Source organism: Nyctereutes procyonoides, unplaced genomic scaffold, assembly GCF_905146905.1.
Source record: "Nyctereutes procyonoides isolate TBG_1078 unplaced genomic scaffold, NYPRO_anot_genome, whole genome shotgun sequence".
Taxonomy (NCBI): domain Eukaryota; kingdom Metazoa; phylum Chordata; class Mammalia; order Carnivora; family Canidae; genus Nyctereutes; species Nyctereutes procyonoides.
In genome coordinates, this window is record NW_026575142.1 from 39374561 (window position 1) to 39496456 (window position 121896).

At 47.3% G+C, this 121896-nt stretch overlaps 2 protein-coding genes across 3 annotated transcripts; one reads left to right on the top strand and one right to left on the bottom strand.

The window, feature by feature from the left end:
- Positions 1-20496: 20496 nt before the first annotated feature.
- On the bottom strand, positions 20497-79124 carry ICE1 (interactor of little elongation complex ELL subunit 1). Of its 2 annotated transcripts, XM_055308210.1 has the most exons (19): positions 78816-79124; positions 66284-66342; positions 65590-65624; positions 62995-63013; positions 62147-62258; positions 60577-60653; positions 59400-59437; positions 57138-57220; positions 56902-56941; positions 56764-56820; positions 49519-49605; positions 46373-46782; positions 39228-44021; positions 37829-37997; positions 34940-35100; positions 30733-30923; positions 28553-28659; positions 22433-22531; positions 20497-21568 (listed from the first exon to the last, which is right to left on the bottom strand). In XM_055308210.1, the coding sequence occupies exons 1-19, from the start codon at positions 78897-78899 to the stop codon at positions 21387-21389; spliced, it is 6804 nt and encodes a 2267-aa protein (XP_055164185.1). In that variant the 5' UTR covers positions 78900-79124; the 3' UTR covers positions 20497-21386. The 2 variants fall into 2 exon arrangements, with proteins under 2 accessions (XP_055164185.1, XP_055164184.1); XM_055308209.1 differs by lacking the exons at positions 65590-65624; positions 66284-66342; positions 78816-79124 and having other exon boundaries at positions 46418-46782; positions 62995-63078.
- An 8314-nt stretch (positions 79125-87438) lies between these two features.
- LOC129498440 (protein FAM32A-like) lies at positions 87439-120869 on the top strand. The gene is made up of 3 exons (XM_055307755.1): positions 87439-87534; positions 104906-105039; positions 120518-120869. The coding sequence occupies exons 1-3, from the start codon at positions 87439-87441 to the stop codon at positions 120867-120869; spliced, it is 582 nt and encodes a 193-aa protein (XP_055163730.1).
- Positions 120870-121896: the final 1027 nt, after the last annotated feature.

Sequence of the window (121896 nt, forward strand, 5' to 3'; positions counted from 1 at the left end):
ACTAGGATAGAATTCCCACCTTGTTTGTCATCCCATCGCTTCCTCGGAGGGTAGTTAGACATTAGAACACAGGCTTTAGACAAGTAGCATTAGGAGAAAAAAAATTACAAAAAAAGATTTGGAATGGGAGTGAATTTGGCCAAAAATTCAATTCAAATACCCTTACCATTGTTTTCCAACTAGCAGCTCATCTTCTTTCAGGTAAATTTAGCTCCTAGAACGAAGGAATTTATGAGAATATTCAAAATAGCATTTTAAAGAGTGTGTTCCTTGAAATGCCACTGTTTAATGGCCAGCGTGCTGCGCTGTCCTAGTTTTTCCCGGATACCAAGGGTGTGTGATAAAAACATCTGGTCTATGTGAGCTGGGTTTTGCCAGTAGCACATTATGTAAATAAATATCTGCTTAAAATGCATCACACCATTGCAACTCATGTCATCAGCTACCCAGTTTCCCAAGAACAATATGAAATAAACCACCAATTAAGCCTTCTCAACAGGAAGAGAACAATAGATAGAATATAAGCCAGTCGTTCTGACTCTGTTCTGCGCTGGCATGCAGCACCCATGTAATTCAGGGCACTCGATGCTCCTGGACTTGGAGAAAGAAATGCATCTTCCCCTGGATCACATTCATGTCCTTGGCACACACAACTCACATATACAAATGAATCAAAAATTTTTTTTCTGTATGGCCAGGAAATGGGTAAATTAAGTATTCTAGTTTATAGTGTAAGCTCTATTTATATATCGGGTGTGTGTGGATGGTCCATTATCGAAGATCATTTGTATTTGTACACTGATCTATGGTATGCATGGCAATTTCCCACTTGTTATCCCATTTCATTAGCACAATTAGACAAAAAAAAAAAAAACCATTAATATCTCCGCCTTTCAAAACTCTGGTCCCGGATGTGTCCAACTGCTTGCTCACATGTGTGTAGCCAGTGATGAGGGCAGAAATCATGCCAGCACCAAAGAATGTGCTTTCAAATCTATGTTCTCCCCATGTACCCAAGCCCTCAGCACCCCAGCCACACCTAAACCCCCAGGACCCCCACCCTCTGGCCCCCAGCCCCCGTCACACCTGGTCCCCCAGACTCCACCACACTTGGGCCCCAAGACTCCAGCCACACATGGGCCCCCAGCCCCCCCACCACACATGGGCCCCCAGACCACTGGCCCGAGCCCTTCCACACCTCCAGGCTCAGCGGAGATTCTGTGCTCTGCCCAAGAGCCCACTGGGTGGGCAGCCCTCACCCACCACTCCATTATGACCAGGTGTCCCTACAGGTTCTACCACCTGCAGTTCTCCTGGTGAACCTAACACAGGCTTGTGAAGAATAAAAGATCTCGTAAGGTCTCAGGGTGCACGAGGCCAACCTTCGACATCATTTTCTCAAGAACTCTCTGGTTTACGTAGACCCTTCTAATGGAACAGAAAGGCCTCTCTCTCAGTCCAGAGCTCTTTGAAGAGATTATAGGTGTTCTCCAAAGAGCTTTCTTCTCAGGAGGAGGCATTCTCTGTTGGGGAAGCACAGGTTCTCCTCTGTGGGCCTTTGAGGAGAAGGAAAACAATATGGTGGCTTAACGCCGCTCGGCTAGAACGTGTGGGAGGCACTGGCTGGTGCCAGGGGCCTGGGCTGGCCCCTCAAGCAGCCAGTTAGTGCACCTCTCTGGGCTTCTCAGCAGACCTCCACACGTGACCGGGTGTGGAAGGGACAGCAGGACAGAGAGCAACAGAGCGGGTTCAGTTCCGGGCTCCCCTGCCTGGAGCTGGGCAGCCTTTGGTGATGTGTCCAGTCGGGTTCCCGAGAAGCAGAGCTGAGACAAGGAGTGATGTGCGTGTGATAAGGAGGAGGGCAAGTGGAAACTGGTGCCAGGGCCAAAGCTGGACATGGGCAGGAAGGAGGCCAAGCAGAGGGAGATGTCAGCACAGTCCCTGGAGGGCAGCTCAGCCAACCCCACAGGGAGCCAGGCGCCTGTACCCAGGGACACGGGTGACAGTCACCTTGGGTGCGGTGGCAGGACCTAAACTCCTGGCACTTCTACTCTGTGTAGAAGGAGGACAGGTCCAGCAGTCTGAGGCCAGAGGCTTGAGGGGGAGCCCCGGGTGCTGGCCACTGAATGGACACTGAAGAGGGGACAGGGTAGCACCAGATGGCCCGGTGCCCCAAAGACTCAGCCCACGGCTTCTCCGCATCTGTCACATCTGTTACATGCCTTCCTCAGAGCCCTCTGCTGCCATGTCTCTGGGCCCCTGAGCACTTGACTGCCTGAGCCACAAGGCACCTCCGGGTCCCCCGGGGGCTCCCAGGTTACTGCCCAGAGGCCAGGTCCTCTCCAACATCATGACCTGCCACCACTTCCAGAACTGGCTAAGATGCCAACACATGGGATCTACACCCCAGCAGCTGCCCCAGAGTGCAATCTCATTAACTTGGGGGATGTTTGCCGATGTGAGCCAGGGTACAGGAGCACACATTTCTCTCCTCTTCTGCTGCCTGTGGTGATTTTGCCTGGCGCCATCCTGGAAGCAGGTTCACCTGTGCACACCTACCTGACCGGGGCTCTCCCTGGCACTGCTTCCCACCTGCTATGGACTGAATGTGTCCCCCTCCAATTCATATGTTGAAGCCTAACCCACAGTGAGATGGTAAATGGAGATGGAGTCTTCGAGAAGTAAATAGGTCTCCACGAGGTCATGAAGGTGGTGCAACCATGATGGGATTGGTGTCCTCATAAGAAGAGACACCAGAGAGGTTGCTTCCTCTTTGTTCTCTCTGACTCGCAAGGATGCAGCAAGAAGACAGTCATCGGCAACCCTGGAGCAGACCTCCCTGAGTTTGCCAGAATCTTGATCTCCAAAATGATGAGAAACAAGTATGTGTCATTCAAGCTGTCTGGTCTTTGGAGATTCGTCATGGTAGCCTGGGCAGATGAAGACAGAACCCCTGCACTCACACCCGTGCTCCCTCACTCCCCAACACCCATAATCCAGCAGCATGTACTCCTTTCCTGAGGCTCTGTTTTCTGGAGAATACAGGTTTGGTTTCAAGTATTTTGCTTTTAAAATGGAGGCCAGAAGACTTGCTGTGAGGATGGAATCAAATGTGGAGAAGCCAACACCTACTGTGCGCTAGCTGTCTGCTGATACCGTACTAAGCATTGTACAATCAGGGTCTTCAGTCTTCGAACAATCCATGACAGAGAATCCTGTTGCCATCCTGCTCACGGAGGAGGGAAGTGAGGCAGATTTGCAGAGATTTGGCCAAGGTCAAATTTTGAGGTCAGGGGTTCCACACTTGCTGTTCTGGCCTTGGGATGACACCTTTACCCAGGTGTAGGTGATCTGTAAAGCCAGAGTGGTTAGTAGGTGATGGCTTCCCTTCCCTCTGTCTGTGTTTGCCATTATGTTAGAACATCAGCTCTCTTCAGTTCAACATAATTTTGTTACCTGATAATCCCCAAATATGTGCTTCTAGCTCTGGGGACATCCGTCCCCAGGACACCTCCAGTGAGCACTGCTACCACATTGGGAATGGAGTCTCAGAAAAAAAAAAACAAAATGAATGGACTGTAGAAGGGATGCCATTAAATTATTCTGCAAGATCCTTAAACATGCACAAGTGCCCATCTTGATAAATATTTATTCTCAGAAGCCTGTGTTATTTCTGAAACCACTTGCAGCATATTGATTTTTATTATAGTACCGAAAAGTTATGCAGTTTTATTCTATTTGGTTCTTTTTGACTTAACGATTTTGCAAATGACTTTTTGATCCGGGAAAACAGATGAATTAGAAATCGACTATAGGAACGGAGCCCCTTGCGTTCTTTCTCCATATTATCTGCTCGTGCACCGCACAAGGGTTGCACACTGTGCCTCTCCTCTCACTCCTTTTCCTTTCAACTGTAGAAGAAATGTGTTACCGCTCATGGGAAGCCGGCACGGTATGCTATTTCCAGACAATTGGAGAAATTGATGCCAGCTATTTTCTGTGGTTCTGGGACAGTCTTCAGGCACAAGCCTAGCCCCAGGCCCCCACTGGGAGAGAAGCAGGTAGAAGAAAGAAGCAGACAAAGGTCTTCATGCCCGAACTGAAAGCAAGGGGCAGAGCTCCCCGGCCCCCCAGGCAGTGGGACAGGGAGGCAGCCTTCTCGGGAAGGCTGCACAGGGTGAGCCTTCCACTCTTGAAAAGCTTGGTACTTGTTGTCCAAGAGACTGAAGGGAAGGAAGTCCCAGATTCAGGTAACATGAACAGAGCCGTGGGAGATGGAAGTGCACCCAGGTGGGTGTTCACAATGCAGGTGAGTGTAAGAAGATGAGGCTGGAGAAGCAAGGAGCAAATAATGCTGGTCTCCCCGTGGGCCCACCAAACAGCCAGAGTGGCAGGTAAGTGGGGGCAAATGATCCCTCAAAGGCAGTGGAGTTAGCATACTAGCAACCAGCGGGGAAACTGACCCAAGCCTGGAAGGAGACTGAAGGCTGGCTGTGCGTCATCTCCAAGGTGAGGGGAGCCAGAGGATGGACAGGCTTCCTGGCCCCACCTGGGCCCCATCTGTCTAATCTTTGAAAAGGAGGGAAGAAAAGAGGAAGTGGGGCACTGGCGACAGGAGTGCTTGCACCCCCTGGAGGACAGCAAGGTGGGGTCCATCAGGGTCTGCAGCTAGCTGGGTGATTTCATGTCCTTAAGAGGAGTTGGAGATCAGATGTTGCTGCCTCATTTCTTTCTAAGCCCCCAGCCTTTACCTTCCTTTGGCTCTGGAACCTGTGGCCTATCCCAGTTTGGTTGCAATGGTCCTCTTCAGCTCTGTGCTGATGACAACCCTGCATCACCAGATACTCTGAGGCTCGCGGGCTGCAGCGGGGCCCCATCCTGGGATTCCGCAGTCCACCTGGTGCACCCCGTGCGAGACGGCATATGGTTTGGCTCACAAGAGGCAGTGGTGTGACTGTGGAAGGAACTGCTGATCTGGGATTAGAAGCAAAGGGCTTCATACACCCTGAGGGTGAGGGGATGGGGGAAGCCATGAGGGTGAGTGGAACCATGTGCATGCCTTGGGTTGGTGTGGACCAGGGTGGCAGGGTGCAGGCAGAGTGGACAAAGCTCCCATACCCATTCAATCTGGGGTTCCAGTCACAGCCAAGCAACTAATCCTAGGCTCTGAGAACTGACATTTCCCCCACCTGGTGTGTTCACACCAGAGGAACCAACTATGTGATTGCCCTCAGTAGACAGGAGCACATGGTGACTAAAACGGCCACAAACCCAAGATGGAGAGGTTACAGTTCCACAAGTCTGTGGCCAACCACTGCTTTTCATTGAGGAAAAGATGAACGGGTACATTGTGAAGGAGGATCTGATGAGCAATACAACACACTGCTTTAGGGGATCTGGATTCAGAAATAGGAATGTCCCTGTCTCCAAAAATGCCTACCTGAAGACCCCCTCATCGATCACTTCAAGAATGTATCCTTCCAAATAAATGACCTTTCATACCAGGCCACCCGCTTCCTCTGAATTGGGATGCTGTGCTGATGTGTTAGCATGGGTTCTCCAGAAACACAGACCAATAGGACTTATATTAGTAAGGAATATGTGGTTCTGTGTCTCTGAAGAATCCCTATATGATGGACGAATGGATGGATGGATGGATGGATGGATGGATTAGATAAATGAGATAGATAGATATGGATAGATAGATCTTTATCTATAGATAGGTAGATAGATTCTATCTTTAATTCTATCTATCTATCTATCCACCTATCTATATTGTATCAGTTCAGTCTCTTTAGAGACACAGGACCAAGAGGACATATATTAGGAATACGTAGTTCTGCATCTCTGGAGAATCCTGACTAATGCACTATAGATAGACGATAAGTAGATGACAGGTAGGTACGTATTAGCTTCAGATATATCTAGATATGATATCTCTATACATATCTCTGTATACTATACAGTTATTTACATAGATAATGACATTATGTTTCTCTATATACACATACCTACACCTATATATCTATTGTGGAGCTTAATCGCATTTGGAAAGTAACCTTCACAGCAACATGTAAACAGGTATTTGATCAAACAACTGGGCCCAACAGCCCAGCCAAGTTGATGTATAGTTAACCATCCCAGCTGGCATGTATCTCCTTTCTTCTAGAACTTCCACGGGGCAAGAACAGCCACCCTTCCCCAGAGAACACACATGCTGCTGAGTCTATCAGCCCTGGGTCATGAAGCAAAGGGAGCTGAGGTGATAGGAAGCCAAGGAGTGTGGAGGGCCTGGGGGGTGAGGGGCAGGCAGAGCGGTGCTGCTGAGGGTATTCTCAAGATCTGCTCCTCCCCCCCCCCCAAGAAATTTCCCTGAAGGCAACTTCACAATTCAGCTCTGCTCTCTCAGCCTCAGGAGTAGCAAAAGTACCCAATTTCACACAAAGAAAATACATCTTTGGGGATCCCTGGGTGGCTCAGCAGTTTAGCACCTGCCTTTGGCCCAGGGCGCGATCCTGGAGTCCCGGGATCGAGTCCGCGTTGGGCTCCCGGCATGAAGTCTGCTTCTCCCTCTGCCTGTGTCTCTGCCTCTCTCTCTCTCTCTCTCTCTCTCTCTCTCTCTCTATCATGAATAAATAAAATCTTAAAAAAAAATAAAATACATCTTTAATGTGATTTACACACACTGAAATGCTCAGATCTCAAGTGGGTCATTCTGTGAGGTGCTGCAATATCCACTGAGACACACAGCACTTCCCTGAGCAGTTCCCTCCTCCAGACAATCCATCCCTCTTTGAGGCATGCACTGATCTGATTTCTATGATCATAGGTCCCTATTGCTTATTCTAGAAATTTGTACCTACGGAATCACACAGGATGTACACTTCTGTGGTTTTCCACTCAGCCTATCACTTTTGAGACTTAAACATACTATGTGTGTATGTGTAGTTCATGTCTTCTCATTGCTGAGTAACAGTCAACTGTGTGAACAAAGCATGGTTTATCCATTCTGTTGATCATTAATCCAGGTGTGACTATTATAAATGTCTTATTAAAAGGTTTCCATAGACACATACATTTATTTTGGACAAATACCTAGAAGCAGGATTACTGTGTCATAGGACCTGACAGTTTGACAAAGTGTTTGTATTCCTGCCAACAACATGTGGGAGTACTGGTGCCCCTTAGCTCTTCCAGGCTTTGCTGTGGTCAACCTGTGCACCTTAGACATTCTAGCACAGCATGGATATCATTAATATCATATCATAGGCAATATTGCATTGGGTTTCTAATGTGCAATTTTCTCAATGATTAATAAAGCTGAATAGTTTTTCATGTGCTTATTAACCATTTATATGTTTTTTTGTGTATTTGCTTTTATCACTTTTGAACTATGTTGCCTTATTATTGAATCTGAGTTCTTTATATGTTCTAGATACAAATATTTTGTCTTCTGAATATATCCTCACAGTCTGTGACTTGCTTATTTATTTTATTGATAGTGTCTTGTGATGAAGAATTTTTTTATTTTCATGAAATCTAATTTATCATTTTTTAAAGTTTTATGAGCATACCTTTTGTCTTGTAAAATATCTTTGCTTATCCTAAGCTGTCAAATTTGGTCTTCTATGTTTTCCTACTTTCTTGTTTGAGTTTTTACATTATGGTCTATCTCAAATAGGATTTTGTATGGAGTGAATTCATGATTGAGGTTCTTTTTTTAAAACATGGATCTCGTTCAGGGGTGCCTGGGTGGCTCAGTTGAGCATATAATTCTTGATTTCAGCTCAGGTCATGATCTCAGGATTATGAAATCTAGTCCTGCTTCACCTCCACACTCTGGAGCCTGCTTGAGATTTTTTCTCCCTCTTCCTCTGTCTCTCCTTCCTGCTCATACACACTCTCTCACTCTTATAAAAAAAAAAAAAAGGAACTTGTGCAAAACACATTTTAAAACCTGAATTATAAGGTATTAATATAGAGCAACTGTATACTCTTTCCTTAATTTGGCAATTAACAGATTTTGACCACTGGCTTTCATATACCTGGGGGCATTAGAGGACCCTGAGATCTGTGTGCTCTTCTTGCCTTTCCAGCTGCTCTCCATGGCTGCCTGGACCTCCCAGGCACACTCATCATCACAGTCAGTCTCCTTGCCATCAAAATAGCACTTTCTTCACATCCCTGTGTTGTATAGCACATCATGTGTGTGGCCATTTCCAGATGGATTCACCTCCCTTGATTTGTCCATCTCCCTACTTTGAGTGCACACACACACACACACACACACACACACACACACTTACAACGTCTTTTATATTTATACAAATATGTACTTTCTCTGGTGCTCTTCATTGCTTCCTACAGATTCAGAATTGGAGCTGACATATTTCTTTAGCCTGAAGAAATTATTTTTAGTGTTTCTTGTAGAGAAGATTTAATAGAGAGAAATGTCCTTAGTTTTATCTTCTCAGAATGTATTTATTTTGCCCCTTTTTTTAAGTTAGTCTTTTTATTTTGAGATGTTAGATTCACATGCGACTTTTTTTTACATGTGATTTTAAGAAACAGATTCCATGTACCCTTTACTCAGTGCCCTCCAATGATAACATGTTACCAAAACTGCCTATACTACAGCAGCCAGGATCCTGACACTGGTGCAGTCAAGATACAGAACATCCATCCTACAAGGATCTACTGTAACACCTCACACTCTCTACCCCCCCCACCCCCTTCAGTGACCCATGGTAACCACTAATCTGTCTCGCTTTTCTGAAATGTTATCATTTCAAGAATGAAATTGTAACAATTTGAGATTGCTTTAGCTTCATTTTTTTAAGCTATTTTTCAGGATATGGAATTCTGGGTTGACAATTGTGTACGTGTGTGTGTGCGCACATGCGTGCATCCTTTGTATTTTTCCTGATTGGCTTTTTCTGAGCATTTTAGAATTGTGAGTTGACATATATCATCTATTTTAGACTATTCAGAGCAAATATTTCATTAAACATTGGGCATCCCCAGTGGCATAGCGGTTTAGTGTGCCTGCAGCCCAGGGCATGATCCTGGAGACCCGGGATCGAGTCCCACGTCAGGCTCCTTGCATGGAGGCCGCTTCTCCCTCTGCCTGTATCTCTGCCTCTCTCTCTCTCTCTCTTTCTCTCTGCCTCTATGAATGAATAAATAACTTTTTTTAAAAAAAGAACCAATTCATTAAACATTTATTCTTTCTCATTCTCCTTTCTCCTTCTTAGATTACGATTACACACCTGCTGGACCATTTGGTATTGTACCACAAATTAAGATACACTCTTATCTATTCTGCTTTTGGTTTTGTTTTGCGTATTTTAAAAAATGTTTTTCCTCTTTGTATTTCAGTTTGGATACTTCCAATTAACCTATCCTCAAGTTTACTGATTATTTCCTTTGCTGAGTCACTCTACTATTAAACTCCCCAAAATATTTCTCTTATTTCTAGCATTTCTACTTGATTTTTTATAGTTTCTGTGTCTGCTAAAATTCACCATCTCTTCATATCTACTGCATACTTTTCCCAGTAGATCATTTAGCATATTTCTAGTTATTTTAAAGTTTTTGTCAATTCCAACATCTAGACCATTTATGGATCTACTTCTATTTACTGTTTCCTTTCTTCATCATGATATCTGAAAAACAGTAGAGACTGAAGTAAATAATAACTCCCTCTAGACAAGGGTACTTCCCTTCTGGTTCAGGCCACTGGTTTGGAGCGACCAAGTAAATGTGTGGGTTTTTTTTTTTAAAGATTTTATTTATTTATTCATGAGAGGCAGAAACACAGGCAAGCAGAAGGAGAAGCAGGCTCCATGCAGGGAGCCCGATGCAGGACTTGATCCGGCAACTCCAGAATCACGCTCTGGGCCAAAGGCAGGCACTAAACTGCTGAGTCACCCAGGGATCCCCATAAATGTGTTTTACAGTTAGGCTAGCTCTGAGGTTTTTGGTAAGTGTAGGTAATTCAGTACTATCTTCAAATATCTTGAGCATGGGTTTAGGATTTTCCATTCTGCAGTGCTTGGGGTCTGGGCAGTAGCAAGATTTCCTAAATTTCTTCATGTTACTCCAACCACGACTTTCCCACACCATGAGATCTTTCTGATTTATAAGTCAACCAATAGCTTTGTACATAGTTGGTAGATCTCTTTGCTTTCTGGTGCAGCCACAGGCCTTGGGGTATGTGCAAAGATGTTGTTGCACCTGGAGTGCATGGATGGGCTTCTTCAGCTCTCCCACCCCACCTGCAGTTAATGTCCATGGAGACAATCCCCAGGTATCTTGCTCACACCCAGCCCTTGGCAGCTGAAAATCCAGAGCGCCTCTGACCCATCTACATCAGTTCTCATGCTCAGCTTCTCCTCTCCTTTTGCAGGTGGCTGTCTTGAAGTTAGAGGAGGCACCATGACCTTCAGGGGATATTATCCAGCTTCCTGTCCAACCTTGATCCTGAACACTTGATTAAGGCTTGTGGGAAAGACTTGCTCTGTGACTGGGGGTCCTCAGAGTTCTCATCTGCCAGCCTGGTGTGGCCATTAAAAGATTGATAAAATTCATGCCCACTTGTTTGCATCCCCATCCATGGAAGAACACTTTTTCTCTTATTATCTATATCAACAATGAGAATAGCTATGGGTATCTTCTAACCTCTGAAAAAAACCTGCCATTTTCTGGAGTTCAGTGCCTTATGGATTTTTTTTTTACATCCTAAGGTCTCTGATTGGCTTAGAAAGACTAGGATTTGGGGGTTTCTACATCTTGTTTGGGTTACTGAGAGCAAGAGTCTCTTGTGAGACATCTTCCGTGTCTCTTACCTTCCATTTTCTACCATTTTGTGGGCTCCTTTCTGTGATTATTTGCAGAGCAATCTTAAGCCAATATCTCATCATTTGTAACTAATCTGCTTATATCCTGCCTCCTGGCTTTATACTTTGAAAATATATACATGTGTGTCTGTATCTTTTCATTTTTAGAAGTTCTATTTTGTTCTTCACATCTGTTGTCTGATGAATCTCCATAATCTCGTTTTCCTGTTATACTTTCATATTCCCATCCAATTTCTTTAAGATATGAAGTATCCTTATTGTATGTAGCCTAAATCTGGGAAATAAGACATATACAAACTCCATAAATCTGACTGAAAGACCTGGTTTGTTGTTTCTGGAAGTTCCCATTCATGGGATGGGTTTTATTTTTGCATTTATTTAGTAATTTCATGGGTATGAGTATGAATTCATGTTCCTTGAAACTTTACCTATGGGAACTCTTTAAGGCCTGGGCTTAAAAAAAAAAAAAATGTTTCCTCTGAGAAGAATTTGCATCTGACTCTTCCAAGTGCTCTAAGTAGAACTCAGTTGGGATCACTGTGCAGAATCTGGAGGGACGAGGGCCATATCAATGGTGTTCATTCCTGTCCATGTTCACATGAGGGCTGGACTCAGGGTAGAAATTCTGCAAGAGAGAGAGAGAGAGAGAGAGAGAGAGAGAGTGTGTGTGTGTGTGTGTGTGTGTGTTTCTCCTTGTTCCACCCATAGCCAGGATGGAGAGGGCTTCTGTCCCTCCCTTCTCCTTCTGTGGGTATCTTTCTTGGCTTGACCCAGAGTTTCATCCCTACCTGTGTCCTGGCTTCATGGGATGTGGTTATTGCCAATGGACTTTCTGTTCTTCTGGCCCAGGCCTTGTCACATTTACCCTCTTCTGTGGCCTGTAAACCTATTTGCCATCCCAGACTGGTTGACTCCATCCCTTCCTCACCCAGGCACATGCTACAGTCCATCCCTCCCTGTGGATTTCTGCTGCCATGTCCTGTCACACCTTCAGCACATTTTCTGGTTACCACTTCGACTGTGCATTTGATTTTAAATGTTTTCTTCAACATTTTGTAGTTGTGCTATACTCATCTACAATTCTTCTCTTTTACTTCTACTGGGCTTTCCTGACAACTAGCGGCAAGTCTGTGGTTTCCAGGGGCCCTCAGCAGCCATATTTTTATTTATTTATGTTAGAGAAGATGGGAGGGGTAGAGAGAGGGTGAGAATTTCAAGTAGGCTCCACACCAAGCATGGAGCCCAATGCAGGGCTTGCACTCATGACTCTGAGATCAAGACCTGAGCAGAAACCAAGAGTCAGACACTTAACTGACTGAGCCACCCAGGCCCCCCAGGAGCCATAATTTTAAGGCACACTTCAGGATTTCGGTAAGCACAGGGTAGTTGTGAGTACCTCTCAGACAAGGTAGCCACACACTCATCTGCTGCCCACCTTGCAGAGCTTGAGGGGAAAGCCTGCTTCTTCCTCAGGCCACTGGCCCATCTCAACTTGAAAAACATTGGGTTAAAGTGACTTTTATATTAGTCTTTGTTTTGGCAGCTGTAAATGTTGAAATGAATGCAGATATTACTAAGTTGAATTGTAAATTCATGATTACCACAAACTTACTTTCAGCCAAATTAAATCTCAACAATCCCTTATGATTTAAAAAAAATGCATAATGATAATTTCTAATTTTAAATTAATTACTGGGCAGAAACACATACTTCTAAATGAGGACTGCAAATCGTCCAGTGTTAATTGCTCTTAGAGATTTTTCTGAGTGAAAGGTGGAATAAGTCTCTGTGAGCTCAACAAAGGGAAGTACATAATCAAATCTGGAATGACACAGAAATGCCATGAGTCAGTCCAGGGTAAAGTGGAAGCAATCTTGCAATTCTTAGCATGCACTGCTTTTCTCTTTCTGCAAAGAAGAAACACCTCACGTGTGGACACACGCGCTGAGCACAGACAGTGGGCCCAGGCATCAGAAACAGCAGGTTCTAAACGGAAGCCATGGAGACTAGCCTGCAAGTCATCTCTGCCGCTGTGTGGCCAGGTCTGGGGGCAGTGGGGCTGAGAGCGCTCTTGCCTCCCTGGTCGTCTGGCTCATGCAGCCCTGGCCTTCCTGCTCTGCTGGCCAGGGCACACCCGCATCCCCCTTCTTCCAAGAGGCATCAAGAGACAATGGGAGTGGCTAAAACTAGGTCTGATCTTTCTGACACCTTCCGTCATGCTTTCGTTCAGTCCACCTGGTGAAACCCAGGATGCAGGAAACACCTTGTCCATGACCATGGACCTTCATGAGGCTGCCAGAACCAGCAACGAGTTCCTGTCATTGTGCCCAGTGCTCTTCCCAGCCCACATCGTCACTGAGGTTGGGTCCCCTTGCCTGCCCCTGCCCACCCCCCCCTCCCCGGCTCTGGGAGCAGCTTCGGTGATGGCCAAAGCTGAGTTCCATGCAGCCTCTAAGGAAGACAGAGATATCTGATATTCCTCCATTTTAAAAAATATTTTATTTATTCATGACAGAGAGAGGGAGAGGGAGAGATAGAAAGAAAGAGGCAGAGACACAGGCAGAGGGAGAAGCAGGCTCCATGCAGGGAGCCCGACATGGGACTCCATCCCAGGGACTCCAGGATCACACCCCGGGGCTATAGGCGGCACTAAACCGCCACCAGGCTGCCCATATTCCTCCATTTTAATAAAAGTAGTTTGTCTTGAAAAACTCTCTACCAAAGCAAACATTTAAAAAATTCAATCAAATGCAATTAATGGCACTTAATTATTTCAATGGGTAACAAAGAATACTCTATTTGGGTCTACACTCGAACACTTAAAGCTAATCTTCCATCCCACTCACCACCCCCCCCAAACAAAAACAAAACCAGAATCAACGTGATCAACAAGGAAGGCAAAAGAAAGCAATGAAAATAATTCTATTCCGATGGTGAAAGATTACTAGCTGCCAATTACTAATGCACAGGATCCTGGCAGAAAGCTGTCGGAGGATCAGTGACCTTTGCTAGTGAAAGCGATGTTTCCTGGGTGAGATGCCTCCTGAGCTCAAACCCTCAAGACCTGAAGGGGCATTTTTCAGGGGCGCCGTCTTTTCTACAGAACAAGTTTGAAGGCCCACCAACATTTCTCGGGGGACTATTGTAAAGATGTGCCTGGCGGCGTGCATCGCTCATGACAGCCGAGTGCAGGGCCGCCCTGGGCCTCAGGAAGTCACAAAGGAACAGAGACACAGCGCACTCCCCCTCTGCCTGAGAGGCAGCGCGGATTCCCCGCCCGGGCTCCAGGGCAGCTGCCTTGGGATGGGCTTAGCAGGGAAGGGCCGACTCCCAGCCCCCCCCCTCCCAAGCTCCGCAGACGCACGCCTGGGCTCACCTGCAGTGTGCCCTAAGTCTGGCTGTGTGTCTGCTCTCCCAAGCCCCGATCTGCGGCTGGGCTGGTGTCCGGCGTGGGGGGCCTGCAGGCTGCTGACCCGGGCAGCGCGCCCCGTCCCAGGCAGGCCGGGCACTGCGCTTCCCACCACGCCACCTGCGCTGGTCTGTTACTAAACCCCCAGCACAAGGGTCTTCTTGAAGATTTTTCTTCTCCCTGCTCAGCCACACCGTGGAATCTGAGTGACTGGGAATTCCCAGGTAAAGGGCCAGAGGTGAAAACAAACCATTCACCCCAACATCTCCCTTTTCCAGAGTGCACCACGACAATGGGGGTGCGCCGCTGAAGAAAGCCAGAAATAAAGCCACGGGAACGGACACGTCCTCGGGTTGTAGTGATCTTCCTTTATTTTGTTTCCAATGCCAGCGTTTCTATTTAGAAATCAAAGTTACACATTTCCAAACTGCATCAGAATCCAGAAAACTAACTGCCTCATCCCTAAACAAACAGGCTTTATGAACAGAACGACGCACAGAGATCTTGCTCAGGAGGACCGCCACGGAGGATAGGACTGGAACCAGTTCCAGTCTCCTCAAAAACAAACTGGTAAAGGTCAGGAGTGAGCGCTTGAAAACCTGTTTTCTGCTCCAGCGCCAAGGTAACAAACAGATTTGCAGTATTTGAACCAATGCTGGCCCCGTGCGATGTAGACTGTGGGACTCCCCACTGGGGCTGTCACACCCCCCTCCCACCCAAAGGCTGCCCCTAGGGTCTCTGCGGGAAGGTGACTAGAACAATGGCATTCTGGAGATTGCCGGCTCATTTTATAAAGCATTTCCTTTGCATCCTGGGGCGGGGGGCAGGGTCCTGTTTGCTTTTCTCCATTGGTCTCTCCTTGGACATCTCCAGAAGAGACGGGACTCTCGAGCAACTTGCTGCCAACAAAAAGGACCCCAACTCTGCTTCTCTAGATGTTTCCACAGGAAGGAGACTCTGGAGGAAGTAAACACCCTACAACTGGCATGTCCTCCCCCCGGGGGTCTCTCTGCTCTTCCCCCCAGAAAGCAAATGCTGCAGATGAAATCATGAGAACCCTTGAATTACTGAAGGGGGTGCCCCCCGGCTCTGCAGGCACAGAGCTGTGCAGGCATCCCCCCTGACCTTCCTCTGCCCAGGGCAGGTATGGGGGTTGGCAGGGGCTCCCCTGTACTCTAAATGCCTTTTTTTTTTTTTTTTTTAAGATTCCACACTCTTGGTCCACAAACTCATTTTCTTCCCCAAAGGAGAAGCACTGTTGAAAAAGTATATACAGGTCAGGAGACCTTCCTGCCTGCATTAGCAACAGCAAGCCCTTACCAATTCTCATGAAGGAAGTTTCTGCAGGTCACATGTGGGTGTCCAAACATTTGCAAACACAACTGCTGTTTTCGATTATAGTAGGAGTCCTGGATTTTATCTGCTAGGGTCTGATGGGCAGGTGGGAGCAGGTTCCTGGGCCCCTGGGGTCATGAACATGGAGAGGGCCTGGACAGGGCACAGGCCCTGGCATGTGCGGTCTGGGCCACGCTGTCCCCTAAGCTCCTGCTCCCCGCCCGCTCAAGTCTCCACAATCAAGGTGGCCTTACGCACAGTGTGGAAGAGACACTCATCTGGTTCACTCAGCATCCAACACACCTATTGCCTCCAGACTCCAACCCCCAAAACATCACTAGGGTTTTATTTTAGAGGATTGTCACCACACCTCAAAAACGACAATTCCTCAGAAGTCAGAATGGTTCCTTCATTTGGGGGGTGCCGCCTATTTTTTAGGGTCATTTGTAAGAATCTTGTGTTGGCTTGGACGTCAGGGATCCTAAAACAGGATCCACCCGAGTGAGGGGTTCAGGGGTAAGTGTCGCCTGGGTGAGAGCCAGGTTCAGAGCCCCCACATGCCCCTGCTCACCGGCCCTCCCCTCCAGCCAGTGCCCCCCCACACCGCCTCCAGGGAGCTCCTGTACCCACAACCCTGAGGCCCTCCAGGCCTGACCCTTGACACCTTCAGCATGGGGTGGGGGCTCTCCTATCTGCTAACCCTGACTGAGCTCTCCGAGTTGCCCCAGGCCTTCCTGTCCCAACGCCTTCCACCAAGGGAACAGCTTTGGGGGGGGAGGAGGACATGTGGCACCTGATGTTGGCCTCAGGACATCTGCCTGCGGATGTGGAAGGCAGCCCGGGAGCCTGGTCACAGAGCTGTCACCCTGAAAGCAGGGCCAGAGGAACGGGGCCAGAGGAAGACCGATGGGCCAGTATGTCACCTTTCATTTTTAATTTACTACATGCATATACTACAAAATCAACATGGAAAATTAAATGAAAACTACACTGGATCACAATTTAAGCCATTCAAAGTAGTTACATAGTAATACACATCACCAGACAGGAACATGACAATCTCCTGAGCAGCCTGTGCTTGGGAAGGCGCCCTGGGCTCCGCGTTTACACGTTCGACCCCTTGTTTTCCTCCTCTTTCATCAGCTGTACCCTCGATTTAGGGTGACGTTATCCCAGAGCAGCACTTCAGGACAATTTGAGATGGAAAACATTAACATTCTTAGAGATGAGGTGAGCGATTTTACAAAGAACGAGGGTTCTGGATGGTGGGGAGAGGGTAAACCGGCTCCCCTCCTCTTTCTTTCTCATTTCTCCCCAAAACAGATGAAGAGGTGACGGTAGGGGGCTGGGAGGGCAGAGGCAGAGCCTGGCCGGGGGCAGCAGCGTTCAGGTTCCCCAGATCCCCCGCCTCCCCCCCCCCCCCACTGCTGGGGGCCCACACTTCACTGGAGGATCACTATACACAAGCCCAGACAGCCGCCCTCTAGCACTCAGTGGGTGCGGGGTGAAGCTGTGTCCTCCTTACTGCCGCCCCCTGCACGGAACCTCTGGACGGGCTGGGCAGCACCAGCTTTCCCAGCAGCAGAGTCAGAGGCCCCCCGGGGAGGCCAGGCTCCAGTGTGGACGCCACGGCGCTGGGGCACGAGTGTCAGGGAGCCTGGGTCGTGGTGTGGTTCACAAAACCCGAGTGCTCCACAAAAGGCAAACCTGTCATTTTAGTACAACTGGCAAGTCACGCACAGCTCCACCTCTGTCCACATTGTCCCTGCTATGTAACCGTGCCCAGGGCACGGGCTCAGTGATCTGCTCTGTGATCTGCAAAAAACCCAGCACACAGAGACAGAAATGTCGCGCCGCACAAATAGGTCTGCTTGGAGTTCTCGGGGCAGGAAAAGGAACGGTTTGTGTGTCACAGCCACGCACTCATTTCTCTGGGAAAACACCAGAAGTGGAAGGAGGCAAGGGAGGAAGGCTTTTAGTGGCTGTTGTCTTCCTTTTGCAGCACTTCCCCTACGTTTCTAGAACATTCCACATGGAACCCTCTGTGGCATCTTCATGTGACAGCTTGGTGAGCCTTCCTTTTCTGGGCCCTGCGCACGTTGCAGCCTCCTGACAACATGGTTCTACGCGGGAGGACGCGTGGGGAATGTTACCTGGGGGAACTGGGCACACTTGGCGCCGGCAGGCTAACATCACCACCATTCACACGTCTGGCTAAGCAGGCAAGCACTCCCGGCCTCCCCACCCACCAGCACCACCGCTGGCCCACCTGGCTGCCTTATTCAGCTGCCAGTTTTTGCCAAAGCATTCTGCTCCAGGATCATCACCAGAAAAATATCCAGGAAAGAGCCCAACGCACAGGCCAGCTCCAGACATTTGTTGTTGGCAGGGAGGGGGAGGAGCACTCTCAACACCCGGATGGACAGTTACCCTGTCCACGCATCCTCCCCATTCACTGCGGGGAGGAGGGGTCTACGTGCAAAGACCCACGCCGCTCAAGGTCCCACATCTGACAGCAAGCTGGTATCCCTGGGTGACTGTACCTCGGCCACAAGCCAGTTGAACGTGTCCTCTGTGGCCCAGACCGTGTGGCTCACGGGTGAGGCTACAGCGCCCTCTAATGGCTACAGTGCAAATCTTTCCATTCCCAAGTCCAAAATCCTCTCCGGTTCTAAAAATTGATTTGTGAGTTACCTCATCACAAGGTGAGCAGTGACTGGGGTCTCTCAGGGTGTAAAATGATAGCCCCAAGCACCACCTGCAAGTGCATTCTGTGCTTGGGATGAAACGCAGGGACATCCTCGGGGGAGTCCAAGGGACAGCACTCAGAAGTGAGCAAAGACGATGCCACACTGTTCACTGTCCACTGCCCCCGTCCCAGGAACTGCTCCCCAGGCTCCTGCGCCGTTAGCACCCAGCAGCCCAGGCCAGAGCGCGGGGCTTGCATGAGCATCACCGCAGGTGCAGGCCTGTCTCAGGCTGCTTAGTAAGCTGTGCAGGAGCCAGCTTGGGCTGCCCAGAACCTGTGGGTTTCCTGGGTGTGGAGAACCCAGCACTAGTCTAACGTCCCATCCAACTCCAGGTTCAAATATTCATTCACTTGGCTGTTTACTCACTTGTGTTAAATGATAAAACCCACAGAAGTGTTCTGCTTGGGTACCAGAAATTAAATCCAACAACAGCTTAAGCCAGCCTCACCCCTGAAGGTGACAGCGCTCCCGGGGAGCTCACGTCTGCTTTTATCAGGCCACACCAAAGGGAGGCCGACAAGTCAACTCTACCCACCTGGTGGCCAGAGGACTGCAACCAGCAGAAAATGGCCGGTGCTACCTATTCTCTGCCAATCACAAACACATAAACCTACCAAGGTTAAAAAATGGTTTCGAAGCCTACGACCAAGACACTCACCAGGCAAACTGCCCCACAAGTTCATCTGCAAACCTAATCTTCTCTTTCCCTTAACGGCTTTCCCTATGGGAAGGCCACCGAGGTCACCGCCACCCACAGGAGGCACAAGGCAACCATCATCTCACCTGACCTCGAGGCTCCAGCACGGAGGGCCACCTGCCAGGGCCAGGAGACAGACTAGGAAACCCCCTGCTGCCCCCAGCTCACCCACTGTCAGGTATAGGAGGTAGTGGCCGGCAAGGTCGCATTCCCCGTGACCATACTCTGAGCGTTAAACGCCTCCCCACACCGTCATCTCCGTCTGCCTGATGTAGTCTCCACCTCCAGACTTGCCTGGAAAGGCTGCCACCTCCATGTGGATGTTCGAGGTTCCCATATCCTAAAAGCACACTGAAGATTTGTGATTCCAGCCACCAAACGTGTGTACCTGGCCCCAAGTCCAGATACCAACTCAGAAAGCCAGGAACCTTGACTCCTACGTGTCCCTCTACCTCAGTGCATGACTGCAGCTGTAATCCCACCTCGGAGACATATCTGAAACCCACGTGCCCTTGACCTTCTGGACTGCTCTCTTGTGTTCTCCGCAGACCTCCTGACAGGTCTTGGCTTGCCCTTTTGCCCTCCTCCCATCCTTTTGCCCCAGAAAAGTTCCCCCAATAAAATATGACCTCATATGACACCCCTGTCAGACCTGCTTCCAAGCATAAGCAAGCCCGGGGCTGGCTGCCCAGACCCCAGTGACAGGCAGTCACCCATATGACTGAACACTCACCCCTCAGACTGTGTGTTCAGGCCACCCCAGCCTTCTTCCCGCACACAGTGGGCTCTTCCTTCCCAGAGCCAGTCCACCTGCCCAGGACAGTCACTTGTCTTGTCTCAGGGTTGGCTCCCTCCTCCCAGGTCCTAGTTCACCTGCTACCTCTTCAGAGGGACCCTCCTTGACCAATACTCAGAAAGATAGGAGTTGCCCCTGTTATTCCAGGGCGAACCTCCACGTTATGACACAGCACTTACTACAACTTGAATGCAGATTTCCTGGATGGGTGGTTAGGATTTTTCTTTCCCAGCGAGGTCCCTATCATGGAGCGCACGCTCAGCAAATACTGGTAGAAAGAACACCATGCCAACAGAAAGCTTCCAAAGGGCAATGCAGAGTTATTTATAAATCTCAATTATGATTGTTATAATTGCTTTAAAAACACGAGGCAGGAGTAACAAAATAGCTGTCAAATGTAATTTTTAAAGGGCAGCAATATTTGTAGGTATACAAACACATCCAATCATGAGGGCCAATCAGTACATGTAATTATCTGGTATCCGATGTCGCTAAGAGCATCTCCGAGAAACCGGCTAGACAATGGCAACGTCACATTATTTCTAACTCTTGGAACGGCCGTTTCATCTTTGGTTAGAGTGAAGAACTTTCCATCTTTGGTTGGAGTAGAAGTAACACCCAGTGTCATTCTTCACTGATGAGAACAATCATGTGCATGGCTTACTTTTATTTTTTATTATAAAAAACACATACAAGAGTTTTAAGAAATGATGAATATAAGACAAATCAGACCCACGGTGAGTTATTAAACCCATTTTCTATGTACAAATACTAAAATTCCGAAAGTGGAATATCATCAAATGTGAAACACATTATAGCACTGTCCATATGTACACGGCACACACAGAGACGAGCCTGCGCACATCTCTGAATCGTCTATATACATGTCGCTGACACAAACCCTGCAAGTGAACTTCTACTCTTCGGCTCCCCTTGTCCTGATACAGTGACACTTTTAAGGAACTGCAGAGACAGGAAGAAGATGCACTAGAATGGGTCTCTAAGGCTCTGCCGGGTTTTCCTCTGACTAGGTGCAAGCCGCTACACCATGAGAAACAATTCTGTAGCCCATTTCCAGCTAAGACAGTGGAGGTCTTCTAGCTCTTTCTTAGCCAATTTACTTTTTCTCCTAAGTCAATCATTTCAGCGCAAAGTCCAAAATTAGCTAAGGAATCAAATCAATGCTTTTATATTAAATTCATTATAAAATGCCACTCAATTTTAAAAAGCGACTAAAAGGACACTTTCTGCAGCAAAAAGGGCTAAGTTCAAGTTTTTGTTGTTTGACCAAGGACACAATACTACAACCCACATGTCATGGAATCACAACAGCCTTAAGTGAAATGTATGCGGTTTGGGGAAAGGCAGCCCTGCCACGGCTGGCTTCTGTCTCCTCGCCACAGTGAGAGGAGAGCCTCTGGGCACTGTCTCTCTTCGATGTCTTTCCTTTTGGAACCTGTTTGTGCTCTGTGAGCAGACTCATCTATTTGTACTCAAGATATGTAAAGGCACTTCTCTAGACACAGTGGCACGCCGCAGCTTAGCCGACCTCCTCTGCGCACAGTGAGCTGACTTCCTCCAGGCAGCTGAGCACTGCGGAGGGCACGCTGTGCGCGGTCTCTTTGCGCCAGGCTTCCAGGATCTTGGATATCTCCGCTGGGTTGCTGGGACTCAAATCACAGAGAGCGTACACAGCCGCCAGCTGGATGCCCCATGGTATATCTGGAAAGAATTTTCATATCAGTCATTCCACAAGAAAATGCCTGTTACTCAAAATTTTCATCGTCTTCCACGGAGTTACTAGTCAAATACAAGGCACTCTCTGCCAGCAATGGAAAATATAAAAGAAAAAACCCACAATAAAAAAATTAAAGATCTACAAATGGAAAGAGACAAAAGAGCAGAAGAGTCGTGTGCAGGCCCAGCTGCCAGGCTGACCTCAAGCACTGCCAGTTAGCACAGGACACGCGGCCACAAAGATCCAGGCCTCGCAGCTTTGGAAGGATCATGCTCCATATTTAAGTTTCAATAAAATGTGGATCCCAAAGTAGTTGTCAAGTAAGTAACTCCATTAGCTATTCACTGAAGTGTTCTGAACACGAAGAATGCAGAAATGAGGTGAGACGGGGTCCTCCCGCCTGCTGCAGCACTAAGCACAATGCACGACCAGAGGGCCAGTGGGTGCCAACAGGCCATGGCAAGGTCCAAAATTCTGGTAGGTGAGCCTTCTCATTTAGCAAGGTTATTTATAAGTTATTTAATTAAAATACAGTAAGTTAAATTTTAGTCAAATCATCATTCAAACAACACAAAACCCACATGTGCTCAATGTCTTGCTGAAAACAGGCAAAGCGGCAGCTATCTATCTATTCATTCATTCATTTATTCATTCATTATTGGAGTTCAATTTGCCAACATATAGCATAACACCCAGTGCTCATCCCATCACTGCAGCTTATCAAATGCCCCACTCCCCCTAGCATGAAGCACTAAGCGACACAGCCCGGCTTGCAGTAAACACTCAAACAGACTTTAATAGGAGAACGCAAGGGACTTAAAAATAATTTCAGTTAACAAAGGTTTTACCTTCATCCTGGGCGTGCTGTATGAACATACCAATCACAGAACTAATATTCTTCACAGCAGATGGGAAGCCTTCCTTCAAGCCCAGCTGGCCTAAACGACCTAGGGGACATAAGGGAACCAGAATGCAAACAATCCTCAGTGAAATGTGAACTTTCTGTAAGACTTGAAAATTTCTGCTCTCTTTCCTAGAACACTGTGTTCATTAAGCTTAACGATCCTGAAGTTAAAACAGATACTTCTTCCAAGAAAGCAAGTAAAAAGGGTGAGGCACCAGGACCCCACCGAGCACTGTCTGTCTTACTGGGGGGTAGGGGTGGTGCTGAGCAAGACCACCAATCACCCCACGTTCACTCACACTTGGGGGACGGGCAGTGCACAGCTTTCTCGGGGAAGGTACCATAAGGAGTGCAATTAGGAGAAGGACTGGTTTCAGCAGGCGCACCGTGAAGTGGAAGATTTCTGTGAGGTTCTGAGACAAACCCCCAACCCCGCCCTGAAAGGCTGTCCATCAGGCCTGGTTTGGACCCAATACTTGGCTGTTCTAAGTAAGCAGAGCAGCACCCCAGCTCTCAGGTGTGATTTGCAGACCCCCACAGTACTACTCAGGGTCAAAATGATTTTCACAACAACACAACTTTCACTTAGCGGCAACCTGCCTTCTTCCCAGGGCTGGGACCAGACAGACGGCACAAAGGCCAAGGGCCCTTGGTACCTACAGGGTGGCGGCTGCAGGCAGTCCCCCTTACAAGCCAGAAATTCCCAGTGCAAAAAGTGAATTGCACTTACAAATGTCCTCTGTGAAGCAATAACAATTCTTATTAAATCCAGATCCCTAAACTACAGAAGTCTGTAAAGTTCGGGGGAAGGGGATTGGGGCGGGGGGGGGGCAAGAGCCCATATGCCACACACCCAGGCACGCCTGCTGTCCCGAGGACATGCACTGGTGTAAACTGCTTGAACTGGGAAGGGAAAGGAACTGGTGCTTCTCCATGCAACACCCACATTTCACTGAACAGATAACTGACAAACTATAGCTATTCAGACCAAGAGACATTTTCTCAAAAATGAATAAAGTGAACCTGTCACTGAAAGGAATTTATCACTGTTGTCAGAGATAAATTGTGAGCTCTTATGCAAAATTAGAATTCTGGAAAAACTTCCATCAGCCACCCTAAGCTTGACAGCTTCAAAAATTTAAGACTTCTCTGATGAGATCAGTGATGATATTAATGTCTGTTTTCTCGATATTGTTGACATTTGGAAGATCTATGCAAATCAATATTTTTCAAGTGAGCAGTGCATGTCACAGAATCATGAATGGGCAGACAGCCTCTTCAACGTGCACCAGAGACCAACTGGCAGTGAAGCAGGAAGGCCCCCTGGTAAGCACACCTCACACTATACATCCAGCCTTCAGGGAGCTACCCCTTGGGGAATTTTAATGCAACATCAAAGAGGAATAGCCACAATGATCTGAAAAAGCTATTAAAATACTCCTCTCCTTTTACCAGTCCCGTATAAAACTGGATTTCCTTCATACACTTCAACTGAACAACATACTGCAAGAGCCTGAGTGCAAAGCAGACAGGGCCATGAATCCAGATAGGAAAGAGGTCTGCAACAAGGTTACGTGCCCATCCTCCAGTTACTGTGGTTGGGAAATATTTTTCACTGAGAATGTCCTTTATGTTAATGTTGGTTATTACTGATTTTAAATGAAAAGCTAAATGCTATTTTAAATTTTGAATATGTTAACACCTCACAGATACATGTGGAGGGAAAGAAGCAGCTGGGGAGGTAACTCCAACTGAAGGCTGCAGCAAACCACATTCCGCCCCCTGGCTAGCCTCCACTCACCGGGATACTTCCTTTCTTCCAAGGGTCTGTGGATACAAGCTTGCTTCAAAGCAGAGGCCCCATCCCTCCCTCAAGACGAGGCCTCATACCCTTCATCTCTTGTACGGAGAGGACTCTGGGACATACCCAGATGCACTCTTATCCAGATCCTTTTCCTGGGTTCTTACGATATGCCCTGCAATCTCTTTTCTGTGTCCACATTTTTCTCAATACTGCACATGTCCTCGGGGTTGTATGTGAACCTAGGCCACTGGGCTCCCTCTGAGTAACCCCGAGAAAAACCGACTCAGGGCTGGTTCTGTGCAACCAGAATGTTGCTAGAGACTTGGTCAATTCCCACTGATGGATGAATCCCTGGAAAATTTCAAACCTAGGATGAAAATATAAACACCTGGGTAATTTCCTGGGAAATCCTTCATTGAGGCTGAAAAGTAATGTCCTTCAGAGATCAGGAATTTCACTTATTGATCAATTATCTGCTTCTAATTCTATCAAACTGGTAGCCAGATCTGTCCTCCGACACAGTCTACTAGGGTGTTCAATACATAACGGATAGTAGAGACAGGGATGGGGTGTGTGCCAAACACAGACATGGGCTCCTTTCAGCCCTGGGATGTGTATTCCCAGATAATAGAGAACCCTGTTATAATGGCTCCTGTTCTTTCAATTAAAAATGCACAACAAATTGGATTTTACAAGCTATTTAAATTAATGGAGCTATCCGGAATAAAGTAAGAGGAAATCACAACATGGAGATGGGGGGGGCGGGGGCTTACATATATGATGACGAAGATGATAAGACAATTTGCTCCATACATGGGAAGAAAAGCATGTGACTCCAGGTGGCTCAGCCATATTAAAATACAAGTAAGAAACGTGCACTTCATCTCCATGTCAGAAACAACATTTCACAGCACCCAGGAAGTGTGAGGACAGCTAGGGGCCTGCAGAGAAGGTGACCTGGGGCCACTCAGGGTTTTCATTCAGATCACAGGTGCAGACCAAGGGAAAAATGAGTTGAGATCATTTCAGAACAAAGGCGACAGGCCTCAGAAGAGACTGGGTACAAATTGACAATGGCTACTTCAGCTAGCCCTGCAAAACCCTGCTGTGGGAAACTGCGTTATCCTAGCTTCTAGGCTCCAGGCAATACCAGGTGGGCCATAGGGGGGGTTAATAGGCTCTCCGAGGGCACTGAACTCAATTTAGCAGCACGTAAACTTTGTTCTCAGCTCTGCTGCCACCCCAGGGTGTGACCTCAGACAAGGGCTGAACCTCCCAAGCCTCATGTCGGCCCCGAAACAAGCAGAGTGAAGCAGGTTGCATCACTTCTCTGAGGCCCCCGAATCTAGAGCAATGCAGTCTACAGAATGCTCTAACACATCATCGTTCAAGGATGTGAGAACCCCATCTAATAATCATACATGGCCCCCACTAACAGCAATATTCACATCCCTATCCAACATCCGAAACACTGAACTGTTCTGACAGAAAGCATCTTTTATTTCCCTTGGAGTGAAAATCCAGTTAGGGTTTTGCGAATCTGGAAATCAGAATAAACACAACACCGTTATTTTGTAAATGATGACTTCGGTCATCATTACTAATTCCTGTCCTAGCAATTTACTTACTAAATTCTTCAGTGAGTATTAGCTTTGGAAGCTGCAAGAAGGTTCTCTACAGGGTTTCTTCTTACAAATAGTTCAAACTCCAAATCGGACAGGTGTGAAGGGGCCATGTACACCTGACCCTGAAGGGATTCCTCAGAACTCTGCCAGCAGGCCTCACCTGTGTCTGCTTACCACCCTTGGCAACCCATCACCCAACAATAATGCTTCAGCCAGCCAGAGCAGGCAAAGTTGTGCCACCAGTGACTCACAGCAGCCCTCTCCACACAGAGCTCAGTCATACATGTTAGCTCAGCCTCCCAGGCACATCTGCAGACCAAAAAGGGCTCGCCAGGCCTGGTTCTGCTCTTACTTTGACCATCACCATCTCCTTTGGATCACATTCAATATTTACATAATATCATTTTAACCTGCAATACTATTAACTATGTTATCAATTATTCCCATAATATACAACTTATCATATATGACTTAATGATGTGTGTAGCCACACTTTTCTTTTTTTTTTTAATTTTTTTATTTAGTTATGATAGTCAGAGAGAGAGAGAGAGAGAGAGAGAGAGAGAGGCAGAGACACAGGCAGAGGGAGAAGCAGGCTCCATGCACCGGGAGCCCGACGTGGGATTCGATCCAGGGTCTCCAGGATCGCGCCCTGGGCCAAAGGCAGGCGCCAAACCGCTGCGCCACCCACCGAGGGATCCCCACACTTATTTTCTAAAAAACTTCTCAGACCATTTGCATGACCAGCCAAAATACGGAAGAATTCTGAAAACCAACTGCAGGGGAGAATGACACATGAGGCTGACCTTCCACCACAGATGCAAAAGACTGTGTGGAAGTCACCAGCAGCTCAGCTTTCCCCTCTCCCACACCTGTCTCCTCCTATTACGACCAGTACATATATAAACAGACACGTTTGCAAACAACAGCAGCAAAAATCACACCGTATTTTATAAGTGTTCTTCAATACTTCAAAAGTTTTGAAGACTTGAAGACTTCAAGAAGTTTCATGTTTTCAAAATTCCGATGATATTTTATCTAGGTCAATAAATGTATTTATGAATTTAACATTACCCAATTTTTTAAATTTTCAAGAAGGTTTTGTAATTTAAAATGTCAGTTCCAAGTATGAACATTTTTCTTGAATCTGTGAGAGAAGATGCTATTAAAAGCAGACCGCAGACATCCAGATGCCAGTGGATGTTGAAAATGTGTCCCTGCCCCTGAGGGGTCCTTAGTGCTTCTGGATTAGGGCTAAAATTGTTCAAGGCATCCCGAAATAAGGAATTCTGCAAACTTATAGTTTGAGATGGTCCCCCACAGAGCAGTTCACTCACTTCCACTTCTACCCCCCTATCTTTGCGGGCATCTCTTCTAATTCCCCCACCGTCTCTACCAATCATTTGGCACACACACTCTCCATTTGGTAACTTCACTCCAAGTGTATTTCTGGTTATATCCAGTGAAATCAGAGGTCTTCCTTGAGAGCAGGAGTACCTATTTAATGATACAGTAACAAAACTAGCCCGGATATACAAGTCATAACAAACCTATTTATGGGACTGACTTACATAATTTAAGTATTTGGAAGCCTAATTTCAAGTGGTGCTGTCTTGAAGTTCTAATTAATTAAACTCCAAGATATTCAAAACTCATGGTGAGAACTTCCTAGGACCTGATGGCTACAGCACAGGTCTCAGATGAGCCTCGATCTCGATGCTGTGCCCCAAGGGCAAGGAATACGTGCTGCAGATGGAGAAGTCAGTTCAAAGTAAGGAGAGTCTTCCAAAAATTAATAGATCTCATCACTGATAATTCTGCAGAGCCTAGAGAGCAACTTGTCAGAAATTAGGCAAGGAGGAAAAAAGAAGTAAAAATAAAAAATAAAAATATGCAGGTGATGGGGAGCAGACTCAAAGCCATTGCGGTCCTGCTCATCAAGGATGAAAGAGAATCTATGCCTCATTTCAATAAGGACTTTAGGGCAGCCCAGGTGGCTCAGCAGTTTAGGGCCTCCTTCAGCCCAGTGCCTGATCCTGGAGACCTGGGATCGAGTCCCACATCAGGCTTCCTGCATGGAGCCTGCTTCTCCCTCTGTCCATGTCTCTGCCTCTCTCTGTGTGTCTCTCATGAATAAATAAATAAAATCTTTTAAAAAATAAAAATTAAAAAAAAATAAATGAGAATTTTAATCTCTGTATATGGGCTTGGAGGAAAACAGAGCCAGGGCCCAGTCATGAAGTTATAGGATGTGAACCTGCCTGGGCCAATAGAGAAGCAGCTGCGAGGCGGAGGTGGCGGGCCTCAGAAACCCAACGAGACTCGAGTGTCACTGACCACAGTTCTGCCTGGGTGTGTGAGTCACCCTCATGTCAGGGTGTTCACGGTGTGTGCGAGTGGTAGGAACTGAGCAGCGCACATGTAATCACACGTATAGTGTCCCAGCATGAAGACTTCATCTCTGACAAAGTGGGAGAAAACATTAATTTATAAAGAAAGAGCAAGTGAGGAGAAGGAAGCGACAAAGCATCTATTCTAGCGGTGTCAGATCAGTGATTCCAGTGACGTTTCATAGCTTTGTTCCCCCACCATGACATGGTCAAGAAGAAAACACTTCATAAAACAGACAACTCACCAATCAGCCTCAGTATCGATGCTATAATAATATCAGGAATATATGCGATGTTCGCGTGTCCTTTCCTGTATTTTATCCACTTATCCATTACAGGCCACAGCTCTTTACTAGAAAACAACAGCATATATATATGTTTATTTATGTACATGAACGTGAAAAGTATGCACGTCCACCATCAGTCCAATATTAACAACTTATAAATGGTCCATAAGAGACAATTAATAAAAAAGAGGGACTTCTAAAAATTTATTTACTTATTTTTAAGTAGGCTCCATGCCCAATGTGGGGCTTGAACTGACAACCCTGGGATTAAGAATCGTCTGCTCTACTGAGCCAGCCAGGTGCCCAAAAAAGGGTCTTCTGAAGATGTAACTTTTTAGGGTAAAATGAGAACAGACACTGGAAGCTCATACACTCTCCAACTATTCCAGATATTTGGGCCCACACTGGCTTAAATGAGGCTATAGATACTCATGCTTGCATCTTGAGTCTATTTTCACTCTTTATACAAGGCTCCGAGTAGAGATGCCAAACACTGTCCCCAAGTCACAGAACTGGAAAAAGTGGGAGTCAGGATCTTCACTGAGACCTCCAGAGACCTCTATAGCTCGGAGGAGCAGAGCAAGGAGCTCAGAGGAAACAACCACACTGCAGACTCGCTACTGACTGCAAACACTGCTGGCCCCTCTTTGCTTTCTCTTCTTTCAAAAGTGTATTTACTTCTTATATGGTATTTATAGTATTAGAAATGTTAAAATGCCAGGGCGCCTGGGGTTGAGCATCTGCCTTTGGCTCAGGTCATGATCCTGGGTTCCTGGGATGAAGTCCCGCATCGGGGTCCCCGCAGGGAGCCTTCTCCCTCTGCCTGTGTCTCTGCCTCTCTCTCTATGTGTCTCTCATGAATAAATAAATACAATCTTTAAAAAAGAAAGACAAGTTAAATGCCAACACACAGAAGAAAAAGGTAAATTAAAAGCACCCCAAATACATTTTCAGATATTACTCAACTAATCCTGGATTTTTCTTTCCATGTGCTTCTCTACATGCATGTACGTAAACACGTGGTGAAGGTGACCACAGCGCTGCACGATCTGGGCCTGGAGCTGCTTAGGCAGAGATCCTGACCCAGCAGGGGGACCTGGGCAGAGCACCTCTACCAAGAACCACTCCTGGTGGGCTGATTAGTCATCCTACCTGCTGGGCCCCCACGAATGAAGAGTCAGGGACAAGGCCCACAGGAGGCACTCATACCTTACATACACGCGACAGACCGCCCCACCACTCCCCAGTGAGCGAAGGAAGAAGCACTGAGAGACTCTCACGCATTGTCAATGCTTAAATATCCACTTACAGCTAGTTACTTTAATATGGCATTATTTCATTATACAGAAGAACCATAATTCAATTCCCTATTGCTTGACATTTAGATAAGTAATATGTCCCTAGTGTTAAAGAGGAAAGAAAGAGAGAAGTTTCCCACAGAACACATTCAAGTATCTCCAGGATATGGACCATCAATCCTTTGTGAATCCTTTTTAATGCCATAAAACTCCTTTCAACCAGCCTTTCTCAGTCGAGGTCCCAAGAAAACTAAGATCTGTGGAAGTCATCTGTGTGATCATTTTCTCCATTCTCCCAAAGATGGTACATAGCTAGTGAAGAATTCCCATGCACAGAGGAAAGCAGACTCATTACATAAAACAGATGCCTGACACTTAGTTCTCTCCTGAAACCCAGGTGAGAAAAGCTGCTAACCTGGAGCTCTTAATATGTCTGCTCACATGGGTTTCCCAGAGTATTTGAATGTGAAGATATGATCATGATGCTTCCTCCTACACTACTTCCCTTTGTGGGCACTGCTCTGTGAGCTGGTGATGTGCCAGTGAATCCAAACCCCTCCTTCACCAGTGTCATGCTCCTTAGGGGAGAGACAGCACCAACAGAATACAATGAAAAGAAGTTACAGCCACCACAAACACATAAATTAGCAAGGGGAAGTGATAATAATACAAATCCTTTAATTGGAGTTTTACCAACTCTTACCCAAATCAAAATGTCACTTGTACATGTTTCAGTGGCCTTCAACAGCAGTAACTATTCAAACCACAAGTCAGCAACCATGCGACCAGCTACCATCCAATTCAAGAACCCAACTTTCAGTTAGCAAAACAGCCCTGTACCTTATAATGTTATCATGTGTCCAAATCCACTTCTGATGGCAACAAAGCAGATCAATGGCAAATATGTACTCCCAAGTGTTATCACTTAAGTCTTCACCAAATTTTTCACTGGACTGAAATTCTGTTTTTGGACACAACTGTATGGTCAAAAGCAGCTTAGAAACCATGAAACCCACATCCACAGGAGCATTCTAGCAAATGAAAAAAGGAAAAAACAAAATATAATTTAGAGTTTCAAATGTTACAGATCTTGTGTTAGTAATCTCAGAGCGTTACAAGCATCAGATGAATAACCATTTAATTTTAAACACTTTTTTTTTTTTTTTTAAGATTTTACTTATTTATTCATGAGACACACACAAAGAGAGGTAGAGACACAGGTAGAGGGAGAAGCAGGCTCCATGCAGGGAGCCCAATGCAGGATTCGATCCAAGAATCCTGGGATCATGACCTGAGCCAAAGGCAGACACTCAACTGCTGGGCCACCCAGGTGCCTCAAAAGACACTTTTTTAAAGTTGTATTTGAATAAGGAACTATGTTTATCTTAATCATAACACTTGTCCTAAAACGATTATAAGCACAGAGGTTGGTAGGCCGGATAAAAAAAGCTCCAAGCCTGGAGTCAACTTAAACATACAACTCTTGGGTTGGGCTCAGGTGATGATCTCAAGGTCCTAAGGTCGAGCCCCCAGTTGGGCTTTGTAGTTGAGACTCTTTCTCCCTCTCACTTTGCCTGTGCTTCCACACTCGTGTGCTCTCTCTCAAATAAATAAAATCTTAAAAAAAAAAAAAAAAAAGGCTGCAGGCAGGATGCATAATCTAGTCAGGTAGAAAGGAGATGAGCTGCAATCCCGACAGAAACACAAGTTTTTATTACCTCAAATTAGAAAATTAAAGTTATAAAGTTATAATAAGAACATTTTTTAAACTTTAAAAAAGTTCTCCAAATTCTATCATCCTCTGACTTTAGTTATCAGTCTTTTTGTAGAAATTCATACAATTGAATCAGCTACTACTAGAATCCTCTGTCTGGCTTCTTTCACAGTTGTGGATGTGTGCTGATAGGTACCTGCACTCTTATACCTACCAATCGATGAACACTTCTTCCTGTTGCTGAGGATTATCCTTTACATGATGGACCAGTCCATTTATCTACTCACCTCCTGACAGACATCTGGGCTATTCCAGTCTCAGGCTACACGGGATAATGCTACTATGAACGTGCATGTAACATGTCTTTGTATGGACATTAACTGACTTCTCTTAAACAAAGAACTAGCAGTGGATTTATAATTTTTTCTTACTTGTGCAATTTTTTTTAAATTGGGTTTTATTATTAAAAATAAAGAGGGACGCCTGGGTGGCTCAGTTGGGTGAATGTCCAAACTCTTGATCTTAGCTGAGGTCTTGATCTCAGGGTTTTGAGTTCAAGCCCCACACTAGGCTCCACACTAGTCGTGGAGCCTACATAAGAAAGTAATAATAGTCAACAAATAAAAAAATAAACAGAAAGCTTTTACTCTTTTCATATACTTGCCAAAGACTGGGAATTATTTGGTTCTTCAAAAGATTAGGTAAAATTCAGGTGTAATCTACACATGCTTTTTATACAGTAAATTTTTTATCAACATTTCCACTTCTGGGGATCCCTGGGTGGCGCAGCGGTTTGGCGCCTGCCTTTGGCCCAGGGCGCGACCCTGGAGACCCGGGATCGAATCCCACGTCGGGCTCCCGGTGCATGGAGCCTGCTTCTCCCTCTGCCTGTGTCTCTGCCTCTCTGCCCCTCTCTCTCTCTGTGACTATCATAAATAAAAAAAAAAAAAAAAAACATTTCCACTTCTTTCATGATAATCAAAACAATTGGTTTCAAGTGTTCCATCTCTGAAACCCAGTTTGATCATTTTTATTTTGCTAAGAAATCATCCTCAGCTTCCAATCCTGCACTATAGAGCCGAGGGTGGTGGTGGTCTCAACCTTCCTCCTACATCTGGAGTCTGTTTTCTTTCTTGTTTTTGAAATCCTCAATAGTTTCTTTTTTTTTTCATTAGTCTGACCTAGGAGCTGTTTTGTTACTATTTCTTAAAGGCAATGGGTTTTTCTTCTATGTGTTTTTTGTTCTCTGCTTCATTACTATTACCTTTTAAACTCTATTCCTTTTTTTCCTAGATTCCTTCTCAGACATTTAATTTTTAAAATCATTATCAGGCATTTTATTATTATTTATTTAATAATGAAAACATTTAAACTATCTTAAGTCTTGCAAAAACTAGAGATCTTTAGTACAAAGGGTTTTCCTTTTCAATGACTTTTATTTATTTATTTATTTATTTATTTATTTATTTATTTATTTATTTATTTTTTAGTTTTTTTAATTTATTCATGAGAGACACAGAAACAGAGGCAGAGGAAGAAGCAGGCTCCATGCAGGAAGACCGACATGGGACTTGATCCCGGGACTCCAGGATCACGCCCCGGGCCAAAGGCAGACACTAAACCGCTGAGCCACCCAGGGATCCCCTCAATGACTTTTAAAACACTGATTTTACTTTTGAGTTCCTTTTTATTCCCAGATTGTCCAGCAACATGTATGCCAACTTTCAAGTAATGTTTATGGAATCTGTTTCACTGAATTACTACCAGGGAATTTTGAGTATGGAATCTTTACTTTTTAAAAATTAAGGGGTTTTTTTTTGTGTGTGTGGCCAAGATCAGGACTGGTTTTGTAAATGTGACACAGACACACAAAGAAATACATACTCTTCAGGTTTACATTTTATTATTGAATTCCACTGATTCTACTCATTTTATCTATTGGATCTACTGAATTCTGTGACAGAAGATCTGGAAGTCTTTTTTATTATAACCCAGGTAATTTCTAGCCCAAGTATTACTCATTTTTTATACCTTTGACTTTATATTTTTATTTGACATGATATAAAGCAAATACATTTATTAAAATTCTATTCTCTTTATAAAATCTTCTATCATCAAATTGTCATATCTGGTTTTATCCTCAGTGCACAAGCAGGACTAAGCAGATGCAAGTCCGCCTGCAGGAACCTGGGGGAGGAGCTCTGCAGGTAGTGGGAAGGGGTGGGACTGTGGCCAACAGTGACAGGAGGTGGAAGGGGTCTTCTTAGTGGCTTAGTGGCTGACTGGAATCTGACAGTGCTCCCAGGACTACACTCGGATTCGTATAGAGGAGTTGCTAAAGAGATGATTACAGACTTGGTTTTCAGTATTTCCTTATTTTGTGTTCATCAAGAGTCCTTTCCTTTTCTTTCTGTAAGAAATTAGAAGTCGGGGCACCTTTGTGGCTCAGTCAGTGGGGGCATCCGACTCTTGATTTCAGCTCAGGTCAAGATCTCAGGGTTGTGGGATCATGTGGGATCAAGCCCCACATCAGAGTCAGCTTGGGATTCTCTCTCCCTCTCCCCTGTGCCCCTCCTACATCTCGCTGGCTCAGTCTCTTTCTTAAAAAAAAAAAAAAATCTCTCTCCCTCTCCTCCTGCACACACATGCGCACGCACACACACACGCTCTCTTTCCAAATAAACAAATAAAAAATAAAAACCAATCAAGGTCAACCCCTCACTGAATTCAACATCTCTTCTTAGTGTGTACCCCTGTAGTGCCAACAGTGGTTGCCAACTCAACCTCCAAAGATTCTCACTAGATAAACAGCTGTGATAGAAAAGAACACCAATCTAGACAGTAGGTATATCAGCACTTAGTTAGCAAAAAAAATAATAAAAAAAGGGAAAATAACCCACAGGAACAAAATACTTAAATAAACATGTCATCAACTAAAAAGAAAAGTAGAGAATATTAGATTGAGAAAAATCAACCAGGAAGGAGTTGAAATGGCATTTCTCACCTTCGAGCCCTGCAGATGCACTGCACACATACACACACATACATCATACATGGACCTCATCAGTTATAAACAGTGAACAAGATATACTCTTGTTAAATGAACACAACACCTACATCTGTAATTCTTCCCAAAGTGCCTCATGCATATTGTCCAAACTAAATGCTTGCACTTAGGCTAAAGTGGTATTTTTAAAGGATCTAATAATAAGAGTTGTGTCTCTCAAATGTTCATAAACTAATTCAACAGTAAATACAAAACTGAATCCAAGAGCTACAAGCAAGGTCTGATGATTTAGAAATTAAAAAAAAAAAAAAAAAAAAACACCTCACCTTTTCCCAGTTGAGAAAGGCTCTCAAACAGTTCCGAACCTCTCCTTTAGCACGTTGCCTGGCAACCAACTGCATTGCCTTATTAATCACCGATTGGGAAATAAATATATCATGCCACATGTTTGCAATGAACAAAGTCAATTTTTCAGACTCTGGAAAATCTATGAGAAAAAAGACAATAAACCTTTATGTCTGACCAAGTGAATAAATTACAAGCTAAGAATACATTTTAATAATTTCTTTTTTCTTTTTTAAGATTTTATTTTATTTTATTCATGAGAGACACAGAGAGAGGCAGGCTCCTCAAAGGGAGGCCGACACAGGACCCGATCCCGGGACTGAGATCATGCCCTGAGCCAAAGGCAGACACCCAACCACTAAGCCACCCAGGCGTCCCCACATTTTAATAATTTCACTAGTGCCTTGTAAGGCCTCCTAACACTGAAGGGAGGTGCCTGATGAGGCCCTGCTTCTTTCTCCCACAACTCCTTCCCTTTAGCAAACCCTCCTTAATTAAAATTGAAACATAATACCCCAGATATACACCACTGTATTATGAAAAGAGCCACAGAATTCAAAATGTGAAGTAAAGGCAAACTTAGCTCTTCAGACTTCCACAAACCTAGAACCTTCCCATTTGTGAAGTGTCATTTCAGGCTATTTTTTATGCATCTGTAAGAACTCACCTGTGAAACACAGAAAAGGCTTTTGATTTGAAGAGATGTTTATATACATTATGGATGACAGTCTTCTACTGTAAATGTTCTTTCCTACATTTGGCTTTGTTTGTTTGATAGACCTAACCCACATGCAGCTCACATACAGTCTGATGAATTTTGATGAATGAGTATGTCCATGTCACCCCCACCACAAGCAATACATAAAATATTTCCATCCTCCCAAATTCCTGTGGTCTAACCCACCCAGGGCATCACTTCACCCCAGATACAGACAACCCTGATCTGCTCACTGCCACCATAATTTAGCTGCCTTTCCTCAAATGCTTTCAGATAGCATGTGCTCTCTTTTGTCTGGCTCCCTGACTAAGCAGAGTGTTTCTACGACTCACCCATGTTGCCACACATATCTGGAGTCCCTCATGTTGTGTGGCTAACTAGTATTCAACTGACTGATAGCACATATCAATCAGTTGAATGTTCTCCTCTCACCCACTGATGGATGTCTATCTCCAGCTCTGGGCTGCTGCCAATGAAAATGCCGTGTCTCAGTACCAGTCTAGGTGAGAGTATGTCTCTACTTGGGTTAGCTAAGGGCCTACGAGGGGGATTTCTGGGTCATTCAATAAGTGAATATTTTTATAAGAAACTGTCAGTGTTTTGCAACATGGCTGTGCCAGGCAACACAGATTTTTACCCTGTTTGGCATGAAGTCAGGTCTTGTGTTTAAAGAATGACTATGTCAAAGCAGTAGCTCACTGTGCAATTCTGAGCTGTGATTTCTGAGATCTGGGGTCTGTGTGGTACTATGTCCTCCCACCCCAGGGCCTCTCCACGTGCTGCTTCATTTGCCTGGCATCTTCTCTCTCACTTTCTTGTAGGCACTTATTGGCATCTTCATACCTCAAGTTCAGAAGCCACTGACAAGGAAAGCTTCTCTACCCCAGAGACTCTCACAAATCCCCTTCCACAGCACAGTCCCTTACACAACAGATCCTCAATGACTACATATAATGCATTTTTTCTGGGGAGACGAGAGAAACAAAATCTCTGCCCTTACCGAGCACACACTCTAGTGGAGGAGAAACTGCAAACAGAAGGGTTCAGGATACAAGGTAAAGGGGCATAAGCACCATGAAGGAAAAGCCAGGAGGGTGCAGGATAAAAATGACTGTGGGAACCCATGAACTACTGTGAGCCCCGAAATGTGAAGGTCAGCTTCCCCATGGAGAGACCTGCGGCCCATGAGCCTGACAGGAGAGTGGGCTGGTGGCGTTTGACAAGAACAGAACCTCAGTGAGGGCCCAGCAGAGTCCATGCTGCTCACCTTGCTACTGCTCACCTCCAAGGAGCCCCACGTGCACAGTGTCATACGACCAGCAAACAAAGGCCCCGCTACACAGACGTGTCTGCATCTGGTTCTGGTCGCTGTCCAGGCCTTAATGCCCAGCGTGCACCCTGTGAACTACTATTGAGTCCACCAATGACCGAAAGAATAAACAAAGAAAAGAAGAGGGCAACAGACGGCAGCCTCATTCATAGGTCTGCACACAATGGGCACATTGCATTACATGCTTTACAAGCCCTGTGAATACCACATTATTAGGATGAAAGACCTTCATCAAGAGAAGACTTTCTGATGTGAAATTAAATGCATTTGTGTATCATTTCCCTGTTTACAAAGGTTTCTACTGAGGATGTGCTTTTACGAAGGATGACTCCCGATCTGACCCGTTAGTGGGGATGGAGAGAGGGGAAGGGAGATGGGGATCCCAGGAGAGCCCTCCGTCCACCTCTCTCTGCTCCTCTTTTCGCTGTGGGCTCACTGCTCTATTTTAGGGTTTCTGCCTTTTCCAGCCAGTGACACCGCAGTGTGGTCTGTCACTGACTTTACATTCAGTCCCTTACGCTATGTGGCCTATCTCTGACTTTTCAGTAGCAGCACTAAGATGAGACAGGCGGTAATGAGAGATCCTCGATTATATACACAAGTGGAAACGTATGTGCTGATATGAGGAATTCTCCCATTGAAAACCAGGCACAGTTGGTACAGCTAGGCTCTTCATGTCCTCTAGTAAATGCACAAACATTAACATGATTTTAAAAGATACACAGCAATGACTTAGCTGCAAATACAGGTCTCCCAGTATAATAATGAGATAAAAAAGCATTAGTAGAATGCCAATACAGAAACGTCACTATCTAAACGTACCTTCCTTAAGTAGGCTGTAGCAAAACAAGCGAGCTCTTTCCAAGTCCCCAAGTTGCCGACAAATACCCACATACACTCTGCAGAGGGCATGAATGTAATTACGCTCCATAGATATCTTCTGAATTTTTAGTTCTGAGAGAATCGAGTGAAGCAAGCACTCAGCTAAATGCTGGATTGGGAGAAAAAAAAAAAAAGAAGAAAAGGCAATGTACACTGATTTCTTTTGCCTATTAGAGAATAGCTAAAAGCTACAAAATTAGGTATCTATTAGAACCATAAAACATGTACTGTATTAGCAAGTAGAGAGCAGTCACTGTGGCAAGCCATCTGCTTTACTCAGCCCAGTGAGCTTCCTCTCCCCTCCACTGTCCAGGTATGGGGGGCAAGAGGACCAAAGCAGGAGGCTGCCTGCAGGTGCTCGAGGCCATGTCCAAACACGCCTGCCTCCTTACAGTCGCTGCCACAACTCCAACCAAGTATACACTTTCTTGGTTTTAGCCAAAATAATTCTGTGTATGTGTATCACACCCACTCAGATTCTTCTCCCACTGTTTTCTGAACTCCGATGTGGCCTATACACATTTATCCTGTTTAGATCTTAAAAATAATGGGCAACATTCTTCCTACTTAGAAAGAAGGGAATTAAATAATTTGATCCATTTGTTCATATGAAAATAAGTATCTTTTCAAAGCAGTTTGTACTACTCTCTATTCTTTGCCAAAGTAGGTAATCTAAGAAAAATACACACTATTTCTACCATTATGACTCCAAGGATCTGCAGACAACCAATAGAGCAGGATCCATGGGGCACTGAAAATAATCCACACAAGGTGTCGACATACTTGGAAAATATAACCTTGTAGAAGTCCTAATAACCCATGTATGTGGACCTGCACAATCCTCCCACTTTAACTGTCCCTATCTTGAAGCCAGCATCTGTTCCGGTTTCATTGTAACATTCATTAAAGGAGGGACGGGGGAAACCCCAGGCTCTCTTTCTGGAAGACACTCAGACTCCCAAATGTGTATGCACTATTCACGGAAAAGAAAGAATCTATTATGGGAGAATAATTCCATGCTTTGAAGCAAATCATTTTGAGCCTTTAAACATGCCAGAATTGATGGGAAATATACAACTGTAGTCCTGACAGATACTTTTATGTCTTCAAATTTTAAGCTATTTGATGAATACAAATTATCAAATCGCCAGTGTCTTATCACATCTAAAGTGTACAAGATGCTACCTAGAAACGAAGTATAGATCACATTTGTATGGATAACTGCTGATCTCTGAAATGAAATTTCTGTTCAGGGTAATCTACCACTTTGCTAAAAGCAGACATCTTGTGTCTCAGGACATGCAATTCCTAACGCATTTAAAGAAAAGCAGTCACATACCTTTTTGGTTGTGCTAAATTCATAAACAACTTCCTTTTCTTGATCTCTCATTACGGGCTTTTTGGAGATGTTTCCCACATAGACGTGACTCCGAATGACAGGTAAGAGATCAAAAGACGACTCTGCGATCTTCTTCAGTGCATCAGCTATGGCTTTGTCGTGAGACTCTACAGTTTCTTTTGGGTTTGGAGGCAACTGTGAAACCGTACTGACAGTCAATAGAGAACTTTCTTCCTCTGTTGTCATGCCTTCAGCTTGAGAGGGGTTCCTCCGAGGGGGCTTGCTGGCGACTTCTGCAGGGGCACCCCCCATCTCTGGTTCTGGGGACCCACTGTCCAGCCGCAATCTTTTGGCACTCCTCGGTGTGGATGTGGACAACGTCCTTTTCACACCTGCATCCTGGCGAGTCCCCCCATCTCTGCACTTATCTTGATGACAGTCACTCCCTGCGCTGCCCCCCGTCTTAACAAAGGCGGTCGAGGTCGATGTGATTGCCTTGAATCCTGTTATGGCGCTGACCGGCCCTGGTAAGTTCTTAAGGTCCGCAGGTGTACCTCGAGTAAGCTGGATATTTCCTTTGAGGATGTTGAGGGTGCGGGCCCTAGCAGACAACTCTGGGTACATGGTGTCAAGGATTTTAACGGAGTTTTCCTGGGGTCCGGCCACAGCAGTGTGTGCAGATGCCAAGGTGGGGAGGCGGCCAGGCACAGGGAGAGCGTGCTTTGGGGTTGCAGCACAAAACTGCAAGGGTGACGACAATATCCTCTCACCCGCTGGTGCGGTGGATGGGGACGGGGATGTGCATGGGGGAGAGGGGCAGCCCGGCTCTTCCGGCAAAGGAGACATCATTGGAGGCACTGGGATTTCACATAAGGGGGACATCTGGCCAATAGGAGAAGTAGGTGAGGAGGGAGAGGAAGCTGCTATCAGAGGAGAAACTGGTTGCGAAGTCCTTGGAGGTGTAGCGACCAAAGGAGCGAGCAAGGGTGGCAGGGGGGGCCCCACCTCTTGCCGGATTTTACTCAGAGTATCAGAACAGTCTGTAGGCGTCGACGTGTCAGCATTGGCTAGGATGGTCTGCGTCTGAGTTCTCAGAGTTTTGGTGTTCTCTCTTTCCCCTGAAAACGACGGAGAACCTTCACTCTGAGTAGTTTCAACTCGGCTTGATGCCAATGCCTTTGCTGGCTTGTTTGACGGCTCTTTGTTTGAAATCTTCGATCGATTCTTATTTTTGCTGAATGGCTCTAGTTTTGAGTTAAAGTATGTGTGATCAGATGCAACAGGCTGAGACTCAAAATTCTGATCGTAGATTTCAGAACTAATCCTCACACTAGGTTTGACAGGCCTGTTGCGCAAACGACTCTTATCAAAGTTGGTGCTCTGGCTGCTGCTAGAAATCTCCTCTTGGGCACAGGACAGGCTGCTACCGCACTGGGGCTCCTGAAATGGAGGGTCAGGGGGCTCGGTCTCTGGGGACTTCTCTATGGAAGTAATGGAAATGAAGCCAGATCCCAGGCCTCCCCGATCTGGGGAAACAGGGATGTCTTCGGGAGTGTCACACAGTATGACCTGGTCCACATTTGGCATGAGAGCTACCCCATTTATGATGGTCCAGTGGTCCCCCTTCTCAATGACAAGATTCTGATCCTTATTGATCAGAACGTTTATAACTTCAGAGGTCACTGTTGATATCTGACACTGAAATGTTTCTGTCCCATCCTCGGCATTGCCCTCGGTGGTCGGCCCTGCCGCAGAGTCAGAACGCTGGGGTGAGGGCTCTGCCGGTTCTGACATAACCTCTGCCCCACCGCAAACTGGGCTGGTGACCTCGGGATCTCCTTTAGGACTGCCCAGAGTGACTTTGTTACTCGAGGTGCTGCTGGCAGGTGAATGGCCCTTGCTGGCCATGCCGGCTGGAGGCGACGTACCTGAAGGGTGTGGCGGGAAGCCAGTCGCCTCCTGAGGTGGGGCATGTTCTCTGACAGGGGTAGCCGTCACACTGTCGTGCATATTTAAGAGCAGTAAACTACCAGCATCTTTGCCAGGAGAGCTTCCACAGCTGGTCTGAAGCTCCTGTCCAATCCTGGTGAGGACCTCGGACAGCGTTTCCAGGGACTGCCGGGTGAGCTGACTTGTGCTCAAGGGACCGTCATCCTCCTCGGATTCAATCCACTCTTCGGAGGTTCCAAGTGTTTCTTCTTCGCAGAGCTGCTTTCTGTATTTTTCTCCTGATAGTTCACCTGTCTTTAAATCTTTGTTCATTTCTTTATTGAGGGTTCCTTTGCTAGAACATTCTGACACAGAGTCCCCTGAGCTATAATCTCTTAACTGACAACTTTCAAGAAACATCACGACTTCTGATGTGGAGAGTCCATCGATCTCTGACAGGGTACTGATGTTGAAATCCTGCAGCGCTGAGGTCAGACACCCCACCTCGACGGAAGGCCTGGGCTCGGCTGTACCAGCACCTGGACCTCCTAAACCTTTTCTGGAGGCAAAGGCCATCCTCTGTTGTCTGTCCCCCATTGCAGCCTCGGGCTCACTCTCCCCCTCACTGCAGCTAGGTGCCTCACTCTCCTCCACTTCTGTGTCACCGCCTCCTGTCTCCCGAATGCCAGTGTAACACAGGGCCCCAGCGAGGCCACCCAAGGGGACAGCATGTGTCTCTTCATCTTTTCTGAGAATTGTGCATGGAAGAACAGTCCCTGCAGTGCCTGCATCTTGAGAAGCACCACCAAGAGTCTGAGATGGCAGCTCCGGTGGCTCCTTCAGGCTCTGCCGGACACGAGGAGCATCTTCTGGGACGGCCAGGGCCTCCCCACTAGATCTGCCCGGGCCCCCATAGGCTACATTGTCAGCAGGAAAGCTTCTAGACACTGGCACTTCTGCGGGTGGAGGAGGTCCATCTGCATGTGGCCCAGATGAGTCCAGATCTGTGGCATGAAGGAGCAAACTTTGCTTTCGTGCTGCTTCCTGCGCTGAGGCTTCCATCATGATGCTTTGGCTTTGGACTGGGATGTTTTCAGAAGAGAAAGACAGTTTGCTATTTGTGGAACAGTGAGAAATTCCTACTGGTAAAGAATCACTAGGAAAACTAAATGCTAATTTTCTCCATGAGGCAGAAACTTGCGGTGAGGTCCCTTCAGTAGCAGCCACCCCCTGGGCACTCTGTGCCGTGTCCTCTCTTTCTCTGGCACATCCGGCAACAGAGGCTGTGGGAGCAGCCCCAGGACTGGCATGTGCTGCTGTGAAGACAGGCTCAGTCCTCTGCCGCCCCCAGGGCTCCCATCTAGTGCTGGACACCACCTCGGGCCTGGCCTGCTTGGTGATCACTGACACTTGGTTAGGCAACAGAGATGCAGTAGCTCTGAGCGCCACAGGGTTATTTTCTCCAGCATGTTCATGCCTGGGTGTGGATCCTCTACTTTCTAAGGATGGCACTGCCTTTTGTACCTGATGGTTAGTCTTCTGTTCATGTTCTGACTTAGCTCTCAGCCTTTCTTCCCCACCTCTCCTTAACAGATCAGTATGGTGCCACGAAGGGCTTTTAACAAAACCAAATCCACTCTTGGTCAAGCTGCACTGAGACTCTAGCAATGGTGTGGAATCCGCCCGAGTGAGGGGGAGCTCAGTTCTGGGGCCCTGACTTCCACACTGTGCCTCTTTCATAGCTTTTATAAATACTGACTGTGGAAGCGAACAGACTTTGGGCATGCCTTTCACGACGTTTGTGCACTCGACCTCACTGCTACTCTGATTAAAATTTGATGTTCCCAACTCAGGGCTCAAAGCACACAAGCTATTCTCCAGATGGTTCTCTCTGGCAGGACACTCTGGGGGCTCAGGCTGCAGATCTAGCACATTCAGGGTTTCAGCTTGTAACTTTTGTTCAGAGTGATGCAGTTCCAGGGGGCTAACTTGGGCAGGAATGTGCAGATCATGAGCATACTTGACAGTAGAGGAAGACGGGGAGCCACTGCAGACAGACGATGTTCCCGAGGTAGAAGAGGAAGAAAGCCTGGCATCAATGCCAAGCCCTGTGGCACCCACCACGTCACCTGTATCGTCCTCTGGTTCAGGTGATGCTCCTAAAACAAACCCTGGAACATCCCTCTCCTTTCCCAGTACTCTACACATTCCCTGAAAATGGTCAGAAATGGACATATGATCCGATTCCAGAGGGATATCATTACTTAGTGTCCACCTAGTAAATTGTGATTTGGGTGATCCTATCATTTCAGATAGTAGGGTTTCTCCTTCAGATTCTGTGAGCTCACTGAATGGCCTCTTGCCAAGTGAGGAAGAACACACGTCAGACTTCTGGGGGGCTGCTCCCCTGCCCTGTGCCCGGCTGCCAGACAACATCTCCACACACACGTTTCTGATAGGTTCGTGAAGTGTGTTCTCTGTCTGCACCGACTTATCCACCTCCTTAACCTCTCTCTGTCTCTGTGCTTCATCTAAAATGCCTCTTCTCCCACCACTAGTGGATTCAGAGGACACCATCCAATGTTTCTCATGAGCTAAGGAGTATGTGGCTGAAGGCTGAAGTGTTGCTGTAAATGTCCCAAACCCAACAGTTGTCACTTCGTTGACTTCCAATGTAGTTAGGGCTTGGCTGGCTTCATGTGATTTCAGCTTTTCCTCCCAGGTACCACTACTTCCTTTACTTTTTCTGGACGAACCAAAATACTGTGATCCAGACGTCTCATCTTCTGAAACAGACTCAGGAGAATTTCTATTATGGGACGATTCGTTATCACTGGAATCTGTATACTCTCCAAAGTAGGTTTCCTTAAAAATGAATAAATTATTCTTATTAGTTAAATATTAATCAAACCAACTAAACATACCCATCTATCAAATGCATTGAAAAAGTAATTCTTGTTAAATACTAATTGAACTGACTCCGCATAACCACCAATTAAATGCATTCCTAAAGAATCCTTGAAAATACATCTGAGGAGAGGGTAGTTCCCCGTCTGAAACCCACTGGTGGGTAGGTAAGGTGCAGTCTGAGCACAAAGTTGCCTTGCCTTTGCCCTGAGTGGTCTGCCCGAGTTGCCGTCACTCTGACCACTCGCTCCTCCCACAACAGACCTAGGACTATTCTCCAAAGGGCCAGACATTCCTACTCTCTCCAGCAATTCCTCCCCATTTCCTGGCATGAAAGGTGTCCAACTCTGGAGGCAGAGCCTTTAGTCCTCCTGCTTCCAGGCCACTCCTCTGCAGGTGTCCAGCTCCAGCCCAGCAGGACTGGCCACCACTTCGGGTGACATCCTGTAGATATCTTGTACCTACAGTTCCTCATGCCTAGGCTGCATCTGGGATGCTCCTACCAAGTGGACAGACTCTGCTTCTTTCAATAGTATGCACACAGACACTGCTCCTTCCCACAGCCTGCTCTCCATCTCTGCTCCAGAAGGCCCCTGGATAGCCCCTGCGGTCTTGGCAGAAATGCCCCCATTACACAGCCCACCAAAAGAGCTAGCCTCTCCACTGTCTGGCCCTGTTCCATGAGGGAGACAGGGGACTGGTGAGTAACAGAGTTCATGTACACTTGCTCCTACTAACAAAATGCTTTCCTCCCCTGAGTTCTTGGGCTCCCTCCATTGTCCTGTCACTTGTTTTTGACCTCCTCTCCTCTCCTCTCCTCCTATGTAGTCACATACAGGTTGACAGGTCCCCAGGATTCCATTTGGAACCTCATTCTCTTCTACACACCTGCACTCAGCAACCTCAAGTCCCATGGCATCTGTTACACCCAAACACTACAGTGCTCTTCTGTCTGGGCCCACCAGGGCCTCCTTCTGAGCGCCATGCCCGTGGGTCTACAATCCAACTGCGTGCCCCCTTTGAGGCCCTATGCATACCCTGGATCTACATCTGACACAGCACCCTCCCATCCACGCAGGGCTTCCTTTCTTTGCTACTTTCCAGCATCCCTGACTCCTCCACCTCCCTAACCATCACACTGAAAACCTTGCCAAATGCTGCTCATTCACCCTCAGCATTTCTCAAAAGAGCCCCACCTTCTGAACCCCAGTGCTGTTGCAGGAATGAGGTGTCAAGAACACTGGAAGCTGCTGATTAAGTCGGTGATTGTTCCCTCTATGCTCTCGCCTCTGCCAGACTATCCCCACTCCCTACTTGATCACACAGCAGCTAAATGGAAACTTGCAATTGAAAATTTATCATTAAGTCCCCTTCTCAGGATCCACCAAGGACTTCCTCCTGCCTTAGAATAAAATAGAAAGTCCTAAGGGACACAGACAGCCCTTGCAGACCTGGTAAGGGTGGACATTCTCTGGCACAAGCTCAAGTCCAGTTGCATGACCCTGTGTAAAAAGCATCTCCACCTGAAACAGCCCTGCCCTCTGAACACTGAGCTGGGTCCTGTCTTCCCAGAGCATCCCTGTTCTCCCTGGCCTCCCTCTAAATCCACCCTCTGGCGTGGGTCCTCTCTAGCAGGTGTGCTTCCCCAGCCTGGCAGTTTCTACCATGGCTGTGCAATCAACTGCTCCCTATCCCGCCCAAATGCCACACAAGATCCAGCCAAGTGGTAACCATGGCCTATGTCAAGGCCCTATGGAATAGAACAGCCATGTCCCCAGGCCCAGCACAGTCCCTAGAACAGAACAGACATGCACTGCTTCCTTAAAGGGAGTGACTCAAAAGAGCAATGCGTTTATCTGCTCCTTAAGCCAAAAAGCATACAAACTTGCTTCATCAAGACTAACTTTCTAAGAATTTACAATAAACCATTCTACAAACACACCAAAAGATGATGAATTCATCAAGTGAAAGTAGGGAGTTTGGCCAACATAGGTTAATGGGCCTGCATGCTACATACATGGATTCCCCATCTCCAGAAAACCCCATGCCCACAAACATGCACTTAAATCATTCACTGGGTGAGGGGCCAGGCAGTCTTTCCACAGGGGACTTAGAATTGGACTATGGATAAAGACATGCAGAATGCCACCATAACACAAAGTGAAAATGTCCTATGATCCACATTGATCCAAAGAGCGCTAGCAGGCCCCATTATATTCTCACATTCATCCCCAGTAAAATCTGGCCTGTGTATCACTGAGCAGCACCACTCCCTGGGTATGCCTAACATGTCAGGATTGCCAACTCACGGGTGCGAGCGAAGAAGGTAAAGTGCTCAGGGGTGGTAAGGATACCAGAGGGGGGGATGGCACGGGAGACAAGAGTGGAGGTGGGCGTCTGAAGAAGTCAACTGCAGCCTGGAGATCTTCATCGAAACAGGCATCCCGTTCAGAGAAGTCAGTAATGTCCTCGTCATTCCGGGGCACTGGAAGCTCCGGGTGCCGGCCCTCATTAGAAACGTGGTCATCATGGTGAGCGGGTCCACCAGGCCCCTCTTTCCCCACATGCCTACATGCAGAGAAGTCACCCTCTATCTCCATGGACAGTTCCGCCAGGCATGTCTGCAGAGGTGCGGCTTTCAGAGGCCTGCTGCCCGCTGGAGGGGGTGCACCATCGTCCTGGGACTCCGTGGGCCCGGGGGTCTCTTTGGCAGGTTTCTCTATAGAAGAGAAAAGTAAATACCAAACATCCAGAATATCGAGAAAACTTAAAAAAATTATTCAAACTGTTCAATATGCTTGCTTTATTGAATAAATCCAAATAAGCAGAAACATTTTTGAAAAGGCAACCAATCCCTTCCTACAGATTATCCTGTAAGGCCTGAACACACTTCCTGTAGGTTCACCTCCCTCACAACAAGCAGGACAGGAAGGCAGACAGGCAGATGGAGGTGAGGCCTGGGGCCCAGGGGCAGCAAGGCACAGGGGCAGAAAAGCATGGCGATGGTGGGAACAGGCTTGCACAGCATGCTCCTTCTGTCAGCAACTATCTGTCCATACAACCAGCAGCATTAGGAGACACAGCTTTGTGCAGAGCCTGACAGGGAACACAATTTCCTCTGAAAAGCAATCAAACATCAGTCAATGTTAAGCCTACCCAATAACCATACTCGTACAATGCTCAAATTATGGGACTCGACGCAAGTCACGCACAACCTTTGTATTACCAAGCAATACGAAAACTATTGGAAAAAGCCAGTGGTCGGGGGGCGGGGGGAGGGGGGTGTCTCAATTTTGGTGAACTGCAATGGTGTGAATTGTCAGTGAAGATATTTGGGTCCTGGGAAATAACTGGAAATGACCATTTGTCATACCTGAAAGCTTCAAAAATATGTTTTACATAAGGACTCAAGACTCCCTGGTGACGTGACTGACAACTGGGCCTGAAATATCTTGCAGAGGCAGAAAGAAGTTCTCAAAACAGGTTGGGGTATGCCTCAAGGGCCCAGGAGTCAACCTGAAGATGGTGCCAATAACCAAAGCTGGACCAATCTAAACGATGAAATAAAGAATGGCAGTTATGAATTATAATGCACAAAAGAAAGAACTCCAATTAATTAATGTAGAAGGAATGAGAGAAATACAAAATCACTATTAGACTAAGTAGTAATCATGGCACACAGGCTTTGTCAGTGGCTGCTAAAATCAGTGGGCTAGATCAGGAGAGAGAGAGACTATGTGCAGTACCAAGAGTCTCTCTCAAGATAATTCATGGTAATGTTAACGATGAAGCCACCAGGCAGACTGCCTCGAACAAGCAGTCCCACCGCCACCTTGTGTCATCCATCCCCCCAAACCGCTCCCAGAACAGAGCACAAGGGCATTACTGTGGAGTTCTTGCTGTAAATACAGTCTTCACCTAAATGAGAAAACAGCACACAAGGCAAAACTGACAGGCTTCCTACAAAGCTTCCTCTCTGCAAAGTGGGAAAGACATGGGACAAAGTGACACAGAGGAACTGCCAAACTGGGGGCACGACATGTAACAGGGGGTCCAGGGAATAACACACAACTGGAGACAGCCACGTGAGTTTTGGCTTGGTTAACAGTCTTATGCCAAGGGTTAAATTCAGGGAATCTGGATGAGAAGTCTAAGGGAATTCTCTGCACAGTTTATGTAAAATTTCTCATATAAAAACAAAAAAATTTTTTTAAAAAGTATGTTTTAAGATTGAAGATTTCAAAGATGTCATGTTTTTTTCCTTTCTACTTGAAAAAGTTAACATTATGCAATACGCTTATCCCTCAAAATAGTTTGTTTTAAATAAAAACATGAAATTACTAAATGGAAAGCCTTTTTCACACCTTGAACAACATGAAGCGCTCAGGATAAATATGACTACTAAGGCACTGATGCGGGCTAAGAGGAGCCCAGGCTGCTTCTCCCTGAACAGACCAATACACAGGCTGTGAGTGCAGAGGCTGGCTCAGGAGACGCAGGCACCCCCTACCCCCTGCCTGGATCAACAGTGCCCCATGCAGCACGTGACAACTGACCCAACAGACCTCTCTCCACATCACAAAACTTCATGAGCTCTCAGTCAAGCACAAGTGAGAATCAGCAACTTGCCTGGTAACAGTTTTCTGAGGAAACTCTGCCTTCAGAAGCCTATGGGAAAAACCGGTACACATCTCTACAGATTTAGATTCTTAATGATCTGTGAATTCAATGCAGCTCATCATAAGAAACCAGTTATGTGGAAAAAAAAAAAAAGTAAGGAGCACTTTGATATCTTATGCAGGACAGCAGGACAGCTACCTTTCCCTATCCACTCTGGGGGACTAACATCGATTTCCAAATCTTAAATTCCCAGTAGAGTATAACTGAGAGCACGACAGAAGGTGCCACAGCTCTGCCTACAGACCAAGAGAGCCCACAGATGAAGTCAAATCTGAAAATGTGTCAGCGGATGGTGCTGCAGAGTAATAACCTGACGTGACAGCATGAAAGGAAACCGTTTCTTATGGGACAACACCAGTGTTCTTCAGGAGACCGTGAACGTGCAGTAGATCGGCTGCCAACAGTTCAACCAAAGGAATGAGGAAGTTACAGAAGTAACTTCAGCCAGGATGGATGAATGATGGGTGGATGACACTCATGAAATGATTCAGAAAACATCGAAAGCCTCCCCATCCTCTGCGTGTTCCTGCCCCACACGCCCCACTGTGAGTCTCACCAGCTTCTTCACATGTCCTCTGATGAAAGCTGCCCTTGCAGAAGAGACTAGAAGCCAGCTGAAGGGAAAGAAGCCCTGTAACTGAAAGTACTCGTTCTAGTTTACTTCACTCTTTCAACGTCAGATTCAAGACACAGGAGAAGCTAGAGGTATATAATGCCCCTGGTAAGCATTTCTACTTTCATGTATGAAATGTTCTTCTTGAAGCTTCTCTCTCACCTATGACACATCTGCTGCCTTCGCCAGGTAGTCTGTGTGTGGTATTGATGCAGAGCCAGAGTTCCTTCAGGAGTAGTTTTACCTTTCCTATGAAAGAGAGTAAGATATTAAAGACATGCCATTTAGCTCTATCTACACACAAGGACAAAACATACACCTGAGAAATCAGGACTTCTGAGGGGCTGGGCAGACAGCTAGGCACTGAGGCTTCTTCCCCAAATTCAAGCACCATCTGTAACTAGCTAAGCTGTGGACAGGAAGGCCTGAGAGGCTCCAGCTGAACACTCAAGGCTGAACATGGGCTTGTTTTTGTTTTGTTTTGTTTTGTTTTGTTTTCCCAGGGGTGAGGGGACTAGGAGGGCCCAGGACTCAAAAGACCAAATCTACTTGCTGGTCAAGGTCTTTATCATCTTTTTGTATGTATGAACTAACACCCATCCTTGGCACTTTCTAAAGAAAGTGGTAAGAGATGAGGGACAGAAGCACCAATATAATGACCGATATAAAAGATGCTATGCTGGCTCTGTGTTTACAACGAACAACAGCAGAGAGGCACACTTCAGTAACATGAGGGTGTCAGAAAACCCATCAGAATTGACCATGCTGGGGTGCCTGGCTGGCTCAGCCAGTAGAGCGTGCAACTAGTGATCTGGCAGTTGTAAGTTCAAGCCCCACAGTGGGTGCAGAGATAACTTTTAAAATCTTAAGGAAAAAAAAAAATAAAAAGGAATTGGCCGTGCTGTAACTAACCTGGGGGTTTTGTGGATAATAGAAAATCCGTAATAGTCTTAAACGGTAACAGGGAGGGAGACAAAAATATGGGTGTATAAACACTTAGAAAGGAAGAGACCATCACACAAATGAGCAGACTTGGAGAAGCACATACTTTTAGAAGGAAAGTGAAAGCACTGGAATTTTTATAAATTTTCAAAGGGGTCAGGATTCCTACAATAGTTAAGAATCATTGGTTCAGGTTGAAAGGTACACATTTCTACAGATCTGGATCCTCAATAATCTGTGAATTCAGATTGTCGTAACTAAGACAGACCTAATAAAGTTCATATAACATTAAGAATATGATACTATGGTTTTAAAGTGAGCTTAACATTTATATATATATACTATATATATAATATACATATATATAATACATATAATATACATATATAATATATATATATTCCCTAAAATCTCCCAGAGTAAAAAAATATTCATAAAAATTTAAGTATGACTAGCTTGTGGTCAAATGTGCATGAAAAGACCAGCCACACTAATAAAAATTCAACTAAAAATAAGCTATAAGTATTAGGTAATTTCAGGCCATCTCCAGTTCTATTACAGTTTCCTTGCCGTTCTACTTAGCCTGAAGCATTGGTTGAAAATACTGAAATCTTTAATCCAGTTTTAGAAAGGATAAAAGACCAACCTTTTAACCCAAAATATCTCTAGGAACTCAACTCTGAAATAGGTCAACCCTATTTAGGCTGGCAAACTCATCACTACAAAGAGCAGACCAGGATAAATGGTGAGGAGGACATAGTAACAGGCAAGCTCTCCTGAGACCAATCAACTTCTGTCACTGTGTATGAGGCACAGCCATTCTTGAGATCCAAAATTCTATGATCAAGTAACTTATCTACATTGTGATTTAACCTACCCAAAAGCCTGCTTCCAAATACTGTAATCCCCTTTGCTTAAATGACCTGACCAGGATCCCTGCTTATTACGTATACCCAAAGCAGCAAACAAGGAACCTTAAAAAAAGAGAGAGAAAGTTACTTTTCTATTCCTATGGAGGCTGTTAAGCAGAGCTATGCCTATTTTAACTGAGTACTCGTTCACTACTTCTAATCTGACAAATCAAAACAGAACTCTCCATTCCCAGTAGAGCTGGAAAAAACCCTTACAGGGGCTTCATTACTTGGCTGTGAAGAGAAAAGCTCATTAAGTCAAACTGCACGTCTTTCCCCAATCCTATAAAATCCTGTCTATATCAGAATCTTAGGCCTCCGCAATCCTGTACTTGTGCTCCACTGATTTGTTAAGTGCCACACGAACAGCATGCTTTCACCATACCGTCACAATTACGTTTTACCATCTGTGTGGGCAGGAGCTTTGCTCAGGTTTTTCCTTTCCAAAAACTTGATTATTCTGAGTATCTATTCTATCCTGATAAGCTTTTGCCATCTGCTTGTCCTTTCCTGTATAAAACACCGGCAGGATTTGAGTTAAGACTGAACTCCATAAATATATGTGGGGGAAATTCCCATCTTTTACACTACGAGCCTCTGATCCAGGAACAGTGTTCATTTACATGTTCTGGTCTTTCATGCTCTTCAGGAGCTTTACAGGCTTCCTCACAGAGGCCCAGCACACTGCTTATAGCTTTTTTCTCTGCTTAGACATGATGGTTCTGTCACCTAATGGGCTGTTCTCACCCAGACCCTATTCTGATAGGTTAATGATGGCACACTGGGTGTACTCACAGTATGTAACACCACTCTACCAAACTCCTGTACCTATTTTCCAGTTGAGTCTACAAAGACAGTCTCATCATTTGAAACTGGACAATTCTGACTCTTCCTTATCAGTATTTACAGCTCCTGCTATTTTGTGTTGGCTCTGCTGTACTGCGTAGGGCTCCCAGCGCATACAAAATGGAGGTAACAAAAAGCAGGTGTGTCTGCTTCTGAGTCATGACTAGGCTTTTCAGCTTTCACCTTTCTCAATTTCAAAATGTGAAATAAATAAATAAACGTGTTTTTCTATTACCTCACCCAATATTTTGTTTTTTATGAGGCACTGGTGCTGAATTGAGATGATCACGTTTTTCTCTTAACCAGTGGTTGTGGTTTTCGTGAGATAAATCCCTACATCATAATGTGTCTGTGTTCTCTATTACTACAAGACTAAAGTTTTCCAAATTCCATTTGGTATCTTTGCAACTATATATTCCTAAGTGACAGCGCTCTGAGTCCTGACGGTGTGCATGTGTCACACTTAGCTGGCTCTGGGGCCACTTGCGCTTGAGACAATGACATGGAATTGTTCTAAGACAAAATAACAATAAAGACTTTAGTTTTATTCACCACAACCCTTACAGAACTCATGTGTAAGTCCTTCAGATCTGGTATGGTGTTAGATCTTTATTAAAATTTCTTCTGTGTTACTTTAATGTTCAGGTTTCCAACAACTACCCCAAGCCAGTCTGAGCATGTTTTCCTTGAAAATGGTCCATTTCACAAACATGATCAGATCTGAACATGTGAATTCGGAAATTCTCGCACTGCGGCTTTTCCCTAAGCTTCCTCAGTCATGGTGCTTCTGTGCTTCTGTTCCTTCTTTCTTGATCAGACTTACTGAAAGGCTGTCAGTCGCAACAGCCCTGCAAAGATCCCGCTGTTTGTTTTAATGGCTGCCAAGATCAACTGCTTTGTCTATTTCATTAACTTAGGTTTTCTTCTTCATCAACCCGTTCTTTCCACTTTTCCCCAGTTTCTGTTGCATTTTCCTACTTTCCTGGCATTCCATTTCTATAGTTCTCCCTTTCTAAAATAATCACATAAGACCATTCATGCTTATGAATTCCATACTCTCAGAATCTCAGAGATTTCAATACTGCCCTACAGTCGATTATTTCAGTTTTTATGTTCTCTGCTATCCCAAGAGGAGTTGGTTTGTGTTAATGCATGATCACTTACCAGACGGGTTTGGAAAGTTGTGAAGTTTTGGGGAAACGGGAGAAGACAATCTTATTAATATCTTATTAAATATCAGAATCTTAATAATGTATTAGGCTGGAGTTTCTGCTGTCTAGTAGAGAGGCAGCTTTCATATATGTCTGAAAGTATTTTAGAGAATTCTAGGTTTATGATTTTGAAGAGTTAGATGTAAATCATCAATCCTGAAATCACAAATCCAATTCTACCTATTTTATCTGCTTTTATAAATCGCGGCCTTTAAGAAACATACTAAAGTCTCTCATGGAAACAATAGGACTATTCTAGAATTTCTAGGCATTTTACCTGACAGTTTCATGCTTTATGTCTATGACAGTAGCATCTTTATAGTGAATCGTACCTTTAATCAACCTGGATATTTCCTTTTTAATTCATGTAAATTCACTTCTAGGCTTGCATTACTTTTTGCCTAGTTACGACTTTCAAGTTAGCATTTGCTCAAAATTTCTCTATCCATCTCTCTACAATCTTTCCACTTCATTTAATTTTAAAAATGCTTCCTACTAACATGCCAGAAATGAAGATTGTACACAAAAACCACGTTCAACACCTGAAAGGCCTTTCTAATATAAATATTATGTGTGTGTCCTGCTCTGAGAAGTGTCCTTTACACATTTCTTGCTGATCTTCTCTTCTTAGGACTCTGTCCTAAGGGTGATCCTGATGGGTGATCACCGTGACATCTACGATTTTGTTTTTCATACTTGAGAACCCCACTGGGTCAATTTCATAGCAGCAGCTGATGCTCTAAGGACATTAACTCTATTCTTAGCACTTACTTCCATCCCATTCATGATTTAATACCATTTCTTCAGGGTTTTTCTCCTTGAGCTGGTGCCTTTCTTTCTCATGGCTGCTGCTTCTCAGTTTTCAACAAAAAGTTGAAGCAGGACACCTTTGAGAGCCATGTATACTTCTTTACCCTACATTCCTGACAATAAATGAAGGTTCTCATTTCATGGACCTATAGGACCCTGCCTTCGGAGGGAAGGGATGCAGAGTGAGGCAGTTTTGAGGATTTACACAGAGAATGTAGCATCTCATTTTCTTCAAACAGGAGTGGCTATCCTTCAAAGCAACTGTAACTACCCAATTTTCTGATTTTCTTATATCCACACTCATTCAGTGCCTCCTATGTTGTAAATGATACTTCACAGGACTAAATTTTGAGCCACAACGTGTGGACAAATGCCAGAAGCTGTTTCTGAAGGCTACACATTCTTCACTCGGAATCCGATACCTGGCAAACCACAAATGTCCTGCTCCATCTCCCACTCCCTATGCCTTTGATTTGAAAAAAATGTAGGGCTTCTACAATCAAACTTGCTTTCTGAGGCCTGCTATTTTCTCTAATTGTGGGTTTCATCACCAACTGATACCAACTGCTTTACGTGTTCTTCCACTGACAGTAAACTTTTTAACTCTAAAGGAGAATATTTTTTATTTACTGTCATCTCTCATGGAATTTAGAATGAAAGGCAAGTGTGTCATTCAGGTGGCCTTTTGAAAAAGTGCAGTAAACCCAGTACACTTTCTAACTTGTTAATTTCTTTCAGAAGTACACATGAGCTTTGAACATGGGGTCAAGGGCACTGATGCCCTGCACCACTGAAAATCTAAATGCAACTGCGACTCCCTTAAAACCTAGTTACTAACAGCCCAGTGTGAACCAGAAGCTCTCCTGATAGGCAATAATATCTTATACACTATATGCATCATATATTATATTCTTACAACGAAGTAAGCTAGAAGAAAGGAAATATTGTTAAAAAACGATAAGGAAAAGAAAATACATTCACAGTACTGCACACTGTATTTATAAAAGCAAACAAACAAAAAACCCAGATAGAAGTGGATTTGCGTGCAGTTCAAACCAGTGCTGCTAAAGGGTCACCTGTATCATGAGAGAAAAGTGTTAAAGATATATCTAGGCATTAGGAATTAAATCCCCCAAGGTCCACAGGTGAATAATTAACAAGTTCCCAGGGGATCCCTGGGTGCCTCAGCGGTTTAGCGCCTGCCTTTGGCACAGGGCTTGACTTGATCCTGGAGTCCCGGGATCGAGTCCCACATCGGGGTCTCGGCATGGAGCCTGCTTCTCCCTCTGCCTGTGTCTCTGCCTCCCTCTCTCTCTCTCTCTCTCTCTCTCTCTCTCTCATAAATAAATGAATGAATGAATGAATGAACGAATGAATGAATAAATAAATAAATAAATAAATCGATCTTAAAAAAAAAAAAAAAAAACAAGTTCCCAAAGACTTCACACCCTTATCTGGAAGAAGTTAAATGTATGAGAGACAGTACCCACCCACGCTAAGGGTAGATAAAACAGAATGCCAGGATAGAGAGCAACCATGGGGACGTGGTGGGAGGGTTCAGTTTTAAATAGTAGGTTTGAGAACAGTCAAATCCTAAAACAAATCCATCAGTCCAAAAGAGAAGATGATGAAAGCAGCAGCTGACTGTGGCTGGGAGAGCCAAGCTGGGTGAGCCCTCCACTCCTCTGGGCAGCTACCTACAACTCAGAGCCTGGCTCTACACACGGGCGACTGAGAAGAGTGCTGAAGCACATGTAACTATGTGGTAGCTACAGTCCCAGGCAAGGGAAAGGTGATAACTATTAAAGCCTTGAACCCAGGGAATGGTGATCTTGTGCTCAATTAAAAATCAAAGTAAAGGATGAAGAGACAAGGTAAAGGAGGCTTCTGAAAAGACACTATATTCTTGTGGGAAGGACGCAAGTGGTTTTAGTAGTCTCCATTTAGAGGAGAAATAATACAACAGTGACATGAAAATATCATTATTTACTTATTTATCATTTTAATTCCATCTCTACCAGGAAAGTGTGAGATATAAGTAGAGCAGAAATCCATAATCTTCTTTTTAAGAATGATGAACAAAACACAGAGAAATAAACGGTCAAGGATCACACAACTAATAAAGAGAAATATTATAGGAAAAACTTCAATTTCTCGGCATCCGGTGTTATGTCTCCTTACCTATGATAACACTCTGCTGATAAAATGAAGACTGCAATGTCTGATTACCCTTGCTCCAAGACTACTGTCTTACTATCCCTTATAACGCTTGGCCTTCCCTAAATTCTTCTGTCCAAAAATACACTATAGGGTCTTGACTCCAGCTTTCCTGCGTGACCTTAATAATTTTTATATATTTCACACCTAAGAAATTTTAGAGATTAATTTGGCAAATTGTAATCTAATAAAAAACTATACTTATTTATTTTAAAGTATGGAAATTATACCACAGGCTAGTCTTCCTTTCCCAAACAATACTGCTTTTCGATGCTTTCATTCACTGGATTATCTGATCAGAGAACACATACAATAGATCTGACAAAGACATAAAATGGGATAGGACTTCTCCAACACAAACATCTGCTAAACCCTAGAACTTCTGCAATTACAGGTAAGAGCAACAAACAACTTCCCAAGCCCCTGAAAGCAATGCACTGAAATTAAAAAGGAATCTGTGATATACTCACTTTTATCTATGCTTCCGTAGGAATCACTTGAAATTTGTGTTCCAATATGTCTCAACTCTAAAATATGGGAAAAACAGTTAATAAAGAATATTACATGTCAAAACAGAATTTTTAAGTAACCAGTAAGTGAATACTCACCCTTTTCATTTTTCTGTTTAGAAAATTCGTCGAGTCGTTCCTGTGGAAACAAAGTGCTGATGGTATTTGTAAGGGGCAGGGAGGACAGATGCCCCATACACAGTAAAGGGGGCAGCCCAGCGGTGGCGCAGACCACTGTCACCAGGTGGCCCCGTTCCTGACTCCTGCCTCAGGAGGATGCCAAAAGCCCCAAGGGGGCCAGGAGCGTCACCTGGGTGGACACTATTATATATTACCTGGGTCTTCTTAAATTCCTTTTCAAGTATTTTCTTTTCATTCCTCAGCTGCTTGAAGTCCTGTGTTTGCTTGACAGCAGCCTCTTTAAAGAGCACAGTGAAGAAAGACAACAATTTACCAACTTTAGTTACCATGAATGAAAAACTCCATAAATCATCTAAGGAGAGTTTTTCTCATTTCATAAAACTTTGAAACAAATCTTGTAAAAAGTTACTGTTCCTTCAATACTTCCTCAGTCAGGGACAAATGCAGGAACACTTTGTTTAAACTGTTATCTATAAAACCACAGACTTGGCAGAGGCTCCAAGATGCCTTTGCAATCCCTGCGCAGGGCAGCCTACGCCCTCTGGTCAGGCCAGAACCCAACACGCATGAACTTTCGAAAAGGAGGGGCACAGCTCCCCCTTACTCTTCAGCAATAAGCAATGTTCACGTTTCAGAGATTTCAGAACTCGGAATATAGTGAATACCATACTCTGTACTGGGGAGGAGGGACAATCTTCTCCATGTTGATTATCCTGTTACTTCTTCCTGGAATTCCCTTCCACAAGCTAATGGTTCTAGCTGCTGATACCTTGGTTCTAAATCTACTTTTAAGGTGTTGTCATTGGGACGCCTGGGTGGCTGGGACGCCTGGGTGGCTCAGTGATTTAGTGCCTGCCTTTGGCCCAGGACATGATCCTGGGGTACCAGGATCAAGTCCCACATCAGGCTCCCTGCGTGGAGCCTGCTCCTCCCTCTGCCTATGTCTCTGCCTCTCTCTCTCTCTGTATGTCTCTCATGAATAAATAAATAAAATCTTTAAAAAAAAAAAAAGGTGTTGTCATAGCTCTTCCCTGATTTTCAGTAAACTCTTCAGTCTGGTTTTTGGTTCTGAAGCACAAAGTCCAAATATATTATTAAGAATCTAACCAGCACTGACTTTACCCAAGTATGTTCACACACAACTGCCATGAAACTAAAATCCCATAAAGCACCATAGTAACGATCCTTTCCTGACTCCTCTCATGAGCTTGAGTATTTCTTTACCTGGTTGTTATGGCACATCACTCACTAGGGAAAAAAATTTTTGCCACATGGGAAATAAAGGCCACACTTCTCTTCAGAAGAAATCTGTTCTAAAAGCTACATATAGGCCGAAGTGCACAGGCATCTCAGATCTCTCTAAAACATTTCCTTAGATAGACACTTTTCTCCACACACCAGCAAGAGAAAGCCATACTTAAAAATTCAAGAACAGAGTCAGGTCATATTTACTGACATATTGTCAGTGTTTGTGCAAAAACCAACTCAGAGGAAAAAGTGAAAATATTTACAGAGTTTAAACCTAAAAACCTGGACTCAATCTAGGTAAAGTCATGAGTGAAAGTATTTTCATCAAATTCTCTTTTATATGCCCGATCCAACTAAATTTGAATTCTTATTTCACACTCTAAATGAAAAGTGAACCGTGGTCTGCAGCAGAGCACCATCAGCAAGGTGAGAAAGCCAAGAGCAGGCTCAGTAAGACGTGGCAGGAAGAGGCCCATTGCAGCCCCTGCGGGAATGAAAGGATGGATGTGCAGCACAGACGGCACCAGCAAAGCCCCATGGTCTCTCCCCAGTCTTGGTTATTTCCATGCCCCAATACCCAATGAAAAGGGGGGAAAAAAAAAAACCCAAGAAATGACCATGAGATCCATTCCCAGGAGGGCTATCAGCTGTCACATGAGGACGTACCTGATCCTGTTGTGGTCTCACTGTTCTCTGCTTATTCAGTGCAGACCAGAGGCCCATATTCAAACAGTGGGGTGGGGAGGGTCAGGGACACAGGGGTCATCCTCAATGCAGGCAATTTCTCACCACCTTTCCATGGATGTGTCATCACTATCTAAAAATATCAAGTTTTCTGGTACTAAATGGTAACTTTTCTTACTACTTAACCACTATTCTAGGAAAAAATGAGAATGCCCCATAATATCCAACTTTCAAAATTAAATCCTTTTACTGACTGCTACTTCTTAAGGTAAAAATATGGACTACAATTATTTTGAGTGTGCAACATTTCAACCACTTGCCACATGCCCTTCCCATATTCCTATCCAGGAACTGAGCCGAGTATTCAAACTCCTCCCTAAAGATGTCCTTAGCAAGGTCATTCAGGGTGCACCCTCGAAAATACAATGACTCAGCTACCAATAAGCCCTATGACACTGCAGTTACCAATGATCTATGTGAAGACCAATGACTTCCATTAGCTCAACAACAATAGTGCCAATTACCTTCCAACTTTTTCACCTTGGCTTCTAATTTCTTCTTCCTAATAAGACAATTTATGAATTAAAATAGTTAAAAAAAAATATATATATATATATATATATAAACACACACATATATGTAACAATCTGTGATACATCTTAATTAGTAAAATTTATATAAAATTTATATAACAAAAATTTATATAACAAATTTATATATACACCATTCAGTATGTAGTATTTCTAGAAAGAAATCTGTATTTTTCTGGCATGTCATATCTAGGAGTCTCCCTGAGCCACAGAAGCCTCATCTCTAGGACAAGCTGAGTATCCAGGGGGTCTCCCAGAACCAGTCCACCATCTGTGTCAGCAATGTTACTTTTGGGAGCATGGCATGGCGGTACTGCTCACAATTCCATTTTATGGAATGGAATGGAGGCAGAGGCCTGAAAGCTGCACCAGTTTCCAGACAGATTTCTGGGTCAGAGAAGGTAAGTAACTGAGAAAAAGCCTCTGAGGTACCACTACATCATGCCTACATTAGGCTACTGTGTGTGTAGCTCACAAGCTCTATGAATCATAGGACTATAATCTCCTGGATGTTTTCAAACGGCTCTTTTTATTAATGGTGACAAAGACATTCATTCCACAGGAGACCTGTTAAAGTCCTAGTACAGAGGAAGGAGCTGACAATCATGTTTGAAAACACACAGAGACCAGTGTGTGCATGCACATGTACAAACACTTTTACGGAATTCTTTCTTCGTGCAGCAATTTAGCATATCGAGACTTATCCATTTTCTTTATAATCCCTTGGGGGAGGTATAATTTCCGTTTTACAGACCTAGAGATTAAATATTGAGCGACTAACTAGTTTTAAGATCATAGTTAGGGCAGCCCGGGTGGCTCAGTGGTTTAACGCCGCCTTTAGTCCAGGGTGTGATCCTGGAGACCCAGGATCGAGTCCCATGTCGGACTCCCTGCATGGAGCCTGCTTCTCCCTCTGCCTGTGTCTCTGCCTCTCTCTCTCCGTGTCTCTCATGAATAAATAAATAAAATCTTAAAAAAAAAAAAAAAAAAAAAGATCATAGTTAGTTATAGCCCACAACCTAAAGACAGAGAGGAGAGAGACAGGACTGATTTAAGGACCAGCCATTTTCAGAAATGAAAATCGTATGTCCACAATCATTTTAGAACTTACTGAGCATCAGTTTTCAAGCATTCTTCTTTTACACGTGCATATTCCTGGTGAGTATCTTGGTACAACTTCAGAGAACTCTAAGAAAAAGATATCTATTGTCAATTTGAAAATCACTGACCATCAGTAAGAACTTACTTTGACCTTGATAAGTGAAATTACTACCACTTAACCCTAAGAAATCAACCAAATGAATACACATATTCGGCAGGAAACCAAAGAATCTTCTTTGAACGTTTGAACAGAGATAACCAGATCCCTAACAGATGTAACATGATTAATCTCATCAAACGAAGCTATGCAAATTAAAACATACTAATTTTAGGGCAACTCCAAATCTTTCTAAGAATAAACAGCCAGTATTTTTGCCCCAATCAGTTAAAATTCAACAAAATCTAAAAAAATTTTAGAGCTCAATAAATATAAGCTACCATTACTACTACAAAAAAATATAAAGCAAATCATCGTACGTAATAACTGGGAAAATGTGCTACCACCACTCAGCATACACATCCTGACGGCCACCATGGAATGGGAAAGAAGCTGTTGCTGAGTGCTGTATCCTATTACAATGTGTGCAAGATCGTAGAGCTTGGAGATGGATTTTATGGCCCCCTTTCACAGATGAGGGGTCTGAGGATCCATAAGCTGACTTATCTTTCTGAGGTCACAGAATGAGCATTTCTCTTTGGGTTCTGACTCTAGTGCTCACACTTCCTCTCAGATACAGCTGCCAAGATTGTTATATATTAGAGGCAGACAAAATTCGATGTTGCGGTTGTTTCTGTTTAACCTTCTTCGAGTAGTTCAATATATAATGGAGACTTCCAACAGAAGTAGGAACACCAAAAAAAAAAAAAAAGAAGTAGGAACACCAATCACTGCTGAAGTATATAAGAACCGCAATGGGTGCGCGGTATTCCTACAAGAGCACAAGTCCACAACTGACAGGCTAGGCCGCATTGTGAAAAGAGTTCAGAGAACACGCTGAGAAGCAGGCACTGTTCCAGCCTGGACAGGACACGTGGCAGGCAAGCCAACTTTTACTGGCCTCTGATGTACGTTATCTGTAAAAGCCATGAATTCTCTCCTAAGACCCCTGAAGAGTTAATTAAACCAAAGTTTTACTGAAAAACAAGTTTACAGCATTTTTTTTTAAGTTTACAGCATTTTTAAAAACTTTTACTGCAAGCTGATTTTGAAACAGAAAACATGATCTATCTTTAAGTTTAAATTTTTGCAGGTTATTTTACACTGAAAGCAAGACCAATAAGAAAAGGCAAACAACACAGGACACACAGAGTGCTAAAGATTCACAGCTAGAAGGTTCCTCTGCAGAACCTCAAAGAACGCAGAGGCAGCCCACACAGCATCACAGAGCTAGTCACTACTGTGAGGATCAAGCCATTAACCAACTAGTTCAGTGTCTCTAAATAGAGGAATATACTTAACAATTTTTGAGTATCCCTTGTTTCCTCTGTAAGACAGAAAATACTCCCTCATGCCAATGACAGTGAATAGCAGATCTTAATTTATGGAAGATAAACCTTTGTAGGAAAATTCCTATAGGTACCTTCTTCTCTTCTAGCTCTGCTTTTAAAGATCCCAATTCTTCCTGACATTTCTGCAGAGGAGAAATTTTTTGAAGCATCTGTTCCACTTGGTGATGCAGAGTACTATTCTCTCTAAAAATGGACAACACATTAGCATTATTATACAAAAGTATCTATAAATATACTATTTTTCTGTTTTCTCTAACTTGGAAAAAAAAGGAATAAAAGAATTTCTCTTTAAATGCATTCTATTTATACCAACATGATCTTCATACGGCTCTTTATTCTTTGACATTATAGTCTACTCTAATAAAACTATATGATAAACTACTTGAGAAGTAAGTAGATTCTCAATCTGATAGACAATATATGAAAGGACAATATGCCAAACAATTGGGTTTTTCCAACCTTGAACTCATCCCCATTTATTCAAATTAAATGACAGGCAATTTTGTGATCAGTTTATCACAATGTTTTGCCCTCTTCTAGGGGATGAATGTATTCAGAACATGAAACACTGCTAAATTTTCACTCCACTTTAAACTGTTTAAAATACACAAGATAACCACATTATTAAACAGTCCAATTCACATAGACAACAATCATTTGATTAACAATAAGCTTCATTTCAATGGCAACATCATCAGTAAAAGTAGTGAAGATACCATACACCAGGCTGTAATTTAAGACCTTGGTAAGAAATTCATTTGGATAATTTAATAGTAAGGAAAATCTTCTCTTATTATGACCATCAGAGTAACATTCTACATAATGAGTCAATCCTAAGTGGCACTATGATTGAGTCTGTTTCAAAACCTAGCCTGATAAATATCTACCCCCAAAACAATTATGAAGAGAGATAGCTTACCTTCTGGCAAACTGCAGCTGTAAAACTTGTTAAAGAAAACTCTCAGTTTTGCCTGATACTTGTCTGAAGATTAAACTCACTTTAAAATTACCTGTAATAATCTCTGTTCAACGTATATACACGCAAGATCACAATTCCTAGAAAACAATATTCCAAGGTCCATTTATATATAACATAGTGATAAAAATTTCACTAAGTTACTCAATTTACCATAACATGTACCTAACGTCAAAATGTCTACTTGTCTAAATTAAAATAGGTATTCAATTACCTCGATGATTAATACTGAATTCTAAGAATAAACACAAAGCAAAATCCAATATATGAATACTACCTTGGATCCTATAAATAACAAAATCCCCAAACAACCTACCCTGAATTTCTCAAATAGTCCAGAGCATAATTCCAGCAAACAAGAGTTAGGTACCTATGAGAACTATATACCACTATGCTCAATGAATAACGGGAAAAGAAACACAGGGAGAACATTAAACCTAGATGACCTCTAGCTTTTACAATTTACACACTATAACTTCATTTCTCAATTCATCATGCCAATGAAATGTTCTAGGACAGCAAAACAATGAGCTCTTTAAGTGTCACCTCCTAGAAGTTTCTATGCTTATACCATGAGGTGGCAGATGTCTATAGCAACATGCCTCCATCCTCCCCTGTCAGAATACAGACTTCTCTCCACATTAAGGACTATATTCACCCTAAGTTATCAGTCTTTGCAAAAAAAGATTGGTTCAAAAATACCTGATGAAATAAAATTACCTGTCCTTCCAAAAAAGGAAATAACAGAACAGTCAGAATTACACAAAAAGGTACGAAATCAAGGGGCCTGCCTGGCTCCATCAATTAAGCATCTGACTCCTGATTCGGCTCAGGTCATGTCAGGGTCTGGGATAGAGCCTTAGGTGGGGCTCCATGCTTAGTGGGGAGTCAGCCTGAGATTCTTCCTCTCCCTCTGCCCCTGCTCATGTGCGCTCACTCTCTCTCTCTCTAAAGTAATAAAATCTTGGGATGTCTGCCTTCCACCTAGAGTGTGATTCTGGAGAACCAGGATAGAGTCCCTACATCGGGCTCTCTGCTTCTCCCTCTGCCTATGTCTCTGCCTCTCTCCGTGTGTCTCTCATGAATAAATAAATAAAATCTTAAATAAATAAAAAAATAAAATCTTAAAAAAATAAAAACAAAAAAAATCCACTTACATAACAAAGCCTTTTAAGCCTGCACCATTAGCACCCTGGGTTGTAAGAGCAAACCACTGTACACCTAAGGTACAAAAAATACGTACTGGGGGCAAATATCAAATGTTTTGTTGTTGTTGTTTTTTAAAAGAATATTTACTTGTAGGTGAGGCTGAAGAAGACTACTATGTCACAGAATGGGTATTCCAGAAGAATCCCAAGGTTTACCGATTTTTAATAAACTATTCTAATAATTTGATAAATTTTTAAGAAGTAAATCACTTACCCCACTAGATTACATGTGTAATTACTTCAAAAAGTTTATCCCAAAAAGGAAAAGCATATTCTCCTAATACTGGAATTCACTGCCTATTTCCTATCTAGATAATTAAAGGTACTTAATTAACAACTATTTCTGTACAGTTTTCATAATCAAAGATATCACTCTTGTGATAATATACATTTATGGTTAAACAGAGTTTCAACAGATGAAGTACGAGGGGGGATTTTCACAGATGTACATTTTCTTTAATGTGGAAATTCAGTACTAAAAACAAATCTAGGCCTTATGCCTTGATTTTATTACTCTAATCACGCAACTTAGACATAAGGGTTCCAACACAGACAAATCATCAGTGATCATGGGTAAGCTGAGGGAATGCCAGAAATACTACCAAAGCAGGCCTCGTGTTCCTGCCATAGTTGAAGCCTCTGTCCCAAGACCAAAGCTGAAGCTGCACTTCAGTGAATCCCTAAAAGTACACCTGAACTAATTTTCATGGGGATTTAATTCATGGGCAGTGTTTTCACCAGGAAATGCAGAAAAGTCAATCACACACACAGTTTTCACACTACCAATAAAATATCTCAGCAGAGGCCAACTACACTACAGGTGCTCTGAATGGTTATTGGACAAATGCTGACCAAACTTGTCTTATAAATACAAAATCACTCTATGATTAAGGAGATATATATCCATTCTCTACAAATCATAAAGCTAATTAACAAGTCACTTTTCCTATGTTCTGAATATTCCCTACATTGCAGATCTTACAGAAATTCCAAAAAATTCTCATAGTATCATGTTCAGCTTCACTTTACTCCTAAACCTGCAGAACATATGTCACATCCTCAGTACAGATGAAAAAGACCTACCCCTTACAACATCAGGAGGCCCTAAAAAACCAAAACCAGCGATAAAAACAGAATATTCTAGAACAGAAACCAGCATTCTTCATCATTAAACACATACTCACAGGAAAAGACTCGCCCGCTGCACTGCTCAGGAGGGTTCCTTCCTCAGAGTCTGGAAACACTCCCTTCCTAACAATAACTGAACATTCCTACAGCTCTTTAAGAAGCTATAGACAAGTACCTTTACAAACTCATAGTAAAAGGATATCATCACATTTCTTCTGATATTCTGTTAATAAATTACTGCAACAAAGAAAAGAATGACATTACTTTCTTGATCTAGAAAATATACTGTTAAAATCACATTTCAAAATACGCTAGGCACCTGTCTTCCAAGGTTTCCTGCAACAAATTATGTTTAATTAGTTAAATATGTATACACACATATATGTATCACCTTCAATTCCTTAAAGGCACTCCAATGATATATGAACTTTAGAAACACAAAAGAAGAGCTCGTACCATGGCTATGAAATACTGTGAAGGAATCTGAGGCCCAGTCCCAAAGCTCAGAAGGCTTTAAAGATAGAAAACAGCTTTAAAAAACTGTTTGCTCTACCAGAGTCACCACCCATCCCCTGGGCTTGCCGGAAGAGGCTCCACCACAACCCACAGTTCAGGGTCCCAGGTGAGGACCCGTTCTACACCAGAGTCACCACCCACCCCTTGGGCTTGCCGTAACAGGCTCCACCATGACCCACAGCCCAGGGTCCCCAGTGAGGACCCGCTCTACCAGAGTCACTTCCTACTCCTCAGGCTTGCCATAAGGGGCTCTACTGCGATCCACAGCCCAAGGCCCCGGGGAGGATGGAAACTCTCTGGGCCCAGGGACCCAGCACCACCTGCTCTGGCTTGTCTATCAGGTTCATGAAGTTCAACAAAACACATGAAAACATACTCACTCTGTATTAATAATTTTCTGCTTCAAGGTAATTAGTGCTTCAACATACTCGTTTAAATTCTGAAAGAAAAAAAAGCTATAGTCAGCTACTTGTTTTTGTAGTATGAATGACATTTTCTGTAATATGTGACTTACTATAAAACATGAACATATCTACTCTCATGTAAACACAGAAATACGTAAAGATATTATTTATGTTGCATAGAAACACTGACCTACTCTGTGTGATCTTGAACCCATGCTCTAACTCTGAATCTTTCTTTAGGTGGATGACCCTCTCTCTGACAGCAAGGGGGGTGTACAGACATTCTGACGGAGTGCTCTTATTAATCAGTGAAAATCTGATACATATTCACTATTTCAGTTCACTAATTACTAGTAATCATCAGTCTACGACTCACTCAAAATTGTCTCTGAAAGGATTTAAGACAATCAGAAAGTCACATAAATTATAAAAAGAGCAAAAAATAAAAATAACATGGGAAGAACAAATGGGAATACTAAAATAGGGATGAAATTCAATGAAAAATCTATTTTATATAGATCTTTATAAAGATCTATATATTTTAGAGACCTAAATATATAGATCTATAAGATACATAATATACATATATATACAAAATATATTTGTAGTTGGTCATTATAAAGATCTATATATTTTAGGGACCAACTACAAATCTGGCTCTAAATTACTGCTATCAATCCAACAGGCAAAACATCATTACTACACTGCTCAAAATGTTCCTAAGACTTAAAAACAGGTATTTTTTAAGTGATTTTTTACCCTAACATCTCCATATTTCATTAGTAAATACTTCAAAAGAACTTATTTTCCACATTGATTATTCCCAAAAATCTTTTTCTAGATAATCCAAATGACAGAATTTTAGAAGTATTTCCCTATATAGTAGTCTGTCCATCTTCTTTGCAGTCATACATGTAACATGTTAAAATACAAAAGGGTACACACTGAAATACATAAACAAAAAGTCTTAGTTTGGGATGCCTGGGTGGCTCAGTTGTTTGAGTGCCCAACTCTTGGTTTCGGCTGGTGTTTCTCATCTCAGGGTCATGGGACTGAGCCTGAGTCAGGCTCTGAGGTCAGCTCAGAGTCTCCTTGTCCCTCTCCCTCTGCGTCCCATCTCCTACATGTGTGCCCTCTCTCTCTCTCCAAAATATAAATAAATAAAATCTTAAAAAAAAAAAAAAGCCTTTGTTTTCTTATATTCCCACCACCAATCAGTATTCCTCTTTGAGTATCTCCTTCCAGAACTGTTCCTGCATAAGTAAAGGATATCTGGATGTGCTCATTCCACCAACTCACCACTGAAGGCCATTCGGGTTCTTTCTGATTCCAACAGCATCCCATGACTATCCCTGCCCATTCCTGTGAGATCCTTCTATCTTTCCTTAGGATCAAGTCTAAATAGGCTTCCTGCATTGGTGATAGTTATGAGCTTTGAAAAATCTTAAAGGCCTATTTTTCCATTTAAATTTCTTTATGAGTATGACTGAGAAATCTCTTGCCATTCACAGTTTTTCTCTTAACACTGTATGGTCCTTAACCACTGGTGTGGTGGCACTTTCTTATACCTGAGATAGTTGAGCAAAAGAAACATTTCATTAAAAGTTACAAATACATACATGCAGTATGTCAACTGATCACTAAAATATAACCACAGAGGCACGCAGAAGCTTTAAATATTCAGAGCTGAATCTGTCAGTTTTTTAAAAAAAAAAAACAACTTTGGTTTCCTGATATATTTAGAAAATTCTATCCCACCCAAGATGCTAAAATAAAAGGATTCTTCTATACATTCTTTTAGTACTTTCATGCTTTCATTTTTTATATTTACATCTTTAATCATTCTGGTATAGTATATAGTAGAGACTCTAAACATTGTAAGTCAAAAGGGCAATGAGTGGACCATTCCATATTTGTGTTCAATGTATATTTTTGCTTTCCACATTAAAAAATAGTCATCACGTACAAAATAAATTCCACATAACAATAGATTTCTGGGCACAGAGGGTAAATAATGCAACTGCTTTTCTTCCCTCCCTAAAAGCCAGCTAATACTAAAGCCAAGGAACTTTTGTCCCAAAGGCAAAACCCACAAAGATGAGAGCAGAATAAAGGACAAATGGAAACTGGAAAGCAGATTCGAGAATACTGACTCAAGAAAGCAGGAGAGGTGGGAAAGGGGGGAATCTGTGACACCAGGTGCTCTGAGACAGGAGAGAGCAGGGTGACACCAAAATGAGAACTGGTTGCAAGCTTTTTTAAAAGCATGAAATCCTCAACTTCCTACCTCTCTGCCATGCCACCATCCAGCAAAAGCTTTGCTGTCTGAAGTATCCTCTGCCTGGGACACTGCAAATATTGTGCCAAAAACAAAGGGACAAAGCACCTCCTACAATACTGACCTGACCCTGACCACCTGCTTGTCCCCACTGGCTCTCAGACTGTCACAGCCAGTCCATTGCCCTCCAAGCGGGAGACTAAAAGCGCTTTCTCAGAGGACATCTAACCAGCACTGGCACAAGACAGCCTTCAAATAAATGACCCACCAGACCTGCATGAAGCTCAGGGTCCAGAAGCCCTGCACACTCAGCATTTCCAGCCAGCAGAGTAGCCAACAGTTTTAATAGGAACAACCATGGATTTCCACACATCAGAGAGAAGCCTGTAACACGAAAGAGACACCAAAACAAGACAAAGCAAGTTGGAGTAAACAAAAACTGAGAAGAAAACTTCAAAAATATTAATATGATCAGAGATAAATGATGTTATATTCATGAAACAACAGTACTTTTAAAAGGAATATACAGAGTTCCAAGAAATTTCTTTTTAAAGCTCTTAAAAATTAAAGACAGACCCATTAGGATGGCTGAAGTCACAATGACAGGCAAGTGTCAGTGAGGATGGGAGAAACTGGAGCCTCGGGTTCTGTGTTGGAGTACGACATGGAGCAGCTGTTGTGGACAGCAGTTTGGCAATTCCTCCAAATGTCAAACACAGTTCACCATGTTATCCAGCAATGCCACTCCTCGGTCTCTGCCCAAGAGACCTGAAAACACACGTCCATGCCAAATTCGAACTCTGCAACTTACGACACTATCCACACTAGCCAAAAAGTAGAAATAAGCTAAACATGCACCAAATGATGCATGGATAAAGAAGATGTCACACAGCCATACCATTTGATCTCAGCAATGAAAACAAATAAATGACACCTGCATGACAAGGCTAAACCTGGGAAACATCACATACATGCAAGAGTCTGGTCACAAAAGGCTACATGCTGTATGAGTCCACTCATATGAATTGTCCATCACAGGCAAATCCAGAGACAGAGGACGTTAGTGGTTGGTTGCCAGGGACGGGGCGGGGTGGGGCGGGGCGGGGGCAGGGCGGGGTGGGGTGGGTGGATGGAAATGATGGCTAATGCCTAAGAGGGTTCTTGGCAGGAGCATGGGGGGGGGGGGGATGAATGTGTCTTACAAAGTGATGACAGAGTTGCATAACTGTGAACTAAAAACCACTGAATTGTACACATAAAAAGGATGAATTTTATGGTATGTGTATTACATCTCAATAAAACTGTCAGAACTAAATTAAAAACAGGAAAGCGAAATAAAAGCCTCAAAAGGTTTAATGATAAAACTGGGGGAAAAAAAGCTTCTCAAATAAAGCAAAACAGACATGAGAAAGAACAAAGAAAAATAAAAACAATTGGAGTATCAGTGCAAGATCTCACGTGCCCAACAATAAGAGTTCCAGACAGAGCCATAGAAAAAGACACACAGATAACCAAAGAAATTGTGATATTCAAGAAGAAATCTCAGAATTGAAACCAGAAGTTTCCAAACTAAAAAGTCCCAGCACACAAACAGAAACCACGGAACATCGGCACCAAATTTCAGAGCATCAGAGACAAGCAAAGATCCTACAGGAACCCCAAGAGAAAAATAAAACCGAGCAACTCATATACAAAGAAAGTGGCATCAGAATGGCTTCAGCTTTCAACAATAACCTAGAGACCTAGAAAGCAAGTCTTCAAAATCTTCAAGCAAAGTAATTTCCAAGGTAAAATTCTGTACAAGGCACCAATCAACTGAGATGGTAAAACAGCCATTTTATCTCCAGAATTTCTATGAATTTACTTCCCAGACAGCCTTAATAGGGAAATCCTGGAGAATATGAACATGTTTCACCAGAACCCTGGAGTAAACCCAGACAAACGATATGGCACACAAGACAGAGGAAATGGGAATCCAGGAAGGCAGCTGTGCCCAGAACAGAGCAGGTTCAAAGGCTGAGGAGGAGGGAATTTCTTTTCCCTTAAGAAGAAACTGACAGAAATATCTGGTAGAATGAAAGCATTAAGATGACATTTCTGGGACACCTGGGTGGCTCAGCAGTTTGGTGCCTGCCTTTGGCCCAAGACGTGATCCTGGAGTCCCGGAATAGAGTCCCGCATCGGGCTCCCTGCATGGAGCCTGCTTCTCCCTCTGCCTGTGTCTCTGCCTCTCTCTCTGTGTCTCATGAATAAAATATTTAAAAAAAAAAAAAAAAAAAAAGAGAGAGAGAGAGAGAGAAAGAGACAGAGATGACATTTCTGATAGAGAACTCCAAGTAAATGTAGTTGGTGTTCACCATGCATTTAAAATTATTTTTTAAATATAAGTGATTCTTCCCTTTTTTCCCCATCCTCTTTCCAGTTCTTTGCTAGCAGGCCTCATCTCCACCTTGCTTTCAGATGTCATTCTGTAACATAAAGTACTACAAAGAGACATTCCAGAAACCTGACTCTAGAGTCACACACAGCTGGATTCAAATTCTTGTCCCACCTTTCTGGCTGAGTGAAACTTGGGCATATGTTTAGCCTCCCCTTGCCTCAAGATCCTTTCCAATTCCACAGATAAAGAGACTGAAGCGCTGGGAGGGGCACAGCTGGTCAGCTATCAGGAACAAATAAGATGAGCCACAGGAAGGGTTTGACCCAGTCCCTGGCATATGGTAAATAGTCCTTAATCTTTTCAAGATGAGCAAGTTGAATTACAGATATCATCATTCAACAGTGGAAAGAAGAAAACACATAAGGAAAAGTAAGTATAATTTATCCAGAGTATAGCTCTGATTAGCATATAAAGTCAGGACAATGTCCACTTTGAGGAATGACTTAATGCAAATCCTATGTAGGCCGAGAAGACTGGGGGGGGCCATTAAGGGAGGCTCCAGAGGGCTCAGGGTACAATGCAGGACAGCTCAGTTCACCTTCCAAAGTCGGAAATTGAACAATATGCCCTACATTGAAAAGCAAGAAGCAGCAACAGAAGTCTATTATTTAATGACATCAGAGTTCATTACAAAACACAGAGTGCAAACCATTAAAAGTGGGAAGGGAGAAGTGGGGCTGGGGGCCAAGGGCTGGCTCACCACGTCCCGTACATCTAGCTACCTCTCTAAACTGTATTCATGTATGTCTGAGAAAGAATTCAAGACCACAAAACATAGCATTACGCAGGAAAAGCCAAGAGACTAAGTTCAGACGACGTCTTGGCTTCCTACAGCATTCAAGGCCCTGACTTCTTTCTCAGAGCTCAATTTCGGGCAAATACCACAGCATCCTAATAACCTGGCCTCTTGGTTTTCTCCAATCTGGTCTGAACGTTGCTTGCGGTGGTTGCAACCATCTTGAACGTACCTCGGAAGCATGAGCATGCAGCAGGCTGGGACTCAGGGACCAATGTGCGTCTCTGGGTACACACTGTGCCCCAGTGCTGTCCAGCCTCCAGGAGGAAGCAAGGTGCAGGACGCACCTGTCCAGGAGAGCTCCCAAGGACCTGCTTCCCCTGACTTCTCTCCCAGCGGTCACGCTCATCTGGAATGCCCACTGCTACCGCTACTGCCACGCTCAAGCCTCTTCCCAGCCCTCCCCACTCAACACCATCTCGCTTTTTCTCTGGCTCCTGGCATAGTCCCTCAACCTGTACTTTGTACTTGTTCATTTGTTCACTAATATATTCCCAGAGTAGTATGGTCTGCTACTTGTACATTTTACTCCCTGTTTGCTCCTTCTCCAAAGCACACCATTTTCATGTCATCCACACAACGTCCTCCGAATGTCCCTGCCAACATTTAGCACTTGAGGAAAATAAAAGAAATCCAATCTGTGCTTATCTCCCCTCCCTTCTCCAAGAGGTGGAATCAACACAGGGGCTGAGCACACAGGGCAGAGGGGCAAGCCAGTGCTCCGGGGTGGAGGTGAGGAGAGGGGATGACAGCGCATCTGGGGAAACAGGAATACTAAGGAGTCAGGACACCATGTAGAATCACAGCAGATAAGTACAGGGCACAATGGGATAAGTACACTGCCCAAGTCAACCTCAACACTAACACTATGGGCTGGAGGATTGTTTGTGGTGGCTGTCCTAGGCACTGTGCAAATGTTTGGCAGTGTCTCTGGCCTCTACTCCTGAGGTGGCCAGAGCACTCCCTCAACCCTCAAGGTGCCCATACAGGTCTGAGATGCTGTCTCTGGAAAGGCCTGCTAGCAGAGTAGGCCCCTGGTGATGTCTGGGCACTTGCATTTCTGGAGGGTTCCCATCATTCTTTTAATGCCAAGAATGACTCCTTATGCTTAACTGCACAATGTGGTTTATGCTCAAACTTGCTTTCCTTCTGAGCATCTGGAGTTTGGTTATGTGCTAGGTAGGCATATGCATGAGACCAGTGCCCAGTAGACACTGTACCATGTCACAGCAGTTGCTGGAGAACTTCAGTGAGTCCAGTCACCCTCACTGGGTTTCCTCAGGGCACCACCACGTGGCCTTTGCTCCTGGCAGATTTTGCAGGTGTGCTCTTGCTGTAATAAGCCACCTGGAGTAGGATGACACTGAGGCTGGGGTGGGTTTTGGGACCCTTGATACAGTGTGATCCCCAGAGTGTTTCCAGACCTTGCCAATGAGAACCCAAAGCTGTGCTCTTTAAGCTTTCAGGCACGTGAAAGGCAAAGAGAGACTCCATTGGAGGAGGCTAGAAGTACTGACAGTGCTCTACAACACACTTCGTCAACCGGACCAGGAACCAGCAAAGCAAGCGGGATTCCTGAGCCTCTAAGCAAAATCTGAAGGGCCCAAGGATGGGAGGGACTGGCTGCACCAATGCTAACTAAGGTCCAGGCTGGAGGGCTGCGGGCTCATATTCTGTCAGATAATGGGTCAGATTTCGGGGAAACACGCCCTGCAGTGTTGCAGGGCACAGAAAGTGTGTGGGTACCAATGACCACGCAAACGAGGAAACATCTGAACACCCGGTGAATGGGCTAAAGAGAATACCAGAGTTCTTGGTACTATTCCGGTGACTTTCTTTTAAGTCCTAAGTTCTTTCAAAAGAAATTATCTTTAAAGATCATACTAATCCCATTAATTGCTCTGCTGGGGATGATCTGGCTCACTGTTCAGCCTGAATCCTCTTTGATATGCCACATTTCCTCCTCCTACTTTTTATTCAGTGCTCTTATGTAAAGTCTACACTGATTTGCATAAGAGCTGTGTCTCCTGAGCAGTAGCAAGGACCCCCATGTGATGTCTTCTGGCACAGAGTGGACTGGAACAAGGCAGGAAGGCAGGAATGCTCCCCCTGCTCCAACGCCACTCAGGGCACTTCCCCACCAAACAAGCTGAGTGGCTCTGCCTCCTGGGAAGGCAGGCGGCCCCAGTCTTGCACCTCGTCTTCGTGCCTGCCCTGACCTCTCTTCGTGCTTCATCCATCACAAACCACCTTTTCCCACACTGATCTCCGCACACGGTGCCCGCCGGTCCACTACACACTCCCCCCATCTCTTCCCTCTTACTCGACTAAGAATCATCTTTCAGACCTCAACTCATTCCCTGCTCCTCGTAGATGCTCTCCGCATACCCTGTACACCCCCCAGCACAGTACTCACTGACAGGCTTCTCCTGTGGTAGCTTCCTCACTATCTGGAACCCCAACTAGAACAAGTGCACCAAGTCTTTCCTGACTATACTCCAAAACAAGCCATGGCATCCTAGACCCGGTGATGCTCAGAAAATGTCTGCTCACTGAACGGATTACAACTTTGTGAGCCTTCTTTTGATAGAATAATTTACAAGTCAGTTCATCAAGGAAAAATCACAGTTCAGGGTCCAAATGATGAAGTTCCGACCCCTGGCAAGTAGCAGGGGGGAGGCCTACACGAGTTGAGTAGCAGGCTCAAGTCTGCACCGAGGACGGCCAAACACCACGTACCCTGAATCTACTCTAGTGGCACAATCTACTCTAGGGGTCAAGGGTATAACCACGTGCTCTCAACTCTCACCAGGATGCCCAAAGGTTAAACTGTTGTGCTCTGCAGTGAAGCAAACTCATGAAGAAAAGGCCTCTCCTCCACCAGAATGGAGCGACTCATGCCAGCAGACTTAAAACAATCCAGGGCAAGCAGCATGCAAGTGCACTCCGCCACCGCAGAAGGACCCACGCTGCTCTGCTGTGACTACTCAAGTCCAGCAGCCGCAGGGACCCTGGGCTGGAGCTCAGGGACCAACCATCGCCACCATGTGGGCAGCTAACAACAGGTGAGCTGCGGGACGACAAAACAAAGGGTGCCTAGCATGAAGTTAATTCACATGCTTCCAAATGGAGTGACCATCATCACAGCAACACTGTAACAAAGAGGGCAGGGAAAAGGTTTCCAGCACAAGGAAAGGACGGCTCCGCTCGGGACAGAGCCAGCTTCCCGCTGTGGTTCAGAACCAGGCCCAGTGCAGCCCCAACAACTGGGAGATGCCTGCGGCGAGCCTGCCCATTTCCAGCCAAACGCCAAGTGCCTGACAAAACCACCCAGCGGCCCACTGTCTCTGTGCAGGACACCCCCTAGTCTCCCCGGCACCAGTGTCCCTCCAGGAGGGAACCTGGTAGCCTCTTCTAGGGGAGGGACGTACCCCGAATGACAGATCTCCACTTGCTCCCTGTTCTTGATCTTTCCCGCCCTCACTTCCTGGGGTTCTTGTTTATGTTTCCCTTTCTCACCCACCATTCCATGCCCGCCTTCCGTCAGCAGCCAGCAGCTTTTCCCTCACCGACTGCTAGTGCCAGCACCTAATCTCAGGACATGTCACAAAGCTTCTCAAAATCTCTTCAAGTGACAGATCGTGCTCCCTCATTCTCCTATCACCATCTTCCCCCTTCAAAACAAACTTCTTACAAGGAACCCCGCTCCGACCTACCCTGGCCTGCTCTGTCTTCTCAGCAGGATATCAGGCGCTCTGGAAGCCTCCTGCTCCACAATGTGAAAACAGCTCCCAAGTCCCAGTTCTGACCTCATTCTAGAACTTCAATCCCACATTTCCAACACCTCTTCTGTCTTGGTTTCTATTTCTCTTTCCTCTACCAGTTCTCAGACACTCTGGTTTTAATCTCTGGATCTTTTCTTCCCCTGACCTGAAATCCGCTTTGTAGCTTCTCATATCTGGACCCTTTTGCTTTTTTATTCCCATTCCCAGGAAGCTTTTGTTTCACCCAGACTTTTGTTATCACTAGCGTGCATTAATAAAATAAGGTTCCAGAGCTAGATGCACTCCTCTCATCCAACCTGTACATCGCCACCTGCTATTTTTACCAAAAACACCACTGGTAATTGTGCAAAACCTTTCTCTACTCCTTCTGACAAAAGTATAAAACTTGAAGGGGGTTACTATTCAAGATCTTCAATAATGTGCCACAAACCTGTTTTTCCAGCATTCCTTTGCAAAATTAAAGACTTGTTCAAGACTCTACAGCTAAGTAATCATTCTCTTCCCCTAAAAAACGTTCCAGGCAAAAGCCCCAATGCAGTGGAGTATCCTGACCTAGGGAAGAGGTCTGCGAAGGCAGGCCCTGCTTTTGTAAATCCAGTTTCCCTGGAGCCCAGCCAGGCCCATTCCTCTACTGCTGCCTGCGCTGCTCGTGCCCTACAAGGGTAGAGGAATACCTGTGAATAGACCACAAGCCCCCATCCTAATGATCTTGCCCCTCGTGGAACAAACCTGCATACGCCTGGCGGAATGATCTAACAGGATTCCTCCCACTGCTATTCTGAGAACCAATAGCAAGACTGCAGCAACGGTGGAAGAGAGGGGGAGTTCTCTGGAGGCTGAAGCATGAATCCCTGGGCCAGAGATCACACAGGTTCACACAAGACTGGAAGCAGCGGGCAAGAGTGAGGAGGGATGGATAGGGAAGGTGAAGTCAAGGGAATCAGCGGACAGATGGACGCAGGATGTGAGAGAAAGACAGGCACCAAGGATGACACCTAGTTTCTGGCCTAAACCACCAGAGATGCAGTGGCTACTTTTAGCTGAGATGAGGACTACCACGGGTAGGCCAGGTTTTTGGAGAATGACCAGATTCCCAACTGAAAAGCATAATTCACGCCAGTTATTCTTCACAAAAGCCTCTGACAGCTCACCCTCCTTTGCAGAGTAAAAGCCAAATCCTTTGCAGTGGTCTCTAAGAGCCCACACCTCAGACCCTTCTCCTTCTGATTTCTTCAGACGTCCTGACTGCTAGAAATTGTTTTTGTGCTCCCTCCCCAAATTTGTATATTTAAACCTAATCCCATGTGGGCGGCCAACAACAAAAGTGTGACACCTTTGGGAGGGGATTAGGTCATGAGGGCAGAGCCCTCATGAATGGGATTTGGGCTCTTTACAAAAGCCCGCTTTCCCCCTTCCACCAGGGGAGGGCAGGGCCAGACAGTCACAAACTAGGAACCCGGCCCTCCTGAGATGCCAGATCTGCCCGTGCTTGGATCTAGGACCTCCCAGTCAACAGAACTAGGAGGAATAAGTTCCTAGGACTCATAAGCCACCCAGTCTATGACATTTTGTTACAGCAGCCCAGAAGAGACTAAGACATCTACACTGGCCACCGTGCTTTGCCCAAGCACACCCAGCACGCCCAGCACGCCCATGTCAGGCTCCACACCTACTGTATGCGATGCTCTGCTCCCAAGGTATCTCCAGAGCTTATTCTCTCACCCCTTTTGCTCAAATATAACCTTTTCAGAAAGGCCTTCCCAGGACTTCCTACATAGATTCCACCAGCCAGTGGCCCCTTCCTTGCCCATTTGTTCTTGACACCTTATTCGCTCAATTTCTGACATATTTATCATCTTCTCATGTGACTTGTTTGCCTGTCTCTTCCTCCCACCTCCTAAAATGAAGGCTCCAAGAGATCAAGGATGCTTGCCTCTTTTCCTGCTGCTATAATCACACTGCCTCAAACACAGCAGGTGACCTACAAATACTTGTTGGATGAGACTGGCACAAAGAATAATCTTATTACAGATTCAGGAGAACTTCACTCATGTTCCTGGGGTCTTGATGAAAAAGAGTAAAAGCATATTACAGATGCGTATACAGCGCAGCCCGGACAGTTCTACCACCAGTTCCCTTCCATCCAGGGTGCCGGTGCGTGACTCCCTTTCTATGTCCCCCGCTCTCAACACTGAGAACACCTGGGATCAGTTCACAGACAATGCACTTAAACAACAGCCCGCCCAGCTTATTTTGATGGTGTGCATGGCCTACATCCCTTTCTGGTCCCATCTGGGCAGCCACCCTCCCCTCTGCACCCTGCTCACACCAACCCCACACTGTTCTGCTTCTCCTCACCCCATAACGGTCCCACCTGTTAATCCGTCCGTGGAGGGAGGTCCTCCCACACCTCTTGTGCTCAACATTCAGCTCTCCCCACCTCCCGTCCCCCCAGAATATCCCAAAAGCCAAGACCCCCCATTCCAACTCCTCCCCTACTTTCTCTGGAATACTTAAAATCTTCTAAGGTCTTATTTGCACACGTGTCTGACTTTCAGGAGCAGGCCATCCACTCTGTTCACCCCTGTGACCCTGCTGCCGGGACCCCTGGGCAGAAAGGGCGATCGATAATTTAACGCACTCCTGCAGGCAGGGCTGCGTCCCTCTTTGCCGTCAAAGGCACCGACCCTGGAGGTTAAGAGACTCCCGACGGCAACGAGACCCTGGGCCTATTCCCTCTACCTCGGAGGACCTGGAGCCAGACAGCAGCAACGCCTCTTCCGTGCTGCACACAACAGTCCATTCTGCGGTTAGAAACTTGCGGGAACCGCAAGCCTTTCATTGAAGAACGGCCCTCCCGGCCAACCTGCACGTCGCGCCTCCAGGCAAGTATCTCGGGATGAGCCAGGGCAATAAAAAAGGTCGCAGAGAGGGGCAGCTTCCCCGGCATTTGGCCCGTCACCCGTGGACCTCAAAGTCACCCCGGGGAGCCCCGGGGCTGGGTACGTGAAGGAAGGGCCCCCAGCACTCGCTCGCGCGCCCCGCACCACCACTGCATCCTGGCAGAGGATCCCCGGGCTGCGCGCCCGAATAAAGCAAAGGAGGCGTTTCCCCAAGCAGCCGCAGTAAAGGGGAGCGGGAGGGGAGGAGGGGGCTCCCGCCGCGGCGCCGGACCCCCAGCCCCGCGCCCGGCCCGGGGAGGCCCGCACCTGCTGCAGGGAGGCGCAGCCCTGACACCGCGACAGGTCCGCCGCCGTCCCGGGCGCCGCCGAGTGGGTCTCGCCCGGCATCATGGTGCCAACGCCGGGCCCCGTGGGCCCGCGCGCCTCAGGGACCCGCGGCCTCGGCCCTGTCCTCCCTCTGCTGACGCTGCCGGGGCCGCCGCCTGCCAGGCCGCTTCCCGCCGGGTCCGGGCGGGTCCATCCGTGCACAGAGGTCCCCGTGGAGGTGGCGAAAGGCTCTCCCGACCGGAGCCGCCTCGGGCACTGGAGAGAAATGCGACCCGGCGCGGCCCCCGAGCGCGACACCGCCCAGCCAGGACCCCGCCCCGCCCTAGCTCGCCCCGCCCCCCGCCGCGGCCCGGGGCTGCCCGCGGCGCCGCCTGAGCGGAATGGGCAGGGGAGCCGGGCCGGCACGGCCGGAGAGGCGCCCGCACGGGAAAAGCCAGGGAGACCAACGGCCTCGAAGGTGCACCCCTTGCGCTGTCTAGGCGGCGACTCTTCCATTGCCGGCTTGGGTGGGACAGACTTTCCATAGACACCCACAGCCGCCAGCCAGGGGGCGGAGACCTCGGGTGACGTCACTCGGGCGCCCGCCGGCCCGGAAGGACCCGCACCCGGCGGGCAAGTGTGCGGCTTGTGACCGGAGGGAACCGCTCCGCGCCAGTCCGGCGGGTGCCGCGGGCCGTGGGGCCCGGCCACCTCCAAGCCGCCTGCGTGCCTCCGGACGGGGGAGGAAACCAGCCGCCGCGGGGGCGGCTCGGGCGCGACCCCCCGGAGCGCGCGGGGATTCTCCCGTCACCCGCCCCCGCCGTCCTCGGAGGACCGCGCGGTCGCCCGCCCTGCCCCGCGCCGCCGTGTAAGGTCCAGATCCCGGCATCCCGCCCGCCGGCGCACCTGCGGACCTGAGCGGCTCCTTCCGGAGTGTTGGCTGGGCTCGGGCTGCGGAGCGAGGGGTCCGGGGCGGGGGACCCGGGGGGCCCGGTACCGGCGAGGGGAAGGAGCGGCGTGCCTGGGCCGCGCGGGACCCTCGAGGAGGCCCGGTGACCTCCCGTTTCCGGATTCTGATCCCAAACACGTAGGTTCCAGGGGAACTGCCCTGTGATTCAAGGTTCCCCAAGTAACTGGAGGTTTTTTCCAGATTAGTAGTTGGTCCCCGCCCGCCCCCAGCGCGGCTGGAGCCCTCCTCTGCCCTCCCGGCCTCCTGGCCTGGTGGCCGCCGCCTGCGCCCGGGTCGGACGGCCTCCTCCCAGCTCCATCCGCTGTCACCCGCCGGCCACCCAGGGCCCGCGTTTTACCTCCACCACCCTACGTGACACCCGCCTTTTCCGCACTGATTTTTTGTGACACCCACATTTTGACTTGGACCACAGTGATTTTCACGTCCTCTTAGACCTCCCCGTTTTCCTTTTAAACCTTGTGAAGGGCCGTGCACAGTAGGTGCTCAGTGAATGTCCGAGTCCACCAAATTTGCTGCAAGTAATCGAAGGTCAAAAAGAATCCGCGCCCGCGTCCGAGGACGAAAGTGCATTTGTTTCTACCACGACCTTCCTCAAGCCGGTGCTTCCGACATCGAGCGAAAGAAGCAAAAAATCTATGTGTAGCGCAGGGCAAGCAAACGCTGTAAAGAGCCGCGTGGTGATGATTTTAGGATTCGGGGGCCCTACAGATCTCTGCGCATATTTGTCGATAGTTTTGGTTTGTAAAGAACCACTTTTAAGAACAAAACATACTCCCCCCCCCCCCCCCCGCCACCGGCTCGGTCCGTGGAGCGCGTGTGACACTTGATCTGGAGGTCCTGAGTTCAAGCCCCAGGTTGGATGTAGAGGTTACTTGAAAAGTCTTTAAAAAAAAAAAACCGTAAAACTCACTCTTAGGTTGCAGACTGTACAAAGACACACGTCATAGGTATAATGGGAGTTGAGGTGGGCCACTGATCAAGGAGCGCTGAAAACTACGTTTCCCCCTTTCCCACGTGGGGAGCCACAGCTGTTCCTCATTGTGATGGAAACAAGCAGGTGTCTATACTGCAGACAGTGGTGAACGGTCCATTTGGAACCACACACCCGGCTTTAAATTCTCCAGCAAGTGACCAATTTGAGCTGCTGTTGTCTTACAGAGGATTAGCTGCCGTTCAAGTGAAAAGTGACCAGGACGGGGCCAGGTGCAAGGCACCTCCTAGGCAGAGAGTTAGTTAAGTAACAGGTGATTGATGGCATCATCCATCTTGGAAAACAAATGTATCCTTAGCCTACTCACAAAAGTAGTTTGTGGTGTTTTGGTTTGGAGTTTTCAGTTTTTTTCAAAAAAATCATTTTTCTCATCACACTTCCAAGAAAAACGTTGCATTTTTCTGCCTGTGTCCTCACACCTGGAGGGAAGTCTAGATTCCGGCTTCTGATGTGGGGACTCCCTGTGGAGTCCAGTCCACAGTTCAGAGGATCGGACCCTAAAAGTCTCAGGTTTTGCTTCAGGACCTCCCAGGTGCTCTCTCAGTAACTTCTCCAAACTAAAGCTTTAGGATGTCACATAACTAAGACGTGACATAAACTGATGATTTAATTTATTAATACGTGCTTCCACTGAAACAGTTAATAGATCTGGTCCAGAGGCCAAGGAGATTACTATCATACATACTCAGAATGGAAAACGATTTGTTGCCTAGAAGTTCCTGTGTTTTGCTTCATGAAGCGCCTTCCTCTCATTTGATGCACTTTCCATAATAAGAATAAACTACGTTGCATTATTTATCTTAAAACTCCTCTATACATTCTATGGAGTCCGAATTTGATGAAGCCCTGTGCATTTCCAGACCTGCGATGTAATGCTAACAAATGGCCACAGGATGCCAGTCTTTCCCTGTGTGTTGGACACAAATGGACTTTAGGGAGGATGGAGCTCACTCGGAAAGCAGAAGAATCCATTTCCTACAAGCATCATCTGCAATAGAGCACAAAACCGGTGTGACTGTTAAGGATGAAGCACAATTTTAAAGGACTCTCACAGTTGTGCGGCCCTCTTCGGGAGCACACGTTCACTTCCCTTGTGGGGTATTTTGTGATCACCAAGCAGCTGTAACAGCTTGTCACCTGAAATGCTTCCTGTGGCTTCTGGGATCTGGAGAAGGGAGGTAGCAGTCTCGGAGAGGAGAGGTGAGGGAGACAGGATTCTGTTAGGGAGCGTTGGTGTGCACGGTGCAGCCCCCACCCCTCCTAAAGAAGAGGGCAGGAGAGGGAGGAGGGAGAAGAAGTGTGGGGTGAGCGGCTCCAAGCTAGACATGTGGCCTGGCGTGACTCAGTGGGAACCCGGGAAGGCCAGTGGTGGGAGATGCCCGAGGCCGTGGGGAGTGGGGTGGGGCACACCAGAAGAAAGCCACATGTCGGCTTTGGACAAAAGTGAGGGTATTCTGTGCACTAGATCCTGCAGGCGTCCAGGTGGAAGCTGTCCGGGCCCCAAGAGGATGGCCAGGAGGCACGTAAGATGCCTAGCAGGTGTTCAAGATGCCCAGGACCGAGGCAGAGTGGAAGCAGACAGCCGGAAGTAAAACGTGGCTCCCACACACCCCCCTCAGGAGAAGCGCAGCTGGAGAGGGGCTGCCTTCCCCCCATCCTGGGGTCCGCTGCTCAGGGAAGTGTTTCAGTTTCTCTGAGGGATTCGAGACCTCCCTGGCACCCCTGCAACTAGCTTGCAACTACATTCTGGTTGAGCGTCCACAGCAGCGGCCTGGCTCCTAAGACCTGCCCAGGCTCTCCACCACCTGCCGGTGGGAACAGAGATGCACCCCAGGGCACTGAGCCTGTCCCCCCCCCCTTGCATACCCTGCCCTGTGATACTGGGACTGTGGAGCCACGTGGCCACCTTGCCCGCTGGGGTCCGGCAGGCCCTGTGGAGAGCAGGGCACTGGTCCGCCTCCGCTTCCCCTCTCCTCCCGTTGAATTCCGGGTCCTGTCCGGGTCTCTCATCCTTGCTGTGCCCCAGGCCACATCTGATTTTATCCCCAGTTTCTCTGACATTTGCAGAACCAGACTGACACGGGACCCCGCGTCCGAGCGCAGAGACCCAGGCCAACCCAGCAGTCCCCCTCCTCGGATGCCTGAGTTGGAGCTCGGGTGGCACATCCTCCGAGTGTCCACGGTTTGCTCACCCCATCCTCTTCCCTTGTTACTTGCAGGCTGAGGGGCGATAGGAGCTTCTCGCGGGATGGGAGGTCCCCGCAGGGCTGCAAGCAGGGACTCCCCTCAGTCGCCCGGCTGTGCAGCTCGTCCTCTGACCTGAGCAGTTCGTGAACCCGAGTCACAGCAGAACCAACCACAAGCTGTCTCCTCATGGCCTCTCCTCCCAGCCCAGCCCTGGAGCCTTTTCGGGGGGAGGGGGTGCTGGAGATGCTGGAGGCCAGAGCCCACTATGCCTCTGTCTCCCCGACCCCTCCCACTGGCATCTGAGAGGAGCTAAGCGACCGTAACTTGTGCTGCATTTTGTGTTGCTGGGAAGCGTCTGTGAGGCCCCCGGGCCCAGACCGTGGTCCAGGGTGAGAGGCCCCAGGGAGCCGGAGTCGCAGGAACTGGTGGCGGGACCCTCAGCAGGGCACCTTCATGAGGGCTGTGCCCAGTGGTGCCCTTGCACATCTGCTTTACATGCGCTGTGTGCCCCCCTCCACGATGCCCCTAGCAGCAGGCACCAGGTTCCTGGCCTGCACACCAGGCCGCTCTAGGCCGCCACCCTGCGGGGTGGCACTTGGCGTCCCAGGCTGCACATCCTGCAGTTCAAGGCTCATGCCCGCGCACCTGCTCTAGGGACCTCCCTGGGATTCTTCTGCATGTCTCATTTTTCTTTTTTAAGATTTGTTTATTTACTTTGGAGAGAGAGACCAAGTGTGTGTGCAAGCAGAGGTGGGGGGCAGGGTGGGGATGGACAGAGGGGGAGGCAGCGAGAATCTTGAGCAGGCTTCACACTGAGCAGGGAGCCCAATGTGGGACTCAATCCCAAGACCCTGAGGTCATGACCCGAGCGGAAGTCAAATGCTCAACCGACTGGCTACCCAGGCTCCCCTGCAAGTCTCATTTTATTGTCTTATTTTGGTACCATTCCCACTCTTCCTTTTACCCTCCCACCCCTGCCACTCCGCGCAGCTGAGCATCATCAGGCCCTGCGGTCCCATCTCCACCCGCCCCCCCCCCGGCCCCACAGCTGCTACCACCCTCCAAGGACCTCCAGCTCCAATGGCCAGGGAACCCCTCACTGCGAGCTCTCCCCCCTTCACCACCAGCCACAAGTGGCATCCAGCTGCTCATGACAGTGATGCCACCGAGAGGAGAGGTGGACAGGCTCCGGATTCAATGCTCCGTCTCCACTGCAGCAGAAACAAAGTCGGGACCCCCTTCCACAGCCCGCATGGCTCCCCTGGATCTGGCCCACACCATGCTTTGTCACTCACCCCCACTATCCTCCAGATCTGGGGCCGGCTCATTCCCCTGGTCTGGGCCTCAGCCCACCTGCCCCTCACATACGGCTCTTGTATTTCCTTTGCAACACTACCCCACTTGTCCCAGAAAGTAGATAAATGTGAGCGATGTGAAGGGGCCGAACTCGAGCCAAGCCTTGCCTTGCCCCCTGTCCTCCTCCTCCCCGGAACGTGAGCCGGGAGTGGCCACCTGCCCAAACTGTGTTCCTAAAGCTCAGAGCCACAGGCGGTGCGGGGTGCTGGGAGCACCTGCTCGGCAAGGGGACAAGTGTGCTCTTCGGCAGCTTTAAGTGGCTGTTAGTGTAGAAGCAAACGAGCGGAGAGTCAGAGTGATGAAGCGCTTGTCTCCCACATCACAGGGAGGAAGTGGCAGAGATGCATCCCCAGAGCCACACAGCAGCTACACCTGCCTCTGCGCCCTTCGGGGCCTCCACCTGGCTCTTCCCCAAACTTGGCCTAACACCCCAGCACCTCCCGTCTGAGGGTTCCCTGGGCTCTCCCGCACCTCCACCCACCCAGTGCCCTCCTGCGTCTCCCCACGTCCACCTGAGAGCCGTCCAAGAGGTTTTTCCTGCCAGGTCCCTGTGCTGCGCCTCCTTTAACATGGGCCTGGTTCCTGCTCACCTGTGTTCACGGAGACCAGAGACAGGGGCCATTCACCTTGTCTTCTCTTTCCCAGTATTCATTCATCATGCAGCAAACATCACTGGGTGAGAACATGTGCCAGAGACTGGAGCAGGCCCACAGCAAGCCTCAGGGAGGGGGCGCAGGACACACGTCCCTGCCCTCGTGCAGCTTTCTTCCTCCATTCCTCCGCAGTGGCTCTGTCAGCCTCACCACCAGGCTGGCTTCTAAAAAGCACCTGCAACACAGGCCCAGCCAACTTCCAGCTGCTTCCAGCACCAACACCAGCTGGACAATTTGTGGGGCCCAGTGCAGGATGAACACCAGGCCCCTTGTTCAAGGCATAGTAAAGCTTTTTAAATGCCAACAGCAAAGCTCGAGAGCAAGAATGAGCCCTGGAGAGTGGATGGTGCACTGGGAAGGGGCCCTGCTCCCACCCTCCCAGCCTGACCTGCTCCCAGCCTCCTGCCCCACGGGGTCTCCCCTCCTCCCAGGCCACCCGCCAGTCCAGGGGCACTGACTGATTCCCCACCCTCACCAAACTCTGATTCCCGGCCTCATGCTTCTCTCTCTGTCTGTCCAGGCCCTTCATGATTTTGGTTACACAGGACCTTTACCGCCTGTGCTCTTTGTTACTCGTCTCTCCCGGGGCTATGATCATAAGGCTCTAGGAAGCCCTGGGACAACTGCCGAGTGACCCCAGGAAGCAGCCCAGGAATGGAACGTTTCTTTTTCTTTTTTTTTCTTTAATTTTATTTTATTTACATTCAATTAACATATAGTGTATTATTAGTTTCATAGGCAGAGTTCAGTGATTCATCTGTGTATACAACATCCCGTGCCCATGACGTAAGAAATGGAATGTTTCTAGGAAGGAACACTGTGGGGGCGGGGGAAGGGGGCTTCAGGCAAAACTGACCTAACAGGATGTTTGTCAGAGACAGCCAACGGGATGTCTCTAGGGAACAGTGGATTAGGCTTCATGAGGGTCAGATATTGAGGGTGGGGGGGGGGTTCTGGTTAAATAGACTCAGTGGGACTCTTGATAAGATTGGGACAGGGCGCCCGGGGGGCTCATTGGTGAAGCTTCTGCCTTCAGCTCAGGTCATGATCCTGCAGTCCAGGGATCCAGCCCTGCATGGGACTCCCTGCTTGATGGTGAGTCTGCTACTCACTCTCCCTCTGTGTGCTCTCTTTCTTTCTTTCTCTCCCTCTCTCTCTCTCTCTCTCTCTCGTAAATAAATAAAATCTTATAAAAGGGGGGAAGAAAGCCACACAATGCAGAGATGAGCATAGAAGCCCTGGAGTCAGGCCCTCGTTGAGAAGAGGCCTCAGAGTGTCGCTGGCGTTGGGTCAGAACAAGAGGCAGCCACTGTCTCCTCATGCCCACTGCTGCCAGAGCAGATCTGCTAGTGGGGCTCCCCCAAGATGCCACCTCATGGAAGGATGGCACTCCCAGGAGAAATGGGAGCCTCTGCCAGAGTCAGAGCCAAGGCCTCCTGAGGGAGGCTTTGCTCCTAGGAAGTCCACCAGGACATTTCCAAGTCAGACGCCTTGTAAAGAACCTTACCACCTCGAGGCCAAGGTGATAGGAGCCGGGCAGACTTCACCAGAGAGCCGTGCGAAGAGATGCCCTTATCTTTATATATATATTTATTACATAATATATATATTTATTACATTATATATTTATTACATAATATATATTAATTACATTTTATATATACATACATATATAGATATTATTTATTTGACAGGGACAGTGGGCACAAGCAGGAAGAGCAGCAGAGGCAGAGGGAGAAGCAGACTCCCAGCTAAGCAGGACATGGGGCTCCATCCAGCACCCTGGGATCATGAGCCGAAGGCAGATGTTTAACCGACTGAGGCACAGAGGTGCCCTTACCCTATGGCCAGCTGCTGGCACCTGCCTGCAGTTTACATCTGACCCCCTGGTCCTTTGAGGCAAGTGTGAGGAGGGCTCTCTACTGGACCCGGTCTGAGGACCAGTGCTCCCGTAAAGACCCGCTCCTTGTTCTACTTTCTGGGGATCCCAGCCGCTGCCTAGAAACAGCCGCACCAGGCCCCGGGGAGCCATCCCCCGGTGGGAGGCCCCTCCATGTCCGGGGAGCAGCTTGGGGGGTCCGCGCCACCTCCTCCCGTCCAGCCCTCTGCACACCTCTGCCCGTGGGCTTCAGGGGGTCCCGGGCAGTCCCTGTTCAACTACCGTCCTCGGAGACGGTGCCCTATCCCATGGTCTCTGCGCGCTGTGCTCCCGGGCTATCCTCCACCTGCTTCCACTGTGCATCCTCAGTGCCTAACAGTGGGTCCCACGGCTTCTGCCCGTGTCCTGCGTCCTCACGTGCCCCGCCCCCCAGCACCCACTGTGTCTGCCCTGCCTGCTGTTCCCCTCCCCGAGCACCCGTCCCCCGCTCACGGCACCGGGAAGGGCCGCCTCCTCCGTTATACTGAACCGGCCGCCACGTCCTCGACTGTCATCACCCTACACTGTCATCTTTTTATCATTGGACGATGAGGTCTGCGGAAGCCCTTTTGGGGCCCGCCCCAGGCTGGCCCATCGGCTGTGGGCGCCACACAGAGGAAAACTTTCGTGTGTTCGTGAGCTTGGTGAGGGCACTTTCCCCGGGCTCTGCGGGAGGGCCTGGAGCCTGTGGCCGCTCCTGGCAGGTGTCCTGGGGCTCCCGGAGCTGGGGCTTTGGGGTACTGCCCCGCGCAGCCTCGCACTCGACCCGGGCCAGGAGCTCCCGGACCACCGCGATCGCTGCAACTCTTCGGGCTCTGCCTCTTGTCCTGGGGGGAGGAACCACTGCTCTGCATCTCAGCAGTCACTTTTAAATTTTCTTGGTGCCTGGAAGGGAGAATATGGAGTCAAGGGAGAGTTTTGTTTTTTATTTTTTCCTGGAAAAGGATCCAATGAAACACGTCTGTAACCTTGACCACAGTGTAAACCCATGGAGCTCTTCCTTTGTCATTCCTCATGTTGGACCTCCTCCTGAGAATACGGTACAGACACTTTCCAGGGACCCAGAAAAGCCCTGCAGGTGTTTTCCCTGGGCCCAGGGAAAGACAGATTAGTAAAGCTGGGGGACCTGCATGTTGGCCAGGTGCTGGCAGGGCTCACAGCACCTTGGTTACGGTGCTGTCACCCTTCCTCCCTGATCCTGTGTCCTCAGGGGCCTGGGACCCTCGGGCTGGACACCCCCCTGTGCAGGCTGCTCCCTCTCAGCTCTCTTGCTTGCCCCCCTGCCCCGTCAGCATCCCCAGCCCCAGAGCTCAGCCTTCGACTCTCTCTCCCTCACTTCCTACCCAACCCTGGGTGTGTGGCTTGCAGGACCCGTTTTTGCCTGGGCCTCTGGCCTAGACTCTAGAGGCAGGTGCTCAGGGAACATGTGCTCTCTCCTGCCATGTGCGACAGGCATCCTGAACATTCCCCAGCTCGCTGAATTGCAGGGCAGCACGTTCTGCACGTCCAGGGCCCAGAGCTGGGGAGTATCCCTCATGCCTCGTCCAGCTCCCCAGCAGCTGGGCAGCCACACAGTCAAAGCACCTGCGGCCCCCACCCCTCCCACCCCTCTGTCTCACGTCTGTCCCACATGCTCATGCAAGTGATGCTTTTTTTTTTTTTTTTTTTTTTTTTAAGTGATGCTTTCAAACATAAACCAGAGCAGACTCCTCTCTGGACCAAGAGAGTGGGGAAAAATCACAATCTTCCTGGAAGACCTGTTCTTGTTCCCACCCCTCTTCCGCATGCATCCCATTGTGGGTGGGGGCCTTGGGCTGCAGAGGGACACCAGGCACCCCCTGACTCTTTGTATTACTCTCCCTTCTCACAGAATGTTCTCCCCCCCCCGCACCATATCTGCCGACCTCTCTCCCTACCCCATTCATGTCCCTGCTGCAATGTCCTGTGACCACAGATCTCTCCAAGTCAGCGAGTTTGGGCCATCTCTCTTTCCGTGACTCCTCGTCTTCTGAGCTCTCAGCAGCACCTGCCAACACCCATTTGTGGAGGGCTTCCCAGTGCTGGACCCATGCTTCGTGGAGGAGATACCCACCCTTCGCTCCTTCCCTTCTCCCCACACCCTTAGTCCTGGACCATGCCTCACCTGAGGCAGGCAGTTGACAAATAGTTGCTGAAAGAATCCCTGAGCAAATAAACAAATGGCTATTCATCTGAATGAAAGTATAAACCTAGTGAGATTAAGAACCAAGACCTCCAGCAATCGCATGCCTTGGTATTTAACCAAATGAGTTGAAGACTTGCTCCACATGAAAGCCTGCACACACTTGGTAGCAGCTTTATTAAAAACTGTCAAAACTTGGAGGTGAGCAACATGTCCTTCAGTAGGTAAACAGATAACCTGGGGTCCATCCAAAGAGTGGGATATTATTCAGGGGTACAAAGAAATGAGCTATGAAGCCATGAAAAGACACAGAGGAGCCTTAGACTGTCAGAAGCCAGCCGGACAAGGCTCCACATTGTCTGATTCCACCTTGGTGACGTTCTGGAAAGGGCAAAACTGTGAAGATGGTAAAAAAGATCAGCGGTCGTCAGGGGTTGGGATCAGGAAGAGGGATGAACACGTGAGGCAGGGAGGATTTTCAGGGCAGTGAAACTATTCTGCGTGGTACTGTAATGACACACACATGCCAGCATACATTTACTAGAATCTATGCAATGTACAACATCAAGAGTGGCCCCTGATGCACACCATGGGCTTGCGTGATGATGTATCGGTGCACGCTCACCCTCGATAACACGTGTACCATCTGAATGCCGACAGTGACAGAGGCTATGCACAGTGTGGGGGCAGGGGCACGTGGGGACTCCACCCTTCCACTCTATTTTGCTGTGAACCTAAAAATGCTCTAAAATATAAAGTTATTTAAAAAAAAAAAAAGAACAGAAAGTTGCAGACAGTGGGAGTAACAACAGAAAGTCTCCAAATCAGGAGTGAATTTGGCATATCAAAGCATCAGAAATCAGCTCAGGGTCTGGAGTATGGAGAGCAAAAAGCCACTTGGTATTAATTACTCGAAGGGATGAGGGTGGCACAGACCCAGACCCCTAACATGGGGTCTTGTAAGCTGGGGTGGAAATGTTTTAGATTTTAATGCAAAGAGCAGACATTAGGAGTTTTAAAAAATGGAAAGGTGTTATCTGACTTACATTAAAACCTTTTGTTCTGGCAGTCATATGGAAATAGAGGGGTGCTGGGTGTCCTCTCCCCAACTGGGAAGGAAGAATTGGCACAGGAGAGGAAAGTCAAGGATGTGTCCATTCCAAAATGTATGAAACTTAAAAGAGGTTGTTTACCTATCTCTTGGAAGAAGCACATAGTAAAATTATCGGGACCTCGGTGTCACAAAAAGTTTTTGAAAAGCAATGTTTTTGCATTTCTTAAGAAGCCTTAAGAAGCCATGGTTATCAAAACTTATTTCTGAAATTGATGATTCAGATTGTGGGTTGGAATGGTTGTATTCTAAGATCATGAGAATATAGCACATTCTGTAATTTGTCCAGGCAGAAAATTTTTGCCAAGAAAGGGGGGGGGGAGTATCTTTCATTTAGAAGAAGTGTCTAGCAATTTTTTGAAATTTAAACAAAATGACACCAAACATCTTTGGCCAGAACTTTCCCTTTGGGCTCATCTTCAAACCCTGCCATAAAGAAAAATGGTGCTACACTTGAACACTACATTCCAGATCTGTGGCGGATGCTCCAAGAACTGGAGACCATCATTCAACATATACTAGGATGAAAAAAAAAAAAAAACATAACTAATGTTCTTCACTGAAAAACAGACAGGGAGGTATGATCCACCCCCCCCCCCAAGGTCTTTTGGATGTATCCTGTTGAATTTGTTGTTATATTCTGAATTTCAGGTAAAGAAGTGATTTTCTATCCAGTGAGGCATTTTATGGTTGATGAGGGAAAAAATTAAATATTTAAGCACAGGTTTCTTTCTTCCCTTCTGCAGAGAAGATGGAATTACTTCCCATTTGTATGAAGAATAAACCTGTTAAGTTGTGCAGGAGCACTAGGTGTCCTCCCAGTGGTATGGAAGGTTTGGAGTGCAATGGTGTGTGTAGGTACTGAGTTGGGGCCCATTTGGCAGATCCGTACTTAAGGTCAATTCAAGACTTTCCCTCAGGTGCCTTCCCAGAGGTCAAGGGTCGAGAGGGGGTTTCTATCATTCCATTCCAGCTCCGTCCTGCATGGAGGTTACGTCCTGCATGGAGGTTACCGTCTGAGAAGCAGCCACTGTCGTGGGAAGGCTGTCAGGCAGGGGACAAGGGTGCCCACCCCGCAACCGCCTAGGCCAGTGCAGCTGACACACAGTGCAGAGATGCTGGGTTTCTGCAGCCGCAACCTGCTGTCTCGGGGGCCTCACCTGCTGCACCCCACAGGCAGCTTTCTGGCACCTGGAATGCATCTAAGCCTGTGTGTTCCTGAAGCAGGATTCCAGTGGTGGCCTCACCCTGCCTCACCTTCCTTTGGGTGGTGGACACAGATCCTAAGAAAGGCCTTCCAGGCTTATTCATGCAGTCCGGGGCACAGACTGCCTGCTCCTGCTTTGACCCTAATGGAAGCACGTAGTTCTTTGCACAAAGTCTGGTTTATTTTATTTTATTTTATTTATTTTATTTATTTTATTTTTTCATTCATTCATTCATTTTAGATTTTATTTATTTATTCATGAGAGACACAAAGAGAGGCAGAGTGAGAAGTAGGCTCCATGCTGGGAGGCTGATGTGGGACTAGATCCCGGGACTCCAGGATCACGACCCAGGCTGAAGGCAGGCGCTCAACCACTGAGCCCACCCAGGTGCCACCCATGGCACCCAGGGATCCCATGTCAGTTTTAAAATAGCTGGTGAGGGATCCCTGGGTGGCGCAGCGGTTTGGCGCCTGCCTTTGGCCCAGGGCGCGATCCTGGAGACCCGGGATCGAATCCCACATCGGGCTCCCGGTGCATGGAGCCTGCTTCTCCCTCTGCCTGTGTCTCTGCCTCTCTCTCTCTCTCTCTCTCTCTCTCTCTCTCTCTCTCTCTGACTATCATAAATAAATAAAAATTAAAAAAATTATTAAAATAGCTGGTGGTTCCTGCAGTTTGCTTATTAACGTGATGTGGCTTTGGAAGCAGGATGGCACACTGTTCCCGAACCCCATCCCGATGCTGGCTCCTGCTCACCTGCCTGACTTCTGCCAACGACAGCACATTCTCCCCATCAGCCCACACTTCGCCTGCTTCCTTCCTCCTGCCTCTGCTTCCCTTCCTTCGCCTCATCACACCAAAGTGTGCACCCATGTGTCTGCTGACTCACACAGCCCCGCCCTGGACTCCTTCCACTCCTCTCTACTGCTTTGCACACTAGTTCTCTTAAAGAGTTGCCCTTTTTTAAAGCAGGTTGCTCTCTTGTCCTTAAAGCCTGTCACTGTGGCCAGTCATCGAAGGGAGTTAACATCCTCTTCTCCTGCCCTCCCCCAGCCTTCTGGAAGCTCTCTGAAGTTTAATTATCAATTAGAACATTAAATCAACCCTCAGACTCCCCACACGCCTTAGATGATCTCACCTTTCATTCCAAACGTCTCTCTCCTGCACAGAACTTCATCCAAGTGCTCCTGTCTCTCACTTCCTGCCGCTGTCCCACAGGATGGGGGGGGGGGTGCAACCCTAATTTATCTAGCCCAGAGCAGCACCTTGCCCCATCCATCTGCCTGGTGTGTCATTGGTACTTCTCTCGAGCTGCTCTGTACTCTTCAGTGGACAGGACACAGATCCTTAGAACACAGAGTGATGCAGAGTCACTGCCTTCCATAATGCATGCGGCAATCCAACTCATAAGACAGGCTTTGATTTGTAACCACACGAGGGGTACGGACACTTGGGAAGGACGGATGGGAAGTACCGCCCGGGGAAATACTTTGTGTCTACTCTCAACTTGGTTTTGCATTTCTTGTGTGCTTAAAAATTTATTTTTTGCTTGTGTTTCAGATTTTCTGCCCAAAAAGTGGGGGGATGCATATTGACTCACTTAACAGGAATCCTGCGAAGCGCAGTGTTATTTATAAAGTACCTTGTTTCTCATTGATAAATAGCAACATGAGGAAGACACTGTGATTTTCTTTATGAAATATGTTTAAGTAACAGACCTAAAATTTGGGAAAAGCAGAAGGAACTTGATAAATCTTAAACTTGACAAACATGATCGATCGTCTTTGAACCCAAGTGGTACTAATTTAGCAAAGAAGACAAAAAAAAAAAAATCCTTGTTCCTGCCAGAGTTTATGTTTTTAATTCACTTATCTGAAAGTCTTTCCTATTCTTTTGGAAGGGGAATTCCTATTTTGCCCTAGGTTTGATGATGCATCCTTATGTTATAAGAGTAGAATGCACAGTTTCCTCATGTAAGCATCTCCCCCAACACTACAGGCTCATGCTAGAACTTTTAACTGCCCTGCTTTTACTCACTGAGCAGTGCAGATGGAGCATGTGCTCAGGTGGGGCACTGCTCTGGGATGTGGAGGTGCTGGGGCTGCACTCTCAGGCTGAGATGCTCTGTCCCAGGATGACGCCAGAGGAACATGTGTATCTATAGGTACATGGTGTGCAAGCTCTACAGAGTGTAGCAGCAAGCCTAACTGTGGCTTTCTGGAAATGCCAGGGGCAGTATGGCATTGTGGGGAGGCTTAGAGTTTAGGGTTTAGGCGCTCACTATGTAGCCTCCGCCAAACAGCCTCTGGGAAGGCTTCTTCATGCAGCTGTAAGATGGCCCGACAGGATCTTTGTCTGTGTTGAGTTAGTTGCAAATATAACATACCTGCCCAGCGGTCGGTACTTAGGAAGGGACAGCTGCTGAGCTATGAGACACATGACATTCGAAACTTCAGCACCTGCGAATTTCTCTCTAGCCTTTTGCCTCGGCTGTGATCTCACTGGAAGCAGGTCTACACGGTTACCTGAAACACTCCCCCCACCCCCACACACCGTTCTTCTAAATAATGAGAAGAGCTCACACTTTGTCAATGTTTGAACTCACCCCAGCGTTCAGCCCCGGTGCACCCACCCCTCAGTGTAGAAGGCACCCCTCTAGTTAGGTGGTGGGCGGCACAGGTCTGTGGCTGGGCTGCGGCAGATGCCCTTGCCACTTACAGAATTCGTCCCCCTGCTGTCTCCAGCTCCACACTTTCTGTCACTTGAACACACCCTTGGAAGTCATTCAGGGTGAGGGTTTTCTCATACAGAGAAAATGTTCTGCTCTGACAGCGGCTTCCCTTGCAAACTACCCAGGTACCCAGGCGACCCCCTCTCGTCCTCACCATTGGGCCGACTGTCTCAGTGTGCACGGGGGACTTCTGGGTTTCTCTGTGAAGTGTGGCCCTCCCAGAGGCATGCTCTGCTCTAATTTGATTCAGGAATTTTTGGTGGGCCAAGTATCGAGAACCAAAGCCTCTATACCCACATAACTGACTGTCAACATTAACATCTATTTTTTTTTTAAGATTTTAAAAATTTGTTTATTTGACAGAGAGGGAGCACACGCAGGGGGAGCAGGAGAGGAAGATGCAGCTCCCCGCTGAGAAGGGAGCTGGATTCCAGGACCCTAGGACCAGGACCTGAGCCTAAGATGGACACTCAACTGACTGAGCCTCCGGGGCACCACCATTAACATCTATTTACTCACTCATTGTCTTGATAATCAGTCTGATGTCACTACTCTAGATAACTCTTGCCCAGGAAGATAAAACTTGCAAATAACTTTATTGCTAATTTCAGGAACTTCCCCAATGTTAATTTAAAAGGGTACCAAGCCACTCAATTTACAGTGAACAACATTGCATGAGTATATGCTCTCAAGGCTTTCTGAGTCTGTTTCTCCCAAACCACAGGTGACCCTTCAACAATGCAGAGGTCAGGGGTGCTGACCCCCGCACAGTTGGAAATCCTCTTATAACTCTGACTCCTCTAAAACATCGCTACTCATAGCCTACTGTTGACTGGAAGCTTTACCGAAAACATAAACAGTTAATTACATATCTTCTATGTCACAGGTATTATATGCTGTGTTCTTATAATAAAGTAAGCTAGAGAAAAGAAAATCTTAAACTCGGAAGGAAGTATTTATAATACTCTATTGTAGTAATTTCATTATTTATTTATGTTTAAAGATTATATTTCCTTGAGAAAGAGAGCACATGCTGAGGGAGGGACAGAGGGAGAGGGAGAAGCAGGCTTCCCACTGAGCAAGGAGCAGGACAGATACAGGCTGGATCCTAGGACCCTAAGATCATGATCTGAGCCTAAATCATAAGATTAACTGACTCAGCCAGCCAGGCACCCCTACTGTACTTATTGAAAAAAATCCATGAATAAGTGAACCCATATGGTTCAAACCCATGTTGTTTCAGGGGTCAACTGGATTATATCATGGATTTTAACCAGTTGTAATCAAGCTCCACTTCTACTTGGAAGACTGGCCTCAAAGGAAACATTAGAAACTTCATAAATATGTCACCTTTTCCAAACCCTTCCAGACAAATCTAAGACTGTCAAGGTAGTCCTAGCAAAGAGGAGACGGCCATGTGAAGACAATGGATGGGGCCACAAGCCCAGGAATACAGGTGTCCTGAAAGCTGAAAAAGGCAAAAAAAAAAAAAAAAAAAAATCTCTGGAGTCCAGAAGGAACCGTCCTGCAGGACACCTCAATCTTAGCCTGCTTGTGGACCTGTGCCCTCCAGGCTGTAAGAGAATAAATGTGTATTGTTTCAAGCCACCGAGTTTGTGGGAATTTGTTACAGCAGACACATGAAATGAATACTCTGTTTTCTCATGTTTAAAGTGCATATAGAAATAGAACCCGTCTCCAGCGGTTTTATAAGAGTTCAATGAGTCAGTTCACATAAAGCACTCAGGTCAGTTGCAGCCAGTCAATAAGGAGTGTTATTACTGTATCTATTATATCTTTACCTAAAATCAAGTATCATATTACATCTATCTGCAAAGCTGCCTGTAGGCAGGATGTGTGTGTCCTTTCCAACTCAGGGGCACACAGGCCGGAAGAGCCTCTACAACTATTTGTTGACCCCATCAGCTCATTGAATAATAGACAGCTTTCTCAATCATGCAAGGTGTTCAGCCCTTAAAACTCTTTGTTAATGAAAGAAAGCAACTGCACAGATGATTCCAAACACTTACAAAGCTCTGAAGTTTTTTTTTAACTCGGCTTTTGAACGAATTACACAATGTTAGTGGCCACAGAATGATGTCCCTCAATCTGTCTTGATTATCCACAACTCATTTTTCTTGGATGTGTAACCCGATGATAGATAGAGGAAACCGTCTGGGTTGGCACTGAGTGGAAGGGGCCATAAGAAATGAAGAAGGGAAGGGGCCAGATGCGAACACTTAGCTGAAGGTGATGGAGAAATGAGAGTATTCGACAGTCCCACCTGTGGTCATGAAACTAATTAATACCAGGTCCTCCAGAAAAAATAAAGGAAGAGGAGATGATGGATAGAATGATAGATGGATAGATAGGTAGGTAGATAGAGAAATGGATAGATACGTATATACATATATACACAGTATCGGGAGGGAATGGGAAGGGAGAGATTTTAAGGAATTGGCTCACATGATTCCAGGACCAGATGTCATAATAACTCTCAACTAGAAAGTGGAAAGAGCAGAATGAGGCTAATGCTCTCTGGTTAAAAAACAACAGCCACTCATATTAGCCAATGGAGAGGGGTGTTTAGTTGTGTTTGAGGTTTTGACAAAGCTCTTTGCTTATGTCCTTCATTTCACCCTGTTCCACCACCACCATAGAATGGCCTTCTGTGACACTGGTGCTCTGTGACACTGTTTAACCTCAGCAGGGGCATGAGCATGGCCAAGGGTGCCAGGGGCCTGCCAGCATCTGAGACTTTTTTCCCTTCTGAAGTATTCACAGTTTCCAATTCATCAGGTCTTGGATAATTAAGAGCCCACTATTCCCTCAATATAGAGATAGCTGGAATACTTATGGAAGTTTTTTGGCTCATATGTTCTCAACGGAGAGGGGAGCTTCCCACATTTTTAATCTATTGCTACATAACAAATCACCATGAATTCAGTGACTTAAAACAACACATGTTAATTATCTCATACTCTCTGCAAGTCAGATGTCTGGGCACAGCCCAGCTAGATCCTCTGCTTTGGGTCTCACCAGGCTGCAGTCAGGTCTTGGGCAGGGTCATGGTCTCATCAGAGGCCCAAGTGGGGAAAGATCAACTTCCAAGCCCTCTCAGGTTGTCGGCAGGGCTCGCAGGATGGAAGTCCCCATCTTGCTGCCGGTTGTCCCCTGGGGACCACCATCAGCTCCAAGAGGCTGCACAGTTCTCTGTCACGTGGCCTTCTAATGTGATCTCACAAAATGGCAGCTCACTTCTTCAAAGGGAGCAAGGGAGAGTCTCCCTTCCTCAAAGTCTATAATCAAGGATGTGACAGCTCATCACCTCTGCCATATTCTATCACCCAAAATAAGCCACAAACCCTACTCACTTTCAAAGGGTAGGGATGATACAGGACATCAGTCATTGGGGAAGGTCACCTCGTGGTACATCTATCACATAACCTAAGTGTCTACTAAACATCTGTATGAACCCTTCCATTTTTAAGAAAATTGTTCCTAGTCATTACTATTAAAAAATATTTTATTTATTTATTTGACAGAAAGTGAAAGAGAGCATGAACAGGAGGAGTGAGAGAGGGAGAAGCAGGCTCCCCACGGATCCCCTCCTGGGATCATGACTTGAGCCAAAGAAGATGCTCAACTGACTGAGCCACTCACATGCCCTGTTATTACTATTTCTACCATGAAGAGATGACCACTTATGACACTTAAGTGCCACAGCTTCCTTCAGTCATGGTTTACTGGTCAGTGTGACTAAGAACTCTTCACAAATACAGTCTTAGACCAGCCATGTTCTTGGCTTCTGACTTTACTGGTGAGAGAAGCTTCTGGAGTTCCTTCTCCACCTGCCAGTGGAGGCCATTGGCCACTGGGTCAATAGAGCCCCAGGTAATGTGACATTTTTAAATTTTTGATTATCACACTGTTCGGGGTAGAGAGAGTGCTACTGGCATCAAGTAGACAGAGGCTAGGAATATTGAGAAAAATCGTACAACATGCAGAATCATCCCACCTCACACATCCAGGGTGCCAAGCCTGAGAACCCCTGGTCTCAATCCTTAAGTGAGAACATTAAGCTAAAGATTGTTCTGGGACAGGGAGGGTATTTACAGAGGTGTTCTTTTCTCTCAATCATGCCTCCTAGCTCAACCCAATGGAAGTGAAGAGTGACAGTCACCTGGTTGCAGAGCACCCACTGAACTCAGCCGGTGTGCAATCCCATAGCAATCCTGGGTAGACATTCAGGGGCAATACCAATGAGGCAAAAATTGCAAGTGCTGCAGACTGGGAAAAGATTTATGGGGCCTTAAGGAATAAAAGACGCAAGCCTAAGAACTCCACATGATCGGAGCGCTGAGAACACCCTGGAGACAGCTGGGACGACACATTCATTCTTCGGACCAGAAGGCAGAGCCAGGGTGGGGTGGCAGGTCTGGGATGGACAGTCCTGTGTCTCCCCACCTCTGTGTCTTCAGTGAGTGGACACACAGGGCTGGCCAAGGGCAGGCAGCAGGACCTGCCTCATCTCCTTGCTGTGCTGCTCGGAGGTGGGCCCTCCTGGGGGAGCAAATGCCATGTGGGAGGGGCCTGTCCTAGCTCAACAGCACAGCCCTCTGCTCTGGTGGTGGTGGGGGCCGGTGGGGGGGTTTCTGTGCAAGTGATGGCCTATCCAATCAGGTGTGTCCTGGCAGGGCGCCGGCTGATAGAGAGTCAGTGGGCCATGTCCCCAGGACAGGAGCATTATTACAGATTTAACAGAGTCTTCACTTAGAGACAAGGCTCCTTAATGAGGGGACCCCCGGGCATCAGCGCACCATATAGGAAAGCTCAAATACAGAGAGAGAGAGAGAGAGAGAGAGAGAGAGAAATTGGAAAAAGTGTAGAGGAATAGACAGTATCACTTGTGATTATAAAAATATAATGAATTTCTTTTGCATGCTACTTTCTATGGAGGTATATAAAATACATCCTTTCTGTGGAAAATGTGAAAGATAATATTCTACAAATATATATATATATATATTCTATTAACATATTTATATTTTCTAACCATGTGACTGTCACAAGTACAATTTTATAATCATTTTTTCACTCAACAAAAAACTCTAAGCATAAATATGAATCACAGCTTTTCTGTATGGCTGCAAAACATCCCACTAATTGATTTGACTTCATCCCCGCAGTTGTGCACTTTGGTCAGAGTGGCTCAGCCCCAGCACCCTGGGCTCTCTGGGCTGGGCAGGCCTGTGCACAGCGCTGAGCAGCATCCCTGGCCTCTGCCCCCTGGATGCCAGGAATGATCAAAGCTGTCTTCATCTGTGGCCAAACGTCCTCCAGGGGCTGAATCACCGAAGGTTGAGAACCAGTAATATAAGTTGGTGTTTTTTTTTTTGTTGTTGTTTGTTTGTATTAACTTTTTTCTTTAAAGACTTTTTAAAAGATTTTATTTATTTTTGAGATACAGAGAGAGAGGGGCAGAGACACAGGCAGAGGGAGAAGCAGGCTCCACGCAGGGAGCCCGATGTGGGACTCAATCCCAGGACCCTAGGATCACGCCCTGAGCCAAAGGCAGATGCTCAAACACTGAACCACCCAGGTGTCTCTTTAAAGATTTTATTTATTTTTAAGAGAGAGAGTAGTGGGTGGTTGAGGAGCAGAGCGGGAGGGACAAGTAGACTCTGTGCTCAGTGTGGAGCCCAACGTGGGGCTCGATCCAATGGCCCTGAGATCCTGACCTGAGCTAAATCCAAGAGTAAGATGCCCAATCAACTGAGCCACTGAGGTGTCTCCCACCTTTTAAAAATTTTTTCTAAAGATTTTATTTGTTCATTTTTTTTTTTTTTAATTTATGACAGTCACAGAGAGAGAAGGAGAGAGAGGCAGAGACACAGGCAGATGGAGAAGCAGGCTCCATGCACCAGGAGCCCGACGTGGGATTCGATCCCGGGTCTCCAGGATCGCGCCCTGGGCCAAAGGCAGGCGCCAAACCGCTGCGCCACCCAGGGATCCCTATTTGTTCATTTTTTAGAGAGAGTATAGGTTGTTTTATTTTGTTTGCTTTGACTATCATTACAAAAGCTGCGCAAACCTCTTCACAGCCCTCTTTCTGCTTCCACCCAAGTACACCCAAAGTGCACATTCCTAGATGCTATATTACTATTGCAGAGAAGACACATCCATTGAGAACTCTGATAAATTTTTGCCAACTTTCTGTCCAAGTATCATTTTAAAAGGTTAAAAGCACAACCGTCACACGCATATATAGGGAGCCTATGCAGGCTGGGGAGACTGGTTCAGGAGGAAGCAGAGAGAAGGCGCCCAAAAGCACAGTGAAACCCCTGGAGGCAGCTGTTCAATCTTATGCAGGAAGGAGGCACTGACCTTGGGCTGCATCCTCTGCATGGCTCCAGAACATCGGTCATCTCTGCATTGTGGTCAGTCTTCTCTGGGTCAATGTGGACTCCTACTGGGTCATCAAATACACTGATCAATGGAAAAGAATAAATCAAACCAAGGTAGAAACTAAGAATAAATCAAACCCCTAATGACTCAGGTCTTGGGAGGCTATTGCACACCCCCTCCATGCATCCCTGGAAAGACAGAGCCATCCTCCTGTCTATTTCTGCATTTTGATATTTTTCTCTCTTACTATTGCCTTCCTGAGGTTGGGCAAACTGTCTTATCCCTTCAACTTTGCTCCCCTGCCCCAGCTACCACCCGCACAGAGAAGGAGCATTCCTTTTCCTTAGCGTCCATCACCCATCAGACAGGTACCCGGTGTCCTCGTTCCGTCCCTGTCACTGCTGTGAGCTCCAGGGTGTTTTAATACATTTAGGGGCTGCTTTCACGGTGATTTATTTTTCCTGCATATCCTTTGTTGATTTTCCTATAGGGAGTCTCACTTTTCCTCATCCATTTGCAACCCACTCATCTGTGTATCATCTGCCTCATCAATATCAGAAATGTTTCTCCAAATTTCTCTTTAATAGAGAACTCGATACAGAATCCGGTCCACCAGGATCTGTCTTCATGGTTTCAATTCTGAGATGTTATGTTGAAAAGTCCTTTCTCAACCATCGGCTTAAATCTTCACCTATGCTTCCTTCTAATATACTGTGAAGCTATTATTTTTTTATTTTTATTTTTTAAAGATTTTATTCATAAGATAAATAAGATTTATTCATGAGAGACACACAGAGAGAGGCAGAGACAAAGGCAGAGGGAGAAGTAGGCTCCATGCAGGGAGCCCAGTGCGGAACTCGATCCCAGGACCCCGGGATCATGCCCTGAGCCAAAGGCAGACGCTCAACCGCTGCACCACCAGGTGCCCCAAGAAGCTATTATTTTATCCTTAAGTTTGTGTTCCATCCGAAGCCCCTTTCTAAAAGAAGATGAGGGGTGGAGATCCAGCTATCTTTTCCCCCAAGAGTTAGCCAGTTTTCTTGACTCTCTTGAATTATCCATGTTTTAAGCCCTACTGCTCAGATGTGCAGTCTCTGTGAGGAAGAGCCTGTTCTGGACTACCTGCCATCTCGGCCCCAGGCCACGAAATGTAAATCGCTATTGATACATAACGTACTTCTTTATCTGCCCAAGCAGGTCTCATTTTAAGTGTCACAGTGTTTATTTGCAAATGGGAGTGTGACTATTTGTATAGAATTTAGATAGGTAAAAAGGTGTTTTATTTTTTTTTAATGGACAGTGGTTTTTCATGATCTTATCAAACCAACTATTTTCCTATTAAACAGATATTTTCAGTTCTTAGCGACTGTGAGGGCATGGAATTTCCCTCTGTCTTAAATATTCTTACCAGGCATGCTTTTCTGATGCCTGAGTGTCTGGGAATGTTTAGATTCAGGATTATGGGGGTGGGGTGTGCAGGAATCGCCTGGGGTGGGGGCATTTGGACACTTGAGAAAGTGCAGACCCTCCTATGCTCATAACACAGCATGATCAGAGCGCTTGCAATAACCAGTCAGCAGCTCTTTATGTGTTTGTTTGTTTTTATTAACCTCTGAACCAATTTTCTCAAACAAGGCTCCTCCAGTCCTATGACATTTATCAGAGTGACTGTAGAAAAATTCTTTCAAAACAGGGGGGTTAGAAAATACCCCGTTACCCCATGTTGAGTGAGGCTCTCTGCAGCAGGACTTCTCAGGAACTTTAATCTGTTCCTGTATCCCGTGACTGTGATGGAGAGTGTGATGGAGAGTAGACCTTGGCACCTTCCTCCAAGACCCCAGTCAACACTGGGCCATCTAAGCTCTGCAGCCTGGCAAGCTATCTCCCTGACACTATTATTTTTCAAGCAAAACTGAAAAAGACAAAATGTCGCCAACATAGAGAAAGAAAACAGCTATAATTAATGGCAATTGTTGACAACAAGAACACGATCCACTCTATCTGGGGTGGTGGTTTCAGCTTCCCCGGGTGAGCTCTGTAGGTTTTCTTGGCAGGCCTGCTGCTCCCCAGGGAAGAGTGCAGGGGAGGACCTACCATCGCTCTCTCCTGGAGCAATGATGGCTCGCGGCCGTGGGACGTTGGCGCCGGGCGGGATCTGCACCTGCCGAGTGCACAGCACATGTGGTTACCTTCCCTTTGCTGTGTGTCCTGTCACATACAGAACAGCCACATGTCAGCTTACGGTCCTCGGGGTCAGGAATCCCACTCGGTGCGGCTGGGTTCTCTGCTCGGGGGCTCACTCGGTGAAGTCAGGGTTGGCCGCCCTTCCTTCCTTTCTGGAGACTCTGGGGAAGATTCAGCTTCCAACTCATGTGGACTGTTGGCAGAATTCATTTCCTCACGGTTGTAGGACTGAGGACTCTAGGTCCTGGGGGCCGTGCATGCTCCTTGCCGTGGGATCCCTCCTCTTCCAAGCCAGTAACAGGGAATCTCCCTCGTGTTTATCCCCTCAAGCCTCAAGTCTCTTTCTTCAGGAAGCGCTCCATCCCTTCTAGGGGCTCACCTGATTAGGTCAGGCTCACCCAAGATAATCTCCCCATCTTGAAGGCCATTTGTTTTGGACCTTAATCCTATTTACAAGATCTGGTCAGGGCAGTACCTACATTAGTGTTGAGCGAACATCTGGGAGACAATGTGTGCACAGTGGGGTTGGGGGAGCATTGGGAGTCGGGGGGGCGGCCATGTGAGGGTTCTTCTTGCCACCTTCACTTCCCATGGGTGGGGCGCCAGCCAGTCCTGCACTTGCCTTGGAAATTTTCTGTGCTGCTAAGATGGTCTGTGTGTCTTTGGGGAAGTAAAAAATGAGTCAGAAGAGATTTGATCTCAGAGTTAGTAGAGCATGTGAGAAGCCCAGGGAAACTCCCAAGAAGCTCATGCTAACAACCGGGCCACGTTCTTTCCACGTCTGGCAAAATCACTTCCCTCGGTGCTGCCTGCCCTTGCTGTCCTGGGGATGGAAAGCATCTGTGCAGTGGTTCGATGGTTGCCTTTTACTGAATATTTTATTTTATTTTATTTTATTTTATTTATTTATTTATTTTTTACTGAATATTTTAAAAAGACTCTATTTGAAGTCCCATTTGTCGTCTGTGGCTGAAATAATGCTCGATGTACTGGGGGCAGTTAAATCATTCACAATTCTGGCACTGCTCTTCTTTATGGGATGTTAAAATCATTCATGTTTTGTTTGTCCTTTTTATCTTTTAAAGATTCTATCCATTTATTCATGAGAGACCCAGAGAGAGAGGCCCAGAGAGACACAGGCAGAGGGAGAAGCAGGCTCCATGCAGGGAGCCCGATGCAGAACTCGATCCCAGGACCCTGGGATCACACCCTGGGCTGAAGGCAGGTGCTCAACCACTGAGCCACCCAGGCTCCCCTTGCTTGTCCTCGATGATCATTCCACAGAGACTGCCATCGCCAAGCCCCCAGACTGACACTTGTAACGAGGGTGTCAGATCCTTGCCCTCCTTGCTTTGCCGGCTACACCTGACCTCACCTTCTGAGCTCCTCATCCCAAGTTTCTAAACCTCACTCTATGCTTTCAGTGAAATGCAGGAAGTGAAAACATTTAGCCAAACCAGATGACCTGCGGTCACTGGTTGGTCACAGCACCCCCTTGTAAGCCAGTTTCTGGGGGGGGGGGTGTGGAACTGGGGAGATGCTGAAGGAGCAGCCCCTCTGCTCCCCTGCCACACAGCCCCCTGCAGGAACTGCCAGCCTTCCCACTGATCCCCTGTTACAACGTGAGAAAAGCCTCCCCTGGGGGCTGAGAGCACAGCCCCCACCGCACAGTCTCCCTGCTCCAGGGCCGGTCACCCCCCCACCCCAGCTATGATGTCATAGGTACCACGGGCCCAGGGAGCGGGGCCGGGCTGGGTTTCTCAAGCAGGCCACGCTAATATCATTAAGCCGCCTGGTTTTAATTTGCAACCACTTCCCAACTGTCTACTTAGAAGTGTTTAAAGCCAAACTCTTTCATTCTTTCCACCATTTACTGGTGATTGGAGAAGTTTAATGATCATCCTGTGAGGAGGAGGAAGGGATACACATCAGGCAGAGGCAGAGAGTGATGAGAAAGAAGAATTACAAGCTGGAAGGGAAACGCAAGATAATAAAAGTGTAATTTAAGACATCATACTTGTACAATTACCGCGGTGTGTCACGCTTAGCAGGGAGTCTAAATTTATCTCACTGCTGATAGTCCACTGTGAGAAATAAAAATGTACGAAAATCTGGGGGGCGTTCCAGAATTTCTCAACAACTTTATCTAGCGCGGTTCAGCGTGTTGGCAGGAGAGTGGGGGGGACAGCAGGGCCTTTGTGGTGTGGGCCCGCAGCCACCGTGCTGCTGGGGCCGAGCTGGCTGCCCCCTGAGCCTGCAGAGCCCCCTGGGCCTGGGACAGAGCGAGGACCCGCTGCAGCACCGCCTCGCGTGCCAGGCCCTGTCCTGTCCTGGAATAGGGGGGTGGCGGTGAGCTCAGTCGTTCCGGACCCCTCCTCCCTTCCCCATGCCCACAGGGATGCCCCCTCCCCGCGTCCCCCTCGGTGGACCCCCGATCTCACGCTTCTCCATCAGCAGCCCCACCACCCACACACGTCACTCGGGGCTGAGATCTCGGAGCACAGATCCAGTGATGAGAGGCCTTCCCGGCCCCGCGTTCCTCTGCCTCCCTCCTCTGGCCGGGCCACGTCTCAGCCGCAGGCCACCGGGAGGGATCCTGCCCTAGTACCTAATGTCCCCCTGGGTGCCAGAGGGATGAACTCCCAACACCAATGACATCACTTTGTGCCCCTGCGCAAGCCCCTCCCACAGCTGCCATTTGGCTTCAAATAAAATTCAAATATGACCTCGGTGTGCAGCCTGCCTTCTCTGTTGCTGCCTCGACATCCCCCTGGCCTCCGAAAGGGGCTTCTCCTTTCCGTCCACCATGTAGGCCGCATCCCTTCCCACCTCAGGGCCTGTCAGGTCCCGAGCCCTGTCCATGGAGTGCACTTCCCCCAGATCTTTCCTTGGCTTGTAGGCCTCTGCTCAAGTGTCGCCTCTGCAGAGGGCTTCCCCCATTGGAGGATGGGGGCTCCATGGGGCAGGAGTCCCCAAGGCAAGAGCACATCAGCTTGCACAGGGCAGTCCCACAAACGTTGGGAAAAGGAATAAATGAAGACATGTAACTTCCCTGACATCTTGGAAGGTTTAACTATTTAAACTAAGAGCCAAGATAGCAGGGCGCCTGGGTCGCTCAGTGGTTGAGCGTCTGTCTTCGGCTCAGGTTGTGATCCTGGGGTCCTGGGATTTTGAGTCCCGCATCGGGCTCCCTGCATGGAGCCTGCTTCTCCTCTGCCTGTGTCTCTGCCTCTCTTTCAGTGTCTCTCGTGAATAAATAAATAAATAATCTTAAAAGAAAATAAAGAAAGAGCCAAGATAGTTTCTCCTCAGTTCACTAAGTGCAGCTCACTTCAGGACTAAATACTCTATTCCGAGCACTAAGACAGCTTCTGGAGTTGTGTTGTCCAGTCGGGTCACCACTCGCCACGTGCACCTGTGGAATTAGAAACTCAGTCTACTTAGGGTAAGCCACAACTGGATATTTGATTCCTCAGCCACACTATCACACCTAAGAGCTCTACAGTGAGTGGCTGCCTGTGTGGACTAAATGTTTGTCATCCCCCCGCCCCATGCCATTCATGGTGAGCTCCCAGCGCCTCGTGAGATGGCTTCGGGAGGCAGCGCTTTCGGGAGGTGAGAAGGGTTAGGTGAAGTCATGAAGGTGGGCTTCCCAGGATGGAGTTGGCTCCCCCTCTAAGAAGAGGAAGAGACCAGAGCCTTCTTGCCGTGTACAAACCAGGAGGTGGGTTCTCACCAGACCCTACACTGGATGGCATCTTTCTCTTAGACCTCCAATCTCCAGAGCAGTGAAGAGTGTCTGAGTTTTTGAGCAGCCCATCTGTGCTCCTTGTCATGGCGGCCTGAGCCGACTAAGACATCACCTCCCCCACTCCCAGACGGGTCCATGCAGTCATGGGACCGCTGTGGGGCACCTGCATCCCTGCCAAAGTCCCACTGCACAGAGGACATGTGGTACCAAGGATGCCGTCATCCCCTCAGAAGGTGTGCAGAGTCTGCTGCCGAAGGACGGATGGGGAAACAGCATCCGGTTAGTCCCGGCTAATGAATGCACAGGTACCAAGGAGCAGCAGGTCCAGCAGGTGCTGACTTTGAACCAAGCTTTCAAGGATGAGCAGGAGCCACCCGGGGAGGCAGAGTGTGACAGATCCAGGGTTGACTCTACCAAACAACCTGAAAATAAATACAAATGCACACAGTGTAAAACCTCAAGCGTGTGTCAGCTTACCCCTTATCCCAGCACTTCCTGACATGTCCCACTTCAAAGAAAAGAGCCTGTCACTTGTGTTCTTTCGCAAGATTGATATATATATGGAGAGAGGCACAGCATAGTATGAACGTTGGGGTGTGGAGACAAGTTAGTGGGTGTGGAGACGGCTTAACCAGCGTTCCTGAGGTAGAAGAGTTAGCCTGAGATCGTGGGAGGGGCCGTTTTCTCCTGAGAATGAAACACCTCAAGGTAAGACCATGAGGGCCGGCAGGCACAGCGCCTTGGGGTCAGCAGTGACCGCAGCTGTAGAGCGGGTTCCGTCCACGCAGGTGGGGCCCCCGCGCTCACACGGTGTTATGCATAGCCTCCCCACAGGAGGAAGCTCAGTCAGCCTTCTCTCTGCTCACCTGATGTTGCTTTTTGCCAGGAGGACCCATCACCAACTTGCCGACATCCAGGAGTTTCAACTGTTCACGTGCTTTCCCATTGAGACTTTGCTACCACGGTTTCTAAGTTCTGGCAAAGTGTTTGCAACCATTTCCCAGACTGGTCTTCCCTTCTCCCCAGCACCTGGCAGGATGTTCCCCGGTGGCAGGCATCAGACAGGTGACCGCACACCTTGGAGAATGGCAAGCGGACGCCAGCCGTCCCGGCCCCGAGCCAGTTCTCAGCTGGGTGTTGGCCTTGCTCTGCTCCTTCCCATCCACCAAGGATGTGGGCAGCAGGGAAATCAGACAGGACCTCGGGCTCCCTGACAGGCTCCAGAGGCAACCGGTGGTAACTCAATGAGGATCTCCAGGGATCTGTGCGAGGAGAGTCGGCCAAGGAGGGAAGGGGCGGCAATCCAAACGTGACGTATCTTGGGGTGGGTTGAGGGAAGGAGGAAATGGCACAGCACGGGCGGGAGACTCTGAGGCTGCTCGCCCAGCGAGCAAGCTCTGCATCCAGCTCTCAGACCTGTCTGTGCTGCAACAGGGAGGATGGAGGCAGTGGCCATGTGCGGACGCAGAGAACGCTTTTCCTTGCCCGGTCCACACGGGCCACTTGTCACAGCTCCTGGGGGCTGTGATTGCTGCCACTCTATGTTGTGTTTGAGGGGATACAGCCGGCTGAGCCTGGTGTTGAATAAGTGTTGGCAGCCACACCAACTTTAAATTGACATTAATGTCAGGGTTGCTTTTTATAGTTCTCCTGAAGGCTTCAGCAACAATAGACCAAGGCAAGCTTCATGGTACCTGAACCTGAATCAAGCCCGCATTTTTCTGATGTGTATTTAATTTGGTCTTGGCACCGAATCTCTGTTTTTCTTGGGTTTTACATCATTTATGAGGTTGCATGGATACACTCTAACAAAACATCATCTATAATCAAACGAGGCTCACAGAAGAAAGAAATGCATGCCAATTCCGACTAATCTTAGCCTTTATGGGAATAGCTATTTGCTCTGAATGATTAGCCAAACATCTGTGTCAACACTTTCTGAGCTGGAGAGAGAGATGTTGATCGCCACATTTATGATGATATTTCTAGTTCCACAGAGGGGAAAGGCTCATCGCAAACAAATGTCTCAGCTAAGCTCTGCTGAGAGAAATTTACGCTCCTAATTAATTATAATAATTAAAGGCACAGCTTTTCGCAAGCTGTGCTTGTGAGGGCATGGGGCAAAACCCACTTGCCTTGCCTCACACTTAACTTTCTAATGAAATGACCTCCGATCATCCTACGGGGACATTCCAGGAAGAAAGCCATTTACTTCTCCGCTTGAGACAGAGGTGTGTGGTCTCACCCACCGCTCTAAACCAGGCATCACTCAGCACTTTCTGGGTTGAAAAAAAAAGACAACTGTGCTCATCAAGGACGGTTTATGTGATTAAGGATGACCAACTGAAAAATGTCAATAATTGAATCCATTGTAAAACATCTCCTACGAGAGTCAACATCTGTGCTTTGCTGTTGTGCACACGCAGGGCAGGACTCCGTGTTTGCTTCGGGGAGCATGTGTCTCCTGGTGACTGCAAACACACAGCTGCGGCCGTGGTGCTTCCCGGAGCACACACTTGCTGCCCTGCGGGGACGGCGGGCCCGTGTGGGCCCCAGGAGCAGGGTGCCCTGGGCAGGTGGATGGAGTTTGCTCGTCTGTGACATCCGTCCGTGTTGACCTTCTGCAGAGAGGACACAGTGGTGAAGTCAGGTCTGTGCACATGTGGCAGCCGGACCAGCTTTTCAGTTTAGAAAGAGTCACAGCTGTGGCTGATGAAGAACCAGGACACCGTTCCTTGCCTGGGGCGAGGCTCTTGCTTCTCTGTGTTCCTGCAACCGGAGGGCTCGGTGCAAATGGGGCATTTCCATCCCAGCTAAGCTCACGGAAGGTGCCCATTGATGTGGGGCTCGGCGGCCTCTCTGTTTTATCAGCTGCATCCTCTGTGGGCATTTGAGGCTTTCCCAAGCTCTTTGAGTCACAGGATCAAGTCTCTAAACCTAGAGACAAATTCCTTGAGTTTAATATAATGAAGTTTTAAATAAAATGAGATGGGTTCCCCCCCTCAAATGTCTGCCCCTATTGAATTTGGCTTCTTCTTAAGCCTCTGAACCATGGTTCAGAGTAGAGGAGCGAGTGATGGAAACAGCAGTCGGAGATACTTCAGTCTCTGATTCCAGTGGGTTCTTTGAATTCATCATGCCAGGTGGATGGAATCCAGTTTCAGATTTGATCTCACCCTGAACAAGCAGTTTTATTTTTTTCTTTCCTGAAGTCTGCCTTTCTGTTCTGCAGAATTGACCTAGGAGGCAAGTTATCCTGAGGCGCAACTGGAGAAAGGAGCCCAAGTGTAGCTAGGTAAACTGTGAGGCTCACAAGTCTCTTTCCAGACTGTTCTGGCTTGCTCCAAGAAAGCACAAGCTGTGCCCACAGTCATTAGGTTTATGGCATTGTGATCAGCTTTCTCAATGGCATTGAGCTTTTACCTGGCCCTCTGGGTTTTCCCTACTTGGGGTCATTAAAAACCCTCACATTGTTCTTGTTTTTTTTTTGCAAAATTAATCAGGAAAATCATGTATCAACCTTCACCAAGAAACTAAAAGGTGACAGGAGAGAGGATTGGGTTTTATTCTATTTCAAGGTTGGCCAATCCGGAGGCCAGGAGACAACGTGTGTCCCAAGGTTGAATGAACCCCGCCCTCTGGTTGAACGGCCATCCACAGCATCACGGGTGTCCCTGAGCCCTGCACTCCGGCCTGGGAATTCAAGTGCTGAGCAGAAGCTCGTCCAGAACGTCTTCATGGAAGCGGATTGATGCATCGGCACCAAATGGGCAAGGGGACAGAGATGTAGCTGGAGAGGATGCTCAGGGCTCAAGTCAGTTTCACTAACGTGGAGGTACTTCCTGTTTTTCTTTGCAATTTTATCGTGCACCTTCCAGGTCTGTGGGCTCCTCCTCTCAGGCATAGTCGTGCCTTCACTGGATGGTAGCTGGCACACTTCATGGGACGGTGGCCTCCCTAGAGGATGTATTAAGGACAGGGATGGTCGTTGAGTGCCACTGGCGCTGGGGTTCAAAGCCCGCATCCTGCCCCCCACCCTGTCGTCCGGCTCTCAGGAGATCAGAGCCTCAGGCACCTGCATCCACTGCCCGTTTAGAGCGCTACGACTTCTAAATTCCTCAGTTTTGAAAATACTGTTTATGGTAACAGATTTGATCAGAGACCCTCTTATTGTTCAGGACCACAGAGAGCTCAACTGCTGGGGTTGGCACCTTCCCTTTGTTTTTGTTTTTGTTTTTTTTCCTTAAAGATTTTATTTATTTATTCATGACAGACACAGGGAGAGAGAGGCAGAGACACAAGCAGAGGGAGAACAGGCTCCAAGCAGGGAGCCCGACACGGGACTCGATCCAGGGTCTCCAGGATCACACCCTGGGCTGAAGGTGGTGCTAAACCGCTGGGCCACCGGGGCTGCGGGGCATCTTCCCTTTGAAACAAGTTGCTTTTGAGTCAAATCTACGCCAGGCCCCCACCTCCCAACTCGCCTGTCCCGGAACTCCCAAAGGACACACGGGGGCAGGGGAGGCCAGACCACACGGCCAGCCAAGGTCCCCGGGGCCCTTCTGCGTCTCTTCTGTGTCTCCCCCAGCAACACTGCTGATACAGTATTGACACAAAGATATAGGCGGAAGCCTTCAATCTATTTACTCAACTTATTTATTTCCATAAAAGATTCCAATTTTACAGGAGTTGGTTTCTAGCATTTGGACTAAATTTTGAACATTTTAAACCAGTTAATTGGAGTCATGCAGAAATTATCACATTTTGCTCCATTTCCTCCCCAAATGTTCCCTTTTCATTGCATAGTTTTGTGTCTCCCTATTAGAGTGATCCATGGCCGTGCTATCGGATGCACAGGTGCTATCTTTCTAGTTCAAGTATTTCACTTTGAGATAAAGAAATATGTGAAAATATGAATCTTTGGAGCTTGTTGTCTAGAAGTTTCAGTTGTTTCTTGGGACAGTGTTTTTATTTTCTGGCTCAAAAGGACTGGCCAACCACACTTTCAACAACACCTTAGCGGTTTGATGACCATCCAAAAAGAAATAGAAAAGATCAGTAAAAGCAAATGAAGTGTTGATGAGCCTTCTCTGCCCTCATTTGCTGTCCGTTCTGGAAATGCGTCCGGGGGAGAGGAGGCTGTCAGGAGGAGCTGAGGAGGGGCAGGCAGGACAGAACAGCAGCCCACCAACACTCCACAGTGACGGAGGAGACGACAAGCAGAACAGCTGAGAAGGGCTTTGTGTCCCGGGACTGTGCTCCCAGGGGCTTGGGCTGCGCAGGGCAGGTCCCTCCTCTCTGAGAGGGTGTGTGGGGGCTGGGGACAGACGTAGGAGAAGAATCAACACAGGAAGGGGGTTGAGGTCAGCATCCTGCCGGGAGACAGCATTTGTGTTTGGATCCACTTTGCCTTGGACCCAAGTCCATAACCCTCCACCTAGGAAATAACTGGGATCCCACCACGGCCTCAAGCCCCATGTGCCACTGCCCCGCAAACGTGCTGTGGGGATGCTGTGGGCCAGCGTCACTCTGCACACTCGCTGCTCTCCCTGAGTGACCAGGCTGCTCCCTTTCGGGGGGGCTTCATTATCCCCAGGGTCTCCCCATCGCCCATCATACACCCCACTCTCACCACATGCCCTACGCAGCACAAGACCTGCCATCCTGCTGTCTGTTCACACCTCTGTTCTTCTTCTTCCACGTGGGTTTTCGTGCCTCTCCCGTGTTGTGTCCCCTGCATCCGCTAGAGGTTAACCCATAGTAGGTGCTCAGCAGATGTCAACTGAGTGAGTGGACGAAACACCCACCCGACCACCTACTCATTCAGTCTCAAGTGTTGGGGAAGACATGTGAGCTTGTCCTCACTTGTCCCCAGGGGGAAAAAAAACCTTGTCAAGATGAAGATTCAACACCTCAGTAACCCCTTCCTAAAAAAAAATAAAATAAAATAAGATAAAATAAAAATTTTAATATATACTTTTTAATTTAAGTCATCTCTACACCTAACTTGGGGTGCGAACTCATGACCCTGAGATCAAAAGTCACATACCCTTCTGACTGAGCTGGCCAGGCCCCCCTATAACCAAGTATTTAAGACTCACATTTTACTGGGGATTTGTTTTTATTAGCCACTTTTGTGGGAATGAAATATAACTCACTTCCTTCGGACAGAAGCAGTCCATCCCCTTCTCGGCTGTTTTTCTCTTCTCCCTGGGCACAGGGACGCTCACTGTCCACTCACACAACCCTTCCCTGGAATCGTAAAGTATATTTCTCTTTCTTCCTATCTGATACAACCATTTCATTCCCATCCCGTATCCACAAACACTTGCGTACCTCTCCACTCCGCTCCAGCTCCCTCTCACACTCCCCATGGCAGCTGGACGGGGCCAGCTCATAGTTTGGGAGATTAGGTCACTGGGGCTTGTCTATACAGCTGTGTTTCTGGCAGGGCCCCGGAACCACTAATCCCATCCCTCATGGTGAAGCCGAGAGTTTAGTCTCAGGCATGCTCATACTTCTGGAAACATGACACATTCATAATAAAGTCAAAACACGAGTCACCTAGCCCTGGAGCCCAGCTCCACTTCCAAATGTGTTCCTGCAGCTTCCATGACCTGGGTGGGAGCTCTGGGCTCATAGAGACTATCCCAGCTGCTGGTGGAGTGGCTGCTGTCAGGACCACCATGGCTGGTGATTGTGTGGTCCGAGGACACGGGGTTGGCCATGTGTGGTGGGCTCTTCTGGGGCTGACAAGAACAGTGGTTGCCACATCAGTGAGGAGGAGGACTGGCATGCTGGCTTCACACAGGCCCCTCCTTGTGATGGCCCTGGACACACCTAATTCGGAGTTTGATGGGTGAAACAGGACCATAGATTGGGTCCAAACCAGAAGAATGTCAGGCATGCCAGAAGGGAGTTGGGAATTAAGTCATAGGGAGTGAGAGGGGCTAGTCCACAACTGGACTCTTTGTCCATCTGTGGTCACCAACAGTCATGGTTGGCTGAGGTCAGTGTGAAGCTAAGGTACAGTCATCAAAACAATGATTCTGGTCGAACGCAGACCACACAGCCAGGGCATGCCAGAGGAGGAAGTGACATTCAAGGTAGTCTGACCCACGAGGTCAGGCCATTGCCCAAGTCACCAAATGCTCCCCCTGCCCCTGTGAACTTTCCACCATAACACACAGGGAAGGGGCGCCTGGGTGACACCGTTGGTCAAGCATTGCACTCTTGGTTTTGGCTCAGGTCATGATCTAGGGGTCTTGAGGTCGAGCCCTACGTCCAGCTCTGTGCTCAGCAAGGAGTCTGCTTGAGTTTCTCTCTTCCTCTCCCTCTGCCCCTCCCACTCTTTTCCTCCCTCTCTCTTCAAAATAAATAATTTCTAAAAAAAATTTAAAAATAAACACCACAGTGCAGACAGGTGAATGTAACACAGGGAAGTGATACTGGCTTCTGCTCTGATACGTCACTGCTCTTACCCATGAACAGTCAGGGACATAATATGGTTTTGTAGTCATTGGAAGCTTTGCATTCCAGCATCACCTAGAAGAAAGAAAATAACTCCTCTGCAGCACCTGTGAATAGTGACTGGAAATTCAGCTGAGCATTCTCATGTCTGCCTGATGCCCCCTGGCCTCTTCTTCCACTCGGCCACCTCGGGACCTGTCCTGTTCTTTTATGACTTTATCTCCGGGGCTCCTGGATTAATCCGGTGAGGGAGACTTGCTCCTTGCCAGGACACCCTGAATCTCTCCCCCAGGGTTTTGAACAGGAATTCCTCAGGGGCGGAAGCCAAACAACGTCAGCCACGGGCACCCTGGGCAACATGTTCTCTGCTATTCAGAGGAAGGGGTCTGGGTTCATGGTGGCCGTGGAGAGAAGCCTGAAGGCACTGGTGTCCAGGGGTCAGTACCCCCGGGGTTCAGAAGTGCTGCCCACTTCAGGCGCTGTTCATGCCTTCCTTGGATTTTGTCAGCCGATCAGCCCATGTTTTCCTGGTGCTCATTCACATCAGATTTTCTATTTCTCGCCACCAAAGGTGTCCTATTGCACTAGCAGCTTTCCATTCTAGAGTCTATTTTTTAAAGATAATTCTCTTTATAGCTTTGAAGTCAATTGGATGGATATCAAACATCTTATTTTAGGAATAAAAATGGCAGATGCTAGATATGGGGCAGAGAGACTAGAAGATGAGCATGGCACATCTCACTGTGTCAGAAAGTGAGAAAATATGAGAGAGAGAGAGAGAGAGAGAAGGGGCTTGTGACAAGGACAGAGGAACCACTGAGGCGATCCCACTAGCCAGTCTGGGCCTACTTGCATTCCACTATGTTTGAGGACGACAATGACTTACTGCGAAGTAGCCACGAGTCTATGTCAATAATAAGTAGATACACAAAATAATGGGGGGACGGGAGGGTTCTGGCTTGCGTGGAATGCTGAGTCAGGCTGCTCACGGTGGCAGGTGTGCTGGGGAGGAAAACCTTCGCTTGGCAGCCATCTGCGTCAGGGGCGTGTCAGGCAAGATTCATCAGGGAACACTTGGTCTCCTGGGGATCGGGGGTGGACTTCCACGAGGAACGAGGAGCCAGAAAGGGCCACATCTTAGAGTGCCTCTCCAGAGCACAGGAGAAACTCATCAGTGCAGAGTGGGGAAATGGGGCCACAGCCTGTGCTCCGGGCACGACACAGGGCAGTCACCTGTCCCATGTGAGTGGCCACCCGCTGAGAACATGCTCCATGCAAACAAGACGGGCCCAGTTCTGAAAGGATTCAGGGGAAAGAAGATGGATGTGGGTGACCACTGGGTGTGGAGAGCTCCGGGACTGGAGGGGTGAGGCCTGGGAGGGCGTCCCGGGGCCCATGGACAAGACAGAGGGTAGGCTGTAGGCCAGACCCGAGGGCTGTCTCCACGTGAAATCCATTGTGGGTGAGGACTGCACCATGACCAGCGGAAAGCATCTCCACTGTGTGGGGTGAAGAGACATGATGTATGCAAGCTCCTCTCAAATATTACGTAGTAATACGGCAAATATTATATACAGAGAAAGAATGAGGGAGCTGATGGATAAGAAGGAAACAGCCGTTAATTCTAAGTACGGGGTATACAGGTGTCCTTTTTCTAATTTTTAAAATTTTTCTCCTGGGGCACCTGGGGAACTTGGTGGTTGAGCATCTGCCTTCAGTTCAGGGTGTGATTCCAGGGTCCTGGGATCAAGTCCCACATCGGGTTCCCTGCATGGAGCCTGCTTCTCCCTCTGCCTGTATCTCTGCCTCTCTCTCTGTTCTCATGAATAAGTAAGTGGAATTTTTAAAATTTTTTTTCCCTCTAATTTGGCAGTTATTTCAAAACCAAGTGTTAAAGACAACAGCAGAAGCAGCACAGTCTGTTCTCAGAGAAGGAAACCCTGGCCTGTGTGGGGGTCACTCCCACTCTGGGGCACCCTCCTTTGGGGTTTTTGCTGTTTGAACTTGGTAATGGGCAGCAGGCCGGGCCTGAGGCCACTCACTTTTCTGCCACGTGTTGGGGCACTTTCTCCTTTGTAGGATGTTTGCTTCAATTAACCTCCAGGTAGCAGAGGGCAGAAAAAACCCAGCTGCGCGCCAACAATAAGGCTTGGCTTTCCTGCGGCCTCAGAAAAACTGTAAATAAATCAAAACGCAGGGGATGTTATTTGATCTGGAAAAGGGTCAGTTAAATATTCCAGGATGTTGGAAACAAAAGATGTTTTAAATACCACAGGGCATTCGAGAGTAATCGAGAGGGTGTAATTCTGCCCATTATTAGCTGACATCAATTGGAAGGAGATCGTAGCTAAAAACTGAATCCCCATGTGTCAGGAGAAGAATAAAAGAATCCAGTGTCTTTGACCCCAATGCTTAGTGATTCTCGGGTTTGAGAACAGTCGTGGGATCAACCTACATGCAACCATCCTTGAGCTCCCTGTGACTCGTCAGCCACCCTGCTCGCGTGACCTCCTTCATCCAGTGGCTAGACCCTGGAGGGCTGTGGAACTGCCATGGGGCCGAGCTGAAGGGACAACCTCAGAGCTTCTCAGAGGGGGGTCCCTGGACCCGCAGTGTCGGCATCACGGGGGAAGTTGAGAAAAGCCTATGATGGGGCCCCACCTAGACCCGCCGACTTCGATCTCTGGGTGGGTTTCAGCAAGCCCCCTGGGTGACTCCCAAGGCCACTCCCGCTGGAGAATCACGGGGCTACTTCTCTGTCCCTAGTATTTACTTTCATGGGAATGTCAACTGCTCAAGGAGACAGGCTTTCATCTGGTGCCCGTCACTCCCTGTAGCCCTCAGTACATCAAGTCAAATTACTGGGCTTACTGGGAATTCAGGGGATTTGACCAGATGGATCCTATATTCCACCTCTTTTTTCTTCTTTTATTGCTCCAGCAGGACGTCACGATGGACTCTTCTAATTCAAAGGTGTCTTCAATCTTGCTGCAACCTCACATGTCCTTTTATTGATCTCTCCACAGCCCAGGGGTCACGGAGCACGTCGGATTTCTCTCCGAAGGGCACATGCTGAGACTGGCTAATGTGTTGAGAGCCCAGGTCTGGCAGGGGCCCTGGTGGGACAGGGGGGTGGCTGGCTGGGAGCTGGGGGCACGCCCTAGTCCGGAGTGGAGGCGTCGACACGGGGGGCACACGGGCATCCAGGACAGTGGCAGGGCCTGGCCCACAGCAGGTGCCCACCTGCAGCACCACTGGGCAGGAGCTCTGCCAGCGTGGGGGTCTGGTGTGGGTTGGTGGGCCACAGGCCTGTGCTCACACGTGCAGGGACATGTTTCCTTTCTAAAGGGTGCCCTTTGGGAAGCTACAGGTCCGCTGGGGTCTTTAGGATCAGGATCCACCCATCCTTTGTCTTTGGGTGCCTGTGGGACCATGGGTGGTGCAGTGGCCCATCCGGGGAGGCGGAGACTTCCTCCTTCACTCAGCTGAGAGGAGAGGCATGGGGCAAAGGAGCTCCCTCACTTTCCCCCCAGTGTCATCTCCCCTGACCAGAGTCCCACCTCTGACCCCTCCCCAGGAACAACACACCTGCTCCACGTGATGGGATTAGAAAGTTCTTCACCGGGATCCCTGGGTGGCGCAGTGGTTTAGCGCCTGCCTTTGGCCCGGGGCGCGATCCTGGAGACCCGGGATCGAATCCCACATCGGGCTCACGGTGCATGGAGCCTGCTTCTTCCCCTGCCTGTGTCTCTGCCTCTCTCTCTCTCTCTCTCTCTCTCTGTGACTATCATAAATAAATAAATAAAAATTAAAAAAAAATTAAAAAAAAAAAAAAAGAAAGTTCTTCACCAAGCGGACAAGTAGCAGAGCCCTATCAGCACAAATGGGAGGAAGTCAGGGTGGAGGACAAGACTGCACCAGCCCTGTGTCGGCTTCTCCCTGCCCCCCGTGAGGACGGCACCCTAAGACTAGGGCTTCAACCCCTCATGCCGGTTCATGTGTGCTCTCCCCTGCAGCCCCTGCTCATCTGGCCACCGTAACCCTCCCTCGGGAGCGTCCTGCTGGGGTCTTCCTGGGTCCAACCCCTCTACTTACACCGGCAGGTCCCCAGCCTGCGTCTTTCACTGTGGGGGCTCAGCACCAGCAGCCCTCTTACCTGCCTGTGCCCGCATCACAAGACCCTCGCAGTAAGCTCACCCACCTTCCAAACTGAGAAACAAACGCAAAACACCCCAGAGCTTGGCTGTGAGAAAAACATAAATTTCTCTAACTTCACCAAAGGCTCTTTCCCCAATTCTGGCCCTCCCCATAACATGACCCCATCGTTGCCCAGGGAGGGGCTGGGTCACTTGTGACTGGCAGCGGTGAGGACTCTGCCTAGTGGGGCCTGGAATCCTGGGCTTCCCAGCTTCTCTGTTGATGGCCTTGGGGATGGGCCTTCCTTCCACCCACTCTGGTCCTTGCTGATTGTGCATTTCACTTCACTCTGGACCGAGCCGACTCGCAGGATGTGCTGAGGGGAGAGACGGACCCTGGCTAACACTTAGCAAAGTGGGAGATGGGGCGCCTGGGTGGCTCAGTGGTTGAGCGCCTGCCTGTGGCTCAGGTCGTGACCCCGGGGTCCTGGGATCGAGTCCTGCATCGGGCTCCCTGCAGGGAGCCTGCTTCTCCCTCTGCCTGTGTCTCTGCCTCTCTCTCTGTATCTCTCAGGAATAAATAAATAAAATCTTAAACACACACACATACACAAACAAAGCAGGAGATGCATCAGGTCCTTCCCAGAGGCTCCCCTGCCGCAGGTCCCTCTCCCCGGACGGTGGGCTCTGTGCACAGCCGTCTTGCCATCCTGTTTTGTGCCCCAGTGCCTTCATCTCAGGCACACAGTTTGTGCCCAATAAATACATCTGAATGAATGAACCAGTGCATGAGAGATAAGGGGGCCTTCTCCTGCTTCCATGAGAAAAGCAACATTTAAATGTGAAATGAGGTCAAACTGAAGCTGTAAAGCAGAAATATCTCCATAGGCATTTCCAGAGCTCCTGACCCTCCTGTGGACGCCCCACCCCTCCCCAGAGTCACAGCCAGCAGGGAACAAGGAAGCCACAGCAGGTGGCAGGGGCACACAGTGGCTGGAGACCGGGCCACACCCGCCATCAGACACCCACAGCTCCAGGGCCTGGCGGCAGGCATCAGTGGAAGGCTCGGCAGACCTAAGGAGCAAGGGCCAAAATCAAGGTCAGAGACTAGCAAGCTGTGAATTTACACAGCTCTCGCACCAGCCTGTGGGAGGTAGACAGCAGTCACTGACTCCTTATAAAATATGCATTTATTCAGCCCTCAGTTGGCACCATTGGTTTTCTTCCATCCAAAATTTCTGGGTGCCTCTGTCCGTGGCTTTCAGGGCAGGGGTGACACATGTGCAGCAGAGGGACAGCCAACCCTCGGCAGTTCCTCGGAGGAGGGTGGGTGGGACGCGCTCCGGAAGTGGCTCCCACGGAAGGATCACTGGGTGGTAACCTGAGAGGGTGGCGCCGAGGTGCGGGGAGATCGGGAGATTTTCTCGAGCTAGTGAACCTCTGCTGCACTCCACTCCCAAAACCAACCTGTTTACTGATGGAAAATATAAATTTGTAAAAAAGGAAGGAGAAGGGAAATGGATCATGAGCCTGGGAAAGAGGAATCCTGGACCTCTGAGGTGAGCGGGACTGGATGCCAATTGTGCATGAGTGATTGTGTGTGTACCTGTGTGCACCTGTGAGGGATTGTGTGCATGTATATGTGCGTGTGCACATACGTGTGTGAGTGTGGATGTGTGTGCATGTGTGCACACATGTACGTGTGAGAGTGTGTATGTGAGAGATTGCATGTGTGCATGTGTGAGAGTAGCGTACACGTGTGGGCACCCGTGACAAGGTGCGTGTGTGTGTGAGTGCAATACACACGCATATGTGACGTGTGCAAGCATGTATGTGTAGAAACGTGTGGTGTGTGAGTGCCCATAGAAGTGTGTGCACCATACACATGTGAGGGTGTGTGCACTGCCTTCGTAACGGTCCAACACCCACAGGGTCTTAGAGGCCGCCTCGCAGTGGGAGGGAAGGGCGCGGGGGGAGGGGGGGAGCAGAAGGTGGACCCGCCCACCGAGAGCTGGGACCACCAAGCAGGCCGCCCCGGGTGCACGGAAGCCCAACCTCCCCCGTCTCTCCTGCACCATGTTCGGTTCTGCTTTTGTAGGGAGCTGACACCTCAGTTTGACAGATGTTCTCAGAGAAGAAAGAAAACATTTATTTATGCTTGTGGGGAAGGGCAGTGGAGCCAGGTGGGCCGTGAACCCCGAGCCCCAGCTTGCCAGGGGCCAGCAGCGCACCCCCGACCCCGACTTCCCCTCCCTGGGTAAGTTCTTTATCAGACCCTGTGACTGCTCATGAGATGTTATTGGGGCGCCTGGGGGCTCAGTAGGTGAAGCGTCTGCCTTCGGCTCAGCTTGTGATCCCGGGGTCCTGGGATCGAGTCCCACATCAGGCTCCCTGCTCTGTGGGGCACCTGCTTCTCCCTCTCCTGCTCCCTCTGCTCCTGTTCTCAATCTCTCTCTCTCCCTTCCTACAGGAAAGCAAGCGGCATCACGGTGGCCTATGAGCAGGTTCAGAAGGGGCCCCTGAAACTAAAAGGCGCTGCGGAGTTCAGCGTGACCAAGCGGAAGAAGAAACAGAAGGACAAAGACAAGGCGAAACTCCTGGAAGTGATGGGAATGAGCAAAAAGAACGAGGAGGAGAAGTGGCGCGGCCTGGACAAGCGTACCCCGGCCCAGGCGGCTTTCGAGAAGAGTCAGAAGTGGCAAATGGAAAGGATCCTAAAGAAAGCACCCAAAATCCACAAGCAGAGAGTTGAGGACTTCAACAGACACTTGGACACCCTTACGGAGCACTATGACCTTCCAAAAGTCAGCTGGACAAAGTAGCCTCCCCACCCAGGGTATGCAGCGGCATCAAGGGGAAATGGAAGGCAAAGTTAGGGTTCTGTTTGGTGCCTTTGGTATTTTCTAGAAACATTCTTTTACACACACCCTTGCGTTTTCTGCTGAGACAAATGCTTTCCAAAGCAGTGTGCCCTCTTGCTGGAACTTGATTAAAGTAAGGCTGTTCTTTTAAATAAATAAATAAATAAATAACCTAAAAAATAAGATGTTATGGATACTCCTATATATAATAAACACACGTATATGATGTGAAAGCATGTTTCCTCACTCACACAACACAACCCCCCCCCCACCCGGTACAGAAAGTTCTAGGTGCATGTACCTGGAATCAGCTACTACTTTCACACCCTTTCTGATCCAAAAACCAAGTCAAGCTCTGTGCTGACATTCAGATTTAATAGTTGAGTCAAAAATAAAACAACAAATGATTACATGGAACCAGGCTCACACAGTAAAACAAAATGTGGATGAACTGAGTCGTGCACTTGAAAATGAGTGAGATGGTGAAGGATTTGCTGTAGGAACTTGCCCAGGAGAAAAGTTGAGTCCCTAACGCAAGCCCAGCTGAGGCAGCAGCCCTGGGGGATGCCGTGGTCTGGGTGCTGGAGAAGCAGCCCCCGCGTGTGGAGGACCTGGGACCCTCCCCGCACTGTGTCCTTCCACGGAGCCACCTCTCTCGCCCTCCACGCTGACTCAAGTCCCCTGGGATATTCTCTGGCTCCTGGAAGCTGATTTCCATCTTGATCTTTTCTTTGAATCCTTTCCTCTGTGGGGAATGTTCTCTCCTTGACCCACCAGCCCCCTAGGGTCTGTGCCAAGGCTCCTTCAACATGGGGGCATTTCAGAAAACAACCAATGATAAAAAAAAAAAAGAAAGAAAGAAAACAACCGATGTCGGGTCTCACTCCCAGAAGCCCTAATGCAGTGGCCTGTGGGGACCCCAAGCAGAGTCCCATCACCCACCTCTCCCCACAGACCTCGTGCCTGGGCTCCTAGAAGCCTCTTCTTG

Bases quoted from the DNA above. Each gene is read 5' to 3' on its own strand.
- LOC129498440 (XM_055307755.1), top strand. From the start codon at position 87,439: ATGAGGTCTGCGGAAGCCCTTTTGGGGCCCGCCCCAGGCTGGCCCATC. The intron at 87,535-104,905 runs GTGAGGGCACTT...GTGGGCCCGCAG, and splicing joins TTCGTGTGTTCGTGAGCTTG to CCACCGTGCTGCTGGGGCCG. The intron at 105,040-120,517 runs GTGAGCTCAGTC...CCCTTCCTACAG, and splicing joins CCTGGAATAGGGGGGTGGCG to GAAAGCAAGCGGCATCACGG.
- ICE1 (XM_055308210.1), bottom strand. From the start codon at position 78,899: ATGATGCCGGGCGAGACCCACTCGGCGGCGCCCGGGACGGCGGCGGAC. The intron at 57,221-59,399 runs GTAATTGGCACT...TGCTCTTTAAAG, and splicing joins CAAGGTGAAAAAGTTGGAAG to AGGCTGCTGTCAAGCAAACA. The intron at 56,942-57,137 runs GTAATATATAAT...TTGTTTCCACAG, and splicing joins AGGAATTTAAGAAGACCCAG to GAACGACTCGACGAATTTTC.